At 43.1% G+C, this 122,964-nt stretch overlaps 2 protein-coding genes across 25 annotated transcripts; one reads left to right on the top strand and one right to left on the bottom strand.

Annotated features, from left to right (window-relative positions):
* Positions 1 to 19,208: 19,208 nt before the first annotated feature.
* Positions 19,209 to 119,392, bottom strand: LOC147061333 (ETS-related transcription factor Elf-2-like). Of its 24 annotated transcripts, none has more exons than XM_085932792.1 (17): positions 118,730 to 119,387; positions 118,207 to 118,271; positions 118,089 to 118,117; positions 117,845 to 118,028; positions 116,032 to 116,049; positions 107,797 to 107,818; positions 103,272 to 103,334; positions 103,073 to 103,186; positions 63,042 to 63,125; positions 42,446 to 42,550; positions 42,214 to 42,367; positions 41,700 to 41,804; positions 38,295 to 38,411; positions 38,089 to 38,172; positions 20,914 to 21,106; positions 20,572 to 20,799; positions 19,209 to 20,286 (listed from the first exon to the last, which is right to left on the bottom strand). In XM_085932792.1, exons 9-17 carry the CDS (start codon positions 63,114 to 63,116, stop codon positions 19,776 to 19,778), a joined length of 1,572 nt encoding a protein of 523 aa, XP_085788918.1. In that variant the 5' UTR covers positions 63,117 to 63,125; positions 103,073 to 103,186; positions 103,272 to 103,334; positions 107,797 to 107,818; positions 116,032 to 116,049; positions 117,845 to 118,028; positions 118,089 to 118,117; positions 118,207 to 118,271; positions 118,730 to 119,387; the 3' UTR covers positions 19,209 to 19,775. The 24 variants fall into 24 exon arrangements, 22 of the variants coding, with proteins under 22 accessions (XP_085788918.1, XP_085788908.1, XP_085788926.1 ...); XM_085932800.1 differs by having other exon boundaries at positions 19,220 to 20,286; positions 42,461 to 42,550; positions 118,730 to 119,385; XM_085932675.1 differs by having other exon boundaries at positions 19,220 to 20,286; positions 42,214 to 42,550; positions 117,845 to 117,906; positions 117,997 to 118,028; positions 118,730 to 119,383.
* Positions 67,476 to 68,144, top strand: LOC147061334 (E3 SUMO-protein ligase ZBED1-like). Its single transcript, XM_085932863.1, has one exon. It carries the CDS (start codon positions 67,476 to 67,478, stop codon positions 68,142 to 68,144), a length of 669 nt encoding a protein of 222 aa, XP_085788989.1.
* Positions 119,393 to 122,964: the final 3,572 nt, after the last annotated feature.

The following is a 122,964-nucleotide window of genomic DNA, read 5'->3' as shown; positions in this document are numbered from 1 at the left end:
CGAACAACGGGAAAGAGTTTGTGGATAAAACGGTCAAACAAATTTTTCAAAAATTGGGAATTAAACAGTATCACCCACAAAGTCAAGGCATTTGTGAAAAAATGAACGGCGTTCTGAAAAATCGGATATCCATAATTCGCCAACTTACAGGCTTGAATTGGATAGCTGCCTCGCCACTGGCACTGATGGTATGCAGGTCGAGTGCGCTTCATGATTTACACTTGATCCCGCACGAATTGGTGACCGGTAGACGCATGCCTTCACCATGTTTGCGCACCATGGTAAAAGCCCAAGCCTGTCAGTATTGGAGGATGAATGAAGGCCTTTGTCAAACAGCTAACTACGATATATAGGAACATTTCCATCGATGTTGTTGACAGGCAGAAACGAGAAGATGCACAAGAGAGACTCGAAGCAAACATTAAAGACACAGTTTAGCCAGGAGACAAGGTGTATGTGAAAAAGTTTTGCTGCAAGTGGTTCAACGAACGACGACAGGGGCCATTCGAAGTTGTGCGCTGTACAGGGATAGTTGTGCAGATGAAGGATCACCAACTTGGTACCATCTGACACACTGCATCAGGGTGCCTGAACATGAAGCACCCCGAAGAGGGAGTCGTGACTGTGAAAAATCAAAGACACAACCGGAACAGGAGTGGTCAGGATCGGGAGCAGGAAGGGCGTGGCGAAGCTGGGTTTGATGGTGGGCTTGCAGTACCGCCCTACTGCCATGTGACTACCACTGAAGTTGGGTCTCTGTGCATACACACGGCCACACGGCCACACGGCCACGACAACACCGGTAACATACTTGGCCTGGCTGGGCGAACTTATGCAGACAATATACTGTTATTGAATTCATATAGGTGATCCGAGTGGCTAGGCAACTGTGCTTTGTTTGTAACAAAGATCAGCGAGACTGATTTCGGGCAATATAAATGTACTTGTTTTCCTCGGGGCGTGAGGGAAACAAACCGCACGGTCGGCCAACAGATGGCAGAAAGCATTAATTTCGTGATGTTGATGGAAAGAAGGGCAAGCACCGAAAAGCACCCAGGCAGCCCACAAGGTGAGCTTGCCAGGGCGGAGGGAGCAGGGGTACCGGTTGCGTTCATGACCAAAAATGACACCATATCCCCGATAAACATTAACGGCTGTCTTGAAATTCGGTCTGCCGTTTCTGACATGATTGTGGCGAAGGTGGAGCCTGAGGGGCCGCCGCCTGTTGCTACACAGGATGTCGACGACTCATTCGCTAAATCTGCCAGGTCCCCAACGGAGGTGCGGAGTAACCTGCGCGCCATGGCGCGACAAGAAGCTGCATGGAAGGCGTATGGGTTTGAGGCCTCGGCATTACAGGGGGTTGACGAATGGGCAAACAAAAACATGTGGTATCAACTAACAGTACAATAAATTAGATCATCCAAGGCGGTGAGCGGGCCATGTTTAGTCTGGGTCAAATAGGGCCTCAGGATTTTCCCCTGGTACGGGGTCACGTTTTTTGGCGAATCATATTGATAACATTACATACACTCTCCAGGGTTTCACAAATGAGACAATCAAGGGTTTCAGACAGTTGTCACTTACCCAGAAGAGCCATCCCTGACCCTACTTAAACACGACATGGCCTTGGATTATATCTTGGCCAGGCAAGGGGGCGTTGTGCGTGTCCCTGGATTTGTCGGACGACACCTGTTACAATTTAATCCTGATAACACAGACAATATAACCAGTGTCATCGACGTGCTTAGAGTCATCCGGGACTCTTTTGGGCCCTCCGAGGGCGCCGGCTGGTCAGCTACGAGCTGGCTGCAGGATAGGCTGGGGCCTATGGGGGCGATACTAGTTCAGTTGTTGGGGGCACTCGGGATATCGTTGTGTGTGATGTTTTGTTGTTGCACCGTAATATTGACGTGCGCAAAGGCCGTGAAGTTGCGGTGGTTTGGTGTGGTAATGCTGGGGGACCAAACCCAGATGCCGTTAATCCCGGTCGAACGTGGGGTGGATCGGGCATTTGTGGAAGAGGTGCTGGTAAATGATAGGTACGGGTTTTGAAAGAAAGAGTAAGAAAAAAAAGAATACTCAAATAAAATAAAAAAATGGGGTAGGGACGACGCGAAAGTGTCAATTTAGTGTATACCAGTTGTTTTAGCTTAGCTTTTGCTTATTTTTCTTGTTGGGTTCATTGGTTAACAGGGTTGGGGGATTCAATCTTGGTTAAGTGTGGTTCCTGAGAGGCCTCAGACTGCTGTCAGGGAGAAATTCATTATTAAATTAGGTTGAGCTTTCCTAGTTAAAGTAATTGTAAGCAGCAAGCCTTGAGCATGATTTAGGATGAGACAAATAGGTCCAAATTGTAGACGACAACCATAAAAATGTTGGGAGAAGATTTCTAGGTGTTTACCGATATAATTTCTTGTCATACTAAATGTCTCGAAGGGGGGATTATGTAGTATATTTCTATTCCGGTATCATACAATGTATATTTCACTTCTTAGCCCAAGTTTGACCAGGTCACGCTTGTGTGGGATTTTACGTGGCCTGGGCCAGGAAAGCAGACTTCCTGGCACCAGGATACAGCAATTGGCCATCTGTGTAGAATCAACAAGGCAGGCTGGCGGGTCAGAGGTCATCCAGCAGCCCTCGTGTGTGTGCGCGCTTGAGTGAGGTGGGGACGTAGGGTATAAGATTTGAGGCGGGAGAAGACGTGTCGGTAATGCCCATTGAAGCTGGTGCCACCTCGCCGTAAAACAAAACGAAGAAAATGACGTAACTTCCCGTTCACGAACGAGGTCGTGAATTGCATTTCCCGTTCACCAACGAACGAATCTGTGAGTGAACGAATCAGTGAGTGAGTGATTCGCATTTCCAGTTCATCGTGAGAACGGATCAGTGAGGGAACAAATCCTGACTTTCCCGTTAGCGAAAGAGTCAATGGGTGAACTGCCTTTCTGTGCATCAACGGATCAATCAGTGAACGTGTTGCGTCTCCTTGCCTGAATTATGTAAGCAAAGATGTAGATTTACGATTTACTTATAGTAGGGTTTATATTACGTGTATGCATATATATGCCTAAATATTGTTATCCAGTATATCGACTGCAGTTTCACATTAGATTGCTGGTTTGAGATGTACTTTTATTAATTATTATTATTATTATGATTTTAATAAACATTTATGTTGTAACTTGTCTGGTGTTTTATTCCTTGTTTTTATATTCGTCAAACTTCTCCCAGACTTCCCTCTCCCCAGCCACTTCATCCAGCTCATCCTGGGGGATCCCAAGGCGTTCCCAGGGCAGCTGAGAGACATAGTCTCTCCAGCGCCTCCTGGGTCGTACCCGGGGTCTCATACCGGTGGGACATGCAAGGAAAACCTCCGCAGGGAGGCGTCCAGGAGGCATCCTGATGAGATGCCCGAGCCACCAAATCTGGCTCCTCTCAATGTGGAGGAGCAGCGGCTCTACTCCGAGTCTCTCCCGGATGACCGAGCTTCTCACCCTATCTATAAGGGAGAGCCCGGACACCCTGGAAACTCATTTCGGCCGCTTGTATCCCGGATCTCGTTCTTTCGGTCACGACCCATAGCTCGTGACCATAGGTGAGGGTAGGAGCGTAGATCGCCCGGTAAATCGAGAGCTTTGCCATTTGGCTCAGGTCTTTCTTCACCACGACGGACCGGTACAGAGTCCGCATTACTGCCGACGCTGCACCGATCCACCTGTCGATCTCGCGCTCCATCCTGCCCTCACTCGTGAACAAGACCCCAAGATACTTGAACTCCTCCACTTGGGGCAGGATCTCATCCCTAATCCGGAGAGGGCATTCCAACTTTTTCCGACCGAGGACCATGGACTCGGATTTGGAGGTGCTGACCCTCATCCCGACCGCTTCACACTCGGTTGCGAACCGCTCCAGTGAAAGCTGGATATCACGGCTTGAAGAAGCCAACAACATCACGTCGTCGGCAAAAAGCAGCGACACGATGCTGAGGTCCCCAAACCAGACACCGTCAACGCCTTGGCTGTGCCTAGAAATTCTGTCCATAAAAATTATGAACAGAATCGGTGACAAACGGCATCCTTGGCGGAGTCCAATCCTCACTGGGAATGAATCCGACTTACTGCCGGAAATGCGGACCAAACTCTGGCATCGGTGATACAGGGACCGAACCGCCCTTATCAGTTGGCTCGGCACCCCATACTCCCGAAGCACCCTCCACAGAACCTCCAGGGGGACACGGTTGAAAGCCTTCTCCAAGTCCACAAAACACACGTGGACTGGTTGGGCAAACTCCCATGCACCCTTGAGGATCCTGCCGAGCGTGTTGAGCTGGTCCACTGTTCCATGCCCAGGACAAAAGCCACACTGCTCCTCCTGAATCCGAGGTTCAACCTCCCGACGGACCCTCCTCTCCAGCACCCCTGAATAGACCTTACCAGGGAGGCTGAGGAGTGATTCCCCAGGCCCATATAACGATATATAAACTATATATCAAATAACTATAATATAAACAACAATTTTATCAAACCATCTGTATCACTTCAAATCATTAAATCCATTGATTGATTTCTTCGTCCTTTATGTAAACAACGGCGCGCGTGTGCAGCGCACCGCTGACATCGGACTCGTCGTCAGTTGCAGTTCAAATTATTCCACAGGCCCATATAACAATATATAAACTATATATAAAATAATAATATAAACAACAATTTTATTGAACCATCGGCGTCACTCCAAATCATTAAATCCATCGGAATCTTTGAATTGTGTTACTTAAAAAAAAAACACACACACACACAGCTGTTGACTCTGGAACTACGTGCCCCGCTGACGTCAGACTAGATATATCAAATACATGTAATATAAACAACAATTTTAATGATCAAGTAAAAATCTGTGAATAATTACACATATAAGTTGCTCCTGAATATAACAATGGATGTCTCTCAATTTAATCCTTCTTAACCCAGATAAAACAGAAATGTTGATAATTAGCTCTGCTTGTCATCGGCACGTATTTAAGAAAACCACTGTAAAACTTGATAAATGTACTACTACCCAAAGTGATTCTGTAAGGAATCTCAGTGTTATATTTGACCAAACTCTCTCCTTTTAAAAACACATTAAGAACATAACTAGAACTGTGTTTTTTCACCTTCTCAGTATTGCTAAGATCCATCTGATTCTTTCAACTCGTGTTGCAGAAATTATACATGCGTTTCTTGATTACTGTAAAGTTTTGTTATCTTGTCTTCCAATGTCTACTATTAAAGGTTTAATGTCTGTACAGAACATTGCAGCTTGACTGCTCACAAGGATGAGAATGTTTGACCATATTACCTAGATACTAGCCAACTTGCATTGGCTCCCAGCCCATTTAAGATGTGACTTCAAGGTTCTTTTACTAACCTATAAAATAATGTATTGCTTCGCGCCTTCCTATCTCGTCGACTTAGCTGTACCTTACGTTCCATCCCAAAACCTTTGTTCGCAAAATGCTGGTCTTTTAGTGACCCCAAGGGCCAAAAAGAAGTCAGCAGGGTCAAGAGCATTCTCAATTTGGGCTCCAGAGCTTTGGAATGCCCTACCGATACAGAGCTGCTACCTCAGTGGAAGCATTCAATGCACGATTAAATAAACACATTTCTATGCTATGGCCTAAAGGCCATTTTAATTAACCTGTGCGGGCTGATTTGGCTGCAGTTTGTGCTCTCTGCGTTCAATGACTACTCACACATTTGGAGATCTCATTAATTGCACCAAAAGGTAATGACGGGTATGTGAGCACATTCCAAGGAGTAGGTGGAAGACAATAATTTATTCGTCTGACTTTTTTCTGTCTTCTGGTATTTTTACTAAGTGTAGAAAGTTAGAACAGGTTCCCCCCCTCCCCAAACAAAGATTGGAGGTCAAGAAGTGACATTTATTTTTGTTATAAAAGTTTGAAAAAGCATAAATAAAACTGATGTTTTAGTTTTCTGTGTTTTACACAAAGTAATAGAGCAAAAAGTATGAGTTTTGGGAAAGTCAGACACATTATTTGCTTTTACTTTTTCCTATGGGAAACGTGTCTACTCACAAACATTTCTACTTACCCGTTCCGGCAACCAATTAAATTCGTAAGTAGAGGTATCACTGTACTTACCCCCGTGAAAATCTGTATCCCTTGATGTAATCATCATTGCTTTTTGGTACAGATGTGTTCAATGTGAGAATTCTTGCTGTATGAGTGGTAATTGAATTCACCCCTAGACTATGGCAGAACGCAAGTGAAAAACGTTATTTGGCTTCTCCCGCATAAGCACATTTAAAAAAGGCTGAAAATCGACAAACACACAAGTGTGTTCTTCATGTCCATTGAAAGCAAGCGTTGTACAGTCTGTTGCACGGCTTACACCTAATTTGCCTGCTTAAAAATAAATTGTACCGAGCAGTTTTTGATGCCGAAATACCCAAATATTGTACTAGTATCGATAACACAACCCACAAAGGCTAACCCAAGGTTGGATAATCCTCAGAAGGGAGTAACTCGATGAAACTACTGATTTATAACCATCCAGAGCATCCCATGGAAGCTTCTAGCAGGCAACATAGCAAAACATACCAAAATGATTTTGTATATAGAACACTACATAAGCAAAGCACAGAAAGGCATTGGCAAGATGACCAAGGGTGCCAAACGCCAACTGCTGGTGGACAGGGCAATTGTTCAAGACTGAAAAATTATAAACCCCAACCTTTGCACTGCTTGGATTGACTACAAGAAAGCCTATGACTCAATGCCACACATATGGTTACTGGAGTTCTTAAAACTGAATAATATCAATAGAAGTAAAAAGTTTTCTGTAAATCTTCACAAGGTTTTTACTAACTGTTGCTGGTATTGTGGCCTATTACTCCATGCAGATATCTAGAGCAGTGACTGGGAACAACTAAGATAAGACTGCGCAGAACCCTTGAGCTCCCAGGCCTCTAGGAGAGGACTGTGTATTAAGGTATTTTCTGCACCATAAGGCGCACTTAAAAGCCTTTAATTTTCTCAAAAACCAAAGAAGCTCATTTTAATAAGATGCACCATTTATGTGGACCGAACTCCAAAATCTGTCAATTTTGCCTGGCTGCCACCAAAGAGACGTAATATGTAGACATAATATATAGAGCCAATGAACCAATCAGAGGACATTAGGTTTTACGTAGATAATGGCGGTAAATCAATCAGAGGATTCTCGACTTGTCATTAGTAAGCAAACACAAATACAAAAAGACAGACTTGAATGGTGGCCGGTCACTCCCAGCATGTTGGCTGTCTTGGCGTCCAGCTAGTGGCAGCATGGGACCGGTGCGTCGCTGTCATCTCTCGAACAATAATGAAAACCTAAAAATGGGTGTCCTTGCTCAAATATGTGTTTCCCACTGTGAACAGTAATGATGGGCAAATGAAGCTTCAAGATGATTCATAAACCCGTTGTTGTGTTTACTTAGACCTCTAGATGGCACTCTGTTTACCGAAGAGCTGAAAGCCCACCAACTTGCCATTTCCAAAAACCCTCACTTTAAACCAACATTCCCATCTAGAAGAGCCAAATAATACAACTGGTTCATGAAGCTTCATTTTCCCATCACTGTGTGCCCTGTGTGGAGGTTTATTGCAAAAAGGCATTGAGGTTTGATGTTCAAGATGGCTGCAGCCGGCCGCCGCCGCTGCTGATTCAGTGTGGACTCGAGAGAAAAGCTGAGGCAAAGGTGGAGCGAGCAGCTCGCTAGGAGACTGGGTGCGGATTGTACGTAATACGTTAAGTGCATCCCTCTGCTGCCAATGACAAATAAATACTATTGGTTTGTGCAAGACAAACCGCATTAGGACCCTCTAAAATGGAATCAACAAAGAGACATACAAACGAGGCACAACTAAAGCATTCTGGAAATTGCTGACAAATAACATGACAACAACGAGACAATGACGAGGGTAACGTGGCATGTTTGATGGCGAACTTGCCCAACTAGTTAATTCGGATACAGAAGACGCGGACTTTGAAGGTTTTGAGTATGAATATCGATTAACAATAACGTGAGGACAGTAAATGGTTAAATAGTAGAATAATGTGCAACGTTTGTCAAGATGGCGGCGCGTGCACACGCAGCGGCCTCTCTCCGTCCCAACCGATCGGTGTTTTGTTAATTTAATAAGTGTTTGTCAGACAGACGTCGTGCTACAAGTACAGCAGGCAGGTTCTGCTCGACATTGGCGAAAGCGAGTTTTGCGGCGTTTTGAACTTTGATACGTGGACATTAAAGGCACAGGGACTACTCCGGCCTGAATCAACGCCGAACTCGTCTGCTCCTCCTTCCCCGGATAGGCAGCGTCGGAAGCGGTGTGCGAGAAGGCAGAAGAGGGGCAAGCGCGGAGGCGTCCGGGCCAGGCTAGCGGCGAACCCAACTCACCTGGCCGTGCCTTCCATTCTTCTGGCGAACGTTCGGTCGCTGGACAACAAAATGGATTACATTCGTCTGCTGAGATCCACGAACCGGGCAGTGAGTAACTGCTGTGTGCTTGTGTTCACTGAAACTTGGCTGAATGTCAACATTCTGGACTCTGCTGTGCAACTGGAGCGGCTAGCGTGCTATCGAGCGGACCGGGCCATTGAAAAAGGAGGAAAATCGCGTGGAGGAGGTATCTGTATCAACGTCCGCGACGAATGGTGCCGGGACTCTGTAGTTGTATGCAGACACTGCTCGCCACTGGCGGAGTTTGTGATCATTAAGTGCCGTCCTTTTTACCTACCGAGGGAGTTTACTGCGATTCTGCTTGTCGCGGTCTACATCCCGCCTTCCAACGTTGAAAGTGACAGGATCACGGCCCTTAGTGAACTGTATCAGGCCGTCAGTGATCAGCAGACGGCGCACCCTGACGGTTTCATCATCTTCGCTGATGATTTTAATCACGCTGACCTGAAGTCTGTCTTTCCAAAGCTTCACCAGCATGTTAATTTTCCAACACGTGGTGACAGCTTCCTGGACCTGGTCTACACTGCACATAAAGGAGCTTTCAAGGCCACCCCCCTCCCCCACATCTGACCTTCTGATCATGTCACCGTTCGGGCTTACGTCCGCGTACAGACAGAGAGTGAGAACTTCCAGGCCGGTTCGCAAATGAGTTAGAGTTTGGCCTGAGGGGGCCTCTGATTCTCTTCGAGACTGCTTTGGCACTACAGACTGGGAAATGTTTAAGCGGGCAGCCACTTGCAACAATCGGACAGACATTGAGGAGTATGCTGACTCTGTGACCTCTTACATCGCAAAGTGCATTGAAGATGTGACCCTCACAAAGTACGTCGTCACTCGGGCTAACTGGAAGCCATGGCTGACAGGGGCTGTCCTCGGGCTGCTGAGGGCCAGAGACAGCCTAGAGGGTTGGGGATGAAGCGGGCGTGAGATCAGCTAGGGCGAGACTGTCCCGGGGCATCAAGGATGCGAAAAAGGCATTCTCTTCCAAGATTACTGCCCACTTCGAAGACAGCAGGGATGCTCGGGGCCTGTGGCGAGGCATTCAGACCATCACGGACTACAAGCCCACGCCGCAGAGCTGTGAGGGCGACGTCCCTCTGCTCAACGAACTGAATCGCTTCTTTGCTCGCTTCGACGTTCAGAACGACACTTGCCCGCTGAAGACCCCTCCCCCTCTGGACGAGCAACCCCTGTGCCTCTCTGCCGTTAGCGTGAGGAGGACGCTTGCCGCTATCAACACCCGTAAGACGGCGGGCCCGGACAACATCCCGGGACGGGCGCTGAAGGACTGCGCTGAGGAGCTGATGGATGTCTTCACGGACATCTTTAACATTTCCCTGCAGCAGGCCGTCGTCTCGTCATGCTTCAAGGCTGCCACCATCATACCTGTGGCAAAAAATCCTGCTCCTTCCTGCTTCAATGACTACCGCCCTGTGGCACTGACCCCTATCGTCATGAAGTGCTTTGAGCGGCTTGTCTTGGCGCACGTCAGATCTGTTCTTCCCCCCACCATAGACCCCTTCCAGTTTGCCTTCCGACCCAATCGGTCCTCTGAGGATGCCATCTGCTCTGTCCTCACCCACCTGGAGAACAGGGACTCATATGTGAGATTTGTGGACTTCAGTTCTGCATTCAACACCATTGTTCCACAGCATCTCATTTGCAAACTCGACAAGCTGGGCCTCAGTACCTCCCTTTGCAACTGGCTACTGGACTTCCTCTGTCAGAGGCCTCAAGTACTACGTGTGGGCGACAATGTCTCCGGCAGCATCACGCTAAGCACGGGGGCCCCTATAGGCTGCGTGCTCAGTCCGCTGCTCTTCACCCTGCTGACGCATGACTGCACTGCCACCTACAGCAGCAACCGCGTGCTGAAATATGCCGACGACACGACTGTGGTGGGTCTCATCACCGGTGGCAACGAGACTCAATACAGATCGGAGGTCGACCTTTTGGCCGCATGGTCCAGGGACAACAACCTTCTGTTGAACGTCAACAAGACCAAGGAGATTGTCATTGACTTCCTGTCACACCCACCACCTGCCGCTGACCGTCGACGGTGCTGTGGTGGAGAGAGTGAGCAGCACCAGATTCCTGGGGATGCACATCAGTGGGGAACTCTCCTGGACCACCAACGCTGCGTCGCTGGCGAAGAAAGCTCAGCGCCGCCTGTACTTTCTGCGGAAACTCAGGCGAGCAAGTGCTGCTCCTGCCATCATGACCACATTCTACCGTGGCACCGTTGAGAGCGTCCTCTCCAGTTGTATCACTGTGTGGGGTGGTGGCTGCTCTGAGTACAACATGACGGCCCTGCAGCGCATAGTGAACACTGCTAGTAAGATCATCGGGGCTCCACTCCCCTCCCTGAAGGACATTTACACCTCCCGTCTCACCCGCAAGGTGGCCGCGATTGTGTGTGATGTGAGTCACCCCGCTCACTCTTTGTTTGAACTTCTGCCCTCTGGGAAGAGGTACAGATGCCTGCGCTCCCGCACCACCAGACTCAAAAACAGCTTCATACTCCAAGCTGTCAGGATCCTGAATTCCCTCCCCCCTCGGCTGCATAATGTCATTCTTTTGCGCTATGGTCTGGCTGTCTGCTATTAGCGCGCTTGTTCCATTTTGCTGCTCTTATTTGTCTATTTATTTATTTATTTATTTATTGTTTATTTATTTGGGTTATTAAGTGTGTTGTGTACTGTGTCTAGTCATCGTGGGACGGTGGGAAACGTAATTTCGATCTCTTTGTGTGTCTCGACGTGAAGAAATTGACAATAAAGCGGACTTTGACAAGACAACGGATTCGATGACGGGATGACGAAGGGCCCCACGTACTACCAGCATCATTAGCGGCTTTGTAAGTGACACGGAGGACAAAGAATTTGAAGGATTTAATGATTTGGAGTGACACAGCAGGTTTGAAAAACTATTATGGCTTTTACGCACGCCCGGTCCTTCTCGACGGGAGCTCTCTTTCACCAGCTTTGCTGCCATTGAAGACAACTCTCTGCCTCTGTGAAATTCTTTGTAAATGTTGAAGACCCAACATTTTTGGGGGCTCGTCCGGGATCCCAAGAATTCTGCTCGCCGATCCGAGGAGTGTTGGAGGCGCCGAATCCGTGCACGGCAGGAGTCAACAGGACACCTGAAGGAAAGACCTGTGGAGCGACATTCATCCACCAGGCCGGCGAAGTACAGTTCAGCACCTCTCGGCGGCGGCGATTGACGGGATCATCGGAGAAGTCTTTCACGGACCAGGTGAGTCTCCTCTTTGGCTGCGTTTGGGGTTCAGTCCCCGGAAAAAGGGTACCCGGGTAAGGGTGGCGGAGTCCTTGTATGAATTCCAAGTAAAGGAATTCGGTCGAGGGAATCCCTGATCCACAAGAGGACGTAGAGTCCTGGATCAGAGACATGGAAGCAGTGATACACTCGTATAGACTAAATGCTAAGGAGGCAGGAGAAGCCTTCCAGTGCTCCATCCCTCGTTTATGGGGAAGAGTAAGGGGAGATTACACAGGCAGAAATAATCAGGGGGAAATTATCCAATACCCACATGATGGACAATTGAGAGGCCCATATTTGGCCCAATTAAACACTTTATGGGACCGATGTAGAACGGCATTTAGGAGAAGAGCTGATTATGGACGTCTGTCAGGGATAAAACAAAAATTAGGTGAGAATGTTGATGATTTTAGGGTGAGATTTGAAAAAGAATTCAGGGTCCACAGTGGAATCCCCGTAGATGACCAAGAGACAGGCCCCTACCAACAGCAATTAAAAATGCTCTTTTAAATGGAATGGAACCCAAAATCAGTGAATGGATTCGAAAACACAATGTAGAGGTAGAGACAGCCAGTGTTTCCACAGTACTGCAATGGGCTAGACATGCCGCTAAAGTTGTAAAGAAACCTAAAACTCCCACAGGGTCAGCCGGAGTTTTTTGGGCAGAATCTGACTGCGTGGAAGAATCAGGATTCTTCTATCAAAACCACGTGCCCTATCGGGGCCGAGGTGGACGCAGGGGGAATTTCAGGGGGAGGGGTAGAGGATCAGCACACAGAAATCCTCTCCACTGGTCTGATGACCACAATACCTGCTGGCATTGTGGAGAGAAGGGCCACTGGGTGAGAGACTGTTCTAAAAAGAAAAATGGACTGCGCCCAGAACAGAGCGCGTGACTAGATGATGAGGAGAAGCATGATCTCTTAGATGTTTTTACAGCATTCGAATCATTAAGTCACTTAAAAGAAAAGAGACTTAATGTCAGCCCTAGGCATAGCTGTGTTCCCGCTAAAAGATGGAAGGATAGCGGCCAGAGTGCCACACCTTTTACTCACGGAGGGTGATGAAGCTGCTGTTTACTATTCACTTGATCTCCCACACTCCCTCTGTGACAGAGGAACTGCAGATTTGATCAAACTTGCAAAATCCACCCTTTCTGACTTACATGATGAAATGCAGTACACAAAGTTACATGTCACAATGAAAGTGTCACCATATTCAACATCTGAATATGGTGAGGAGTTCCTAAACAGGCCCTCTGTTCCAGTGTCCATTGACTATATATATATTCTGATCACAGATCATCTGCAGGTGCCACAGTAACCTTACCTACAAATCTAAAACACATGTATGAAGGAGGATCGGTGCCTCATGTGTCACTTTTGAAACCAAAACACATTCAGTGGAAAGACACAGGCCCTAGGCTAAAAATAGCTGCTGCAGCAACTGACTATAGGCCCTGTGAAGCAGGATGTGGAGTAGGATGTGCAGCTCCAAGTTGTGAGTAGAGCCCGAGCTGTGACATGTACAGACACAAACTTTGCATGTTATTGACAGCTACTCCAAAAATCCATGCCCTAGAATGACCAACAGCAACTATTGCATTTTCAGAGGAGGATGAAAAAGATTTGAATGGTGTTGATCCTGTTGTGTGGGCTACGGGCCCAACAGATGTTGGTTTGATTACAGCCATTCCACCTGTGGAAATAAAACCAAACTCTTCTTATAGACCTAGAGTGAGGCAGTATCCCTTGAAGCCTGAAGCTTCTATAGGCATAGAACCAGTCATTAAAAATCTACTAAAAGCAGGAATTCTTAGGAAATGTAATGACTCTCCATGTAACAAGCCTATATTCCCAGTTCAAAAGGCAGAAGCATCAGAATGGAGAATGATTCAGGATTTGAGAGCAGTAAATGATGCAGTACAAACCAGAGCATCAAACGTTCCTGACCCACACACATTACTAAATTCATTGCAGGCAAATAGGACTTATTTCACTGTGATTGATTTGAGTAATGCATTTTTCTCTATTCCTGTAGCTGATAATTCTCAATATTGGTTTGCATTCACCTATAAGGGTCAGGGATACACTTACACCAGATTGCCACAGGGATTTGCCGACAGCCCAACCATTTTCACACAGGCTATCATGAACTGTATGGCTAGTTTTACGCCTTCGTCTGAAAGTCAAGTTCTGGTCTACGTTGATGACATTTTAATTGCTTCAAAAACAAAGGAAGCATGCAGAAGAGATTCCCTCCTCCTCCTGCAACACCTAGGCCAGACAGGAAATAAGGTTAGGAAACAGAAGTTACAATGGGTAAAGCCAGAAGTAAACTATCTTGGACACACAATCTCAGCGAAAGGAAGAGCAGTGCAACTAGGCAGGAAACAGACTATACTAGACACACCGCAACCTGTCACAAAGAAACAACTTATGTCTTTCTTGGGTCTGTGTAATTACTGCAGAGCGTGGGTCCCACTCTATGCGGAAATGGCTCAGCCGCTAATAGAAGTAGCTCATGGGCAGCCATTAGCACTCAAAGATAAGATCACGTGGACACCAGAGGCAGAAGAGGCATTCACAAAATTAAAAATGGCATTAGCCCAAATGACAAATTTGATCCTACCTGACTATAGCAAAAGGTTTATGCAAACAGTGGACTGTAAAGAAGGATTTATGACATCGGTACTGACTCAACAACATGGCACAAAATGGCTACCAATAGCCTTTCATTCCAAAAGACTTGACCCTGTAGCTAGAGCTTTGCCACCATGTGTGCAAACTATCTGTGCTGCTGCAATGGCAGTAGAAGCGTCAGCAGATGTTGTCTTGTTCCATCCCACAGACCTGTTTGTACCGCATGCTGTTGACGTGTTGTTGCTTCAAAGTAAAATGAACATGCTGTCTCCAGCCAGACACTTGTCTTAAACAGCTCTTTTACTTTCACAGCCACACATAAGCATTAAACGCTGCACTGTGTTAAACCCAGCTACTCTACTTCCTACACCAAATGATGGGATACCTCATAACTGTGTGGAGGAAACTGAACAACTGCAGCTTCCCAGAGCAGATCTATCAGACATACCACTCACCACAGGTGGAACGTGGTTTGTTGATGGGTCTTGCTCAAAAACACCCCAGGTTTCAATTTGTACTCAAAACATTTTTGTAGAGCATGTGAAGTATGTATAAAAAACAATCCACGAGGAAATGTAAGACCAAAAAGAGGGAAATTCCCAGAACCAACATATCCGTTCCAAACGTTGCATATGGACTTCATAGAACTAAACAGGTGTGGTCTTTACAAATACTGTTTAGTCCTAATTGATGCCTTTTCAAGGTGGATAGAAATAATCCCAGCAAAAAATGCAGATGCTATAACAGTAGCAAAGGCTATTTGCAAGACCATCATTCCCAGTTATGGTATCCCAGAGACCATTTACAGTGACAATGGACCGCATTTTGTCAATTCAGTCATTAAGAAAATGGCTGAACATTTACAGATCACGTTAAAAAATCATTGTTCCTATCATCCACAGAGTGCTGGTCTTGTTGAACGAGCAAATGGAACAATTAAAAATAGATTAACCAAATGCATGGCAGAAACGGGAAGACCGTGGCCTGAATGTCTAGATTTGGTAAAACTCTATATGAGGATTACGCCCTGTAGCAAAGGTCTCACCCCTTATGAGATCTTTCATGGCAGAGCATACAGGCTTCCTCTGTTCTCACATGATTTAGACAAAGGCCACAGAAGAGCTAACGCTAGCTGACTACATGATCAAAACAATGCAAGCGAAAGAAGTGTCAAATGCAAATTTACTGCCCTCCACTCCTTTATCTTCACAGGATGACTCAGCGAAACCAGGTGACTGGGTCTTCATCAAAGTGATCAAGCGAAAGACGTGGTCTTCACCCCGGTGGGAGGGACCGTTCTAAGTCCTACTCACCACACCCACTGCCATTAAGATTGCAGAAAGACCCAGCTGGTTACATCTCAGCCACTGTAAGCTGCAGAGAGTGCTTGACTCCTAGGCCCTGGTCAGGGCGAAGTCTGGCTACAAAGGGGGTGTCAATTATAGTTTGGCATCAGTCTCAAACCAGTGAAACACTCAGAACCCTGGCCATTTAGCTCACTAGGGGTTCAGGTGTCTTTGTGGAACTGAACAGAAAATGGCACTCAAAGGAGTGCTTGTCTGTGCTGTGGCTGTAGCATGCTTGCAACTGACATGGAGTGTCCAGGATCCCAAAGGGGAAAGTGGAGCTCCCGCTCGAATCAGGAGAATGACAACCGAACTGTTGACAAAGTACATAAAACTAAACCCAGATATACCACATCCAGACAACATGTGGTACCAGTACGTGTCAATGTTGGCCAAAACATACAATCAGACTGAATGTTATGTATGTTCCATAATGCCACGATCCAGTCAACAGCCCATCCTACATGCCCGACCCATGCCAGAAAAGGATGGATGGTGTTTCGCAATATTAAGGGCTTTTGGGTTTAATCCCCTCGAGGGACTGAAACAGTCAGGAATTACTGAGACACAATTGGCCGCCCATCCTTGTTACAACATCTCTAGGCCATTCACGATAGTATCAAAGAGTTCTGTTGTCACACCCGCGTCAGTGATTTTAGAAGTAAGACCATCTCACATCCCCTGTGTTTCCGACGAAGACTTGGTGATGGAATAAGGGTGGGAAATACAAGACGCTGCATCTCCACCACAATCCTGGAACCTACCAGCGAGACCTCGATGAATACCACAGTAGCCACCAGACAAATCCTGGCAGGAGGCGAGAATCCCCACTCTATCATCGAAGGGGGATGGTGGCTCTGTGGTCGCCGTGGCTACGCAGTCCTTCCAGGACAATGGGATGGCACATGTGCCCCCGTATGTGTCAGATCACACTGTGTTCCTCAGTCTGACACATCTTCAGGAACACCATCAACGAAAGAGACGTGCAGCTGTTGCTCCCACCTTCCATCCCTACGACAACGTCTGGGGCACCGACGTACCAGATGAATATAAGCTTTGGAGCACAGGACAAAAGGTGGCACTCACACTTTTCCCACAGGCAGGTGACTTTGCTCCGAATGGAAACTCTGGACTACAGGTAGAAGACCTTTGCCAATTTTACTCTGCAAGCCCTTACAGGTTACCAGACGGAACTACAAGCTCTGAGACTAATGGCACTACAGTCTCGAATGGTTTTGGACCTGCTGACTGCAGAAAGAGGAGGCATGTGTGAGATAATTGGTACTTCCTGTTGTACCTACATCCCAGGTGAAAATGACACCCACATCAAGTATGCTCTGGAAGGTCTTTGAAACCTCCGTAAGGCTATGCCCAAGATAGCACGCCGGACAAAGTTGTTCATCCTTTTTGGTGGCTCTTTGGCGGTGACTGGAAGCAACTTCTTTTGAAAATTGCAGTTTTTTTAGGTGCCATATTGCTTTTTCTCTGTGTTTTTACATCATGCATCATGCCTTGTATTCGCCACATGGTGACTAAAATGTTGAAATCAGCATTTACTGTCCAGAATATAATGCTGGTCCAGCGTGAACAAGATGACTGTGACCTACTTGCGTAATTTGATGCCTAAACCTGTTTGATGTTTTCTTTTTGTTGATCCTGCAAGAAAAGCATTCTATTATGACGAAAACAGCTAAAGCCGGATGGAGAGCTGTAGTTCTGATAAACCCTAGAATGTGACCTCCTAAATTTTATGTTACTATTCTGTGTTATACATATGCATGCACTCATATACTCATACATATACATATGCATATATACACATGTTTATATATATATACAAATGATAGCTGATCTTTGTTTTTCAATGGAATCTAATGTTAAACAGGAGGGAATGTTGGGAAAAATGTTCTACATTATCATTAGATTCCATGGGTTTAATGCAAAATGTTCGCTGTATGGCAGTTTGACCTTGTGTCCAGGGAGTTATCAACCGCGATAGAATGTTTAGAGGACAATGGTGTTTTTCATGGGACAGGATGCATATGGCTGGAGCCATGAGTCGTTAAGCAAGAACATCTTGGGTTTGAACAATGACATCATTGTTCAGTTCCATACTGCTCGCCTTAAGTAATGACATTATTGGTTTCCTGCTACCATGAGCTGAACTGACTGCTGTGAACAATGAGAAGCTATACATTTGTGTAAACCCCACCCATTGTATTTACTTAATAAAAAGCGGCCAGCCTGGAGAAGGGCACGGTTGTTGAGCAACACTTGCTGTTGTTTAATCACCGTCCTTTGGCAAAAGAAGCTTTGCGGCCATTGAAGACAACTCTCTGCCTCTGTGAAATTCTTTGTAAATGTTGAAGACCCAACAGATGGTTTGATAATATTGTTGTAATATGATAGTTATTTGAAATATACTTTATATATCGTTATATGTTTCTGTGGAATAATTAGAAATGCAACTTACAACGGGTACGACGTCAGCATATGCAGCGCATATGCGGCATTGTTTACATAAAGCACAATCGATGGATTTAATGAATTGGAGTGACACAGATGGTTTGATAAACGTGTTATTTATGTAATACTTACTTGAATAACTCTAAATGTTACGTCAGGCCCGTTCTCAGCTCCTTGTTTGTGTATATGTCACGTTAGCATACCGTATCGTTTAGCCTGTTGTTGCTGGTTCATGTCTGTTTTTGGTGTTGGATTTTGACAAATAAATTTGCCCCAAAAGTGCGACTTATACGCCGGTGCGACTTATATACGTTTATTTCACTTTATTGTGCATTTTATGGCTGGTGCGACTTATACTCCGGAGAAACTGTAGTCCGAAAATTACGGTAATTAGCTCTAAGTTGTAATGGAGTCTGTTAATATGAGAAGCGAGTGTGAATGGTTGTCTGTACATTCACCCGACTTTGTTCACAGGTAGTGTGGTTTGAATTTCCACTCAGTGACGAAGAGAAAGCGAGTGTAAATGGTTGCCCGTCTCACTATGTACCCTGAACTGACTGGCAACAAACTTTGGGTGTAGGCCACCTTTCACCCAATCAGCTGGGATAAACTTTAGCACCCATGATCCTGAACAGGAGACGTGGTGTAGCAAATGGGTGTATGGCTGTTGTAAAAAAAGATAACTAGTTTAATTGTGACTTTTGGTTGCCCAGAGTTACTAGCTACTCAGAATTTTTACGAGACAACATTTTAGATGCAATTTAAGTTGTTCTGGTGCTGAGTAAACTTTCTACCAATTCAAGCACTGAGAGCTGGGGCTTGAGAATAGGGTTGATGTCTGAAGAGAACAGCCTACTTATTTGAAAGTAAATGTGCCAAAATGTTGCTGTTTTTAGCGTCAGATGCTTTACAAACGACATTCCATAGTATGCCAGAACCCATTAACAACTTTTCTAGCTCACTTTGCGGCCACAATGACAGAATGACAGAAGAAAATTTCTCTTTTTTTTATAGCACATTTTAGTAAAACTGATAGCACAAGAAATAATAGTTTACTATGCTTCATATATAGAACACAAATCTAACTTCTCATTTGGATATCGACATCTTTTGACTCCCTTTTAAATTGCAGTACAAAAAATGCAGTGTTTATAACAGTGAAAGGTAAGGACAAAGCTGTAAAACAAAAATGACAACCAAACTCAACTTAAGAGAAGAAAACATACCTGCTTCGTATCAAAATGATCTGTACATTTACAAAATCTTTTCAGTGAGTTTATATACTGTTTGACTACAAATGTTTCATTCACAATCTAAGGCTGCCCATCATTTAACTTCGTTTTTTCACATACCATTTTTTCGATCCTTTTCTATGGGGTTTTAATTTGTCCATGACGTGAGCAGCCTTTGGCAGTCAAAAAGGAGGACTGTGTGGTGGGTAAGGGATAAGGGTTTGGTATAACATACCTTCCTTTGCAGCATTTACAGTTTATTATTTGCCCCAAACCCATCCCAAATGAGGTTTGACTTTTCAGGAAGCTGGGCTTTCTTCTGGCAATGCTGATTGACTGAAGAGGGATGTGACCTCTGATTGTCCTGCTTGTGGCTGACTGTTGGAGGACTCCTTTTTCTGGGTGAGACTTTGGACATGTACAGAGAGCTGTGGTTTGGCCAAGATAAGCTGTGGAACCGGTGTGCCTGCAGCTAGATGGACAGCTGGGGTTGGAACTGGCTTTGCGAAAGCCTGTGCTAGATGTGTAGTGACGGGCTTGGCCTGTATGAGCTGGGTCACGTGGCCAGATGGATTCGCCTGCATGAGCGTGGCAAGCTGGTTGGCTGGGATAGTGATGATTGTTATTTTCTCACCTGCTTTGGAACCAGACGGCAGCATGGTGGGCAGGGTCTGGAGGACCAATTTTGGGGCTGCATTAGCGCTAGCTACTGTAACTGGGGTTCCTGCAGTGGTAGTTAGGATAGGGGAAGAGTTTAATGTCACTTGACCAAGAGAGTTCGTCATTACCACAGGCATGGCATGGATAGGCCTGTTGGAGAAGGAAAAACAATCATTAACACCAGTTCGCCAACACACAGACTATTGAATGTCTGTTTTTTTTTATTAGCACTATTATAAAGTTGTATTATTTGATGACTTCAAGAACCGTTGAGACTGACATGACCAACAAAAAATGTTGAAGTGAAAAGTTTAACCATTATATAATGAATATAATTCTTTATTTAATTACATATATTCTTTGTGTGGTTTATGATAAACTAATTGCAAAGCTGAATTTAAAAAAAACATTCAAAAGGGCACTTAAGTGTGAGACCTGGTGGTGGTGGTATTGGGGATGATTGTGACATAGGTTTGCTGAGGGTTGTAGGCAGCAGCGGTGGTGGTGCCCAGGATTTTGGGACCCGGCTGGTTAGACACCACGCCCTCGCTGTCTTCACCTTCATCATCCTCAATGACTCGAATGTTCTTTGGCATGTCTTTGAATTGGTAGGCCAACCTCTGACCTTCCACCTTTGCAAGGATTCCACGCTGGTAATAATATCTGCATATGAAGGCACTGGACTTACGGCATTGTACAACATGCTTATTATATGTTTAATAGAAATGCTTATATTGAAAAACAAATTGACATTTTAATTTGTGTAGAATGGCTGACCTTAGGGCTCTGCCCATCGTTTCATAGTTCATATCAGGTTTATTCTTGTGTTTTCCCCAAAGTTTGGACACGGCCTTGGAGTCGACCAATTTAAAGATGCCCTTTTCCCTCTGCATCCACTTTATGTATCGAGGACATGTATTTTTGTCCTGCAACAGCTCCAGCAAAAACTCCCACAGGTAGGTGGTGTTGCCTAGAAGAAAAACAGAATGTCAATCTTAAAGCAAATGCTGACCATAAAGTCACCAAATACGTATATCTACCGTATCAACTGGTTTACTAGTTCAAGTCATGGATTTTCCCGAATAATTTTTTATGAAATCTACAAATACAAACTGGATTCGGTTGAAGTTGGGAAATTGTGTAGAATGTAAATCAAAACAAATGAAATGATTTGAAAATCCTTTTCAACCTATATTCAAGTGAATACACTACAAAGACAACATATTTAATGCTCAAACTCTGTTTTGTTTTTCAAATAATAATTAACTTAGAATTTCATGGCTGCAACACATGCAGTAGAAGTTGGGAAAGGGCATGTTTACTACTTCGTTACATCACCTTTCCTTTTAATAACACTCAATAAGCCTTTTGGAAGAGAGGAGACTAACTCTCTTAGCTTCTCATGTGGAATTCTTTCCCATTCTTGCTTGATGAACTGCTTCAGTTGTTGAACAGTCCGGGGTATTCCCTGTCGTATTTTACGCTTCATAATGTGCCACACATTTTCAATGGGAGACAGGTCTGGACTGCAAGCGGGCCAGGGGAGAACCTGGAGTCTTTTACTTCGAAGCCATGCTGTTGTAACACGTGCAGAATGTGGCTTGGCATTATCTTGCTGAAATAAGCAGCGGCGTCCATAAAAAAGACGTCGCGTGGATGGCAGCATATGTTGCTCCAAAATCTGTGTGTACTTTTTAGCATTTATGTTGCCTTCACAGAAATGTAAGTCACCCATCCCATGGGAACTAATGTACCCCCATACCATCACAGATGCTGGCTTTTGAATTTTGCGTTGATAACAGTCCGGATGGTCCGCTTCCTCTTTGGTCCGGAGGACACGACGTCCAGTGTTTCCAAAAACAATTTGAAAAGTGGACTCATCAGACCACAAAACACTTTTCCATAAACGGCTTTTGCTATGCATGGTAGAGTTTTAACTCGCACTTACTGGAGTGACGAACTGTCTTTACTGACAGTGGTTTTCTGAAGTTTTTCCTGAGCCCATGTGGTGAAATCCTTTACACACTCATGTCGGCTTTTAAGGCAGTGCTTGGTTTTCGACCATGGCGCTTACGGGCAGTGATTTCACCAGATTCTCTGAACTTTCTGATGATATTATAGACTGTAGATGTTGAAATCCCTGAATTACTTGCAATTTTGCTTTGAGAAATGTTGTTCTTAAACTGTTCAACTATTTTCTCACGCAGTTGTGGACAAAATGGAGAACCTCGCCCCATCCTTCCTTGTGAATGACTGAGCATGTTTGGGGAGGCTCCATTTATACCCAATCATGGTACCCACCTGTTCCCAATTAGCCTGATCGCATGTGGGATGTTCCAAATAGGTGTTTGATGAGCTTTCTCAGTATTTTTTGGCACCTTTTCCAACTTCTACTGGATGTGTTGCAGCCATGAAATTCTAAGTTAACTATTAAATGTATCAGTTTGAACATTAAATATGTTGTCTTTGTTGTGTATTCAATTGAATATGGGTTGAGAACAATTTTCAAATCATATTTTGCTTTTATTTATTTTACACAATTTCCCAACGTCAACCGAATCCGGTTTGTAGATTTAGGGTATCATGCGAAATTGTATTGTCCTACTCCAAATAGTTTTGACTCTAGAGGAGTTTCAAATGTTTGTATCATGTCAAGTTTATGTTATTGTTTTTTTTTTCCACCTTATTTAGGTAGTTTGCCTTTCTATTCCCACTGTCTCAAGAGTTGTTGATGGAGAGGGAACTATTTATTAAATATGGCAAATTAAAGCAGAACTAGACAGGTTTCAGTTTTCATTGATTATGGTGGCACAATATAGACAACCGCTGTAGTGTTTTGCCTGAAGTTGACCACATTTCGTATAAGTGCCAGCATGCAGAAATCCTGTGCTCTTGCTTGCCTGCAGTTGGACCGACTGAAGTACTTTTCTGTTTCCATGAGTGGCTGTGTGAAGAATGAATGACACAGACGTTTAATTGTGTTTAAACAATATTGTATATTGATGTTAAAAATAATGTTTTATGTTTGGTTTTGTAACTTAATTCAATGTACAAGGCCCACCTACTCATCAGCAACTGACAGGCTGATGAGTTTAGAGCCTTGACATAGATAAACAGATGTGTGCATTCCATTTCCCTGGGCATCCCATTTTGCGGAAGAGGGAGGTTAATTCAGAAAAAGTATGGATTGAGGACGCCCTGAAGTAGATTTTCATCTATCCAATATAAATAAATATTGCTTTATTAATAAAGAGGAATAAAACACTACTTTCAGACCAAATGTGATGTGAATGTTAAAGTCCCAATGATCATCTGGGTGTGGTGAAATTTGTCCTCTGCATTATTTGTGTGATTTTGATCCATCCCCTGGGGGAGAGGGGAGCAGTGAGCAGCGGCAGTGCCGCGCTCGGGAATCATTTTGGTGATCTAACCCCACAATTCCAACCCTTAATGCTGAGTGCCAAGCAGGGAGGCAATGGGTCCCATTTTTATAGTCTTTGGTATGACTCGACCGGGATTTGAGCCCACAACCTTCCAGTCTTAGAGCGGACACTCTACCACTAGGCCAGTGAGTTGGTTTGTTTATTGTTATGTTTATTATTACGGATGACTAAACCTCTGCCGTCACTCATTTCTCTCTCACCATCAAAAAATGAAAGCTGTTTGCCACAGAAAGAATGGCTAGGATGCCTGCCGTAAATTAATTTGTATGACACCATAATAACCAAATTGGATTAGGGTAACAATGCAAAGTCGGTACATAAGTCAATTTAAACTTTTTGACGTTTTGGGTAATGTGACCAAGCGTGACAGTGACTGTATGTAACAGGAGTAGCCGGCAACGCCCCACCTAATTTTGCTATGAATCGCTTGAGAGACACGAGTTCCATATTTTACAGACCATAAGTCGCGGAGTTCAAGTCGCACCAGCCATAAATCGCATAATATAGAAGAAAATAACACAACATATATGTTGCACCGGAATACAAAGCACAATTTTGGGGGGACTTTATTTGACAAAATCCAACACCAACAACAGACATGAATAGGCAAATACAGGCTAAACGATTAGGTATGCTAACGTTGCATAAACAAACGAGGAACTGAGAACGTGCCTGACGTAAATTATTAACAGTTATTAAGATAACTATATCATAAATAACACGTTTATCAAACCATCAATGTCACTCCAAATCATTAAATCCATCAAAATCTTCGTCCTCTGTGTAAAGAACGCCGCTGCTGACTACGGAAGTACAAGCGGCGCTGAGGTCAAACTCATAGTCAGTTGCGGTTCTACAATATTCCACAGGCCTATATAACTATATGTAAACTATATATCAGATAACTATAACAAATAATTTTATTGGTGTCACTCTAAATCAGGGGTCGGCAATTACTTTTGGACGCGGGCCAAAAAAAATTCAGACAATGGCATCGCGGGCCATTGCTTTTTTTGGGGGGTGGGTGCGCCTTACTATTTAAATTATTAATTATTATATTACCGTAATTTTCGGACTAAAAGTTGCGGGTTTTTTTTCTTAGTTTGCGTGGGTGGGGGCGACTTATACTGAGGAGCGACTTATATGTGAATTTTTTCAAAACATTTCAAAATAAAAAAAATAAAAAAGGGGGGGGGGGGGGGGACCGCGATAAACGAACCGCGATGCAGCAAGGGATTGCTGTAATTTGAACTGCAAGTGACGTCACCCGTGCTGCGCGGCGGTTGTTTACATAAATGCCAAATGATTCGATCACGGGATGACCAAGATGACGAAGGGCCCCACGTACTACCAGCATCATTAGCAGCTTTGTTTGTAAGTGACACGGAGAACGAAGAGTTTGAAGGATTTAATGATTTGGAGTGACACAGAAGGTTTGAAAAACTACTATGCCTTCTACGCACGCCCAGTCTGATTCGACGGAGCTCTCTTTCACCTCTGTGGATGGAAGTCGGGGGCCGGCGCTCGGCCGGGTGGCTGTCCGGGGACGGTGGATGGGGCTCGGACATGGCTTTTACGCACGCCCGGTCCTATTCTATGGAGCTCTCTTCCACCTTCGTGGCTGGAAGTTCAGTAGTTGTTGCCTTGTTGAACTCTTGTTTTGTTAAATAAAGAGCCGTTTACCAAACCCACGTCTTTGCTTGTACTTTGTTAACGCTACAATATAGTTATATACTAGATCTATGGAATAACGACGAGGCTGACGTCAGGGCCCACGCGCGGCGTTGTTGACAAAGGACGAGGAATTTGATCGATGGATTTAATGATTTGGAGTGACACAGATGGTTTGATAATATTGTTATAAGATGATCGTTATTTGAAATATACTTTATATATCGTTATATGGGTCTGTGGAGTAATTAGAAATGCAAATCACGACGAGTCCGACGGGGCGCGTATGCAGCATTGTTTACATAAAGGATGATCGATTGATTTAATGAATTGGAGTGACACAGATGGTTTTATAAACGTGTTAATTATGTAATAGTTATTAGAATAACTCTGAATGGTACGTCAGGCCTGTTCTCAGCTCTTATATATGTTTTTTTTTTCACTTTATTGTGTATTTTATGGCTGGTGCGACTTATACCATGCAGCGACTTATAGTCCGAAAATTACGGGATATTAAAATAAACATCATCTTACTTTTAATATGCAATTAATTTAATTCAATTTGAACAGACCTTGTTATGTTGTTAATTTAACGAAATATAGACTATTTTTTACCTCGCCCACTGGAGGAGGGAGACAGGACACTTTGGGTTTTTTGCACAAGATTACGCGCACTTGTCAATACCGTTCCGACCTGTGCGTCATGGATAACTGAAACAAGATGTTCCACCTTTTGTTGTCACTAGGGACTATCATACCTCAATAAATGGTTCGAATTGTATGGCATACAACAATCCCACCAAACGTATGCCCTTTTTTTCTTCAAAGCAATTATGAGATTGAAAAAAAATATATATATTTATTTTTTATTTTTATTAATACATCATATTAATGTCATCTCGCGGAATAGATGATAGACAGAATAGATGGCGGGCCAAAATTGGCTCGCGGGCCCCTATCTGCCGACCACTGCTCTAGATCATTAAATCCATTGAAATCTTCGTCCTTTGTGTCACTTATAAACAACACCGCTGCTGACTCTGAAATTTCTACATGCGGTGCTGAAGTCAGACTCATTGTCAGTGGCGGCTCCAATTATTCCATAGGCCAACTGCACCCTCATGCGGTTGAAAGTGAAAATAACGTGAAGTGATCAACTCTCCCACAGTAGGCATATTATAGTAGGTAATGTGTTCATGATAAAGTAATAATGTGTTGATAATTTCACATATAAGTTGCTCTTGATTATAAGTCACACCTCGACCAAACTAGGAAAAAAACTGATTTATAGTCCGGAAAATACAGTACCAATTTTGCGCGATTGAGTGTCCTGCTTCGTAGCACAAATGTGAAGGAACTGCTTCAATTCTGCGTATCACTGGATCAAATCTCACTCGCTTTTACAACATCTTGCAGCTATCTCATCGACTGTTGTGGAGCTTATGCCAGCACTAATTGCGCGTAGACGATTGCATCAACAGACATTAGAATTACCATATGTTTATATTTTAAAATTACAATCCCTCTCTCCAGTGATGTAGAATTATCATTTCAGGAATCTTTTACGGATTTGGTTTACTTGCAGAGTTCTCCGCAGAATTCCCATGCGCAATAGTTTTTGTTTTTTCAGAGTGGTAAAAGTGCCATTGCAACTGACGTGATATAGACATAGTAGCTATGTTTAAGATATACTGGATGCACATTTTTACTTTGTTGAGGATATGGATGTGTTCAACATAACCGAAGGAGAAGTCAGAACCCACTGTATATTTTTGTACTTATTGAATTATGTAAAGGTGTGTTGAATCATATTGAGGTACATGTCACCTGTATGTGGAGTTATGAATCATATCGCCAAATTCACAAAGATACCCAGCACTAGTGAAGATGTTCTTGTACACTATTTCTACTACCTGGTTATGCCGCTCCATGTATACCTTCCCTGCCACCTGGCTGTAATATGCTGCACCTTCTCTGGGGCTGCTTTGAACAGGCTACAATTGGAATCCTGTTTAATGTGGTAGATCCCAGGCCTCTACTGTTCTTGATCGCAGGTCTTTTAGGGCATGTTCTTGTGCCATGATTAACGCCTCCGTGCTATCTTTCAGTCCAGCCTCTTCCAGCCACTGGTATGTTCTCTCATTGTTAGTCATGTATTCAATTTGATGCAGGGGCTTTTCTGTCCATGACAGCTCCTCCTTACTGGGCTTTGCCTGAGGCATTGACTTCGGGGGTCTTGATGTATTCTTGGAGACTTGTTGTTTCCTTCTGGAGAGTGCCCTGGACACGGCCCCCTCATTTCCGCTTTGCGTACAGCCTAAGGATACTGGACTTGGGATGGAACCCTCTGTGCATTGTAAGGATTTTTTTTTTTTTTTTTTTTTACATCACTGGCTTCCATCTCTTTTAGTGGCTCAATGGTAGAGGAGTGATCTCCCAACCTATAGGTTGGAGGTTTCGATCCCCAGCCATTGTGATTATGTCAACGCGTCCTTGAGCAAAACACTGAACGCCTACTTGCTCCTGATTGTCTGTCATCAGTAGATGAATGAGGAAACAGTATGAAGCACTTTGAGTACCAAAAACGCGCTATAAAAGTACAGTCCATTCACAAATGCCAATTTCTTATAATAAAAAAAAAAATCAGGTCAGGGCTGTGTCCAATCACTAGATATGGCATAAGGCTGCCCTGCCCACTATAAAACACATACCTGGTAAGAATTGTGTCTATGAGAAGCATTGTCTGACTTGCTAAAGCTGGGAAATGTTATAGAACCATTTCCAAATGTTTAGATGTTCATTAATCCACATTTGGAGTAACCGTCTACAAATGGAGAAAGTTTGGCACTGTTGTTTTTCACCTAAAATGATGGCAAGAGCTCAGGATACAATACTGAAAAAGGTACAAATGAACCCTAACCCTGTCTGCTAAAGGCTTACAGACGTCTGGTACAGTCCAGTATTTCTGTGCACACATCTACAATAGGTAAAATACACTGGCCAAGAATGTTGATCATGGAAGGGCTCCTATGCCGAAGACGGCGGCATGGCAAGCGCGCCGGAACCCTCGTGAAGTTGAGGCAGAGAGGATTCTGTGCTCCCCTACCATCAATTTATCTGGTGAATGTCCACTCCCTGGCGAACAAGATGGATGAACTGCTGCTTCTCATTTCAAGGAACGTTAGCAGATCCGCCGCCCTGTGCTTCACCGAAATGTGGTTCAACGGACGCACCCCTCACCCATGCTGTAGAGCTAACTAGGTTTCAGCTACGACGCGCAGATCGCAGCAAAGAGCTCACAGGAAAAACAAAGGGAGCTGGTCTATGTTTCTACATTAATGAAGGTTGGTGTACTGATGTCACAGTGTTGAAAGAGTCTTGCAGCCCTCTCCTAGAGACGCTTTTCATAGACTGCCAGCCGTTTTATTCTCCACGGGAGTTCTTCTTGATCGTAATGGCAGCTGTTTACATTCCACCACACGCACGTGTGATCGAAGCCACACAGCTGCTGAGTGACCAGGTAACAGACGTGGGGAGAAAACTACCAAACTCACTGATCATTGTTTTGGGTGATTTTAACAGAGCAAACCTCACACACGAAATCCACAAATACAGACAAAACATAACATGTCCGAGCAGAGGGACACAGACACTGGACCACTGCTACTCCGTAATAAAGGACGCATACTGCTCCATGCCCCGTGCAGCTTTCGGACTCTCGGACCACTGTCTAGTTCATCTGATCCTAGCCTACAGGCAGAAATTAAAAACTTCTAGTCAAGTCAAGTCAAGTCAAGTTTATTTGTATAGCCCTAAATCACAAGCAGTCTCAAAGGGCTTCACATAGACAATCAATTGACAATTATTCTCAAAGCATCCCTTGATCTTGGGCTCCCAAAAGGGCAAGGAAAAACTCAAAAACCCCTACCAGGGGAAAAATGAGAAACCTTGAGAAGGGACCACAGATGGAAGGATCCCCCTTTCAGGATCACCAGGCTGCAATGGATGCAAAGAGGGCACATAAAATACATCATATGGAAATCAAAAAGTGGATGTCCAGGCCAAAGCGAAGAGCTGTCGGAGGTGCCTTCGATTGTCCTGGCAGTGTCCTCTAGGAGGGTATTCCGCTGCAGATCCCTCATGCTGAATTGGTCCACGAGAATCTAGATAGCCGTCGTCAGCTTGGGTGTCACCTAACCACCTCCCCAGCCGGGGAGGGGTGGGGGGAGTGGGGTCGGGGAGAGGGAGCAAAAACAAACTCCAGCCGAATCGGCTACTACAGGTTAATTAAAGGCCACATCATAAAAATACGTCTTTAAACGTGTCTTAAATATTTCTACTGAGGTAGCAGTTCTAATATCCATTGGCAGGGCATTCCAGAGCTCTGGAGCCCGAATAGAAAATGCTCTAGCCCCTGCAGACATTTTCTTGGCCCTCTGTGTCACTAAAAGACTAGCGTTTTGCGAACGAAGGTTACGAGACGGAACATAAGGAACAACTAAGTCGACGAGATATGAAGGCGCTAAGCCATGCAATGATTTATAGGTTAATAGAAGAACCTTGAAGTCACATCTTAAATGGACCGGGAGCCAGTGTAAATTGGCTAATATTGGGGTAATGTGATCAAATTTTCTTGTCCGTGAGAGCAGCCTTGCAGCAGCATTTTGTACTAACTGTAGACTTTTGATGCTGGACTTGGGAAGACCAGAGAATAATGCATTACAGTAGTCCAGGCGCGACGTGATAAATGCATGTATAATAATTTCGGCATCACCGATCGAGAGGATTGGGCGAATCTTAGCAATATTACGAAGGTGAAAAAATGCTATTCTGGTTATATTCTTAATGTGCTTTTGAAAGGAGAGCGTTTGGTCAAATATTACCCCGAGATTAGTTACAGTATCACTCTGAGTGATAGTACGGTTATCTAGAGTTATAGCGGTTTCCTTGAATAGATGTTGATAACGAGCTGGACCAATTATCAACATTTCAGTTTTATCTGGGTTCAGACGAAGGAAGTTGAGAGACATCCATTGCTTGATCTCCGCAAGGCATGCCTCAAGATTACAACAGTCCCACGGATCTGTCATTGATAATGGCATATATAATTGGGTGTCATCCGCGTAACATTGAAAGCTAATATTATATTTACGTATTATGTTCCCAAGCGGAGTCATATAAATATTAAACAGAATTGGTCCTAGTACCGATCCCTGAGGGACACCACACGTAACTTTATAGAGCTCAGAGGACGCATTGCCATGGACCACACGGTGCGTCCTGTCCGATAGATACGAATGAAACCAGCCTAGTGCTGACCCCGAAATACCGACACTACCTTTAAGACGCTCTAGTAAAATATTGAAGTCAACAGTGTCGAAGGCAGCACTAAGATCGAGTAGTAACAATACCGATGAAGTATTTGAATCCATAGCTAAGAGGAGATCATTAGTCACTTTAGCAAGTGCTGTCTCAGTGGAATGATTAGCTCTAAACCCAGACTGAAAAGATTCATATCGATTATTAGCGACCATGTAATCAATAAGCTGCTGCGCTACTACTTTTTCAAGCAGTTTTGCTATGAATGGGAGATTTGAAACTGGCCTATAGTTACTGAGACAGTCCGGGTCAAGATTTGGTCGCTTAAGTAGCGGTTTAATAATAGCGGTTTTAAAGGCTGTTGGTACTATCCCAGAGGAGATAGACAGATTAATTATATTTGAAACGGACGGTCCTAAGATTTGAAATAATTCTTTAAATAGTTTGGTTGGAAGCGGGTCAAGTAAACATGTTGTTTGTTTAGCCGCACTAACTAATTGTGAAAGCCTTTCGAGGGACACGCTTTTAAAATTTGAAAGGGTTATTGCATGATCGTCGGCGCCGGTAATCGGCGGTCCCGACTGAGTGATCGGAATGGTCATCTTGATCTCATCCCTAATGGATTCAATCTTTCGAGCAAAAAATTTCATGAACTCGTCAGCCGAGTGAAAGGAGCCATCGGGGGTTGGCTGGCGTAGTGTTAGCTTTGCCACCGTATCAAATAGGTATTTAGGATTGTTCTTATTGAGATTAATGACCTGCGAAAAATAACGAGTTTTTGCTAAAATAAGCGCATCTTTATATTTCAGGAGGCTGTCGCGCCATGCCTGATGGAAAACCTCAAGTTTGGTTAAACGCCATTTGCGCTCATGCTTTCTACTTAATTGTTTAAGCGAACGTGTTTCATCTGTGAACCACGGAGTAGGCTGTCTACGGCGAGTTTTTAGACGTAGCGGCGCCACAGAATCAATGGCATTTAACAATGTAGCATTGAATTCATTTGTAAGATTATCAATAGAGCCGGTATATGAGGGCAATACGGCAGTTGCTGGTGGCAGTAGCCCAGATAGCGCAGTCGCAGTCATGGAGTTAATATCACGGCTGCTATAATTCTGATTGCTCTCTTGTCTTTGACTAAGAACTAAAATTTCAAATTTTATTAAGTAGTGATCAGACAAAACAGTAGTGTAAGGCAGTACTGTTATATTAGAGGTTGCCAGTCCTCGGGATAATACCAAATCTAAGGTATTACCATTCTTGTGCGTTGCTACCTGTACGGCTTGCGTAAAACCAAACGTATCAATTAGAGTCTGAAACGCCGAAGTAAGTGGCTCTGACGGTAAATTCATGTGGACGTTAAAATCGCCCATGATTATTATATTATCCGCGTTTGTCACTAGATCAGCCACGAATTCTGAAAATTCATCCAGGAAGCTAGCGTAAGCCCCAGGTGGACGGTAAATAACAGCAAGATAAAATGACGGTAAAGCGGTGGATCGGACAGTGAGAACTTCAAATGTTTTAAATATGTTAATCGAACGAGGCGTAAATCTAAGATCGGAATTTGAGATGAGGGCAACACCCCCACCCTTTTTTCGAGGACGCGCCACATGCGAGCTCACAAAATTTGGAGGCGAGGCCTCATTAAGCGGTAGCAGGTCATTAGGTTTTAACCAGGTCTCGCAAAGACCAAATATATTTAGATTATGTTCCGTGATGAGGTCATTAACGAGAACCGCTTTTGTATGAAGCGATCTAATATTCATAAAGCCAAGTTTAAGTGTAATCGGTTGGTCAGGGTTTGTATTTATCGGAGGAGTTTTGAACGAAATGAAAGTGAGGTTGTGTTCTCTAGGCCTAGGGAAAAAAAAAAAAAAAAAAAAAAAAAAAAGCCTGTGGTGAGGACTGTGAGGAAATATTTGGACAGTGGAGTCAAAGCAGGACCTCCAAGCCTGCTTTGACTGCACCGATTGGGGTGTTTTTGAAGCTGCAACTTCAGACCTGCATGAATTCACAGATACTGTGACGTCATACATCAGCTTTTGCGAGGACTTGTGTGTGCAAACCAAGACCTTCTTCACGTACAACAACAACGAACCATAGTTGTACTAAGTTCATTGTGTTCTCACTTGTCAATCACTTCACTGGTTCTTTTATCACAGACAAGATATTTTAGGTTGCATTACTTGACATGTTTCGGCTTGTACTTCCGCCTTCATTAAAGTGTCACTGGTGTGGTTGTGACGCGTCTTTATCAGCTGATGGATGAGGGAGCTTACATGCTCGAGGGAGCCTATATGCTCTACCACCTGGAGCAGCATTCTGGAGAGGTGAACAGACAGCAGAGGGCGTGACTCACCTGACAAATCTGACAAGTGAGCCACGCCTTCATCCATCAGCTGATAAAGACGCGTGTGGCGGAAGTACAAGCCGAAACATGTCAGGTAATGCAACCTAAAATATCTTGTTTGTGATAAAAGAACCAGTGAAGTGAACAATGAACTATGGTTTCCAGCAAACCTCAGGATGATGCGCAAACCCAAGGAGGAGGAGGCCTACAGGAGTGGGGACCGTGACCTGTTCAGGCAGGCCAGGAACACACTGACCCGAGAGATCAGGAAAGCTAAGAGGAGTTAAGGGGAGAGCCTGGAGAGGCACCTCTCTGCCATTCCTGATCCCTCAAAAGTGTGGACAGGCCTCCAGAGCATTACAGGCTTCGAGAAACCAACTCCCCTCCCCGTCCTGTGGAGAACACAAGGCTTGCAAACCATCTAAACAGGTTTTACAGCAGGTTTGAACGGTCCACCCACACAACAGGACCTCTTGCATCACAATCAACATCCACACCTCTCCCCACAACCCCCCTGTACACACCTCCATCGTTAAGTCAAGTCAAGTCAAGTTTTTATATAGCCCTAAATCACAAGCAGTCTCAAAGGGCTCTGTCCTCTGCATTTAACCCATCCCCATGTGATTTTGATCCATCCCCTGGGGGAGAGGGGAGCAGTGAGCAGCAGCGACGCCGCGCTCGGGAATCCTTTTTGGTGATCTAACCCCCCAATTCCAACCCTTAATGCTGAGTGCCAAGCAGGGAGGCAATGGGTTCCATTTTTATAGTCTTTGGTATGACCCGGCCGGGGTTTGAACCCACAACCTTCCAGTCTCAGGGCGGACACTCTACTACTAGGCCACTGAGCTGGTTATCACCTACTCTCTCTCTTTCAGAAGTCGCGGCCGCACTTCAGATCCGCGAGGAGGAGGTGTGTCAGATGTTCTGGACAGCGTGTCCTCCTCCTGCCTGAAAGTTTGTGCTGAACAGCTGGCACCCACCTTTGCATGGATCTTCAACCATTCCCTGGAGCTGTGTGAGGTACCCTCATGCCTCAAAAGCTCCACCATCGTACCGGTGGCCAAGAAGCCCGCCATCACAGGTTTGAATGATTATAGACCTGTCGCCCTGACATCTATGGTCATGAAATACTTTGAGAGGCTAGTGTTGAGCACACCTGAAGGACATCACGGGCCCCCGTCACAACTCCCTGCAGTTTGTCTACCGGGCAAACAGGTCGGTGGATGATACAACATGGGACTGCACTACATCCGGCACCACCTAGACACCTCAGGAACATACGCCAGGATCCTGTTTGTAGACTTTAGCTAGGCATTCAACACCATTGCTCCCGACATCCTCTACCAGAAGCTCGTCCAGCTCGCGGTGCCTGCCTCCACCTGTCAGTGGATCACCAGCTTCCTAAACCAACAGGAGACAGCATGTGAGGCTGGGGACCATCACATCCGACACCCTGACCACCAGCACTGGCGTTCCCCAGGGGTGCGTACTCTCCCCACTGCTCTTCTCTCTCTACTCCAACAATTGCTCCTCAGGCAACCTTTCTGTGAAGCTCCTGAAGTATGCAGACGACACCACTCTCATCGGATTGATCCGGGACGGTGACGAGACTGCATACAGACAGGAGGTGGAGCGGCTGGTTCACTGGCACTGGTGCAGCCAAAACCATGTGTAGCTGAACCCTCTCAAGACTGTGGAGATGACAGTGGACTCCAGGAGAGACCCTTCGACTCCCTTCTCTGAAGGAAGTTTACGCCTCCCGTCTCACCCGCAAAGCGGCCGCGATTGTGTGTGATGTGAGTCACCCCGCTCACTCTTTGTTTGTACTTCTGCCCTCTAGTAAGAGGTACAGATGCCTGCGCTCCCGCACCACCAGACTCAAAAACAGCTTCGTACTCCAAGCTGTCGGGATCCTGAATTCCCTCCCCCCTCTGCTGCATGACGTTTTGTTCTTTTGCGCTATGATCTGGCTGTCTGCTATTAGCACGCTTGCTCCATTTTGCTGCTCTCATTAGTCTATTTATTTATTTATTGTTTATTTATTTGCTTATTACTTATCCGTTGCTCTTGTCTGTTCGTTTTTACTCTTTGTGCTATTTGATTGTGAGTGTTGTGTACTGTGTCTAGTCACCGTGGGACAGTGGGAAACGTAATTTCGATCTCTTTGTGTGCCTTAAGGTGAAGAAATTGACAATACAGCGGACTTTGACTTGACTTCATCACTTCCACTTCAATTCTATTCCCTCCACAGACACCTTTAAGTTCCTGGGATCCACAATCTCTCGGGACCTGAAATTGACAGGCCACATCGACTCTGTCCGGAAGAAGGCCCAGCAGAGGCTGTACTTTCTGAGACAGCTCAGGAAGTTCAACCTGCCGCAGGAGCTGCTGAAGACCTTCTACACTGCCATCATCCAGTCTATCCTCTGCACCTCCATCACTGTCTGGTTTGGATCGGCCACCAAACAAGACAAGCAACAGACACTGCAACGGACAATCAGGATTGCGGAAAAGATAATTGGGACCAACCTCTCATCTATCCAAGACTTGTACCTGTCCAGGACCAGGAAACGTGCAAGTAACATCTCTACAGACCCTTCTCACCCAGGTCACAGTTTGTTCGAACTACTCCCCTCCAGACGGCGTTACAGAGCACTGTACGCCAAAACCAGCAGACACAGACACAGCTTCTTTCCCCAGGCTGTCGCTCTGATGAAATCACACCACTCATAGAGTCTCAGATTATAACTGGGCACTAATATTCTGTTCTTGCCACTTAAATGTTGTTAGTCACTTAAATGTTGTACAGAGGCTGAGATCAACATTCAATAAAGCTGATTCTGATTGTGCTGAGGTTTTTTTTTTTTTAGACTCAAATTATGCTCCACCAAGGAGAGTAGTTTCAGCCCCAATTTTTTTCTCCTCCTTCTCCCTTGTGTTCTCTTTTCATTCAAGATCTCGGAGCGGTGTAATGGGAAATGCCAACAGGTCTCCCCGTGTTGGTCATTGTTTTGTGTTTCTTGTGCAAACTGAGCCTGTTAAGTACATACAACGGCAACAGACGAGGAGCAGAGATGAATTAATCCAAATTTATGCCAGACATTCCAGGAATCTGACCAAACTGCAGACAATTTTGTAGAGGAAGGGTCAAAGATTGATATTAATGGTATCATTTTGGGCTTTTTGATCTTTTTGTTCTGATCCATCAAAGACAAAGCATTTTGAAAAAGCAACTATGGTGCTGAAAGTTCATTCGGGAGGCTAAAAGGTGTCAATTTTCAAAATGACATCAAGCTACAATTTTTAAACCATTGGAATTAGGAGAAAGGACACTGAGCAATGAAACACATACAAGTGACATTATACGTAAATCAGAATTTTTAGTGCACAGTAAACCTGATGTTTATCATGCATTTGCCCATAATCACTGTATATATCCTGACAAGGATGACTGAATGTCAGCAAAAACAGGAAATGTGTGTGATGTGAGGTCTTACACTCACTCAACCACCAGGTAGCGCCAACGACTTTTCCTTTCACAGTGATGCTCAGCATTGGCTGCACATTGGGAGAATTTCACGCCATAAAAACTGATGTGATTGCTAGAAGAGGTGCGTGCGTGTGTTTGGGTGTGTGTGCGTGCATTGTGTGCATGCACCCTTTACAATTACATGGCTGCTGAAGTGTTGTTATTTGAAATCCAACACTTTCATTGGTCAAGAGAGCAGCCAGTATGGTGTGTTCACATGCCTCAAAAATTTAAAGACCTCTGTGGATGGAGGGCTGAGAATTCAAAAGAGGCACTTCTTTGACTATCAACCCTGATCCTGGCAGGGATGGCTATGTGGATGAGAAGCTCATCTCTTTCAGAGGCCGCTGTTCGTTCAACCAATACAAGCTGGATGCTTACAGTATACATGAAAGCCTGCAAAAACTGTAATAATCTTCCGTATCGATTGTCCCGTGGGAGTCGCAGCTGTGCTGGGGCCGATCCCAGCAGTCATCAGGCAGTAGGCGAGGGACACCCTGAGTTGGTTGCCAGCAAATCACAGGGCAGACAGAGAGAAAATACCATTCATGCTCGAACTCACACCTATGGGCAATTTGGAGGGCTTCATAGGCCAGAGTACACGGAGAAAACCCACGCAGGTACGCAACGCAAACTCCACACGGGGAGGGCCAGAGGTGGAATCGAATCCGACACCTGTGAACTGAGAGGCAGTTGTGCTAACCAGTGCAGCACTGCGCCACCTCGCTCTAATAATATATATATATATATATATATATATATATATATATATATATATATATATATATATATATATATATATATATATATATATATATATATATTTTACAACAGTTATTTTTTGTTAGCATAAAAATAGTAATATTGTCCACAAATGGCATAAAAAATAATTAAATAATTGAAAAGTAAAGAAATATCCAGAAATTACAAAATTATCACACCTCAAAAGCACCGCCCAATTTGGGACAAAGTTAGGAACATTTTGAGTGGATTAAAGTAAAAAGATATTCAGAAATAATAGTTGAAAGTTATAACACTTCAAAGGCACTGCCCAACTTGGGACAAATTTTGCGTTTAAGTATCACTTTAATTGTATTGCACGAGGGTTAAAAAAAAAAAAAAAGTCAATTCAACATCCAAATGGGCGAATTTTGTGTGCAAACTGCATAGAAGTTATAAAGCTGCATATCTGGTCATGAAAATGATCAAAACTTGCTCAATAATTGTGCTCAATAGTGTTTATGTGTGCTCATGTTAACAAGTGTAATTGGTTATGTTATGTTCTGATGAAACATATTTCAATATTTTGAATTGACAATAATTTGAAAAATTAATTTGTCAGTTTTAACAGCGACCTTTGTTGATGTTTATATTTTTGTCGAGGTACAGTTTTGGTATTGAGGTACTTTATCCAAGTTTTGTATTAAAAAAATTTTGTATCATGACACCCAACTATAAATGGAACTTTCCATACTCCATGTTGACAAGCAATACAACTTTTGGGAGATTTGACATCAGGGGCTTGAAACAAAACCTTTTCACATGCCTCGCATTGAGGAAAGATGAGGCTTCCTTTGCCCATAATTATGATTTTTAGGGTGTTATGTTAACGGGCAGGAATTAATTAAAACATGTCTTACCTTTTCCTTCCCTCTGTCTCTTCTTAATCCCCAGGTCAAAGGTCCCATTAGATAAAGGTTGATGTAGCTTTGCCTTACGTCCAGCTAATAGTTACAAGAAAACAGATTTTCCATTTCCCAGCATTCTCATAAATTACCTGTGTACCCAAGCAGTCTGCCCGTTTTAGGTTTGTAGTTCCAGTCAATGACAGTCTTTAGATACTGACCTCCTCTCTTCTTTTTGGCGACAGGTTCACAATCAGGAGGGATGGGGAAGGATTCCTCCTCCTCCATGCGTCCACACTCTGTCGAAACCTCCACAACTGTTTCCATCATCACATCTTCTGTGCCATCCAGTGCAAAAAAAATATATTCTTCAGTGAATTATGTCGCATCTGTGACGCTATGGATGGCTATTAGTCTTTTTTGATTGTAATTAATTTTTGCCTTGTCTTTTCATTAAGATTCTCAAAACTCACAATGTGGTATTAGAAAAATTCTGCACATTCTTGATGCGGTGGTATGCGACAGGGCGGGAAATTATGCCTTCCTAAAAAAAATGCAATCACGACCTCAGATAGTCATTTAAATGTCATTTTGAAGAAAAAAAGCCAAATCAAAGATGCCCCCCCTTTTCTTAAACCAAAACTAGAGCAAGCAGCTATTGGGGGCCCATGTCACATCCATGTAGAACTCCATTTTATGGAAGATCTTTGTGATATGTTGAACAGGGGCTGTTTCGTCGACCATTTCTCTCATACAGCAGCTTATTAAAGTCATCTAATGGAAAAAGACATTTCCATTCATATACAGTGGGGAGAACAAGTATTTGATACACTGCTGATTTTTCAGGTTTTCCCACTTGCAAAGAAGTCTCCTCCATACAGATCTTTACCAGAGCCTTCAGGTTTCGGGGCTGTCGCTGGCCCACACGGACTTTAAGCTCCCTCCAATGATTCTCTATTGGATTCAGTTCTGGAGCTTGCCTAGACCACTCCAGGACCTTGAGATGTTTCCGACGGAACCACTCCTTAGTTGCCCTGGCTATGTGTTTTGGATCGTTGGCGTGCTGGAAGACCCAGCCGCAACCCATCTTCAATGCTCTTACTGAGGGAAGGAGGTTGTTGGCCAAGACCTCACGATACATGGCCCCATCCATCTTTCCCTGAATACGGTGCAGTTGTCCTGTTCCCTTTGGAGAAAAGCATCCTCAAAGAATGATGTTTCTACCGCTATGCTTCACAGTTGGGATAGTGTTCTTGGGTTATAGTCATCATTCTTCTTCCTCCAAACACGACGAGTGGACTTTAAACCAAAATGTTCTATTTTTGTCTCATCAGACTCTTACTCCTCCTCTGGATCATCCAGATGGTCATTTGCAAACTTCAGATGGTCCTTGACGTGCGTTGGCTTGAGCAAGGGCACCTTGCGTGCACTGCAGGCGTAGTGTGTTACTGATGGTTTTCTTTGAGACTGCGGTCCCAGCTCTATTAAGGTCATTGACTAGGTCCTGCCGTGTAGTTCGGCGCTCATTCTTCACCTTCCTCATGATCATTGATGCCCCATGAGGTGAGATCTTGCATGGTGCCCCAGACCGAGGGAGACCGAGGGTCGCGGCTGGGTCTTCCATCATGGCAACGACCCAAAACACACAGCCAGGGTAACTAAGGAGTGGCTACGTAGGTAACATCTCAAGGTCCTGGAGTGGCCTAGACAGTCTCCAGAACTGAATCCAATGGAGAATCATTTGAGGGAGCGTAAAGTCCGTGTGGCCCAGCAACAGCCCCGAAACCTGAAGGCTCTGGAAGAGATCTGTATGGAGGAGTGGACAAAAATCCCTGCTGCAGTGTGTGCAAACCTGGTCAAGAACTACAGGAAATGTCTGATCTCTGTAATTGCAAACAAAGGATTCTGCACCAAATATTAAATTCTGTTTTACTGATGTATCAAATGCGTATTTCCTGCAATAAAATGGAAATGAATTACTGTAATTTTCGGACTATAAATCGCGGTTGTTGTCATAGTTTAGGTGGGGGGGGCGACTTATACTCAGGAGCGACTTATGTGATTTTTTTCACAAATTTTCAAAATTAAAAAATCCGCGATGTAGTGAAACCGCGATAAACGAACCGCGAAGTAGCAAGGGATTACTGTCATTTGAACTGCAAGTGACGTCACCCGAGCCGCGCGGCGGTTGTTTACATAAAGGGCCAAGGATTCGATCACGGGATGACGAAGGGCCCCACGTACTACTGGCATCATTAGCGGCTTTGTTTGAAAGTGACACGGAGGACGAAGAGTTTGAAGGATTTAATGATTTGAAGTGACACAGAAGGTTTGAAAAACTATTATGGCTTTTACGCACGCCCGGTCCTTCTCGACGGGAGCTCTCTTTCACCTCCGTGGATGGAAGTCGGGGGCCGGCGCTCGGCCGGGTGGCTGTCCGGGGACGGTGGATGGGGCTCGACATGGCTTTTACGCACGCCCGCTCCTATTCTATGGAGCTCTCTTCCACCTCCGTGGCTGGAAGTTCAGTAGTTGTTGGCTCGTTGAATTCTTGTTAAATAAAGAGGCGTTTACCAAACCCACGTCTTTCGTGGTACTTTGTTAACGCTACAATATAGTTATATACTAGATCTCTGCAACGCACGCGCGGCGTTGTTGACATAAAGAACGAGGAATTTAATAGATGAATTTAATGATTTGGAGTGACACCGTTGGTTTGATAATATTGTTGTAATATGATAGTTATTTGAAATATACTTTATATATCGTTATATGGGTCTGTGGAATAATTAGAAATGCAATTTACAACGGGTACGACGTCAGCATATGCAGCGCATACGCGGCATTGTTTACATAAAGCAAGATCGATGGATTTAATGAATTGGAGTGACACATATGGTTTGATAAACGTGTTATTTATGTAATACTTACTTGAATAACTCTGAATGTTACGTCAGGCCCGTTCTCAGCTCCTCGTTTGTGTATATGTCACGTTAGCATACCGTATCGTTTAGCCTGTTGTTGCTGGTTCATGTCTGTTTTTGGTGTTGGATTTTGACAAATAAATTTGCCCCAAAAGTGCGATTTATACTCCGGTGCGACTTATATATGTTATTTTTCACTTTATTGTGCATTTTATGGCTGGTGCGATTTATACTCCGAAGCGACTTACAGTCTGAAAATTACGGCATTTAAAAATCATACAATGTGATTTTCTGGATTTTTGTTTTAGATTCCATCACTCACAGTTGAAGAGTACCAATGATAGAAATTACAGACTTCTACATGCTGTGTAAATGGGAAAACCTGAAAAATCAGCAGTGTATCAAATACTTGTTCTCCACACTGTACAAGCAATCTGGTTATCCACTCAATAGCAGGTGGTGGAGGCCATTCCAACAGGGTGCCGTGCATTAAAAGGTAGGGAGGGGGATTATCTTGGCAAATACAAGACGAGACACAAGACTAGAAATACTGCATATCAAACAAAATTTACTGTGTTGCTCTTTCTCCCCTGCAAGACCTCAATGTGGGACCTCCAGAGGTACACTTTAAGAGCCCAGTCACAGAATTACAGAGGAAATACCAACACATTTTGACAGTTAAGATAATCTAAGTGTGGTTACCTGTGTTGCGGCCATGCAGACCTCCGGGAGACTCCATATGTAGAAGAGCTTCAGCCGCTTCAAAGGTTTTATCAAAACACACCATTTCCTGACTCGACATTTCCACTGAAAACCACATGAAAGTGTGCAGGCAATTAATTAAAGGGCCTAAAAACAATAACATCACACGAATGTCATGATAAATAGGTAGTATCGATAAGGCACTTTTTCCCTTCAAGGTCCTGCTCTCATACTTACAATACAGTATATTTAGGACTACATACTGATGACAGCATAAAATGCAGCTGGGTGTCATCACGGACCAGGTTCCGTAAAGAATTTTACAATAAAGAGTGGCTTCGAGTGATGCAATTGACCTTTAGCAAAAGCCCCATAACATAATCCATTCATCATGTGGAAAGCATGCAGATTGGAGAAGAGGACTGTTTGAATTTTCTTGACACATTCGTGTGATTTTTAAATAAAACTATGGAAGGACTACAAGAATGAGTATGTAATTGTTGTATTGTCTCACCTGTTTCTGCTACTTCTGTGATAACTTCCTGCTCCTCAGCCACATCGTGCATCAGGTAAGTCTCATCATTATACACCAGCACCTGGGCAGAGTAACACTCCTCCACTTGGGCGCTGGCCACCTCTTCCACAATCACTGCAGGACATCCATCCTCCTGCACTACCACACATCCCATCTTTTCCATGTCTTCAACTCCTCCCACAATCACTGCATCAATCGTCTGCTGAATTACTTCATCTTCCCCCACCTCCTTGCTTCCTCCCAAAATCACAGCGTCTACGTCCTGCTGAACTACTTCATCTTCCTCCTCCTCCTCCTCAGCAGGCTGCTGCTCGCTCTACAATATGAAAAGATGCAAAAAGGCAGCAGTTAATTTGGTTGGACACTCATCTTTAGTCAGGACAGTAGCTGGACAGTTTTTAAAGTAGAAATGTCACTATTTATTGGTAATTTTGTTCCGTGACACTTAAGGCAGAAATACATGATTTGAGACTGAAAAAGCTGTCCAAAGGAATGTTCTTTGGTTTGTACTTGACACAATTATGTGTAACATGTTATACAACCTAAAGTTTTCATTTCAAATCCATCCTGAAGGCACCCATTTTAACAAATACCTTTTATTACTCTTTTTAAATGAAGCGCCTCATGGATTATTTGAATGTTTTTCAAGAATTCATTATTGACTATTTTCCCACTGAAGGTCAATTTTGTGGTACCGTATTGGATTAAATATAAGACAATGTTTTTTGCATTGAAATAAGACTGAAAAAGTGGGGGTGGTCTTACATTCGGGGTCAAGACATTATACCCATTTTCACTTGTGCGCAGCGGTAAGTTAAAGGTTGCTGGTATTGACTGAGTATGTTGCTGTGATCGTGTGGCTCTTTAAAAATTTAGATCCCTGCGGCTTATATAGGTTTTTTCCGTGATTTTTCTGATGACTAATACACTTATACACTTATAAAAAGGCCGTGGACAGCTGTTGTGCTGTTATGTTAATAAAAGTTATGCGTCCCTAAATAATCAATCATCTTTGTGTATATTAAGAATGGGAATTAAACATTAAAAACCTTAGGCGATCATGCGGCGACTTTACATGCATATTCCAATCGGACACTGAGGTGGAAGATTTTGATGGTTTCAGTGGACAGGAGGAAGACAGACGGCTCTCAGTGACTTTGTTGACTGGTATGTTGTTTTTTTTTTTACCCGCCTAGTTAGTGCTGTTACTTCCGTGTTTACAACAAAATGTTAATATTAATAAAAGTTTAGCTCAGCTAGTGCTGTTACTTCCGTGCTTACAACGAAATGTTAATGCTATTAAAACTTTAGCCCAGCTAGTGCTGTTACTTCCGTGTTTACAACTAAATGTTAATGGGATTAAAACTTTTAAAATGATTTCTGTGTCCTGTCTTTCTTTGTAAATAACTCGTGCGGACGTGCGGCTTAAAGTCCGGCGCGGCTTATACAAGTATAAAACAAAACAAAAATCACGAACTTTAGCTGGTGCGGCTTATAGTCCGGTGCAGTTTATAGCCCGAAATTTACGGTATATACATTTCATTGTTACGACTGTCCACTGTTGTGCCGTTTGTCCGATCGCGGTTTGCTTCGTGTGCGCGCCGTTCGATGGGCAGCTCCAGCGCGCTCCTTTAAGTTTGCCTCATATCGTATGGGTCCTTGTTACGTATTTTGTTGTCTTGATTGATGACTTATGTTTGGTGTGTTGCCAAGAGTATTTTATTATTGGTTATTATTTTTTGCCAATAATTCAGTAAAGCAATCAAAACTGAACAACGTCTTCCTTCCTGTGTTCTGACCGACAGTTACTGTTAAATGTGACTGATGGTTAATGCAGTTATTGCATTTTTGTTGTTTTATCACAGATTGGTTTATTTACATTTCAAAAACCAGAAGCCATTCATTTACAAATGTGATTGCACTTTAGTTTACATGTGTAACCCTTGTGTTATGTTAAGGGTCAATCTGACCCATTTCAATTTTTGTGTTGACCAAAGTGCAGGTTATCCTTTCTTTTTGCCATGAAATGTTGTGACTTTTTCTCTAGGGTCATGAACTGCTATGTGAAATCTGGACACTTTGAAGTGTTGTGTTGCACACAGTTTGTATACAAAGATGATGTTGCGGGTCATTTTGACCCAGACAAAAAGTAGCTCTTTAAATCCAAAATAAACATGTCTCTTTGATGTACAGTGGTCCCTCACTACTTCACATTTAGTTTACTGCGGCTTCACTCAATCGCAGATTTTTTTTCAAAATAAAAAAACATTTAAAAGTCCAAATAAAACTTCTACTGTAATTTTCAGACTATAAGTCGCTCCGGAGTACAAGTCGCACCAGCCATAAAATGCACAATAAAGTGAAAAAAAAACATATATAAATCGCACCGGAGTATAAGTCGCACTTTTGGGGTAAATTTATTTGTCAAAATCCAACACCAAAAACAGACATGAACCAGCAACAACAGGCTAAACGATACGGTATGCTAACGTGACATATACACAAACGAGGAGCTGAGAACGGGCCTGACGTAACATTCAGAGTTATTCAAGTAAGTTTTACATAAATAACACGTTTATCAAACCATCTGTGTCACTCCAATTCATTAAATCCATCGATCGTGCTTTATGTAAACAATGCGCCGTATGCGCCGCATATGCTGACGTCGTACCCGTTGTAAGTTGCATTTCTAATTATTCCACAGACCCATCTAACGATATATAAAGTATATTTCAAATGACTATCATATTACAACTATTATCAAACCATCTGTGTCACTCGTAATCATTAAATCCATCGATCAAATTCCTCATTCTTTACGTCAACAACGCCGCGCGTGCGCTGCAGAGATCTAGTATATAACTATATTGTAGCGTTAACAAAGTACCAGGAAAGACGTGGGTTTGGTAAACGTCTCTTTAGTTAACGAAACAAGAGTTCAACAAGCCAACAACTACTGAACTTTCAGCCACGGAGGTGGAAGAAAGCTCCATAAATACGACCGACCGGGCGTGCGTAAAAGCCATGTCCGAGCCCCATCCACCGTCCCCGGACAGCCACCCGGCCGAGCGCCGGCCCCCGACTTCCATCCACGGAGGTGAAAGAAAGCTCCGTAGATTATGACCGGCCGTGCGTAAAAGCCATGTCCAAGCCCCCATCCACTGCCCCCGTACAGGCACCTGGCCGAGCGCCGGCCCCCGACTTCCATCCACGGAGGTGAAAGAGAGCTCCCGCCGAGAAGGACAGGGCGTGCGTAAAAGCCATAATAGTTTTTCAAACCTTCTGTGTCACTCCAAATCATTAAATGCTTCAAACTCTTTGTCCTCCGTGTCACTTACAAACAAAGCCGCTAATGATGCCGGTAGTACGTGGGGCCCTTCGTCATCCCGTGATCGAATCCTTTGGCCTTTATGTAAACAACCGCCGTGCGGCACGGCTGACGTCACTTGCAGTTCAAATGACAGTAATCCCTTGCTACTTCGCGGTTCGTTTTTCGCGGTTTCACTACATTGCGGATTTTTGAATCTTGAAAATTTGTGAAAAAAATCACATACAAGGAGCTCCTGAGTACAAGGCGCCCCCCCACCCAAACTATGACAAAAAAACGCGACTTGTAGTCCAAAAATTACGGTAAATTGAGGAAATGTGGCTAACCTTTAGGACAATGTAGTATTGCACCAAATGTTCGTTTACATTCCTTTAGAAGTCCGTTTTCGCGTGTTAGCACGATCGCGAATTAGCATCTTTCCGCTAACTTGTTAGCCTGCCCAGTACTTGTTGGTGACCGTACTTCGCGGATTTCACTTATCACGGGTGGTTTTTGGAACCAATTATCCGCGATAAACGAGGGATTACTTTTGATTGCCTCTGAATAAACATTCAGAACCAGGTGTGTGTGGAAAAGGGTTAGGGTTAGTTCATCTCTTCTGAATGTTTGTATAATCTAAAATAAAGTTCTTACTGGTTTAACTTTATTTTATTTACTGTTTTGAGTGGATTTACACTATATGGGTCAAATTGATCCACAACATAATAAATGTATTTTTTTCTCAACATAATACAAGGGTTAAATGTTCAGATATTAAGATGTGATAGAGTTTTTGCATGATTTGAATGAGGCAAAATATCATGCTTTTTCTCTCGAATATCGTATTTTTTGGACTATAAGTCACGTTTTTTTCATAGTTTGGGTGGGGGGGGTCGACATACTCAGGAGCGACTTACATGTGAACTTTATCACAAATTTTCAAAATTCAAAAATTTGCGATGTATTGAATGTAGTAGCAAGGGATTACTGTAATTTGAACTGCAAGTGACGTCAGCGGCGCGGCGGTTGTTTACATAAAGGACAAAGGATTCGATCACGGGATGAGAAAGAGCCCCATGTTTGAAGGATTTAATGATTTGGAGTGACAAGGTTTGGAACACTTGTTATAATGTTATAGTTATTTGATATATTTTATTTTGTGTAGCAACTTGTATATGTTTTTATCATTACAGTTCATTAGTTGTTGGCTTGTTGAACTCTTGTTGTGTGAAATAAAGAGCCGTTTACCAAACCCACGTCTTTCCTGGTACTTTGTTAACGCTACAATATAGTTATATACTAGATCTGTGTGGCGCGCGCGCGCAGCGTTGTTGGCATAAAGGACGAGGAATTTGATCGATGGATTTAATGATTTGGAGTGACACAGATGGTTTGATAATATTGTTGTTATCCGATAGTTATTTGAAATATATTCTATATATCGTTATATGGGTCTGTGGAATAATTAGAAATTATTCCACAGACCCATAAAGCAAAAAAGCCAACCCAAAACCCAAAAAAGCAACTCACAACGGGTCCGACGTCAGCATATGCGATGCATATGCGGCATTGTTTACATAAAGCACTATCGATGGATTTAATGAATTGGAGTGACACAGATGGTTTGATAAACGTGTTATTTATGTAATACTTACTTGAATAACTCTGAATGTTACGTCAGGCCCGTTCTCAGCTCCTCATTTGTGTATATGTCACGTTAGCATACCGTATCGTTTAACCTGTTGTTGCTGGTTCATGTTTGTTTTTGGTGTTGGATTTTGACAAATAAATTTGCCCCAAAAGTGCAACTTATACTCCGATGCGATTTATATATGGTTTTTTTTTCACTTTATTGTGCATTTTATGGCTGGTGCAATTTATACTCCGGAGCGACTTATAGTCCGAAAATTACGGTAGGAGTGCAGCACCTTCATTATTACATGGTTGCTATCCATTGATTTGAATAGTTTCAGTCTGATTATAGAGCAAACCACTCCACTGAGACAGCTTGCTAAAGTGAACAATGATCTCATAGCTATGGATTCACCTCATCTGTGTTATTATTACCGTATTTTCCGGACCAAAAGGCGCACCGGATTATAAGGCGCACCTTCAATGAACGGCCTATTTTAAAACTTTGTCCATATATAAGGCGCACCGGATAAGGCGCACAAAATAGAAGCTATACTGCAACAAAGTGCGGTTTACTAGGGTTGCGATATGCATCCACTCGCCAATAACCAATGGGCCCTCTGTAAACAATCGCGTTTCTCAAACTATCCTATAAAATGATCAGGACTAACTAAATTTCGATCTAACACCTTGGTACTGCTTAACTATGTTTCCCTTCCATATCGATCCGTAAATTTACTCGAAACATTAATGGAGCAGCCTATTTTGACATAAAATAGCCTCACGGGTACAACAGCTATTGAGTGACGCCCCCTGACCACGGTTGCCGTAATGCTGGTAAGCGATGCGACCTTGTAATTTACTACTACTACTAATAATAATAAATTATATTTATAACGCACTATATATTCGGAGGAATCTCAAAGTGCTACATGGCAAGTAAAAACAAGAATAAAAAGCAAGGACAAGTATAAAACAACTGGACGACAACCAGGATCTAAAAACAGGAATTACAGAAATGCCAAAGAGGTGAGTTTTAAGTCCGGTTTTGAAAGAGTCAGTGGATTGGGGTGCTCTTAGGTGGTCGGGGAGGGAGTTCCACAGTGTGGGGGCTGCATGGCAGAAGGCCCGGTCGCCCATGGTGCGCAGCTTGGTGTTGGGGACATGGAGAAGGTGAGAATTGGATGAACGAAGGTTTCGGGTGGCAGATTTGGGGGGCAAGGAGTTCTTTGAGGTATGGGGGAGCATGTCCGAGGATGCACTGGTGAGTGAGGAGGGCGATCTTATAATTTATTCGAAATTTGATGGGGAGCCAGTGCAGAGAACGGAGGATGGGTGTGATGTGGTCGCTTTTCCGCACCCTCATCAGGATCCTAGCAGCGCAGTTTTGGATGTATTGGAGCCTCTGGAGGCTCTTGCTAGGGATCCCGATGAGGAGTGCGTTACAGTAGTCTAGCCTGGAGGAGACAAAGGCGTGGACAAGTTTCTCAGCATCTGTCAGGGTAAGTGTGGGGCGGAGTTTGGAAATGTTCCTGAGGTGGAAGAAGGAGGTATTGCAGATGTGTTTTATGTGTGACTCTAGGTTGAGTTGAGAGTCCAGTATCACACCCAGGTCGATGACAGTGGCTGAGAGGGGGATTGTGTGACCGGCGAATGAGATGCTTGTGATTGGGCAGGTATGGATCTGATGGGGAGTGCCAAATAACATGGCTTGGGTTTTATCGCTGTTGACTTGTAGGAAGCTGAGATTCATCCACGCCTTTATCTCCTCCAGACACAGTGAGAAGATGGATGAGGGAGATGGATGAGGCTGGGTTGCAGAGGGTGGGGGGTTGAGTTTGAGGTATAGCTGGGTGTCGTCCGCGTAACAGTGATATGAGATGCCGAACTTCCTGATTATATTGCCAAGGGGTAGCATGTAGAAAATGAAGAGGGTAGGACCGAGTACAGATCCCTGGGGGACACCGGAGGTGACTGTGTGTGTGTCTGATTTTTTCCCTCCCAGGGAAACGTACTCGGTTCGGTTCGAGAGGTAGGACTGAAGCCAGGTTAGAGCAGTGCCAGAGAATCCAGTGGAGTGAAGTTGGTTAAGGAGGATGTTGTGGTGGACAGTGTCAAATGCAGCGGACAGATCCAACAAAATGAGGAGTGACGAGGAGCCTGCATCGGCAGCCATGAGAAGGTCGTTGGTGACCCTAACAAGGGCTGTTTCGGTGCTGTGGCCAGAGCAAAAACCGGATTGAAATTTCTCAGCGATGTTATTGCGGGTGAGATGGGCGTGAAGTTGGGCAGCTACCTCTTTTTCCAGAACCTTGGAGAGAAATGGGAGGTTTGATATTGGCCTGTAGTTGGCAAGGTTGTCCGGGTCAAGCGAGGGTTTTTTGAGCAGGGGGGTAATAATGGCTGTCTTCAATGCAGGAGGTACAGAGCCAGACTGGAGTGAGAGGTTGATGACATTGGTTATTAGGGGACTGATAGCTGAGATTTGATGTTTAATGAGGGCTGTGGGGAAAGGGTCCAGGACACATGTGGAGGGTTTCATCTTTTTGATGATGTCCTCTACCTCCGACTGCAAAATAGGGGAGAAACAGCGGAGAGGCTGGACTGACCCAGGTGGAAGGAAGGGGAGTGGAGGTGAAGTGGAGGGGCCAGAAGAGGAGAGGAGCTGGGTGCGGATGTTGTCAACCTTAGCGGTAAAGAAGGTCATGAAGTTATTGCACACTACCTCTGAGGATTCCGTTGGAGTGGTGGGTTGGGGTTTGAGAAAGTGGTTGATGGTTGAAAATAGCTGTTATGAGTTTCCAGGGGTATTGTTTATGATGTTGGAGTAGAACTGGGCACGTGCAATCCCAAGGGCTTTTGAGTAGGCCTTCTGATGTTCTTTATAGGCCTGTTTGTGCACGGTCAGACCTGAGGCATTGAGACGACGCTCCAGGATGCGTCCAGTTGACTTCATCAGCCGCAGCTCACTGGTGTACCAGGGGGCTGAGCGTGAAAAAGTGACTGTTTTGTTTTTTATGGGGGCGTGGATACCTAGAAGTTTGGCCAAAGAGTTATTGTAATGATCCACTGCCTTGCTGACTGATGGAAAGGTCGCGGAGGAGGAGGAGAGAAGCAGGAGGTCCTGTGCTTAAGTGTCTTGGTTGATGTATTTGAAATTTCGGAAAGAGATTTGCCGCTTGGGTTTGGAGAGGGGGCGTGGGAAAGGCAGTTCCATTTGAATAAGTTTGTGGTCAGACACACCAACCTCGTGAACTTGTAGGTTGCTTATGGCCGATGAGGAAATGACAAGGTCAAGTGTATGCCCTTTGTCATGGGTGGGGACATTTACATGTTGAGTGAGGTGTAAACAGTCCAATAGTTGCAACAGGTCAGAGGCAGGGGGGCGGGAGGGGGTGTCGACATGGATGTTAACATCACCTAATATGATTAAATTAGAGGAAGTGGAGGTACAGAGGGTAGTGAGTAGATCGTATAGTTCTGGAATGAAAGCGGAGTTTGGTTTAGGAGGGCGGTAAATAAGTAAAACTGTGACAGGATATGGAGGTTTACATTTGAATGCAAGGGATTCGAATGAGGAGTGATCAGGTAGAGGGAGGGGGGACAGCTTTAGATCAAGACGATGGAATACAGCAAGGCCACCGCCACGGCCAGTGCTGCGGGGTTTAGTTATGTATTTATAACCAGAGGGACAGGCTTCATTGAGGAATTGATAGACATCCGGTGGTTGCCAGGTCTCAGTCAGGCACATTATGTCTAAGCCTTTGTCCAGGATGAGGTTGTGAATAAATGATGATTTATGGGTGAGTGCTTGGATGTTGAGGAGATCCATTTTGATTGTGGATGTGGGGCTGCGTTTAGGTAGGGGGCGAAGAAGAGAGAAATCCACTCCACGTCTTCTGTTCCACATGAAGTGCAGTCCACTGTGTGTTGGAGTGAAATTCAGTTCGTTTTGTCCTGGCCACCCCGGGGCTGCTCCGTGTTGAAATCCGTTCCGTGCCAGAGAGATATCCATTCCGTGTTTTCCCGGCAACCCGGTGTCTGTCTTGAGTCGGAGCCCGCTCCGTGTAAGAGTGGACTCCACACCATGTTTTTCAGGCCACCTGGAGTACTGCAGCCCCGCTTGGTTGCTACAATAAGATCCAAGTGTGCCGGGTCTCTGATGACGTGTTGGACATGCGACGGGATATCGGGCGGTGAGGAGCAGATGGATGGAATAGCGTTATGGGCAGGTTGGGAGAAAACAAAGTTACGATGGGTACTTCTGTGGATGTAACGAGGTCTGCGGAGAAGTCCGAGTTCTTTGATGACTGAGACACACCCTGGAATGGTGTGATTACTCAGCTCCAGCAAGTGGGGGATGGAGTAAGTTAATATAGTGCCGGTTGGAGAAAGCTGAACTTGCGTGTTAGCCATTTGCTAGGCTAATGGCTAAAAAATAAATAAATAAATAAAACACTAAAAACACTAAAAATAAACTAATTCTGGTGGAGAATTAAATAAAACACTAAAAACACTAAAAATAAACTAATTCTGGTGGAGAAGCGGCGAACAATCAGCGCCAGCGTCCTCTCCTCAGATTGCTCAGAAAAAAGCCAACTAGTACTAGTTGTACTAAAACGTACTGAAAATTTTGGCAGAGCACTGTGTACAACCAGTATGGATCAACAAATTCATAAATTGATCCATATATAAGGCACACCGGACTATAAGGCGCACTGTCGGTTTTTGAGAAAAATTTTGGTTTTTAGGTGCGCCTTAAAGTCCGGAAAATACGGTACTCGATCTTAGCGCCGCCTTCGACAGTGTCGATTTCAATATTTTATTTGAAGGCCTTAAAACATGCGTTGGTATTTCAGGGTCAGCACTTCCCTGGTGTAATTCCTATCTATCTGACAGGACCCCCCCCCCCTTCGGTCCATGGCAACACGACCTCTGAGCTCACTAACGTGACGTTAGTGGTGTCCGGCAGGGATCGGTACTCGGACCAATACTATTTAGCATTTAAATGATTCCGCTTGGGGACATAATACGTATATACAACATTAGTTTTCAATTTCATGCGGATGACACCCATTTATATATGCCATTATCGATTACAAATCCGCAGGACTGTTGTAATGTTGAGGCGTGCCTTGCAGAGATTGAACAATGGATGTCTCTCAAATTCCTACGTCTTAACCCAGATAAAACCGAGATGTTGATAATTGGTCTTGCTCGTTATCACCACTTATTTAAGGAAACCAAATTAAATATGGATAAATGTACTATCACCCAAAGTGATACTGTAACCAATCTCGGGGTTATATTTGACCAAACACTCTCCTTTCAAAAACGCATTAAGAACATAACTAGAACTGTAACGCATTATTCTTTGGTCTTCCTAAGTCCGGTATTAAAAGTCTGCAGTTAGTACGAAATTCTGCGGTGAGACTGCTCACACGGACGAGAAAATTTGATCACATTCCTTAATATAAGCCAATTTACATTGGCTCCCAGTCTATTTAGGATGCGACTTCAAGGTTCTTTTATTAACTTATAAAACACTGCATGGCTTAGCGCCTTCATATCTCGTCGACCTAGTTGTTCCTTATGTACCGTCTCGTAACTTTCGTTTGCAAAACGCTCGTCTTTTAGTGACACCGAGGGCCAAGAAAATGTCTTCGTAGCTACAGAGTGAAGGAATATAAGAATTTGATCTTGAAATAGTTCATTAGACATCTTGTGCATGAGAGCATGAAACTGCTGAGTGTGTGACAGTGGGAACAAAACAAAATATGTGGTTGGTGCGAGGACGTCTGCGTTCCAGAACAAAAAGATAACCCAGGAGCAGCATGGATGACAAGACCCACAGGGCCAGCTGATAGAGAACAACTGGTGACCCTATATGGAAAACTACAACCAGGAGGAGCGAGCAAGTTATTCGGCAGGAGAAGAAAGACCAATGAGAGCAAGCTAAAGTTAACTGCAGTTTACACATAGCCAATAGAATAATGACAGAATGCCTTTGTTGATGTCCCATTTGCATATTGTGTAGTATAATTAATGGCTGGGCAACTCGGAAGTAGAGTACGTCTGCTGGTGGCAACAGAGGCGTACAGAGGTGTATTGAGAGGGACCCGAGACCCAGGTGATGTATTAGATTTGTGTGTTAGGAATAAATCCACTCGTGTGTGAAAATGCCGGCTTCCTGATACCTTTCTATTGCAGAACGAGCGCGCATATTGTTGGATGAGTGGCAGTTGGGTAAAGTCACAAATTGGAGTCAGATTAGTAACTCGAGTTCATGTTAAATTAGAAATATATTCCAACAATTTATGGTGACCCCGACGTGATGCATGAGAGGTAAAAGAGTCTGGGACTCTAAAGAAGTCTGGGACTTCAGTAACCACAAGAGTCTGGGACTCGGGGTCTGGGACCCACGTCCACACCAGGTGACGACCTGATAAAGACGCCACACGTCCGACCGTCTTTCCTCTTGGGCCCACAGTGAGACAAGGTAAGCAGATTCCTTTTCAAATTCTGCACATTGACAACGCTAAATTATAAGAGGAAGGATGAGCGGAACAGTGAAAGTGTGTAGTAGGGTATAAAATCTGGGATTTACCTACTAGAATAGTTTGGAACTATTCGCGGTTACTATACGGTTTAAAATCTGGGATTTACGTATCAGTACAAGTGTGGACTTAGTAGGGTATAAAATCTGGGATTTACCTACTAGAATAGTTTGGAACTATTCGTGGTTACGATACGGTTTAAAATCTGGGATTTACGTATCAGTGTGAAAGCAGTGTGAGTGGGAGTGAGAGTGTGGAATCTAAAATTGTTCTGCGTAAAAAGTGGTTGGGAGACACACGAGTGGATTTAAAGATGGCGGATAAGAGGAAGTGGGATAATGGTCTCGGGTCCCTTCAAATTAAGGGTCCCTTCAAATTAAGGGTCCCTTCAAATTAATGGAATAAAAAGTAAGAAAATTAAGAAGGAAAAAGAACGGTGTCAGAAGTTGTTTCTGAAATTAAAGAAGGATGAATTGTTTCATGGAGAAAGAGCAAAATTAATATCCGAGATAGTTTAAAATGTAAAGATTGGAAAATAAGTGAAAGGCAGGATCCTGATCGAGATAAAAATCTAGATGAACGGATCAAACCCATGTAACAGAGTGGGAACCTGGCTGAGGAAAAAAAAAGAAACGGAAATTATCTTAAATGTACAGGAGATATTCGCGTTAAAGGAAAAGTAAGAGAGAAACACTGAAGTTAAAATTTGCAAAATAAAAGGAAAAGAATTACAAACAGCGTCTAAAAGTAAAATAGAGAATAAATCAGACAAGTAAGATGAGCAAAAAGGTGTTCTTAGTGTGCTCTTTGTGGTCTTTTATGTTGTGCGCCAAACGTGTGTGTAGCGTGTGTGTGCGTGCGTGTGCGCAGAGGATCCTCATGAATGAGTGTGTGTGTGTGTGTGTGTATGTATATGTGTGTGTGAGTGAGATGTGTGTCCTATGGAAGAAATTAGTCATGGAGAAGGTTCAGGAGCCTGTTGAGTGATAATAGGGAAGTTGAGAAGTAGACGATGAGTATGTTTAAGTTGGTTGGAGAAACTAAGATGATCGAGGTGTGGCAGTAGAGAAAATAAGGTGTGTGGAAGTAGAGACTATAAAGTGTGTGACAGAAAGTGACTAGAAAGGTGGCCTGATAGGATGAGAATAAGAGACAACAAATGTTGTGTAGAAGACAGTGAAAGATGTTGAATGTGAACATGATGAAGGGGGAACAGTAAAGTAGGCCTGCCCTTTGAGAGGGTGAGATTGAGGAGCGTGCCTGCGCTTGCGCGTAGTCGTGGGTCGGTGCTATGCTCGTGTGTGTGGTGGGCCGGCATCATGATTGTTGCAGGAAATGGCCAGCCTGTGAGCAATCAACATTGATGCCGCGTCCCCCTCGCACGGGGGGTGTTATGGCTGCAGGTGAGGCAGAGAAAGTGTGAGGTTTTCAGAGAATGTTTGAAGAAGAGTGATGCACATTTGCATGAAGGATAGAAGGCGCTGATGAAAAAAAAGTATAACCAAAACGTCGTCCTCTATGACGTTTGCGCAGCGTTATTTGTTGGTATTATTTGTGAGCTGTGTCTCTGCTGTTTTTTGTGTTGTCTGTGTGCTGTCAGTGTTATGTGTTAAAAGGATGAAATTGGCTAAAATAGGTAAATAAAAAGAATTTATTAGACTGTAGTCTATCTGATTTGCACCGCAAAACAAAAGCAATTTTGAAAGATGTGTCAAATTAAATGATAATGTAATCGTATGTAGTAATACAACACCTTATATGGGTTCTCTAAGTTATATAAACATACATTTTGTAGAGCTTGTTTGACATGTGCTAAAGAGAATCCATAGGGTTATAATGCCTGATCATAATAGATGCATTCTCAAAATGGATTGAATTGTTTCAAAATTAACACTGAATGCCTTAACAGTGGCAAAAACGTTATGTAAAGAAACAATGACGTTATTGCATGTTAGGTGGCCATCTTGGTTGCCGTTTTGTTAACTTTAACAATATGGTATTTGTGGGAACTAAGAGTCATAATGAATAGGGGAGAGATGAGTTGGCAATTTATATAGAACACTCCCAAAAATTATGCTGCATTGTGTTGATTTAAAAAAAAAGATCAATTTGGCCTTTGCAGTGTGATCTGCTGTGTTGCATCTGGCCATGGAGAAAGTATGTTGTTTATTTGTGTACTTTGTCAACAACCGATGTAGATGTTAACGAATGAAATTAATATCTTTAAAATGAATGTGGATTGAGACCACAGGTAAACACCCAGGCAACTACCCTGAAGCTGAGATGATGTTCAGGACGGCGATGCTGAACGGCCTCCCAAATGAGGTGCAAGCGATTATGAGAATTGATCCGGACATTTTGGTCTGTCCGGAACCGAGATTCAAGAGGCATTTGATACACCATTGCCGCATCTACATGGAAAAAGCAAATAAAGATCAAAAAGAAACTGATGCTCTGGCGACTAGTTTGGTTAAACTACAGTTGGCGAAGTTGCATGGTGAGGCAAAACAAGAAAAGGTTAAACAAAAACAGATGTATCAGACTCCAGTGGGGGCGGGACGGGGCCGAGGCCAAGGGTTCCGTGGTGGATACAGAGGGCGTGGTCGTGGCGCCCCCCTGGGACGAGGGCGGAATTGGTTCGCTCCAGGGACTTGCTTCAACTGCGGGGCCCCTGATCACTGGGCACGAGATTGTAATGGCAACCCACCACCACCAGGGGCGGAGCAGCAGAACCAGCAAGCAGGGCCACCACACCAAAGGGGACCGCAGCAGCCCCGCCCGTGGCCACAGCCGAATCCACAGGGGCAGTATTACCAAGCCGACCCGTGGTACGGCCCGGACGAATAGGGGGGCCTGGGAAGCTCGGGAAGCACTGGTCAGGCAGAGCCAATGCTTCGGTTGACAGTGGCAGACACTCCGGTCCAGATGTTGGTGGACACTGGAGCAACACATTCATCGATCAACATGCCACTGCCAAGTACAGCGTTGTCAAAACGAGTTACAACGTTGGTCGGCTTCTCGGGACGTCCTCAGACTCTGCCCTTTACTCAGCCATTGAAAACGGAACTCACAAACACCGGACAGAAACTATATCATTCATATGTTCATGCAATGGACACACCCATCAAGTTGATGGGCAGAGACATGTTGTGAGCATTGAGAGCCCAGATTCTGTGCGGCGAGAAGGGACTTACAGTGACATTTCCTGACGGACAGGTTCTGGAATGCTCCCAGCCTGTGACACCTCAGGGTCAGTGGTTGATGGCACCACTCCCCACAGTACCAGAAACGGCACGAATCTACTGGGCGAGATTGAAACCTGAGACTCCGTTTGGGGGAGGTGTCTACTCCACGTACCTCTTGTGGAAACCGTGGATCCAGGCATTGGCACCGTACCACCCCCCAGTGGATCCATTGCATTGCACTCTATTATGATAGAGAATCAGATGAGATATATAGAGATGCGTTTGAAGAAATTGAGGGAGATGATTGGACATTACAATCACCATGCATCTTTGTGGGCCCCGAGGGGGTGGCAGCATATGTACAGTTGTCGCCGAAGCAAGAGCAATGGTATCGAATGAGTGAGGAAGGTTTGCCTGTCACTGGCTGTGTCGCCAGGCCATGAGCCCCGCCAATTGGGGCACATGGTGAAACGATTAACACAACAACATGACTGGATGATGACTGAGATTCCAGATGTATGGCATTCGGCCGCAACCAAAAGTTACAGGATAATGGCAAAAATGGTAGATGAGTCAGAACTTGAATTGGTCTTTCTGGACCGCCATCATGGGCGGGAACAGACGGACCATGAGTCTGCACAGGCGATGCTGGATCAAATGCCACAGACCTTGTGGTCACAGGGTCCATTCGATGTTGGTTTTTGTCATACGGTTCAGCCGATCCAATTGGAAGTTGATTGCTCCAGTCCGGTCCGCCGTCCTCAATATCGATGGCCGAAGGAAGCAGCCAAAGGTATGGAGGACACAGGGGCACAGTGTCTGCCAATGGTGGGCTTAAAGGTTGACCGCCTGGACAGGCAGGTCAAGAGAGGGAATGTGACAATGGCGGGAATTGGATCCAAGTCGGACTCGAAAGTGTCTGAACAACGACGACGACGATGCAAATGTTTAACTTTATTGACTATTTTCAGAAGTGATGGAGCGAAAGAAGAACGAGTGAGGGTGTATCATTCCTGTAATGGAACGGTATGGTATGAAGCAGAGCAAGATGGTGGTAAGACGCTGACACAGACACAACAACTACTGCTAAATCTGAAGTGTAAACAACCGACACAGGTGAAAGCTTGGGTGACAATTTTCAACTGGACTCAACAATGGCTTGATTTGTTAGATAAATTGGACAATTATCAACCACGGTACCAGGACTGGCCCTTGGTACACCCACAGGAAAGAAAAAGCCCATTTTTGACGGCAATGTTGCACAACAAAATTTCACCTGCCTAAAGTTAAATGGGACTGGCCCTGGGATTGGAAATATCCAGGAGTCATTGTGTAATGAAAATGTGTCTTTGCCAGCAGGAATCCCTCTCGCTCGTGCTGATGTTTGGCTGTGGTGTGGAGCAAAAGTGTTGTACGATAGGCTTCCCTCCAATGCCTCAGGTAAGTGCGCCCTAGTAACGCTGATCATGCCAATTAGTGTGACAGCATTAGACGTGTCCAGAATAAATTGGGAAGGCGTTGGACGGTGGGGAAGAATCCCCTTCCTTGTGAGGAGGAAAAAGGACATGCAAGAATGGTTGAATGCAGGAGACCCCACGTACATAGATGCAATTGGAGTTCCGAGAGGGGTCCCTGATGAATACAAATTGGTGAATCAAGTGGCGGCAGGATGGGAGAGTATTTTCCTGCTCATTACAGTAAACAAAAATGTGGACCGGATTAATTATGTCCACTACAATGTCCAACGATTGGCGAACTTCACCACCTCGGCACTCCAGGCAGTGCATGAGCAATTAGCAGCCACGTCTCTTATGGCATTCCAAAATAGAATAGGTTTAGATATGGTGTTAGCGGAAAGAGGAGGAGTCTGTGGTATTTTTGGGGATCAGTGCTGTACTCTGATTCCCAACAATACGTCTCCTGACGGTCGGCTCACTAAGGCATTGGAGGGTCTGCGCACGCTAAGTAACAAAATGAAGGAGCACTCAGGTGTGAACACCAGTTGGTACTCTGACTGGTTAAACGTCTTTGGCAAATATAAAAGCTTGATTGCATCAGTACTGATTTCTATCGCTGTGTTTGCTGCTATTATGGTGTTATGCGGATGTTGCTGTATTCCATGTGTCAGATCATTAACTGTTAAGACAATTGAACGCACGTTGGGGCCACTCCCTCCGGGTGGCCAGTACATGATGATCCCTCAGAAGGACCCCCAGGAGGCGGAGACAGCTGTGGCCCTCCGGGATGTGAGTATGTGAAGGTGGCCTCAGGGACCTGAGGCCATGAGGAGGGTATGAAATGTTCTCCTGATTGTCTACTAGAATTAAATTGTTTGCTGATTTTTAGCTTACGGCTAGTGATTTTTAGCTTGTGTTTAACAAGAAAACAAGGTATTCGAGTGATGACCTCAGTAGTCTGAGGTCATGAGAGGGAATGAAGGAATATAAGAATTTGATCTTGAAATAGTTCATTAGACATCTTGTGCATGAGAGCATGAAACTGCTGAGTGTGTGACAGTGGGAGCAAAACAAAATATGTGGTTGGTGCGAGGACGTCTGCGTTCCAGAACAAAAAGATAACCCAGGAGCAGCATGGATGACAAGACCCACAGGGCCAGCTGATAGAGAACAACTGGTGACCCTATATGGAAAACTACAACCAGGAGGAGCGAGCAAGTTATTCGGCAGGAGAAGAAAGACCAATGAGAGCAAGCTAAAGTTAACTGCAGTTTACACATAGCCAATAGAATAATGACAGAATGCCTTTGTTGATGTCCCATTTGCATATTGTGTAGTATAATTAATGGCTGGGCAACTCGGAAGTAGAGTACGTCTGCTGGTGGCAACAGAGGCGTACAGAGGTGTATTGAGAGGGACCCGAGACCCAGGTGATGTATTAGATTTGTGTGTTAGGAATAAATCCACTCGTGTGTGAAAATGCCGGCTTCCTGATACCTTTCTATTGCAGAACGAGCGCGCATATTGTTGGATGAGTGGCAGTTGGGTAAAGTCACAAATTGGAGTCAGATTAGTAACTCGAGTTCATGTTAAATTAGAAATATATTCCAACAAGAGTCACATTTCAAATGACTTCAATACGTATAAAACAAATGTTTGTGTCAAGTGTTAATCCACAAAGTGTAGAATTAACTGAAAGGACATTGGAAAACATTTTGTTGGGGTTTTTATTATTTGAAGTAGCCACTGAATTTTTATTTTAGTTTACAATAATATTGACTTTGTTTAACAGTGCATTTAAAATAATTAAATTAAAATCAAAGTGAGGCGCAATCACAGCCTGCTTCCAAGTCCTTTTTTCTCCTGTTGGATTGCACCTAAATGAAAATCATATTTAACTAGAAAATGCAATTTCTGGAGAAATTGCGTGTTAAGGCGAAGAAACTGAATAAATTCTTAGGGAATGCTGTTGAAATGAATGATGAATTTGAAAGTTGAATTTGAAAGTTGAATTACTTGAGAAATGTAGAAATGAGAAGTGTAAAACAAAATTGTAAGTGAAAACAAAAATTTTAAATTTGTCATTTTTGGTAAGTGGGAAGTTGTGGAATAGGTAGGAAAATGATGCACTGTTGAAAGCTGGAACGGGTTGAATCTTGGAGAAATTGGCGTGAATTTCAAGATTGAAATTGTTGAATTTTTGGTAGGTGGAAAGTTGGAAAAAGATGAACAGTTCAAAGTTGGAACGGGTTGAATCGGTTAAGAAATTTAGAAGTTAGAGCAAATGTTGAATGCCTCATAGAGAATGAATGGGAATTAAAAAAAAAATTGCGCCAAACATTTGTGAAATTTGGAATGAAACGAAAACTCCAGGTTCAAGAAGTTCATTTTTGGGGTTCAAAAGTTGAAAAGGGTTGAATCGGAAAAAAATTGTCAAAGTTAGAGCAAATGTTGGATCCCCATAGAGAATGACCGGGAATTAAAAAACAAAAATTGCGCCAACATTTTTTTGAAATTTGGAACAAAACTAACTACAAGTTCAAGAGGTTTATTTTAGAGTTCAAAAGTTGAAATGGGTTGAATCGGACAAAATTGTAAAAGTTAGAGCAAATGTTAAATTTAGGTCACTTCTGGATTCATTTCGGGCACTTGTTGAAACAAGGACACTTCCGGCTCATTTGGGGCACTTCCGGTTTAATTTAGCGCACATCCGGTTTGATTTAGGGCACTTCTGGTTTAATTTGGTCACTTCCGGTTTAATTTGGGGCACTTCCGGTTCACTTCCTGTTAAAATTGGGGCAATTCTGGTTCACTTCCTGTTCATATTGAGTCACTTCCTATTTAGTTTGGGGCCCTTCCTGTTTGTTTTGGGGGACTTCCGGTTCACTGTGTTCATTTTGGGGCACTTCTGGGCCAATCCAAGATGGCCGCCACACTGTGGATGTGGGGGTGAAGGGGTGAATTGGGTAAGCATAGTGGAAGTGGGGTGAGCACAAGGTGAACAAAGTGAATAAAGTTGGAATGGGTTGAATCCATTGAAAAATGTAGAAAGTTGGAATGGGTTGAATCCATTGAAAAATGTAGAAATTAGAAGGGAAAAACCAAATTTTTGAGAATTTGGCGAGAATTTAAAAACTGAAAATTTGGAATTTTTGGTAAGTGGGAAGTTTTGGAATAGGTAGGCAAAAGATGCATAGTGGAAGTGGGGGTGAAGGGGGTGAATATGGCAAGCAGAAGGTGAATAAAGTTGGAATGGGTTGAAAAATGTTGAAATTAGAGGTCATAAATTAAATTTTGTGAAATTTTGCGGACATTTTAAATGTGAAAACGTGAATTTTTTTAATTTGGCAATTTTGGGAATGTCAAGAATCTTCCCGAATGTGATTCGAATGTGCTGAATGATGTGAATTTCGAACTGGAACGACGTAAATGTTGAATGTGCCATTAAGAATGAATGGGGAAAAAGTTAAAGTGAATGGTGTAGAATAACATAAATTAATTTAAATTAATAACTATAGACTACGCTACAATCTTATGGTTAAATGTTACATCAATGGAATAGTACGTTCAAACTGACGTATTGACTCGGGCAGCAATTTTCTCCCGTGACATCTCTCTTTCCTTCACTGTTTCAGCTGTATTAGATTTGCGGTGGAAAACACGTTTGTACTTGCCGTAGGCTTGCATAAGGACCTCCAACTCCATTCTGATAAAATAAGGTCATCTGTTTTCTCATGGTATCGGGGCTCGATTGATAATGGCTTTTTATCGGAGTTGTGCACACGCATAACTCCATCTTAACATACTCGGAGTTGATTGAACTAACTCAGATCAGCTTTTCTGGGACAGAATACTCAGAGGTTCCTATCTCAGAGTAAGTCAACACAGAGTTCAGGGATAGACTCAAAGTATGTTGAACCTGCTTTCTGGAATACCCCCCAGAACCTTTCACAAACCAACAAGAGGACATTTACAATGGTAATTTCTGATAGAAAATTTAGGACTCAAAATAGGTTCCACTGCATTTTGCCAAACAGATACTACCTTTTCCTTTTACAATGTGTCATTCAATCGACTTCACTGCACTCAATACTTGCATCGCAGTTTAGAATTAAAAATTGCTTTTCTGGAACTGAATACTCAGTTTCCCATCTCAGAGTAAGTCAATTCAGAGTTCAGGGATAGACTCAGAGTATGTTGAACCTGCTTTCTGGAATACCCCCAGGACTTTTCGCAAATCAACAATAGTACATTTACAATGGTAATTTATAATAAAAAAATTAGGACTGAAAAGAGGTTCCGCTGTATTTTGCCAAACAGATACTACACTTTTACAATGTGTCTGTCAAGTGACTTCACCGCGCTCAATACTTGTATTACAGTTTAGAATTAACAATTGTATAAAATACTTGTAGCATTATTAAAGGTTTTGTAGTGGCATCAATTTACAAATAGAACAAATGAATTACCTTGATATTATTTTCAAAGTGACGAATTAAGTGACAAGTCAACCAGGGTCATTGTGTTTTATTTTTCACTGCACTGAAACAAACGTAAAAACAACTTATTGAGCTGAATTGTGTTATTCTGCTGTAAATCCGCAATGGATACATTTTTCTACCACCATAGTGAATAAATCTCATCGCAGCAGTTATGGAGGCTTTCGTACTTGTTGAGGCTCCTCCACCATCGTGACATACTCCACTATATTCCCTCCTCCATCGGACACCACCAGAGAGGTCATCACTCATTCCTAGGAAAACAAGAGAATTTGTCTAAGTTCAAGTTGATGGAAAAACAACTCGAAGGGTGAAGAATGTTCCATAAAAAGCTTTCTAATGTCTAATGTAAAGTCAAAATGTGCGTGTATAATTTACAAACAAAAGTGTCAGCCAGCTCGTGGCTCGGCCAGGAGGGTCACCCTGGACTGCATCACAAACCCCTGAGGTCGGCTTGTTGGAAAGATTGGGAGTACCGCACTACCAGTGAGGAGGCCAACCCTTCAGCTGAGTGTGGCCATTTAAAGCACCTCCTTTTCAGATCGGCGCCAGAGGTGCCATACATCGACTTCTGTGGAAATGTATAAGTCAAATGAACCCTTATCAATTTCAATTGAATATATAACGACGTATGAACAATTCAGCTTGCTTCTTGAAAAGGCATCTTGTTTGTGTTGGTGAGAGAAATAGACGTGATAGGGCACTTTAGCGGCAGAGAGGCTGCTTTTTTCTTGCTTTTAAATCAGCCACTGAGAGGCTAATTCTTGTGATATGTTGAAGTAGAGCTGGGCGATTTGACCCCCAAAAAAATTCTTAAAAAATTCGCTCTCCTTTCAAAAACACATTAAGAATATAACCAGAATAGCATTTTTTCACCTTCGTAATATTGCTAAGATTCGCCCAATCCTCTCGACCGGTGATGCCGAAATTATTATACATGCATTTATCACGTCGCGCCTGGACTACTGTAATGCATTATTCTCTGGTCTTCCCAAGTCCAGCATCAAAAGTCTACAGTTAGTACAAAATGCTGCTGCAAGGCTGCTCTCACGGACAAGAAAATTTGATCACATTACCCCAATATTAGCCAATTTACACTGGCTCCCGGTCCATTTAAGATGTGACTTCAAGGTTCTTCTATTAACCTATAAATCATTGCATGGCTTAGCGCCTTCATATCTCGTCGACTTAGTTGTTCCTTATGTTCCGTCTCGTAACCTTCGTTCGCAAAACGCTAGTCTTTTAGTGACACCGAGGGCCAAGAAAATGTCTGCAGGGGCTAGAGCATTTTCTATTCGGGCTCCAGAGCTCTGGAATGCCCTGCCAATGGATATTAGAACTGCTACCTCAGTAGAAATATTTAAGACACGTTTAAAGACGTATTTTTATGATGTGGCCTTTAATTAACCTGTAGTAGCCGATTCGGCTGGAGTTTGTTTTTGCTCCCTCTCCCCGACCCCACTCCCCCCACCCCTCCCCGGCTGGGGAGGTGGTTAGGTGACACCCAAGCTGACGACGGCTATCTAGATTCTCGTGGACCAATTCAGCATGAGGGATCTGCAGCGGAATACCCTCCTAGAGGACACTGCCAGGACAATCGAAGGCACCTCCGACAGCTCTTCGCTTTGGCCTGGACATCCACTTTTTGATTTCCATATGATGTATTTTATGTGCCCTCTTTGCATCCATTGCAGCCTGGTGATCCTGAAAGGGGGATCCTTCCATCTGTGGTCCCTTCTCAAGGTTTCTCATTTTTCCCCTGGTAGGGGTTTTTGAGTTTTTCCTTGCCCTTTTGGGAGCCCAAGATCAGGGGATGCTTTGAGAATAATTGTCAATTGATTGTCTATGTGAAGCCCTTTGAGACTGCTTGTGATTTAGGGCTATACAAATAAACTTGACTTGACTTGACTTGACTTAAAAAAATATATATTTTTTTTAAAATCTGATTTTGATTCAATTTCCGATTTGTTTATAAAATAGACAAAAAATACTGCAAACAACTGTGAACAAAGAGCAACAAGACAAAAAGTAATAGTTTCGGTTATTGCTTTCCACTGCACTCCACCTTTGTCATACGACACAGTGTATCTGAAACTCTCTATTGTCGTTTATACATGAAGGCGTACGCCTCCTGTGGTTCTGGCTCCAAAGCTGATTGCACTGTTCCCACTCTGCCGGATTCTTGTTTTTCAGGTGTTGGAATAAGTTTGACATGCTGCCGCGATTTGTAATGACAGCTTTTCTGCACAATTTGCAGCGCAGTGCTGTCTGCACTTCATCAGTTCTCTCAAAGCCGTACCAGCTTCACCCGACTGAATCAACATCAGTTTTGACAAAGGTTCTTCGCAAGAAGTCATTGGCGCCATGTTTGTTGCGTTTGTGCAGGGAGCATCCGAGGGGTACGTGAGAGGGGAGGAGAGATCACTACGGGTGCTCGGGCGGAACTATCGAAAGCGTACTTTGCTGACATAACATTTGTACAATTTTACAAAATGTGCAAAATATGACATTTTAGAAAAGCAGGGGAAAAAATTACCGTAAATTTCAGACTATAAGCCGCCCCAGCTAAAATTCATGCTTTTTTTTAGTTTTATATTTATAGAAGCCTCACCGGACTATAAGCCGCATGTGCACACAAGTTATTTACAAAGAGAGACAGTATACAGAAAGCCTTTTTAAAGTTTTAATCACATTAACATTTTGTTGTAAACACGGAAGTAACAGCACTAGCTGCGCTAAAGTTTTAATAACATTAACATTTTGTTGTAAACACGGAAGTAACAGCACTAACTAGGTGGGTAGAAAAAAACACACCAGTCAACAAAGTCCCTGAGAGCCGTCTTTGTCTTCCTCCTGTCCACTGAAACCAGCAAAATCTTCCTCCTCAGTGTCCGATTGGAATAGCGCCAGATGTACATCGCACCACTCTTTCTGATTCTCTCTTTTGTTGTCGCTTTCTTCGTCCCTCTTGTCCTGAGGCAAATGCACTCCTGAGCTTGTGCTCTCCTCTCTGTCACGCAGCAGACCGGCTTTTCGAAACCCGTTGGTGATAGTGGATTTTTTCACACTGCTCCACGCTGTCAGGATCCACTGCAGACTTGTGCGAAAGTTGCTCTTCGCATGCATCCAGTTTTTGTAAATGATTTCACGCCGCTGGTCATCCAAGCCTGCTATTCAAGTCGGAGGGCCACTTTAAATCGATTCATTTATTCCAAGTTTACTTGCAACCGCTCTGTTCCCTTCTTTATCAGCCAGCTCAATGGCTTTTAACTTGAAAGCTGCGTCATATGCACGCCTGCCAGTGTCTTCCATCATTGGCGTCTGTTTACGCAAATTTTTCTCATGCACAACGCGCCACTACTGTCTTCCTCGATGCATATATTCCACCTCTCTCACTCTTACCTTTTCTGCTCGAGCCCACCCCCTGATGGCAGTTAGAAAAAAATGCATGTAGTCGCCGCATGATTGCGCAAGGTTTTTAATGTTTAATTAGCCTTTTTATAAGTGTATAAGTGTATTAGTCATGAGAAAAATCACAGGAAAAAAACTACATAAACTGCACTGGACTATAAACCGCAGGGTTCAAAATTTGAGAAAAAAGTAGCGGCTTATAGTCCGAAATTTACAGTAATTTATTCTAATCAAAGTTGACTTGGGCTTTTTTGGGGGAAAAAAATTGGAATATATATATATATATATGGAAGAATCGAGAACGATTCGTAAACATCCAAATTCCGATTATTTAAATATGCCAAGTAAAGCGGAACTAAAATGCAGTAAGCGCATTCTCCGAGACGCTATGCGGAACAAACCGAGATCATAATGGCACACTCAGCACACTTCCGCAGTACACTCCTCCAGGGAAAAAAAAAAAAAAACATGGCTGAGCCTGAGATATTCAACCCACTTCGCCGAGAGATCTGACCTGCCCCTAAAAATTTAAAAGCAGACGTGGAATCATTTTGGATTCTACAATGTTGACGGAGGAAATGAATTGGACAAAAGCTACGTTGTATGCAAGATTTGTCATGCTAAAATAAAATACTTTGACAAAAACGAATATGAGAAGTCACACTACACGATTCCATCCTACAAAGGTGAGAAAGCTGCTGTTGCTATGAGCAGCCAGAGAACAATTGAGGACGCTCTGAGTAAGCTGCCAAACACATCGCAAAAGGCCAAGAGTCACGGAATTCATTGCAATGGGTTTGCAACCGTACTCGGTTGTAAAGAATCTGGGATTTGGAGAATGATGGAGGCAACGGAGCCAAGATACGCCATCCCATCTTGACACTATTTCACCGACACAACCGTCCCGCCACTCTACAAGCAGACTAAACCAGAAATAACAAAATCGCTGTTGAATGCAGACCGAGTCGCCGTTACATGTGATGGATGCATGGGCGTCTGTAGCCACCGAGTCATTTGTTACTCTAACTGCTCATTTCATAACCGATGAGTGGGAGATGAGAGCACACGGGCTTCAAACAAGTGCAACGCATGAAAGCCACACGGGTGCTAATATGGCTGAGCTGCTAAGCAATGCTTTAAATGAATGGAACGCAAATAAAGAAGTTGTTCTAGTTACAGACAACGCAGCTAATATGGTTGTTGCTGCCCAGCTGGCTAACTTCAGCGATCTTAAATGCTACACCCACACACTGAACCTTGCGGCTCAACGTGCCCTGAAGATCCCAAGTGTGGCCAGACTGCAAGGAAGAGTGAGACGTATCGGCACTTTTTTCCTCCGCAGCACAGTTGGTGCATATCAGCTTGAAGAGAACCAGAAACTGCTGAACATCCCCAAGCACAAACTGAAGGTAGACTGCTGTACTAGATGGAATAGTGCCTTTGAGATGGTGAGCAGGTTTTTGGAGCAGCAGCCTGCCATCCCCGCCCCACTCCTCTCCCCTCAAGTGAGAAGATCAGAGAAATACCTATGTACACTCAGTGAGGCTGATGTCACAAATGCTGAGAATATCATAGCAGCCATCAAGCCCCTGAAGGATGAAACAACCGTCATGTCAACAGAGAGAAGCCCCACCATATCTCGAATTGCTCCTCTGCAAGCTAAACTCCTCTATGAGGCAAAGGACAGTCCTTGGAAGTCTCCACTGGTCAGGGAAATAAAGAGAGCCATACACGAGGACCTCAGCAAGAAATACAGCAGTGAGCATGAGAAGCAAATTCTTCAGATAGCTACTGCCCTCGACCCTCAGTTTAAAATCCTGCCCTTCCTGTTGGAGGACAGAGAGGAGACATATGGCTATTGAGGCTGCTGCACAACTCCAGGTAATTCTGCAATTTTTATTATATTGTATTATATAAAGGCGGCTCGGTGACGCACTGGGTAGCACGTCCGACTCACAGTTAGGAGGGTGCGGGTTTGATTCCACCTCCGGCCCTCCCTGTGTGGAGTTTGCATGTTCTCCCCGTGTCCGCGTGGGTTTTCTCCGGGCACTCCGGTTTCCTCCCACATCCCAAAAACATGCTTGGTAGGCAGATTGAAGACTCTAAATTGTCCCTAGGTATGAGTGCGAGTGCGGATGCTTGTTCGTCTATGTGTGCCCTGCGATTGGCTGGCAACCGGTTCAGGGTGTCCCCCGCCTGCTGCCCGATGATGGCTGGGATAGGCTCCAGCACGCCCGCGACCCCCGTGGGGACAAAGCGGTTCAGAAAATGGATGGATGGATGTATTATATAATATTCCCTGTAAAGTGTTACTCTGTGCATATTCTGCATAATATAACATTTATCCATCCATCCATCCATCTTCTTCCGCTTATTCGGGGTCGGGTCGCGGGGGCAGCAGCTTTAGGAGAGACTCCCAGACTTCCCTCTCCCCAGCCACTTCATCCAGCTCATCCCGGGGGATCCCAAGGCGTTCCCAGGCCAGCTGAGAGACATAGTCTCTCCAGCGCATCCTGGGTCATCCCCAGCGTCTCCTACTGGTGGGACATGCCCGGAACACCTCCCCAGGGAGGCGTCCAGGAGGCATCCTGATGAGATGCCCAAGCCATCTCATCTGGCTCCTCTCAACGCGTTTCGGCTGTACTCCGAGTCTCTCCCGGATGACCGAGCTTCTCACCCTATCTCTAAGGGAGGGCCCGGACACCCTGCGGAGGAAACTCATTACGGCCGCTTGTATCCTGGATACAAGCTATCTAGATTCTCATGGACCAAATTCGGGATGAGGGAACTGCAGCGGATTACCCTCCTCAAAGACACTGCCAGTACGATCGAGGGCTCCTCCGACAGCTCTTCGCTTTGGCCTGGACATCCACTTTTTGATTTCCATATTATGTATTTTATGTGCCTTCTTTCCATCCATTGCAGCCTGAAACGGGGATCCTTCCATCTGTGGTCCCTTCTCAAAGTTTCTCATTTTTCCCCTGGTGTTTTTTTTTTTTTTAGTTTTTCCTTGCCCTTTTGGGAGCTCAAGAACAGGAAATGCTTTGAGAATAATTGTCAATTGTTTGTCTATGTGAAGCCCTTTGAGACTGCTTGTGATTTAGGGCTATACAAATAAACTTGACTCGACTTGACAAGATATCATATTAATTTTCACCCCGAACAATGTTATTCCCCAAATGCAAACACGGTATCTTAGTAAATTTTGCTCTACTGCAAGTTCCGAATACACTTAGATGCATGGCTCTGATTTTATTACACTTCCAAGACTTTCTAACTAACGCGTTTCGGGGTTGATGGAATTCCCAAATTCTGGACTCCAAAGTCCGCGTAAAATCAAGGTTCAGCTCTAATACTATTACCGTATCTCAAAATCATCACTTTTTTAGACACCCCAAAAATGACATGTTTGTTCAATCATTAATTGCATTGTCAAAAAGAGAAAGCGGTTTTCAACAGACTGGTAAGTAATTGTATAGAAAAAATAAACACAAATGTGGACTGAACAGTACTTTGGATTTAAGAAAAAACATGAAATGCATACCGTAATTTTCGGACTATTAGTCGCTCCGGAGTATAAGTCGCACCACCCATAAAATGCACAATAACGTGAAAAAAAACATATATAAGTCGCTCCGGAGTATAAGTGGCACTTTTGGGGCAAATGTATTTGTCAAAATCCAATATATATAATATAATATAAATATAATATATAAAGTATATTTCAAATAACTATCATATAGCAACAATATTACCAAACCATCTGTCACTCCAAATCATAAAATACATCGATCATCGATCGTGTAAACAAAGCCGCGTACGCGCACCGTCGGACTTGTGATTTGCATGTTTGCCGTGATGTGTGCTCGCATGCTGTCCGTCACAAGCAGAGCTTGCATCCTAAATTGCATTGCTGCCCCTACTGTTTTTTTTTTTACATCACCACACTAAATTCTCTTCACCAGACCTGTGCTTTTTAAAAACTCAAAAAAACAGCGCTTTCCCCTCCCAGTTGCTGCGTCACGGCCAATGGTGAAATTTAAATCACCCTTGTTCAGTTTAGTTTGAAAATAACTATATTTCTTTTTTAGTTTTTTTTTTTGTTTTGTTTACTTGTTTCATGAACTTGAATATTGTGCTTTAAAGTGTGAATTGCTTTATTCGTTTTTTCAGTGTATTAAAAATAATATGTGAGGTGATCAACTGTACTAGTAAGTGATGTGTTAATGATCAAGTAAATTCTTTTGAAAAAAAAAAACACATAAGTCGCTCCTGAGTATAAGTCGCCCCCCCTACCCAAACTATGAAAAAGAATTTGACTTATAGTCCGAAAATTACGGTAATTTCAACAAATTTAATGGATAATTGTAACCTTTCTTTAAACCAGATGGTTTCACTGAGAGTAGAGATTTCTATCCGAGAGACCACGCCAATTATAAGAACAAAGGCAATACGAACAAGATAAAAATAACTATATACCATGATACCAAGAGAATGAGTCCAGTAAAGGCAAGGAGACAAGTTCTTTAAGTTACAAGTATTTTTGAATGCTATTCCAGGATAGTGGAGCAGATCATGAGAAAACACATTTTCCAAGTTAAGTCCCGAAACTCGGAAGAGACAAACCACTATCTAAGATCTGAAGCTGCAATTGCTAATAGAGCTTTGTACAATCAGAGAGCAGATCAAAATTTAAATTGAGATTATACAGTATCTAGGATAGCCTAGTATATGTAAAGATATCCTATGATTTTATCCTCATGCATGTGTATGTACATATATGCACACATGCGGATGTGCACACAAAATGGGAGGGAAAAATATGGGAATCCATTGGATTTCTTAAATTTTTGCATTAATTGGTCATTAAATATAGTTTGTTCATCTAAATCACGATAATAAACTGTCTACTTGAACCTTTACCACACAAATATTTTATGTTTTCATATATTTAAACAGGGAGAAAAAAAATAATGAACCCTTGGATTTAATAAGTGGCTGGCACTTTTTTGGCAGCAACAACCTGTACTAAATAGATCAGATGTGACCAACGATCAGAATGAATTCTGGACCATTTCTCTTAGCTAAATCATTGCTGTTTAGCGAGAGTCTTGGGATGTCTGATGTGAGTACCTCTCGAGGTTATGCCACAAGATCTCAATTCCGTTGTGGACAGGACTGACTGGGTCACTCCTGAAGACGTACATTTTTTCTTTTGAAGTCATTCTGGTTGTTCATCATGACCCGAGCGGTGTTCTATTGTTGGAATTCTGTCCTCGACACGGATTTTCTATAATGAACACCATGTTCAAGCATAAGGGTGTCCATGTGTGCACTAGGCCGCAGTTCGTTGATCGACCTTGTAGTCGTGTCATCGGATTTGCGGCCGCATGTTTTGGACACTCGGGTGAAGAGAGGGGCGGAGCTGTCAACTGATCACCACCTGGTGGTGGGTTGGCTCCGATGGTGGGGGAAGATGCCGGTCCGACCTGGCAGGCCCAAACGCTCTGTGAGGGTCTGCTGGGAACGTCTGTCAGAATCCCCTGTCAGGAAGAGCTTCAACTCCTACCTCCGGCAGAGCTTTTTCCACGTCCCGGGGGAGGCGGGGGACATTGAGTCCGAGTGGACCTTGTTCCGCGCCTCCATTGTTGAGGCAGCCGACCGGAGCTGTGGCCGTAAGGTTGTTGGTGCCTGTCGTGGCGGCAATCCCCGAACCCGGTGGTGGACACCGGCGGTAAGGGATGCCGTCAAGCTGAAGAAGGAGTCCTATAGGGCCTTTTTGGCCTGCGGGACTCCGGAGGCAGCTGACAGGTACCGGATGGCCAAGCGGAACGCGGCTTCAGCGGTTGCTGAGGCAAAAACTCGGGCGTGGGAGGAGTTTGGCGAGGCCATGGAGAATGACTTCCGGACGGCTTCGAGGAAATTTTGGTCCACCATCCGGCGTCTCAGGAGGGGGAAGCAGTGCACGGTCAACACTGTTTACAGTGGAGATGGTGTGCTGCTGACCTCGACTCGGGATGTCGTGAGTCGGTGGGGGGAATACTTCGAAGACCTCCTCAATTCCACCGACACGCCTTCCATTGTGGAAGCAGGGCCTGGGGACTCTGAGGCGGACTCTCCAATCTCGGAGGTCGAAGTCACTGAGGTAGTTAAAAAACTCCTCGGTGGCAAGGCCCCGGGGGTGGATGAGATCCGCCCGGAGTTCTTAAAGGCTCTGGATGTTGTGGGGCTGTCATGGCTGACACGCCTCTACAGCATTGCGTGGACATCGGGGACGGTGCCTCTGGATTGGCAGACTGGGGTGGTGGTTCCCCTCTTTAAGAAAGGGGACCGGAGGGTGTGTTCCAATTACAGGGGAATCACACTCCTCAGTCTCCCTGGTAAGGTCTATTCAGGGGTGCTGGAGAGGAGGATCCGTCGGGAGGTCGAACCTCGGATTCAGGAGGAGCAGTGTGGCTTTCGTCCTGGCCGTGGAACAGTGGACCAGCTCTACACCCTCGGCAGGATCCTCGAGGGTGCATGGGAGTTCGCCCAACCAGTCCACATGTGCTTTGTGGATTTGGAGAAGGCGTTCGACCGTGTCCCTCGGGAGGTTCTCTGGAGGGTGCTTCGGGAGTACTGGGTGCCGAGCCAACTGATAAGGGCGGTTCGGTCCCTGTATCACCGATGCCAGAGTTTGGTCCGCATTTCCGGCAGTAAGTCGGATTCGTTCCCAGTGAGGGTCGGACTCCGCCAAGGCTGCCCTTTGTCACCGATTCTGTTCATAATTTTTATGGACAGAATTTCTAGGCGCAGCCGAGGCGTTGAGGGGGTCCGGTTTGGGGACCTCAGCATCGCGTCACTGCTTTTTGCAGATGACGTGGTGCTGTTGGCTTCTTCAGTCCGTGATCTCCAGCTCTCACTGGAGCGGTTCGCAGCCGAGTGTGAAGCGGTCGGGATGAGGGTCAGCACCTCCAAATCCGAGTCCATGGTCCTCGGTCGGAAAAGGGTGGAATGCCCTCTCCGGATCAGGGATGAGATCCTGCCCCAAGTGGAGGAGTTCAAGTATCTTGGGGTCTTGTTCACGAGTGAGGGCAGGATGGAGCGCGAGATCGACAGGCGGATCGGTGCAGCGTCGGCAGTAATGCGGACTCTGTACCGGTCCGTCGTGGTGAAGAGAGAGCTGAGCCAAAAGGCAAAGCTCTCGATTTACCGGTCGATCTACGCTCCTATGTTCACCTATGGTCACGAGCTATGGGTCGTGACCGAAAGAACGAGATCCAGGATACAAGCGGCTGAAATGAGTTTCCTCCGCAGGGTGTCCGGGCTCTCCCTTAGAGATAGGGTGAGAAGCTCGGTCATCCGGGAGAGACTCGGAGTAGAGCCGCTGCTCCTCCACGTTGAGAGGAGCCAGATGAGGTGGCTCGGGCATCTCATCAGGATGCCTCCTGGACGCCTCCCTGGGGAGGTGTTCCGGGCATGTCCCACCGGTAGGAGATCCCGGGGTCGACCCAGGACGCGCTGGAGAGACTACGTCTCTCGGCTGGCCTGGGAACGCCTTGGGATCCCCCGGGATGAGCTGGAGGAAGTGGCTGGGGAGAGGGAGGTCTAGGAGTCCCTCCTAAAGCTGCTGCCCCCGCGACTCGACCCCGGATAAGCGGAAGAAGTTGAAGGTGAAGTCATTCTGTTGTTCATTTGCTTTTGAGTGGGTGATTGTCCTATTGTGTGAGTGCGAGTGCGGATGGTTGTTCATCATGACCTGCAATTGGCTGGCAACCAGTTCACAGTGTCCCCCGCCTACTGCCCAATGAGTGCTTGGATAGGCTCCAGCACGCCTGCAACCCTTGTGGGGACAAGCGACATAGAAAATGGATGGATGGATGGATGGATGGATGGATGGATTGTCCTATTGCAACACCATCCTCATTTGAGGTTCAATTGATGGACAGATGGCCTCAAGTTCTTCAGCAAAGTTTCTTGAAATTTATTAAGTTGTCCAGGCCCTAAGAAGCAAAGAACACCCGTACCATGATGTTTGCTCAATCATGCTTCACCGTTGGGATAAGGCAGGGGTGTCCAAACTTTTTGCAAGGAGGGCCAGATTTGATAAAGTGAAGGGGCCCGGGGGCCAGTAGTTTTTTCGGACATTTTTTTAACTACAATTTCATCCAAATAAACACTGTTATAAAACAAATTTCATTCTCCCAATTGTCTTTATTTTTTAAATGACAAAATAACCAAATATAAGCCACTCAGGCAGATGTGAACAACTCTAAAAACACAAATTCTGCCTTTCATTCATATCTGAAGAGTCCGATAACATTGAACAAACTGTATGAAATACCTTAAATTTACATGAGTTTAAAATTATTTTCACCTCATGAACATTTTAAACAGGAGTTATAAGTAATACATAAAATACGATAACATTGAACAAACTGTATGAAATACCTTAAATTTACATGAGTTTAAAATTATTTTCGCCTCATGAACATTTCACACAGGGTTCACGCAGCCGGTTCGCGCGTACCCTTTTTACAACGGGTTTATTTCCGCATTTGACTTGCGCATGCTCCGCATAGCAGGACAGCTGGAGTCATGTTCTCGATGTGAAATCACGCCGGGTCGCGCGAGATTACATTTCTGCGGCATAAATATAAAATAGCTTTGGTACGTGTGTATTAAAGCGCTGGTCAACAATGGCGGCGGGCCACATACTAAAGATTTTATCACAGAGGCTGCGGGCCTGATGAAATTTGACCACGGGCCGCAATTGGCCCGCGGGCCGGACTTTGGACATGGCTGGGATAAGGTAATCTATTAACTGACGTTGATGGGCAGCTCACGTATATACTAATCATATCAAACTGGCAGTGAATGAGTTAATCTATCCAAGACGTTGCCTTTCCCTCTACACCAGGGGTGTCAAATTCTTTTTTTTCGCAGGCCGCATTGTAGTCATAGGTTCTTTCGGAGGGCCATTATGACTTTCAACCCAAATAAATGTATGAGCACCTCACATTATATACAGTAAAAGCTACAAAACAAACTGACAAATAACTCGATTTCAAATCAGACGAGTAAAAACTGGTAAAAAAAAATGATATGAAAAGTGAAGACAATTTGCAATTCTCAAGAATCACAAGAATTTGATGCACAATTTGTCTTCGCGGGCCACATAAAAAGATGTGGTGGGCCGTATCTGGCCCCCAGGCCTTGAGTTTGACACCTGTGGTCTATACACACTTTAAAACGTGTTCCTTTTGTGACTGCAATAGTGAAACTAGTGCAATTGAGAAATGCAGTTTTCACTTTCTCATATTCTGTTAAAAACATCAGTGTGAAATGAAATTAGATTTTCTTTTGGGGGGGTTGTAAGTAGTCTCGTCCAGGGAGGGCATAATTCAGCGTCTAACCGTCACTGCTTTCAGCCCTAGTACAGTACTATACACTGATCCCTCGCCAATTCACACTTCATCGTTCGCAAATGCGCTACCTCGCGGCTTTATAAGTAAAGGGACAACAGCGTTTAAATACAGGCTGATGCGTCACTGCGGACAAACGCGGGAAGCGCGGCAGCCAGCTTGTCTCAAACGAGGCAGAACAACCATGTGCAACAATGCGTAAAGAGCAAAAGGGAGGCTCGGACGCCAGCAGAGCGGGTGCACAAGTCGACTGACGAGTAGGGATGGTAAGCTTGAGTCAGTTTGCTCGACACGGTATCGAGCTTTTTGAAGCAGAAGGGTCGCTGAGCAGTGTTTCAAAGCACGCCCCTGTCACATGACCACTGTAAGTGAGGCCTCGTTAGGTTACTGGCTTCGCGGGAAATTCTAAAAATCTGAATGTTTCAGTAACATACGTCGAGATAGCTATTGTCATTGCTAGTTATTACTTGATTCAATTAGCCAGGGACAGTATTAGTGTAGTATTAGTTTATGCTAGAAAATGCCATTTCTGGAGAAATTGCGTGTGAAGGCGAAGAAGCTGAAAAAATCGAAGGGAATGCTTTTAGCGCGAAGCACAAAAAAATGATAATTGTGTGAAGGCGAAGGCCTTCACACATGTTATTCTACTCCTTTTACTTTATTATTAGTGTGAAGGCGAAGGCGAATTTTAAGTTAAAAACATCATTTTACCGTTTTAACGGCATTCACCATTTTTATTTCTTGTTTAATACCATCATTTCACCGCACCAACACTAAGTCGCTGTTTAGCTCAGTAAGAATACAATGGCGTTTGGAACACGAGCCACTTCTGCGAGGGAGTTCGATCCCGGTTGGCGATAATTTTTTTATTCTTTAATTTTTCATTCATTCAATTTTAACACATTTTAATAATTATTTTCATCATCATCATCATCAATGCCGTGCCATTTTTATTTTATTTAATCATCAACATCAATTTACCATTTTTATGTCATTTAATCATCATTTCGAGTCCCACAATAGTGTGAAGTGCCTTCGCCTTCACACGCAATTTCTCCAGAAATTGCCAATTCTAGTTAGTGTGAAGGCGAAGGCCTTCACACTATTGTTATTCTACTTTATTTTTAGTGTGAAGGCGAAGGCCTTCACACTATTGTTATTCTACTTTATTTTTCTTCTTCTTATTATTATCCTACTTTATTCCTCCCACTTTTTTGACACCTAACTACTCCCACATGCTTTAACCGATTCACTCCATTCCAACTTTCACACGTTCCAAAAATTCACGGCATGACTGCTAGTATTTTATTTGTTCATAACATTTACCGTTTTTGCATAATTAGCAAATTTGTGCCTTAAAATCCCCCATTCATTCTTAATGGCGCATTAGACACGAGCGACGTTCAAGTTCGAATTTTGACATCTGACAACTTTTTTCATGATTTCTTTCCTTAACTCATTTATTTAACTCTTTTATTTTTTATTTATTTATTTTTCATTCATTCATTTAGTTATTCATTTAATTTTAAGTTAAAAACATCATTTTACCGTTTTAACGTTCACCATTTTAATTTCTTGATTAATAGCAACATTCCACCACAAAAAACACATAGTCGCTGTTTAGCTCAGTGAGAAAACAATGGTCCCTAAACACGAGCCACGTCCGCGAGCGAGTTCGAATCCTGCTTGGCCATAATTTTTTTTTCATTCATTCAATTTTAACATCACTTTAATAATTACTTTCATCATCATCATTAATTTACCGTTTTTATTTTTCATTTAGTTATTCATTTAATTTTAAGTTAAAAACATCATTTTACCATTTTAACGTTCACCATTTTAATTTCTTGATTAATAGCAACATTCCACCACAAAATACACATAGTCGCTGTTTAGCTCAGTGAGAAAACAATGGTCCCTAAACACGAGCCACGTCCGCGAGCGAGTTCGAATCCTGCTTGGCCATGATTTTTTTTTCATTCATTCAATTTTAACACATCACTTTAATAATTACTTTCATCATCATCATTAATTTACCGTTTTTATTTGATTTAATCATCATTATTAATTTACCATTTTTCTGTCATTTAATCATCATTTCGAGTCCCACAATAGTGTGAAGTGCCTTCGCCTTCACACGCAATTTCTCCAGAAATTGCCAATTCTAGTTCTTATTATTATTATTAAACAATTTATTCCTCCCACTTTTTTGACATCTAACTACTCCCACATGCTTTTACCGATTCACTCCATTCCAACTTTCACACGTTCCAAAAATTCACGGCATGACTGCTAGTATTTCATTTGTTCATAACATTTACCGTTTTTGCATAATTAGCAAATTTGTGCCTTAAAATCCCCCATTCATTCTTAATGGCGCATTAGACAAGAGTGACGTTCAGGAGTGAGTTCAAATTTTGACATCTGACAACTTTTTTCATGATTTCTTTCCTTAACTCGTTTATTTAACTCTTTTATTTTTTATTTATTTATTTTCCATTCATTCATTTAGTTATTCATTTAATTTTAAGTTAAAAACATCATTTTACCGTTTTAACGGCATTTACCTTTTTTATTTCTTGTTTAATATCACCACAGCAACACTAAGCCGTTGTTTAGCTCAGTAAGAAGAGACTGGAATTTGGAACACGACCGCTGTTCCCGTGCGAGTTCGAATCCCGCTTGACCAATATTTTTTTTTCATTCATTCAATTTTAACACATCACTTTAATAATTATTTTCATCATCATCATTAATTCATTTAGTTATTCATTTATTTTAAGTTAAAAACATCATTTTACCGTTTTAACGGAATTCACCTTTTTTATTTCTTGTTTAATAGCATCATTCCACCGCAGGAACATTAAGTCGCTGTTTAGCTCAGTAAGAATACAATGGTCATCTGACCACGAGCCACTTCCGCGAGCGAGTTCGAATCCCGGTTGGCTCTAATTTTTTTATTCATTAATTTTTCATTCATTCAATTTTAACACATTTTAATAATTATTTTCATCATCATCATTAAATTACCAGTTTTATTTTTATTTAATCAGCATTATCAATTTACCATTTTTATGTCATTTAATCATCATTTCGAGTCCCACAATAGTGTGAAGTGCCTTCGCCTTCACACGCAATTTCTCCAGAAATTGCCAATTCTAGTTAGTGTGAAGGCGAAAGCCTTCACACTATTGTTATTCTACTTTATTTTTCTTCTTCTTATTATTATTATCCTACTTTATTCCTCCCACTTTTTTGACACCTAACTACTCCCACATGCTTTAACCGATTCACTCCATTCCAACTTTCACACGTTCCAAAAATTCACGGCATGACTGCTGGTATTTTATTTGTTCATAACATTTACCGTTTTTGCATAATTAGCAAATTTGTGCCTTAAAATCCCCCATTCATTCTTAATGGCGCATTAGAAACGAGCGACGTTCAGGAGTGAGTTCAAATTTTGACATCTGACAACTTTTTTCACGATTTCTTTCCTTAACTCGTTTATTTAACTCTTTTATTTTTTATTTATTTATTTTCCGTTCATTCATTTAGTTATTCATTTAATTTTAAGTTAAAAACATCATTTTACCGTTTTTATTTCTTGTTTAATATCATCATTCCACCGCAGCAACACTAAGTCGCTGTTTAGCTCAGTAAGAAGACAATGGTCCATTGAACACGAGCCACGTCCGCGAGCGAGTTCGAGTCCCGCTTGGCCATAATTTTTTTATTCATTAATTTTTCATTCATTCAATTTTAACACATTTTAATAATTATTTTCATCATTCATTTAGTTATTTAATTTTAAGTTAAAAACATCATTTTACCGTTTTTACCGATTTCTTGTTTAATATCATCATTCCACCGCAGCCACACTAAGCCGCTGTTTAGCTCAGTAAGAATACAATGGCGTTTGGAATACGAGCCACTTCCGCGAGGGAGTTCGATCCCGGTGGGCGATAATTTTTTTATTCATTAATTTTTCATTCATTCAATTTTAACACATTTTAATAATTATTTTCATCATCATTAATTTATTATTTTTATTTTATTTAATCATCATTAATTTACCATTTTTATTTCATTTAATCATCATTTTGAGTCCCACAATAGTGTGAAGTGCCTTCGCCTTCACACGCAATTTCTCCAGAAATTGCCAATTCTAGTTCATTTAGTTATTCATTTAATTTTAAGTTAAAAACATTATTTTACCGTTTTAACGGCATTTACCTTTTTTATTTCTTGTTTAATATCATCATTCCACCACAGCAACACTAAGCCGCTGTTTAGCTCAGTAAGAAGAGACTGGAATTTAGAGCACGAGAGCTGTTCCCGTGCGAGTTCGAATCCCGGTTGACCAATATTTTTTTTTCATTCATTCAATTTTAACACATCACTTTAATAATTATTTTCATCATCATCATTAATTCATTTAGTTATTCATTTAATTTTAAGTTAAAAACATCATTTTACCGTTTTAACGGAATTCACCATTTTTATTTCTTGTTTAATAGCATCATTCCACCGCAGGAACATTAAGTCGCTGTTTAGCTCAGTAAGAATACAACGGTCCTCTGACCACGAGCCACTTCCGCGAGCGAGTTCGAATCCCGGTTGGCTCTAATTTTTTTATTCATTAATTTTTCATTCATTCAATTTTAACACATTTTAATAATTATTTTCATCATCATCATTAAATTACCATTTTTATTTAATCAGCATTATCAATTTACCATTTTTATGTCATTTAATCATCATTTCGAGTCCCACAATAGTGTGAAGTGCCTTCGCCTTCACACGCAATTTCTCCAGAAATTGCCAATTCTAGTTAGTGTGAAGGCGAAGGCCTTCACACTATTGTTATTCTACTTTATTTTTCTTCTTATTATTAGTGTGAAGGCGAAGGCCTTCACACTATTGTTATTCTACTTTATTTTTCTTCTTATTATTATCCTACTTTATTCCTCCCACTTTTTTGACACCTAACTACTCCCACATGCTTTAACCGATTCACTCCATTCCAACTTTCACACGTTCCAAAAATTCACGGCATGACTGCTAGTATTTCATTTGTTCATAACATTTACTGTTTTTGCATAATTAGCAAATTTGTGCCTTAAAATCCCCCATTCATTCTTAATGGCGCATTAGACACGAGCGACGTTCCTAGTTCGAATTTTGACATCTGACAACTTTTTTCATGATTTCTTTCCTTAACTCGTTTATTTAACTCTTTTATTTTTTATTTATTTATTTTCCATTCATTCATTTAGTTATTCATTTAATTTTAAGTTAAAAACATCATTTTACCGTTTTAACGGCATTTACCGTTTTTATTTCTTGTTTAATATCATCATTCCACCGCAGCAACACTAAGCCACCGTTTAGCTCAGTAAGAAGACAATGGTCCTTTGAACACGAGCCACGTCCGTGAGCGAGTTCGATCCCGGTTGGTGATAATTTTTTTATTCATTAATTTTTCATTCATTCAATTTTAACACATTTTAATAATTATTTTCATCATTCATTTAGTTATTCATTTAATTTTAAGTTAAAAACATCATTTTACCGTTTTAACGGCATGTACCATTTTTATTTCTCGTTTAATAGAATCATTCCACCAGAATAGCACTAAATCGGTGTTTAGCTCAGTAAGAAGACAATGGCTCTCTGAACACGAGCTACTTCCACGAGGGCGTTCGAATCCCGCTTGGCCATAATTTTTTTATTCATTAATTTTTCATTCATTCAATTTTAACACATTTTAATAATTATTTTCATCATCATCATTATTTTACCATTTGTATTTTATTTAATCATATTATTAATTTACCATTTTTATTTCATTTAATCATCATTTCGAGTCCCACAATAGTGTGAAGTGCCTTCGCCTTCACACGCAATTTCTCCAGAAATTGCCAATTCTAGTTATTAAACAATTTATTCCTCCCACTTTTTTGACACCTAACTACTCCCACATGCTTTAACCGATTCACTCCATTCCAACTTTCACACGTTCCAAAAATTCACGGCATGACTGCTAGTATTTTATTTGTTCATAACATTTACCGTTTTTGCATAATTAGCAAATTTGTGCCTTAAAATCCCCCATTCATTCTTAATGGCGCATTAGACACGAGCGACGTTCAAGTTCGAATTTTGACATCTGACAACTTTTTTCATGATTTCTTTCCTTAACTCATTTATTTAACTCTTTTATTTTTTATTTATTTATTTTTCATTCATTGATTTAGTTATTCATTTAATTTTAAGTTAAAAACATCATTTTACCGTTTTAACGTTCACCATTTTATTTCTTGATTAATAGCAACATTCCACCATAAAACACATAGTTGCTGTTTAGCTCAGTGAGAAAACAATGGTCCCTAAACACGAGCCACGTCCGCGAGCGAGTTCGAATCCTGCTTGGCCATAATTTTTTTTTCATTCATTCAATTTTAACACATCACTTTAATAATTACTTTCATCATCATCATTAATTTACCGTTTTTATTTTTCATTTAGTTATTCATTTAATTTTAAGTTAAAAACATCATTTTACCATTTTAACGTTCACCATTTTAATTTCTTGATTAATAGCAACATTCCACCACAAAAAACACATAGTCGCTGTTTAGCTCAGTGAGAAAACAATGGTCCCTAAACACGAGCTACGTCCGCGAGCGAGTTCGAATCTTGCTTGGCCATGATTTTTTTTTCATTCATTCAATTTTAACACATTTTAATAATTATTTTCATCATCATCATTAATTTAACATTTTTATTTTATTTAATCATCAATTTACCAATTTTATGTCATTTAATCATCATTTCGAGTCCCACAATAGTGTGAAGTGCCTTCGCCTTCACACGCAATTTCTCCAGAAATTGCCAATTCTAGTTCTAGTTATTATCCTACTTTATTCCTCCCACTTTTTTGACACCTAACTACTCCCACATGCTTTAACCGATTCACTCCATTCCAACTTTCACACGTTCCAAAAATTCACGGCATGACTGCTAGTATTTTATTTGTTCATAACATTTACCGTTTTTGCATAATTAGCAAATTTGTGCCTTAAAATCCCCCATTCATTCTTAATGGCGCATTAGACACGAGCGACGTTCAAGTTCGAATTTTGACATCTGACAACTTTTTTCATGATTTCTTTCCTTAACTCATTTATTTAACTCTTTTATTTTTTATTTATTTATTTTTCATTCATTGATTTAGTTATTCATTTAATTTTAAGTTAAAAACATCATTTTACCGTTTTAACGGCATTCACCATTTTTATTTCTTGTTTAATACCATCATTCCACCGCACCAACACTAAGTCGTTGTTTAGCTCAGTAAGAATACAATGATGTTTGGAACACAAGCCACTTCCGCGAGGGAGTTCGATCCCGGTTGGTGATAATTTTTTTATTCATTAATTTTTCATTCATTCAATTTTAACACATTTTAATAATTATTTTCATCATTCATTTAGTTATTCATTTAATTTTAAGTTAAAAACATCATTTTACCGTTTTAACGGCATGTACCATTTTTATTTCTCGTTTAATAGCATCATTCCACCAGAATAGCACTAAATCGGTGTTTAGCTCAGTAAGAAGACAATGGCGCTCTGAGCACGAGCTACTTCCACGAGGGCGTTCGAATCCCGCTTGGCCATAATTTTTTTATTCATTAATTTTTCATTCATTCAATTTTAACACATTTTAATAATTATTTTCATCATCATCATTAATTTATTATTTTTATTTTATTTAATCATCATTATTAATTTACCATTTTTATTTCATTTAATCATTATTTCGAGTCCCACAATAGTGTGAAGTGCCTTCGCCTTCACACGCAATTTCTCCAGAAATTGCCAATTCTAGTTATTATTATCCTACTTTATTCCTCCCACTTTTTTGACACCTAACTACTCCCACACGCTTTAACCGATTCACCCCATTCCAACTTTCACACGTTCCAAAAATTCACGGCATGACTGCTAGTATTTCATTTGTTCATAACATTTACCGTTTTTGCATAATTAGCAAATTTGTGCCTTAAAATCCCCCATTCATTCTTAATGGCGCATTAGACACGAGCGACGTTCAGGAGTTCAAATTTTGACATCTGACAATTTTTTTCATGATTTCTTTCCTTAACTCGTTTATTTAACTCTTATTTTTTATTTATTTATTTTCCATTCATTCATTTAGTTATTCATTTAATTTTAAGTTAAAAACATCATTTTACCGTTTTAACGGCATTTACCATTTTTATTTCTTGTTTAATATCATCATTCCACCACAGCAACACTAAGCCGCTGTTTAGCTCAGTAAGAAGAGACTGGAATTTGGGGCACGAGCGCTGTTCCCGTGCGAGTTCGAATCCCGCTTGACCAATATTTTTTTTTCATTCATTCAATTTTAACACATCACTTTAATAATTATTTTCATCATCATCATTAATTTACCATTTTTATTTTATTTAATCATCATCAATTTACCATTTTTATGTCATTTAATCATCATTTCGAGTCCCACAATAGTGTGAAGTGCCTTCGCCTTCACACGCAATTTCTCCAGAAATTGCCAATTCTAGTTATTATTATATTTTATTCTCCGCGATTTCTGTCCTTCTTCTTCCACACAATTCAACCTATTCACTCCATTCCACTTTTCACGCATTCCAAATATTCCCGAGATGAGCGCTTCCATTTTTCTTATTCCGAAAATTCTCAGATTCCGCAAAATTCCCAAATTTCCGACAAATTTTTCCCCATTCATTCTCAATGGCACATTCAACATTTCACATTCACGTCGTTCCAGTTTGAAATTCACGTCATTCAGCACATTCACATCACATTGGGAAAGATTCTCAACATTCCCCAAATTCCCACTTCCCCAAAATTCCGCATTTTCAATTTTGAAATTCCACCAAATTCCCCAAAATTCCGTTTTTCACCTCTAGTTTCCACATTTTTCAACCCATTCCAGCTTTCAACTCTTCATATTCTTCCACGCGATTCCCCAAATTCCCACTTCCCAAAAATTCCGCATATTCAAATTTGAAATTCCACAAAATTCCACCAAATTCCCCAAAATTCCGTTTTTCACCTCTAAATTCTATGTTTCTCGAGAAATTCAACTCATTCCAAAATCATTCCACAGTATTCTCCCCAAAAAAATATTAAGCTTCTTCGCCTTCACACGCAATTTCTCCAGAAATTGCAAATTCTAGTTATATATAAATATTCCGGTTTGATTTTGGTCACTTCAGGTTTATTTGGGGGTACTTCTAGTTTAACTTAGGTCACTTCCGGTTTATTTGGGTCACTTCCAGTTTATACGGGGTAGAGATGCACCAATCCGACTTTTTCAGTTTGGATACCGATACCGATGCCGTGGCTATGCGTATCGGTCGATACCCGATACCGATCCGATATTATGGTTGACTTAACAAGCTACATACCTCTACATGTGGAACAGAAAGGACTAAAGGCAATGGCATCAGGCATTACTACACAATTCTTTCCTAAAACAAAATGTAACAAGATAAAGCAGATTAATGCAATGAACTATTTATTTGGAACAAAAGTTGTGCAACAGCAGCAATAAAGTGTATCAGCATTTAAATTCAAGTAAATTAGGATACAAACTTCTTAAAAAAAATACAAATGTTGCAGCTGAAACTGCACTGGGCAAATACAGAAAGGGTGATCAAGCACACAGTAACCAAATATTAAAAGAAACAGTAAACATGTAAACATTGGGTGCGTTAACTGCTGTGTAGGTCCACCTCCCGCTCTCTTTGATCTGCTCAACTGCTGGAACTCCTGGTGCTTTGTTGCGTGGTGTTTCTGGAGATGCTTAATTAAATTGGTAGTACTATAACTGGCAGTACTACCACCACCCCTGGCAACATTAGCTTTGCAGACATTACAAACTGCCGTCGAGGTAGTTGGCGTGTTCAGTTTAAAGTACCTCCACACAGCTGACTCTTTCGTTCGCTCCATGTTTGCATTTGTTTAGAAAACTCTCGTGGCATGCGGCACGCGTGCTGCTGACGTATGACGTAGCCCGCGTCCCAATAGATTAAGAAGAGGATCAGCCCACAGATCGGCTGCATTTTCTGATACCCGATCCATCTATTTTGTTGATATCGGGGCCGATATCCGATCCAGATATCGGATCGGTGCATCTCTAATACTTCAGGTTTAAAAAGTTGACTTGTTCTACTCCATTCTATATTATTGTTATTATTGTGTGAAGGCGAAGACCTTCCCACTTATGTTATTCTACTCCATTCTCTATTATTATTATTATTATTGTGTGAAGGCGATGGCCTATGTAAAAAAAAAATATATTAAAAGTGAAGACAGTTTGCAATTCTAGTAATGACACACGAATTAGATGCACAATTTGTCTTTGCGGGCCACATAAAATGATGTGGGGCCGTATCCGGCCCCCGGGCCTTGGGTTTGACACCAGTGATCCTTCCCAGAAAAATAGAACACATTACAACTCCCCAAACTGGAACACTTAGCATCTCTTAGCCCATTTAAGATGGGACCGCGTTACCACATTTCAACCACTAGAGCGCTGTTACACATTTCTACCCTTAACACGGAGAGCGCAGATGCGTCATTTTTGTTATCCTTGACTAATTCTTGATCCCATAGTCAATGAAATGCATCAGAATTATCACATCACGGCACCTTTGGCTTGTAGAATTTTGAAAAAAGTGACAACATATTGAAGGACTTCAAACCAGGCGAACCATTAGAGGGTTTTGTGGATTAAAAAAAAAAAGTTTGTGGACAAAGGGGAAGATGATTTCGAAGGCTTCAAGTCAGAATGGAGGATTACTTTTAATTGAGGCTCTTCCAAACACACTCGTAATGGTAGATTATTTTAAATTACCGTGATTTTCGGACTATAAATCGCTCCGGAGGATAAGTTGCACCAGCCATAAAATGCACAATAAAGTGAAAAAAAAAAAACATATACAAGTCGCACCGGAGCATAAGTCGCACTTTTGGGGCAGATTTATTTGTCAAAATCTAACACCAAGAACAGACATGAACCAGCAACAACAGGCTAAACGATGCTAACATGACATATACACAAACGAGCAGCTGAGAACGGGCCTGACGTAACATTAAGAGTTATTCTAATAACTATTACATAAATAACATGTTTATAAAACCATCTGTGTCACTCCAATTCATTAAATCAATCGATCATCCTTTATGTTAACAATGCCGCATAAGCGCGCCGTCGGACTCATCGTGATTTGCATTTCTAATTATTCCACAGACCCATATAACGATATATAAAGTATATTTCAAATAACTATCATATTACAACAATATTATCAAACCATCTGTGTCACTCCAAATCATTAAATCCATCGATAAAATTCCTCGTCCTTTGTCAACAACGCCGCGCATGGGCCCTGACGTCAGCCTCGTTGTTATTCCACAGATCTAGTATATAACTATATTGTAGCAATAACAAAGTACAAGCAAAGACGTGGGTTTGGTAAATGGCTCGCTATTTAACAAAACAAGAGTTCAACGAGGCAACAACTACTGAACTCCCATCCACGGAGGTGAAAGAAAGCTCCGTAGCGTATGACCGGGCGTGCGTAAAAGCCATGTCCGAGCCCCATCCACCGTCCCCGGACAGCCACCCGGCCGAGCGCCGGCCCTCGATTTCCATCCACGGATGTGAAAGAGAGCTTCGTCGAGTCGGACCGGGCGTGGGTAAAAGCCATAATAGTTTTTCAAACCTTCTGTGTCACTCCAAATCATTAAATCCTTAAAACTCTTCGTCCTCCGTGTCACTTACAAACAAAGCCGCCAATGATGCCGGTAGTACGTGGGGCCCTTCGTCATCTTCGTCATCCCGTGATCAAATCTTTGTCCTTTATGTAAACAACCGCCGTGCTGCTAACGTCACTTGAAATTCAAATTACAGCAATCCCTTGCTACATCGCGGTTCGTTTATCGTGGTTTCCCTTTTTTTTTAATTTTGAAAATTCCATCCATCCATCTTCTTCCGCTTATCCGGGGTCAGGTCGCGGGGGCAGCAGCTTTAGGAAGGACTACTAGAACTCCCTCTCCCCAGCCACTTCATCCAGCTCATCCCAGGGATCCCAAGGCGTTCCCAGGCCAGCCGAGAGACATAGTCTCTCCAGCGCGTCCTGGGTCGTCCACGGGATCTCCTACCGGTGGGGACATGCCTGGAACACCTCCCCAGGGAGGCGTCCAGGAGGCATCCTGATGAGATGCCCGAGCCACCTCATCTGGCTCTTCTCAACGTGGAGCAGCGGCTCTACTCCGAATCTCTCCCGGATGACCGAGCTTCTCACCCTATCTCTAAGGGAGAGCCCGGACACCCTGCGAAGGAAACTCATTTCGGCTGCTTGTATCCTGGATCTCGTTCTTTCGGTCACGACCCATAGCTCGTGACCATAGGTGAGGGTAGGCGCGTAGATAGACCGGTAAATCGAGAGCTTTGCCATTTGGGTCAGCTCTCTCTTCACCACGACGGACCGTGGTCAGTGTCCGCATTACTGCCGAAGCTGCACCGATCCGCCTGTCGATCTCGCGCTCCATCCTGCCCTCACTCGTGAACAAGACCCCAAGATACTTGAACTCCTCCACTTGAGGCAGGATCTCATCCCCGATCCGGAGAGGGCATTCCACCCTTTTCCGACCAAGGACCATGGACTCAGATTTGGAGGTGCTGACCCTCATCCCGACCGCTTCACACTTGGCTGCGAACCGCTCCAGTGAGAGCTGGAGATCACGGCCTGAAGAAGCCAACAGTACCACGTCATCTGCAAAAAGCAGTGACGCGATGCTGAGGTCCCCAAACCGGACCCCCTCAACGCTTCGGCTGAAATTCTGTCCATAAAAATTATTAACAGAATCGGTTACAAAAGGCAGCCTTGGCGGAGTCCAACCCTCACTGGGAACGAATCAGACTTACTGCCGGAAATGCGGACCAAACTCTGGCATCGGTGATACAGGGACCGAACCGCCCTTATCAGTTGGCTCGGCACCCCGAAGCACCCTCCTCAGAACCTCCCGAGGGACACGGTCGAACGCCTTCTCCAAGTCCACAAAACACATGCGGACTGGTTGGGCGAACTCCCATGCACCCTCGAGGAAATGCCGAGGGTGTAGAGCTGGTCCACTGTTCCACGGCCAGGACGAAAGCCACACTGCTCCTCCTGAATCCGAGGCTCGACCTCCCGACGAATCCTCCTCTCCAGCACCCCTGAATAGACCTTACCAGGGAGGCTGAGGAGTGTGATTCCCCTGTAATTGGAACACACCCTCCGGTCCCCCTTCTTAAAGAGGGGAACCACCACCCCAGTCTGCCAATCCAGAGGCACCGTCCCCGATGTCCACGCAATGCTGTAGAGGCGTGTCAGCCATGACAGCCCCACAACATCCAGGCCTTGCCACCGAGGAGTTTTTTAACTACCTCAGTGACTTCGACCTCCGAGATTGGAGAGTCCGCCTCAGAGTCTTCTGGCCCTGCTTCCACAATGGAAGGTGTGTCGGTGGAATTGAGGTCTTCGAAGTATTCCCCTTACCGACTCACGACATCCCGAGTCGAGGTCAGCAGCAGATCATCTCCACTGTAAACAGTGTTGACCGTGGATTGCTTCCCACTCCTGAGATGCCGGATGGTGGACCAGAATTTCCTCGAAGCTGTCCGGAAGTCATTCTCCATGGCCTCGCCAAACTCCTCACACGCCCGGGTTTTTGCCTCAGCAACCGCCGAAGCCGCGTTCCGCTTGGCCATCCGGTACTTGTCAGCTGCTTCCGGAGTCCCGCAGGCCAAAACGGCCCTATAGGACTCCTTTTTCAGCTTGACGGCATCCCTTACCGCCAGTGTCCATCAGCGGGTTCGGGGATTGTCGCCACGACAGGCGGCCACAGCTCCGGTCGGCTGCCTCAACAATGGAGGCGCGGAACATGGTCCACTCGGACTCAATGTCCCCCGCCTTCCCCGGGACGTGGGAAAAGCTCTGCCGGAGGTGTGAGTTGAAGCTCTTCCTGACAGGGGATTCTGCCAGACGTTCCCAGCAGACCCTCACAGAGCGTTTGGGTCTGCCAGGTCGGACCGGCATCTTCCCCCACCATCGGAGCCAACCCACCACCAGGTGGTGATCAGTTGACAGCTCCGCCCCTCTCTTCACCCGAGTGTCCAAAACATGCGGCCGCAATTCTAATGACACGACTACAAAGTCAATCAACGAAAATTTTGAAAATTTTTGAAAAAATTCACATAAGTGGCTCCTCAGTATAAGTCGCCCCCCCACCCAAACTAAGAAAAAAAAACGTGATTTATAGTCCGAAAATTACGGTATACTGAATACTTATATAAATTAACTCAGGTTTGATGAAAACCACGACGGTAAGCTCTCAAATGTTTCTGGAATTATTATTAATTATCAGCTACAGGGCTGAGATATTAATTATTTAGTAGGCATTGACAATATTGTTGAACTTCCAGGAAACACTTCAGGTTTTCGGGAGTGCTTCTAAAGTGGCCCTTAGGCATGTTCTGCCAGGGACTTTAGGCCTTAATGGTAAATCTGTCAACAGAGATGTTGGCATGTGCCAGTGATTTCTGTAAATCATGAGTTGACACGCGGGTTCTTTTTTCTTTTTACCTCACTGAGCATTCTGCGCTGAGCTCTTGCAGTCATCTCTATAGGATGGACACTCTATGGAAGAGAAGCAACAATGCTGAACTTTCTCCATTAATTGGCACTTTTTCTAATTGTATATTGATGAACATAAAGAATTCAGAGATACTTTTGTCAACTTTTCCAGCATTACACACGTTTATAAATAAAGTCCTGACCTCAACCCAACTGAAATGGCGTGGCATGACCTTAAGAGCTATTCACACCAGACATATTAGAGAACCTTGCGGAGCTGCAACAATTGTGTAGAGGAATGGTTCAAAATTCCTCCTCATAGTTGTGCAGACCTGATCTGCAACTACAGGAAAGATTTTATTCAAGTTATTACTGCCAAACCAGAGTCAAGCAGTTAATAAATCCTAGGGTTTACTTTTGCCTCCTGTCCTGACCTGTGAACATGCAAATGTTTTCAATAAAATATTAGTGTTTCAGTGGTAATCGGCTGGCAACTGGTTCAGGGTGTCCCACGCCTACTGCTTGATGACTGCTGGGATAGGCCGCAATCCCCAAGGGGACAAGCGGTAAAGAAAATGGATGGATGGATGGATGGATGGATGGATGGATGGATGGATGGATGGATGGATGGATGGATGGATGGATGGATGGATGGATGGATGGACGGACGTTTGAGTGGTATTAGTTTAAGCATCCTGCTCATTCTAGTGATTTGGATGAAGATTTTATGATCCATTTATGCAGATGTGCATGACCACCACAAAAGGTTCACTTATTTTTCATCCTACTGTACAAACACCATGGACAACACCTCTCACCCCCTCCATGACATTGTGCGGTCCATGAGCAGCTCCTTTAGCAGCAGACTTTTACACCCACGGAGTAGAAAGGAACGATTCCGCAGGTCCTTCATTCCCTTTGCTGTCAGATTACAACATGTGTTGCACCTGATAAAATTGTTCCGTCTCTGCAAGCGGCACTTGTCTTTGTCCTTGTCTGTTATTTATCCTTTTTTGAAATGTTGGCACTTGTGTTCTTGCACTCGTATGCGCTGCTGTTACAAGTAAATTTCCCCGCTGTGGGATGAATAAAGTTCCATCATCATCATCATCAACACACACAAGATCCGGATTCTGCACAATAAACGCAAATTTACCAATACAATATTATTTTCAAAAGTAAATAATATTAACGTACCCGATGGAGGGCTCTGAAATCTGGATAATGTCAACTAAAATTAACAATTCACCGTGAGTGCACCTGGCATCTTTACTGGCATTAGTTACAAATTATACAAACAATAACAGCAATTCACCAAGTATATTAGCACTTAATTTATGAACAATGTTGCGTTTTGTTCAAGGTGTCAGTCGTTGAGCAAGGAAAACAACGACTAAGTCTATCGCAACTTAATGTTTACTTTTTGTACGTACAGCATGATTCTGTTGCAACCTGACACCGATCCAACATCAGCAACTACTTGGCAAGGATGTAACAAGGGTTTGCCAACTAAGCTACGAGTGCTACAACTCTATTTTACTTGATAGCTGTACCAAATGTTGACATAAGATATTTATGAGTTAAGTCTAAATTAATTTGTAGTGAGCCCACGTAACGTAGCGGTGTTAGCATTAGCAATTAGCTTCCTTAGTTGCTAAATACCGTCATATAAAACAGAAGTCCTTGGTGAGTAAGAGCAGCAAAATAATCTATTTCAGGTAATTGTAACGTGCAATTGCAATTCATCAGTGTATTAATTGCCTTCATCTTACCTTGCTATGCTGTGCAATCAATAAGGACGCTCCACAGCTAACGTAACCTGGGCCTGATTTAGCCGTAAATTGACAGCACAAGAAAAGCCAATTTCTCCTTTCTAAACAATGTTTTCTAATCCCTCTGCCACTCGAAACAATGTGCAGACGATCCTGAAAACCGGGTTAGATTCCGGATTACTAGGTCGTATGCATGCCTTACTTATGTTTTGGTTTGTATCAGTACTTTGCTACCATCAATGTAGCTTTCTAGTGCGCAGTCTCGTAGCAAAACAGACACTGCGGGTCAAAGCGTCGACCGCTGTGACGTCACGTAGGCCAAACCCCATTATCAGAATATCAAGCGCTTGGCACAAAATCTCATAGTAAACACAGAAAATGTATCTGAAAAAGTCTTTTCAATAGATCATTGAATGATGGGTCCATGAGGCGTCGTATGTCGTCCCGACACATTGGCAAACTGTATTGACAGTGTCGCTGACTGCTGACACCCGCGACACCGGCTGGACCTTAAAAATACTACAGGCATCGTAGTTGACAGACTCAACTGACACTGATTTGATGACCTAGTATATACATTAATTCATTTAAGTAATTACATATTTTTTATATATATATATATATATATATATATATATATATATATATATATATATATATATATATATATATATATATATATATATATATATATATATATAATTTCTTTGTTACAGTCAATCAATAATGTGAACATGTAAGAGGATGCACTGGGATTTGTTAAGTTTTTTGTTAAGTTTTTCCAATGTCTTAAAAGTAAGCCTGTTGCGGTTTTTGGACACAATTTCTCCCGACGTTGAAAACAGCCACTTACACGGCACAGATGAGGCTGGAGTGCAGTGTAGTGGGTCTTTTGATTGTCCCAGTCTCTGCCTTGGGGACCGCAAAAGATCAGATATTGTTTTAGCAGATCCATCCCGTTGACAATGCGCTTCCTTTAACAGAATTTTGGCGCGCTTCCTGGTCTATACTACTGCTCGTTCGGTCGCGTGACCTTTTTAAAGCTATACGCGCCCGACACGGGGCTTCACTCTACGAGCTTAACACATGCGCCGACGCATCGGTGTCGCCGGACCCATCACGAGATCATTCAAAAAAATCGTCTCAATAAATGACAGTAAATTATCATTTAAAAAATGTCTCCTCGAGGGGGGAGACTGTTGTGTGAACTGCATATCCTCCATATTTCAACAGAACTGCTTCTCAGTTACAGTAGTGTTGGCTCGTGAGTGAACGAGTCGTTCAAAAAGAACGACTCTTTTCAGTGAACAAGAGTGAACGAATCAATTCCTAAAGTGATTCGTTCATTTTTTACCGTTCATATAACTTCAAACAGTAGGTGTCGGTAATGCCCATTGAAGCTGGTGCGTCCTCGCAGTAACTTCCCGTTCACGAACGAGTCGTGAATTGCATTTCCTGTTCACCAACGAACAAATCTGTGAGTGAACGAATCACTGTCTGTCTCCTCTGGGATAGTGCCAACAGCCTTTAAAACCGCTATCATTAAACCGCTACTTAAGCGACCAAATCTTGACCCGGACTGTCTCAGTAATTATAGGCCAGTTTCAAATCTCCCATTCATAGCAAAACTTCTTGAAAAGGTAGTAGCGCAGCAGCTTATTGATTACATGGTCGCTAATAATCGATATGAATCTTTTCAGTCTGGTTTTAAGTCTGGTTTTAGAGCTAATCATTCCACTGAGACAGCACTTGCTAAAGTGATTAATGATCTCCTCATAGCTATGGATTCAAACACGTCATCGGTATTGTGCCTTCGACACTGTAGACTTCGATATTTTATTAGAGCGTCTTAAAAGTTGTGTTGGTATTTCGGGGTCAGCACTAAGCTGGTTTCATTCATATCTATCAGACAGGACGCACCGAGACGCAATGCGTCCTCTGAGCTCTAGTCAAAGTCAAAAGTCGAAGTCAGCTTTATTGTCAATTTCTTCACATGTTAAGACACACAAAGAGATCAAAATTACGTTTCCCACCGTCCCACGATGACTAGACACATTACACAACACATACAAGCACATAGCACAAAGAGTAAAAACTAATAGACAAGAGCGATGAACAAGTAATAAGCAAAAAACCCAAATAAATAAACAATAAATGAGAAAATAGATAGAGGAGCAAAATGGAGCAAGCGTGCATACAGCAGACAGCCAGAATATAGCGCAAAAGAACAGGAGGTCATGCAGCCGAGGGTGGAGGGGGGAGAGAATTCAGGATCCTGACAGCTTGGAGTACGAAGCTGTTGGCGAGTCTGGTGGTGCGGGAGCGCAGGCATCTGTACCTCTTGCCAGAGGGCAGAAGATCAGACAAAGAGTGAGCGGGTTGACTCACATCACACACAATCGCGGTCAATCATTGCATGGCTTAGCGCCTTCATATCTCGTCGACTTAGTTGTTCCTTATGTTCCGTCTTGTAACCTTTGTTCGCAAAACGCTAGTCTTTTAGTGACACCGAGGGCCAAGAAAATGTCTGCAGGGGCTAGAGCATTTTCTATTCGGGCTCCAGAGCTCTGGAATGCCCTACCAATGGATATTAGAACTGCTACCTCAGTAGAAACATTTAAGACACGTTTAAAGACGTATTTCTATGATATGGCCTTTAATTAACCTGTAGTAGCCGATTTGGCTGGAGTTTGTTTTGCTCCCTCTCCCCGACCCCACTCCCCCCACCCCTCCCCGGCTGGGGAGGTGGTTAGGTGACACCCAAGCTGATGACGGCTATCTAGATTCTCGTGGACCAATTCAGCATGAGGGAACTGCAGCGGAATACCCTCCTAGAGGACACTGCCAGGACAATCGAAGGCACCTCCGACAGCTCTTCGCTTTGGCCTGGACATCCACTTTTTGATGTCCATATTATGTATTTTATGTGCCCTCTTTGCATCCATTGCAGCCTGGTGATCCTGAAAGGGGGATCCTTCCATCTGTGGTCCCTTCTCAAGGTTTCTCATTTTTCCCCTGGTAGGGGTTTTTGAGTTTTTCCTTGCCCTTTTGGGAGCCAAAGATCAGGGGATGCTTTGAGAATAATTGTCAATTGATTGTCTATGTGAAGCCCTTTGAGACTGCTTGTGATTCAGGGCTATACAAATAAACTTGACTTGACTTGACACTCCCCTCCCTGAAGGACGTTTATGCCTCTCGTCTCTCCCGCAAGGCGACCGCGATTATGTGTGATGTGAGTCACCCCGCTCACTTTGTTTGATCTTCTGCCCTCTGGGAAGAGGTACAGATGCCTGCGCTCCCGCACCACCAGACTCACCAACAGCTTCATACTCCAAGCTGTCAGGATCCTGACTTCTCTCCCCCCTCGAGTGCATAACGTCCTGTTTTTTGCGCTATATTCTGGCTGTCTGCTGTATGCACGGTTGCTCCATTTTGCTCCTCTTATTTGTCTATTTATTTATTTATTGTTTATTTATTGGGTTATTTGCTTATTACTTATTCATCGCTCTTGTCTATTCGTTTTTACTCTTTGTGCTATTTGCTTGTATGTGTTGTCTAATGTGTCTAGTCACCGTGGGACGGTGGGAAACGTAATTTCGATCTCTTTGTGTGTCTTAACATGAATAAATTGACAATAAAGCAGACTTTGACTTTGATCTGATCCCTGGAGACAGGAGCTAGCTCTTGGGACATGGAATGTCACCTTTCTGGTAGAAAAGGGGCGCAAACTGGTGTGTGAGGCAGAAAAGTTCTGACTCTCCTTGCCTCCAAACACAGTTTAGGTTCTGGCACAAGTCCTCTGGAGAGGGGCTGGACACTCTTCCACTCTGGAGTTGCCCACAGAGAGAGGCATCGAGGAGGTGTGAGCATACTTATTGACCCCCGCGCTGAGCGCCTGCACATTGGGGCTCACCCCGGTGAACGAGAGGGTAACCTCCCTTCACCTTCTGGTGGGGGGACAGGTCCTGACTGTTGTTTGTGTCTATGCACCAAACAGTAGCTCAGAGTACCCACCCTTTTTGGAGTGCTGGAGAGTGCTCCTTCTGGGGACTCCATCGTTCTGCTGGGTGACTTCAATGCTCACATGGACAATGACAGTAAGACCTGGAAGGGCGTGATTGGGAGGATTGAGGCAAAAAGCCGGGCATGGGAGGAGTTCGGCGAGGCCGTGGAAAATGACTTCTGGACGGCTTCGAGGAAATTCTGGTCCACCATCCAGCGTCTTAGGAGAAGGAAGCAGTGTACAGTTAACACTGTTTACAGTGGAGACGGTGTGCTCCTGACCTCAACTTGGGACGTCATGAATCGGTGGGGAGAATACTCCATTGCGGAAGCAGGGCCTGGAGAATCTGTGGTGGGCTCTATAATCTCTGGGGTCGAAGTCACCGAGCTAGTTCAAAAGCTCCTCGGAGGAGAGGCCCTGGGGTGGATGAGATCTGCCCGGAGTTCTTAAAGGCTCTGGATGTTTTGGGTCTGTCCTGGCCGACATGCCTCTACTGCATTGCGTGGATATTGGGGACAGTGCCTCTGGATTGGAAGACTGGGGTGGTGGTCCCCCTTTTTAAGAAGGGGGAACCGGAGGGTGTGTTCCAACTACAGAAGAATCACACTCCTCAGCCTCTCTGGTAAGGTCTATTCAGGGGTGCTGGAGAGGAGGGTTCATCAGGAGGTAGAATCTCAGATTCAGGAGGAGCAGTGTGGTGTTCATCCTGGGCATGGAACAGTGGACCAGCTCTACACCCTCGGCAGGATCCTCGAGGATGCATGGGAGTTCGCCCAACCAGTCCACGTGTTTTGTGGACTTGGAGAAGGCGTTCGACCGTGTCCCTCGGGAGATTCGGTGGAGGGTGCTTCGGGAGCACGGGGTGCCGAGCCAACTCATAAGGGCGGTTCGGTTCCTGTATCACCGATGCCAGAGTTTGGTCAGCATTTCCGGGAGTAAGTAAACATTTTCCCAGTGAGGGTTGGACTCCGCCAAAGGCGCCCTTTGTCACCGATTCTGTTCATGACTTTTATGGACAGAATTTCTAGGCGCAGCCGAGGCGTTGAAGGTGTCTGGTTTGGGGATCTCAGCATTGCATCTCTGCTTAATGCAGACGATGTGGTGCTGTTGGCTTCTGCAAGCCGTGATCTCCAGCTCTCAGTGGAGCGGTTCGCAGCCGAGTGTGAAGCGGTTGGGATGAAAGTCAGTAGATCCAAATCTGAGACCATGGTCCTCAGTCAGAAAAGGGTGGAATGCTCTCTCCGGATCGGGGATGAAATCCTGCCCCAAGTGGAGGAGTTCAAGACTTTGAAGTGGAGATTCTATTACGCTCCATCCTCATGAGTGAGGGCAGGATGGACCGTGAGATCGACAGGCGGATTAGTGCAGTGTCTGCTGTGATGGGGACTCTGTACCGGTCCATTGTGATGAAGAGAGAGCTGAGCCAAAAGGCAAAGCTCTAAATTTACTGGTAGATCTATGCTCCTACCCTCACCTATGGTCTGAGCCAACCGCCTTTAAGTTCTCAGGATCCCCAACAAAAAGTGTCGTTGGTTACGCCCAAGTAGAATTTGCGGTCATTACACACACAAAACTCTATCTAAAAATTACCCCCAACAACAGTAAAAAAACAATGAAATTAAAGATGGGGCATATGGTGGTAAAGGATAGCTTGTTGAAACAGGACAATGTCTTGAGTTGGATAGGTGGATGTTTAAAAAAAGAAAAAGAAAACATTGGTGCCGATAAAAACCTACCTGTCGGTTCTTTATCACATTTTTTCCAACCCTCTACACTCAAGTAATCTCTTCAGCACCATGGACATTATTCTTGGACATAATTAGTAGGTTTACCTCAGTAGAACTCTCATTCCTAGACTCAAATGAAGTTATAGCATGACTGATAAGCAGGAGCTTGACCCCTTATCAACAGTCACTAAGTATGATGATATACATCTTCCGGTACACCATTGCCGAAAAAATGCAAGACTATTTGCTTCTCAATTGTGGCGATATAGCGGCAAACTGTTTTTCAGGATTTTAGTTTTCATGATTTTTTTTTTGGGGGGGGGGGGGGGGGGGGGGGGAGACATGGCTGAACCAGCACCATGTGATGCAGTTTGATGTGCTTATCATGTTCATCAGGCATGTCCAAATCCGGCCACCTGTCAAATTTCATACAGCCCCAGCTTCAGTCTTGTAATGTATTATTTATGGCCCGCCTGCACTGTCAAACTGAATTAAAAAAATCATGAAACTTGAAACTGTAAATCCTCCTATTAACAAAAGGTGGCCTCCTATTATCACCCCTCTCATCTCATTTCTGCCATGGCGACTGCAAAGAAAACAAGGAAAGTTGAGGGCCGTCGCTTTCAAGAGAAATGGAAATTACAACACTTCTTCACTGAAAATCAAGGCAATTGTGTTTGTCTAATTTATAAAGAGATGGTTGCCTTGTTTAGGGATTTCAACCTAAAGAGACACTGTCAAACTAAACATGCTAACACATACGACAAGCTAAGAGGGAGTGACCGCACTGATAAAGTGAAACAGCTCCAAACTGAACTGGCATCACAACAGTGATTCTTCACACGGGGCTGTGAGTCAAAAGTAAATAAAAAGTAAATATTACTTAATATTAAATATTACAAAGTGGCCATGCTAATACTGTTGATGTTATGAACCTGTAGACGTGACACAAACTATTACTTTACTATTACAAAGATATTGTAAATGACAACAGCAAAATTCACTTGTTTTAAGTTTTAATGATAACAGCCAACTTTGCATTATTTATAACTCCTGTTTAAAATGTTCATGAGGCAAAAATAATTTTAAACTGTTTTTAGAGTTGTTCACATCTGCCTGAGTGGCTTATATTTGGTTATTTTGTCATTTAAAAATAAAGACAAAAGGGACAATGAAATTTGTTTTATCACAGTGTGTATTTACATGAAATCCTTGTCGTTAAAAAATGTCCGAAAAAACTATTGGCCCCGGGCCCCTTCACTTTATCAAATCTGGTTCTCCTTGCAAAAGGTTTGGACACCCCTGATATACATCAAACAGATATTCTAAGCATTAAATGAGGTTAATAGACATGAATGTCAATAAAAACGAGGCAAATTTAGCACCAACTAATTTGAACGTGTCCATTTGTAGCAGCAAGAGTACTTTAACTCAGTGTTTCCCAACCACTGTGCTGCGCCAGACTGGTGTGCCGTGAGAGATGTTCAGGTGTGCCGTGGGAAATCGTCCAATATTAATTACGGAGCGCATTGTAAACAGGATCGCCAAACCACTGGTCAGTTAGCTCAAGGCCCGGTGAGCCACTTGCTCATCGTGCATGCGTGGCAAATCGGAGACGCTTGAGATTTCATGTTGTGTGAGTCTGATTGTATTGCATCGGCACATACATATTCAGTTCATGTGTGTGTTGCTGTGTGCTTTTACTAACAGTGACATTATGACGGCTGTGGTGTGTTTGTGGTCCGATGGAAATCAGAGCATGCAGTTCAACCGGAGAACCTGGATTGGGTTTTTTTCACCTACATAAAATTCAAGGTCAAGTCGAGACATTTCGACTGTGATAGCCACTCAGCTGCTGTCAGAACAGCAGAGCGTCTTTAAAAGTGACTTTGTTCTTATTGTTGCAATATTTATAGAGCTAGTCTAAAACAGTAAACAAAGTCATGTTGATTCTTTTGGATTTTAATCACAATCACTTTCAATAGTTTATTCCTTGCACTGTCTAAAACCTTTTTAAAAAAAACTGTCACTTTTATTTAAAAAAAGAAATACAATTTAAAGAATATTTAGTATTTATTATTATTCACTTATTCGACCCTCCATACATATATAGGAATAGGACTTTACGTCTTTCGTTGTAATCTACCTGATTTTAATATAGAAGCTTAACAGATTTTTGTTAGCGGTGTGCCTTGAGATTTTTTCCAATGAAAAGGTGTGCCGTGAATGAAAAAAGGTTGGGAAACACTGCTTTAACGTAACCAATTAATACACACTGAATGGCAATGGCAGTCACCTTTCATGGATGCATTAAAATAGGCCTATTTGGCACATGTGATTAGCTAGGTAGAGCTTGAGCTATGCCGATATCTTGCTGTGACCTTTCTCTTGCTTTCACTGGCTTTCCCCTTCTCTATGACAAACTTTGCACATACATTGTTGAGTTGATTTCAGTTAAGACTGCAAGGTCACACATCATCACACAGGCTAGGGTTGCAGGAGGGCGGCCAAGAGTAGTATAAGAATAGGGATCTTGAAGTTGGGGGTTAGACCTTCTTCCGCAATCTTGCAGAGAAGGCTCCACAGCTCTAACTCGATCTTTATGGCATATATTAAATGGTTAAACTTAGAAGGCAGCTCCCTGGTAAATACTATTAGTATGCCGAGCATTAATGATAAAAAAAAACAGGACAAAATATAACAGGTGGCGACACTTAACAGACGCACAGAGAAAAGGACTTTAAAACCTCACTAATATGTACCTTCAAAGGGTTGTAAATCTCTTAGATTCTCATGCCTGCATTATCGTATACAAATAATGCCCTTCTCAGACTACATGACTTTTTTTGTCGTTCACGACGGTCACACTGTCAGACTACAAGATAAAGTTCTGTGTTTTGGAGTGGCATCATGTCAAACACCACCAGTCACCAACCGGACCCTGTCCAATTGCTGCGTGCTTCCCACAAGATAGTCTATTGGCGCAGGTATGACATGGCAGTAGGACAAGCAGCTGTCAGTCATGTCAACTCAGGCATAACGTGCGTGCATTTTTCTCGACTCAAAAGGCAAAGAGAAAGAAATAACACGAAAATAGTCTGTCAGCACGTGACTATAGTTTCACCAACAGAGAGTATAATAATAGTGATCCTTTGCCACTTCACGCTTTACCTTTCAGGAATGCGCTACATGGGGGGTTTAGAAGTGACTGGAGAATGGCATTTCAATACATGCTAGCGCGGGGCGTGCCCCTGAGCATGCCAGCCAGCCTGTCACGAACGAGGCAGGACAACCATGTGCAACACGGACTGTTTATTTAGGGAATGCAAAGAGAGGAAAATGGAGGCTAGAACGCCAGCAGAGAGGATGCACAAAGTGACTAAGGCGGTCAGCAAACTCACGTCATGCGTCGTGGTGGCATCTCGTTACGCAGCGGATCAGGCAAACGAAACTCAGGCGGAAGGCGTGCGTGTCAAGGCAGACAACCAGTCGAGCGTAACGCTACACAGTGGATCAGGAAAACGGCAATCAGGTGGCAGGCATAACGGCGATGACTGACCAACGTAGAACAGCGTCTATATACACGACCTAATCGGAGGGTAACAGAGGACAGATGATGGCGATCAGCGCAGATTAGTATTCGCAGTTTTGGCGATGTGTACCCCCGTCTAGAGCGGAAGGCGTGTCAGCCGGCCAGCAGGATGACAGCGGAGACGTGATACAGCCACGCACTTTTGATAAAAGCACCGACGTCCAGAAAGAGTCGGGACAGCGACAATGAGCGCTCATAGCGCAAGGCATGCCTCTGAGCAATGTGCTTCACTGAGGACAAAAGCACTGCCATCCAGAGGTAAGACAGTGGCAATGAGTCCTGATAGCGCGGGGCGTGCCTCTGAGCAAAGTGCGTCACTGAACGTGACTGAGTTCAAGCGCAGGAGGCTGCAGGCCACGCGAGAGGTGAAGAAGGAGTTGGGACATGTAAAAATATCGAATGTTTGTTCTTTTATTTACTGTAAAGGTACGATACATGCATAGAACCGTGTGTGAATTTTTATTAAGAGATAAGAAAGGTTTATGTCACGTAAAAGTATTGGGGAGGGTTTAAAAAGCTTTAACATTGTGTACTGGACCACAATGCAACACGAAAATCATGCGCAATCGTGACTCACTTTTTATTTTTATTCAAAGTTATATCATCATCATTTTGCTATGCATGATGTCCCCCAGGTTAGTGTAGTGTGGTACTTCTGAGGTTGGATCCTTTGCATTGCTTGGCAAGGTAAACCACACTTTTAATTGACTTACAATAAACTCTTGCCCTCTAGCGGCCAACAAGAAACACTATGTGTTGGAAATTTCAATACTCTGGTATTTAAATTTCTAAAGAATGCATATACTGTTTCTACTTTGTGAATTTTCATTTTTCGCAGGTGGTTCTGGGTGTACCGCGAAAAACGAGGGATCACTGTATTCTGTGAAAAAACTTTTACACATTCAACCCATATCCATACATATACACAAGCCATACGGAGTGTCTATTCTCCCGAAAGAACTTGAGCCCTCAACTTTGTTTAATGACACTGCGTTTGCTAATCAGCTATAGCTGAGGACATAGCCATAGCGTCACAAATATTTCCTCCATAGTTGTAGCTCATGGGAAATCAACTGAGATACTGACCTTTCTTTTTTATGCCATTTTGTTTGTCCGTTTGTGCATGCAATGTCCAATCTCTCATCATAAGTCGGAGCACACTATTGGTAAATGCCCACGAACCACTTAAAGAACATCGTAGGTTGTGTCACAGTATGCAGCAGGACGAATAGAAATTCTCCCATGCCAGACTTTCATCGTAATAGTCATGAGCCATCCCACACGCCAGCTGTCCAGTTGTAGAATATTTTACACTACATGGGCTGCGACATGTCAAGACAACACAAAATCAGACACTAAACGCTACACTTGTCTGCAACACGTTTGTCGGCTCATTATCGGGCTACATTAGTGTAAAAATGAAAAGTGAAGCGCTGTGACTACTCCGATGTATTGTTTATTTTTTCCGAGGAATACAACCTTTTAGCAGCCATCAAACCAAATTTAGAGATACTATGTGAGAATGTGTGCGCCTTTGCAAATACGAAGAGACCTCAGGCTTCAGAGGTAGCTTCCTTAGGTGAGGAAGTCATACCATTTCTTTCAGGATCCTCTGCAACTTGTTCTGCAATGACGTGGGCAGTCTCCTCAACAACTTCAGACACTTGGACCACCTCATCTTCTATGACCTCTACTTGCTGTGTGGCTGCTGCAACCGATTCTGCTATCTCAGCAACAACTTCAGCAAGCTTGACAACAATTTCCACAACTTCGTTCACTACAGTGTAACTCACGGTCAGAAGCTGGTTCAGCAGCTACTTCTTCTTTGGGTTCTTCCACTTGTTCCTCTTCACCCCCTACATCACAAAAACAGGGGTATGAGGCAGAATACACTTTTAATTAATGAACACACGTTTCTATCTTAGTACATGAATATTTGAAATTCTTTCTCAAGAAATCTGCCTTGTTGAATGAAAGAGGTGGGTAGTTTAATCCTTGAATCTGGACATGCAGGTTTCAATAACTGCCTGTAAGATGATGAATAAAGCTAATGTCATGCTTAATACTGTTTTAAAATCGATTTTATAGTCATTTGGAAAGTACTGTTAAAAAATGTTAAAAAGATTTGTATAATTAAAAAGATTTGTTTCAAAGTCACTAACATTGACAAAACATTGTGAGCAAGACACTGCTTTGCTTTCTTCATTAAAACTAAGGTTTCATACAATTTTATTTTTAATTAACTTGAGTTGTATGTCGTGTAGAGCGATGTCCAACTGAAACGAATAAAAAAGTGAGCAACAAAAAGAGTAACAGTCACTCAAGCTTAAGTTAGTTTGTATAAATTTCCCAATTTAAAAAAATACTTTCCAAACCTGCAGAAACAAAAATGCACAGATGTCATAACGCCACATGCAAACATGAAGACAAGGTGGGGAAGGAAAAGAAAAGGAAACTATAGTGTTTTGTAAATGAGATGTCAAAGGGTATAAGTTGAATCTTGTTTCTTACCAATAACCAAGCTATCTGGATCTCTGCAAGTGATATGGTTAGTGATGTAAACACTGAACAGCCCTCGTATGATGCACAATATGTATGTATCTTGACTCTTCAAGTGAAAAATCACCACTAAATAAATTACTAATGATACTAGATCTCCCTATGCCATATTGACTAAAATCAACATACCACTAACTACCTGGGGCTGTGCAATATGGCCTGAAAAGTGCAATTTTTTAGGGCCTTAGCAGCGACCGCTGCAAGGTCCCTATTGTTTGTTTTAATAAGAACTATCATTATTATTATTATGATTATTATTATTATTATCCATCCATTTTCTTGCGCTTGGGTCGCGGGGGTAGCGGCTTTAGGAGGGACTCCCAGACTTCCCTCTCCCCAGCCACTTCATCCAGCTCATCCCGGGGATCCCAAGGCGTTCCCAGGGCAGCTGAGAGACATAGTCTCTCCAGCGTGTCCTGGGTCATCAACGGGGTCTCCAACCGAACATCATCATCATCCCGCGGGTTAGTGTAGTGTGGTAATTCTAAGGTTGGACTCTTTGCATCGCTTGGCAAGGTAAACGATGATGATGATCGAACTTTATTCATCCCACAGTGGGGAAATTTACTTGTCACAGCAGTGTACAAGAGTGCAAGAATACAAGTGCCAAATTTAAAAAAAGGATAAATAACAGACAAGGACAAGTGCAACTAGTAGCGGTATAGACAAAACACAATTTTATCAGGCGCCAGAGTCTGACAGCAGTGGGAATGAAGGACCTGCGGAATCTTTCATTCCTACATCGTGGGTGTAATAGTCTACTGCTAAAGGAGCTGCTCAGGGACCGCACAATGTCATGGAGGGGGTGAGAGGTGTTGTCCATGATGGATTTCATCTTAATTAACGTCCTCCTCTCACCTACAACCTCAATGGAGTCCAGGGGACAGTCCAGGACAGAGCTGGATCTACTGACCATCTTATTTAGTCTTCCCCTGTCCCGGTCTGTACTGGCCCACTGCCCTCAACTAACCCCAGCAGACCACAGCGTAGAGGATGGCTGAGGCCACCTGCAGGTTACTTAAAATTAGGCCTGCTCAAACAGCATATTACTGTATTTTCTGCACAATAAGGGGCACTTTTGTGTGGACCAAATTCCAGTATTCTGTAAATATTGTGTGGCTGCCGCTACAGACGTAGACTTACACCTAACTCACAACAGGTGCAGAACAGCTGTGGTGTGGTCGTCCACCGAACGCTGCAAGGAATAGAAAGCATTGGAGTCGATGAGCCAACTCACACTGGCTGCGATGCGTCAGCAGGATGTCGCCGCCATTTGCGAGACTTCCGCAAGCCTTCTACAGTAATCCCTCGCTACATCGCAGTTCGTTTATTGCAGTTTCACTACATCGCTAATTATTTTTTTTTTTTTATTAAATTTTTTTTTTTAATTCAAAATAAAACTTCTAATTTGGGGAATTATGGCACGGAAGTTACCCACACGCCAGCAGAAGGCAGGGAGTGTCCACACAAGTGCAGTGTGTACACTTGTACCTTTACATATAAAAATTGTTACAATAAAGATTTCTAAAAACACATTAACAGTATGTAAATACACTTGTACCTTGTTATAAAAAATGTTATTACCATATTTTCCGGACTAAAAGTCACTTCGGATTATAGGTCGCATCAGCCATGAAATGCACAATAACGTGATAAAAAACATAAGTCGCTCTGGAGTACAAGTCGCATTTTGGGGCAAATTTAGTCGACCAAATCCAACACCAAGAACAGACATGAACGAGCAACAACAGGCTAAACGATAGGTATGCTAACGTGACAAACACAAACGAAGAGCTGAGAACGGGCCTGACGTAACTTTCAGAGTTATTCTAATAACTATTACATAAACAACACTTTTATAAAACCATCTGTGTCACTCCAATTCATTAAATCCATTTATCGTCCTTTATGTCAAGATGAAATATTACTGTAATTGTCAGACGCATTCTTTTTTAACCTTGAATCTTAGTATAATATATATATTATATAACCGTCGGCGGTTGCACTTCAAAATATTCCACAGGCCCATATAACGATATAGAACTTCATTCATCCATCCATTTTCTGAACCGCTTAGTCCCCACGGGGGTCGCGGGCGTGCTGGAGCCTATCCCAGCCGTCATCGGGCAGTAGGCGGGGGACACCCTGAACTGGTTGCCAACCAATCACAGGGCACACAGAGACGAACAACCATTCGCACTCGCACTCACACCTAGGGACAATTTGGAGTGCTCAATCGGCCTATCAAGCATGTTTTTGGGATGTGGGAGGAAACTGGAGTGCCCGGAGATAACCCACGAGGACACGGGGGAGCACATGCAAACTCCACACAGGGAGGGCCGGAGGAGGAATCGAACCCGCACCCTCCTAACTGTGAGGCGGACGTGCTACCCACTGCACCACCGAGCCGCCCTTGATATAGAAATTATATATCAAATAACCTTTGTACAAGCAATAATATTCACTCCAAATCATTAAATCCATCGATCGTCCTTTATGTCAACAATGCCGGCCGGGTGCGTGCCGCTGACGGCGCTTGCACTTCAAAATATTCCACAGGCCCATATAACGATATATAAATTATATATCAAATAACTATTATATAAGCAATAATATTATCAAACCATCTGTGTCAATCCAAATCATTAAATCCATCGATCAAATTCCTCGTCCTTAGTCAACAACGCCACGTGTGCGGCCTGACGTCAGCCTCGTTGTTATTCCACAGATATAACTTTATTGTAGCGTTAACAAAGTACAAGCAAAGACATGGGTTTGGTAAACGACTCTTTATTTAACAAAACAAGCGAGCCAACAACTACTGAACTGTACCAATAAAAATGTGTACAAGTTGCTACACGAAATAAAATATATCAAATAACTAGACATAAATAGTTCACCGCCACACGGCCCCAAGCACCGGCGTCGTCTTCCAGGCATGTGGCAGCGTGGACTTCCATCCTCGGAGGTGGCACTTCCAGCCACAGAGGTGGAAGAGAGCTCCATAGAATAGGACTGGGCGTGCGTAAAAGCCATGTCCGAGCCCCATCCACCGTCCCCGGACAGCCTCCCGGCCGAGCGCCGGCCCCTGACTTCCATCCACGGAGGTGAAAGAGAGCTCTGTAGAGTAGGAACAGGCGTGCCTAAAAGCCATAATAGTTTTTCAAACCTTCTGTGTCACTCCAAATCATTAAATCCTTCAAACTCTTCATCCTCCCTGTCACTTACAAAGTCGCTAATGATGCCGGTAGTACACGGAGCCTTTTGTATTTTTAATATTTAGACAAAATCTATACTATTAATGTACTATTTACATATTTGAAACAATTATTTAATGTTCCATTAATAAAATATGCACTTAAATGGTTTCATATCCATTTATTGAGCGGGTGACCCTACTTCGCGGATTTCACTTATCGCGGGTGGTTTTTGGAACCAATTATCCCCGATAAACGAGGGATTACTGTATTTCTTTCGGATACCGCATCCGGATTTTCATGAAACAGAAGAAATTACATGGCTCAGACAGGAAATCAGGTGTACGAGGTAGATCCGGTATATTTCAAAACAAAACCGTTAAGCGAAGGGTTTTTTTTTTTTTTTTAATTCATGAAAATATCACTTAGCTACAAACTACAGACCTTCCATTTCATCTAACTACATAGTTTAGCATGAATAGGAAAATTAAAAGGCATAAGACGAGTTATAAATAAATTAAACATGACAAAGTAACATTATATAAACACAAAGCGTACTTACCCATGGTAGAAGAGTCACAGCCCTGAAATAATGTCCCAAAAATATATCAATGTGAACAAAAGGATGGCTATTGTTTACAAATAGCTCTCTTCTACACGATTGTCATCACTTGAACTCAACTCTTCACTCTTAGAGTAGAACAGCACAGACCAGTAATTCATTTAACACAATACTTATTGAAGAACAATGTAAAATAAGTATAAAATAAATTGTCACACTGTTAGGTCTCTTTGGCCTCTAGGTAGTTTGACCTCGCTGTGACCTTTCTCTTGCTTTCCCTTCTCTAGGACACTGTTTGCACTCACATATTAGCTGATTTCAGTCAAGACTGCAAAGTGACACATTATCATACAGGCTAGGTAGAGTCGCCCCCTTGCAAGTGGGCGGCCAAAAGTAGTATGAGTAAGGATTCAACCAATCGGTGTTTTGTTCATTTAATGAGTGTTTGTCTGACAGTTTTATGTTTTCTTGTTTGTCTGATCGTACCATGTTGCGCTACAAGTACAGCAGGCAGGTTCTGCTCGACATCGGCGAAAGCGAGTTTTGCGGCGTTTCGGGCTTTGATACGGGGACGTTAAAGTCGCTGGGACTGCTTCGGTCTGAATCATCGCCGGACTCGTCTGCTACTCCTTCCCCGGCCAGGCAGCGTCGGAAGCGGTGTGCGAGGAGGCAGAAGAGGGGAAAGCGCGGAGGTGTCCGGACCAGGCTAGCGCCGAACCCAACTCGCCCGGCAGCAGTTAAGTTCAAGTTAACTAGCGCTAGGCTAGACTTCCAGCATGCACATAGCTCCTTGTGTAGACTAGGGCGTCACAGTTTGAATAGTGCTACAGTACACCTGAACACACTTTCTACTGAGGTGGCAGACGAATCCAAACGCTCCACCCCGACCGGTATAGCTGGTGATATGGTGCCTGTTTCAGATAATATTACGTGTGTACCAAATGTTTACTATCAAATTCCTACGGTCGTGTCGTCCCGCCGCGCGAATAAACAATTGAGAGGTGATGTCAGGCCTAGAGAACACAATCTTACTTTCATTTCGTTCAAAAATCCTCTGACAATTGCGTCCCCTGACCAACCGATTACACTTAAACTTGGTTTTATGAATATTAGATCGCTTCATACGAAAGCAGTTCTCGTTAATGACCTCATCACGGAACATAATCTAAATATATTTGGTCTTTGCGAGACCTGGTTGAGACCTAATGACCTGCTACCGCTTAATGAGGCCTCGCCTCCAAATTTTGTGAGCTCGCATGTGGCGCGTCCTCGAAAAAAGGGTGGGGGTGTTGCCCTCATCTTGAATTCCGATCTTAGATTTACGCCTCGTTCGACTAACATATTTAAAACGTTTGAAGTTCTCACTGTCCGATCTACCGCTTTACCGTCATTTTATCTTGCTGTTATTTACCGTCCACCTGGGGCTTACGCTAGCTTCCTGGATGAATTTTCAGAATTCGTGGCTGATCTAGTGACAAACGCGGATAATATAATAATCATGGGCGATTTTAACGTCCACATGAATATACCGTCTGAGCCACTTACTTCGGCGTTTCAGACTCTTATTGATACGTTTGGTTTCACGCAAGCCGTACAGGTAGCAACGCATAAGAATGGTAATACCTTAGATTTGGTATTATCCCGAGGACTGGCAACCTCTAATATAACAGTACTGCCATACACTACTGTTTTGTCTGATCACTACTTAATAAAATTAGAAATTTTAGTTCTTAGTCAAAGACAAGATAGCAATCAGAATTACAGCAGCCGTAATGTTAACTCCATGACTGCGACTGCGCTATCTGAGCTACTGCGACCAGCAACTGCCGTATTGCCCTCATATGCCGGCTCTATTGATAATCTTACGAATGAATTCAATGCTACATTGTTAAATGCCATTGACTCGGTGGCGCCGCTACGTCTAAAAACTCGCCGTAGACTGCCTACTCCGTGGTTCACAGATGAAACACGTTCACTTAAACAATTAAGTAGAAAGCATGAGCGCAAATGGCGTTTAACCAGACTTGAGGTTTTCCATCAGGCATGGCGCGACAGCCTCCTGAAATATAAAGATGCGCTTATCTTAGCTAAAACTCGTTATTTTTCGCAGGTCATTAATCTCAATAAGAACAATCCTAAATACCTATTTGATACGGTGGCAAAGCTAACACTACGCCAGCCAACCCCCGATAGCTCCTTTCACTCGGCTGACGAGTTCATGAAATTTTTTGCTCGGAAGATTGACTCCATTAGGGATGAGATCAAGATGACCATTCCGATCACTCAGTCAGGACCGCCGATTACCGGCGCCGATGATCATGCGATAACCTTTTCAAATTTTGAATGCGTGTCCCTCGAAAGGCTTACACAATTAGTTAGTGCGGCTAAACAAACAACATGTTTACTTGACCCGCTTCCAACCAAACTACTTAAAGAATTATTTCAAATCTTAGGACCGTCCGTTCTAAATATAATTAATCTGTCTATCTCCTCTGGGATAGTGCCTACAGCCTTTAAAACCGCTATCATTAAACCGCTACTTAAGCGACCAAATCTTGACCCGGACTGTCTCGGTAACTATAGGCCAGTTTCAAATCTCCCATTCATAGCAAAACTGCTTGAAAAAGTAGTAGCGCAGCAGCTTGTTGATTACATGGTCGCTAATAATCGATATGAATCTTTTCAGTCTGGGTTTAAAGCTAATCATTCCACTGAGACAGCACTTGCTAAAGTGACTAATGATCTCCTCTTAGCTATGGATTCAAATACTTCGTCGGTATTGTTACTACTAGATCTTAGTGCTGCCTTTGACACTGTTGACTTCAATATTTTGTTAGAGCGTCTTAAAGGTTGTGTTGGTATTTCGGGGTCAGCACTAGACTGGTTTCGTTCGTATCTATCAGACAGGACGCACCGAGTGGTCCATGGCAATGCGTCCTCTGAGCTCTATAAAGTTACGTGTGGTGTCCCACAGGGATCGGTGCTAGGACCACTTCTATTTAATATTTATATGACTCCGCTTGGGGACATAATACGTAAATATAATGTTAGTTTTCAATGTTATGCGGATGACACCCAATTATATATGCCATTATCAATGACAGATCCGCGGGACTGTTGTAATCTTGAGGCATGCCTTGCAGAGATCAAGCAATGGATGTCTCTCAACTTCCTTCGTCTGAACCCAGATAAAACTGAGATGTTGATAATTGGTCCAGCTCGTTATCAACATTTATTTAAGGAAACCGCTATAACTCTGGATAGCCGTATTATCACTCAGAGTGATACTGTAACTAATCTCGGGGTAATATTTGACCAAACGCTCTCCTTTCAACAGCATATTAAAAATATAACCAGAATAGCATTTTTTCACCTTCGTAATATTGCTAAGATTCGCCCAATCCTCTCGACCAGTGATGCCGAAATTATTATACATGCATTTATCACGTCGCGCCTGGACTACTGTAATGCATTATTCTCTGGTCTTCCCAAGTCCAGCATCAAAAGTCTACAGTTAGTGCAAAATGCTGCTGCGAGGCTGCTCTCACGGACAAGAAAATTTGATCACATTACCCCAATATTAGCCAATTTACATTGGCTCCCGGTCTATTTAAGATGTGACTTCAAAGTTCTTTTGTTAACCTATAAATCATTGCATGGCTTAGCGCCTTCATATCTCGTCGACTTAGTTGTTCCTTATGTTCCGTCTCGTAACCTTCGTTCGCAAAACGCTAGTTTTTTAGTGACACAGAGGGCCAAGAAAATGTCTGCAGGGGCTAGAGCATTTTCCATTCGGGCTCCAGAGCTCTGGAATGCCCTGCCAATGGATATTAGAACTGCTACCTCAGTAGAAACATTTAAGACACGTTTAAAGACGTATTTCTATGATGTGGCCTTTAACCTCTCCCCGACCCCACTCCCCCACCCCTCCCCGGCTGGGGAGGTGGTTAGGTGACACCCATGCTGACGATGGCTATCTAGATTCTCGTGGACCAATTCACCATGAGGGAACTGCAGTGGAATGCCCTCCTGGAGGACACTGCCAGGACAATCGAAGGCACCTCCGACAGCTCTTGGGTTTGGCCTGGGCATCCACTTTTTGGTTTCCATATGATGTATTTTATGTGCCCTCTTTGCATCCATTGCAGCCTGGTGATCCTGAAAGGGGGATCCTTCCATCTGTGGTCCCTTCTCAAGGTTTCTCATTTTTCCCCTTGTAGGGGTTTTTTGAGTTTTTCCTTGCCCTTTTGGGAGCCTAAGATCAGGGGATGCTTTGAGAATTATTGTCAATTGATTGTCTAGGTGAAGCCCTTTGAGACTGCTTGTGATTTAGGGCTATACAAATAAACTTGACTTGACTTGACTTGGAGCTGGGGTTTAGAGCTTCTTCAGCAATCTCGCAGAGAAGGCTCCATAGCTATGTCTCGATCTTTCTGGCATGCATTAAATCGTTAAACTGAGAAAGCTGCCTCCTGGTAATTACTATTAGCAGAGCGGATTTGAGCGTTAAAGACAAAGAAATAATACAAAATCTAATAACGCAACTTCCAAACAATTGTTCACATCAGCCTGACGCATAAACTGCACGTTTTCCCACTTTGTTACGGCAAAAATTAAAAAGGTTTCAGTACAGAGTGGCCGACAATCCGCTATATGGTAATGGAAACAATGTTGCGTCTTTGTAAAACTGAAAAGCTGAAAAACAAACAAAGAAAAAAGTACAAATATATCGGGTATTCCAAGTTCCTCACTCAAAATACTCCAAGCCAGCTCCAGTTTTGTTTTGCCGCGGTATCGGTACAAATAAGTATTGTACAGCTCGGGATCAGCACGGGCGGCGTGGATGATCATTTCCTCCATTTTGGTCTCTTTTCCCAAAACAAAAGCGCAAAATGTGACCCATTCCCAAAGATGATTGGCTGACGCGAGGCGAGTCAAAAGTTAGTCCGTGGAGAGGCAAAAATGTGTAGCACGTCAACGCATCCCAAACAGCATAAGTAACCTGCCACATTTCACTGTTAGTAACGATAACGGCGTTATGACAACACAATGGTAGTAATTGAGTAGATTATCCATGACTGCAAATCTATAATGACGTTAGTAATGCTGTTACTTGTAATGCCGTTAGTCCCCGAAATCATGGCATGTGCCCTATAATACGGTGCACCTTGTGTGTAGATTAAGTACAGAATAGCCCACTTAATTGTGTCTGCGTCTTTTGACCTGAAGCGCCTTGATGCAAAAAAGTCAGTAGTCTTAGGCCTTTATTCCAAACCAGGCTAAACAGAGTTAATTTTTTACATGTGACACCTCGCTTCAGCCAATCAGCTTCAGGAATGTCCCCCCTGACCCACTGCGATGTGTACCGGCAGGCCGTGTGGAGAAGGAGAGAACCAAATGCAGGAAAATATTATCACCCCGAGAACTACAACACATCCACGAAACGCTACCGAGACAAAAGTTAACGGGTGCAGGCTTGGTGAACTGTGAGTCAGGAAATTGGGAAGTTTTTGCTTTTCTTACTTTTTTTCAGGTGTTATACTGTACCAAGACGTTAGACATTGTTTAGAGGACAGTATTAGCACAGTGGCAGCCATTCAATGTTGAATTTTTTTTTTGTCATCAGAGATGTTTTGCCATAAAAAAATAAAAAGTGCGGGATACATACTTAAAAGGAGCAGCTAAATGATAGGAAATAATAACAAAATAAAATAAGACTGAATACACAGGTACTTTCTGTGAGCATTATTTAAACTTTTAACCCATATGCAGTCAAGATATGAGGTACAAATTAGCTAGAAAAAGTTGCTTAAATCCTAATTCTAGCCTTGTATAACCAAGTAAAATAGGACATTGTGAAGGAAAAAAAGACAAATCATTTTACTCTGCCCCTACAGATAGTATTGTATATAGTGTATGTGATGTGTTGATGTTTGTTGACTGTTAGTGGTTAGAAAAAATAGAACCTGTACATTTTATATATCGTATTTTCCGCACCATAAGGCGAAGCGCCTTAGGTTAAGGGTTAAAAGCGCCTAGGGTTAAAAGGCGTAGACTCAATTCCAGAGGTTTTTCTGTATTTAATCCACATATAGTGAGGTTCATGACTGGGGAGGCACTGACGTCACTCCCCCCCGGTAAAATCTGTCGGACACCTAACAGTGTCGCAAAAAAGATTGGGGAACTCTGCTCTAGAGTAGCTTATTCAGTATTTAATTTGAACTATTTAAATTAAAATCCCATAACATCAGTCTTCACACATAAAAACATCCAATAAACCACATGGAATCAAAAACCTGTTTTTGATCGTGCGTACCACTCCGTTTGAAAAGTCCCATTGTCCGAATCAAACCTTTTAACTCCGGAGTTGGTCTTCCTTTACTGATGACCTCCTGCTTCGACCGAAAATCCATAGTTGAAAATCATTTGAGTTTGGATATGTAATCCTCCATTGTAAAACGAAATGTAAAAACGAAAAAAGAAAAAACAAATGTAAAACAAAATAAATGGACGACTGCTCCTCAATTGTTCACTGTAAATTTGAACTGGAGATTACTTATTCCAGTGTTTCCCAACCTTTTTTCATTCACGGCACACCTTTTAATTGGAAAAAATCTCGCGGCACACCGCCAACAAAAATCTGTTAAATTTCTATATTAAAATCAGTTCTATTACAACGAAAGACAAAGTCCTATTCCTATATATGTATGGAGAGTCAAATAATTTAATAAAAAATAAATACTAGATATTCAATAAATTGTATTCCTTTTTTCGAAATAAAAGTGACAGTTTTTTAAAAGGTTTTAGACGGTGTAAGAAATAAACTATTTCAAGTGATTGTGATTAAAATCCAAAAGAATCAACGTGATTTTGTTTACCGTTTTAGACTAGGTCAGTAAATATTGCAACAATAAGAACAAAGTCACTTTTAAAGACGCTCTACTATTCTGACTCACACCACTCTTAGAGTCTCAGAGACATTGCTGTGCAATAGCATCCTGCTCTTGACGCTTTAATTTGAATTGTCTATATTATGTGTACTATGTGTCCACTCTGCATCCTTTGCAGCCTGGTCATCCTGGAAGAGGGATCCTCCCATCTTGTGGTCTCTTCTCAAGGTTTCTCATTTCCCCTAGTAGGAGTTTTAAGTTTTTCCTTGCCCTCCTGAGAGTTTAAGATCAGGGGTTGTTTGAGAATATTTGTCAATTTTCGCACATGTCCTGAGTCTTGTTAGTCACCTAAATGTTGAACAGAGACTGTGATGTACCGAAGTCAGATTCCTTGTTTGGCATGCTCAAAGATGGCCAATAAAATTCTTGAATCTTGGAAAGATTAAATAATGTCAAATTATGTTAACCAATAATGGTGATTTGTGCATTTAAAGTTCATTTTGAAATTTTATCCCAAAGCCCCAAAATGTTAACTTTTAGTGAGTAAATAAATACAAAGGTGACAAATGTCAAAGTATCGCTGGCCTAATTTTTGTTCATGTTATTTGGAAACCAATCAAAAAAAAAAAAAAAAAAATCAATACAATGGTGGTAAACAAAAATTTTGTTGTTCAAAATGGTTCCTTAAGATTTAACATCCATAAAGAATTAGTAACATTGGTCAAAATCTATGAAAAAAAAAAAAAAATCAATGTCCAATGTGGTGAAGGATAGAAGAAAATTGTTTTCCTTCTCCAATCCAAACAGTCGAGTTTTAGCCTGAATATTTGTAGAGACATAGGTTGAGAGTTGGCGTAATTAGGACAAATAGTTTGATTTTAATAAAATCCTCAAATCTGAGTTATACCACCAAGCAAATGAAAAAAAGGGAATTTCCATTTGATTTTGTAAGGTGCTTCTGGTATTGATGTGTTGAGGAAATATGATAATGTTTACATTTTAAACAGCGCAGAGACATTGTATCAGGAAAATGCTTCAGTGGAGAAAGATGAAATTATAGTAAAGATTATTATTAAAGATTAAAGACAAGTTAAGAGGGTAATCACAAGAGCGTGGGGTTTCTTCATTGAACATGTGATCAAGAATCTCATTCACAAAGGAGTTAAGGGCAACATTTCATTACCAATTACTGCCATCCCTAATTATTGCCCATTGTTAAAAAAGTTTGGAAAACACTGGACGGACTTGGACAAGACCCAAAGTTTTTTTGAGACATCTGAGATTTCACTTCAAGTCATCAGGCAATGTTAATGAATGAACATGAATGATATTGAAATGAACTTACCATTTTCACCATCCCGGTCTGCAAACGAGAGAGAATTTCAACGTTAGTTTAGGTGGTTTAGGAAAAACAAACATGCATATACAGTGATCTACTCTGTAGTAGTGCGTGTGGGCGACAGTGTCTCCAGCAGCATCACGCTGAGCACGGGGGCCCCTCAAGGCTGCGTGCTCAGTCCGCTGCTCTTCACCCTGCTGACGCATTACTGCACTGCCACCTACAGCAGCAACCGCGTGCTGAAATATGCCGACGACACGACTGTGGCGGGTCTGATCACCGGTGGCGACGAGACTCACAACAGATCGGAGGTCGACCTTTTGGCCGCATGGTGCAGGGACAACAACCTTCTGCTGAGCGTCAACAAGACCAAGGAGATTATCATTGACTTCCGGAAGGGTCACACCCACCACCTGCCACTGACCGTCGACGCTGCTGTGGTGGAGAGAGTGAGCAGCACCAGATTCCTGGGGGTGCACATCAGTGAGGACCTCTCCTGGACCACCAACGCTGCGTCGCTGGCGAAGAAAGCTCAGCGCCGCCTGTACTTTCTGCGGAAACTCAGGCGAGCGAGTGCTCCTCCCGCCGTCATGACCACATTCTACCGTGGCACCGTCCTCTCCAATTGTATCACTGTATGGGGTGGTGGCTGCTCTGAGTACATCATGAAGGCCCTGCAGCGCATAGTGAACACTGCTAGTAAGATCATCGGGGCTCCACTCCCCTCCCTGAAGGACATTTACGCCTCCCGTCTCACCCGCAAGGCGACCGGGATTGTGTGTGATGTGAGTCACCCCGCTCACTCTTTGTTTGAACTTCTGCCCTCTAGGAAGTGGTACAGATGCCTGCGCTCCCGCACCACCAGACTCAAAAACAGCTTCATACTCCAAGCTGTCCGGATCCTGAATTCCCTACCCCCTCCACCCTCAGCTGCATAACGTCCTGTTCTCTTGCGCTATGGTCTGGCTATCTGCTATTAGCGTGCTTGCTCCATTTTGCTGGGGCAGTTCTCCATCAGTTTGTCTATTTATTTATTTATTTATTTATTTATTTATTTATTTATTTATTGTGGCGGCTCGGTGGAGCACTGGGTAGCACGTCCGCCTCACAGTTAGGAGGGTGCGGGTTCGATTCCACCTCCGGCCCTCCCTGTGTGGAGTTTGCATGTTCTCCCCGAGCCCGCGTGGGTTTTCTCCGGGCACTCCGGTTTCCTTCCACATCCCAAAAACATGCTTGGTAGGCCGATTGAAGAATCTAAATTGTCCCTAGGTATGAGTGCGAGTGCGGATGGTTGTTCGTCTCTGTGTGCCCTGCGATTGGCTGGCAACCGGTTCAGGGTGTCCCCCGCCTACTGCCCGATGACGGCTGGGATAGGGTCCGGCACGCCCGCCACCCCCGTGGGGACAAAGCGGTTCAGAAAATGGATGGATGGATTTATTTATTTGGGTTATTTGCTTATTACTTATTCATTGCTCTTGTCTGTTCGTTTTTTCTCTTTGTGCTATTTGACTATTTGATTGTATGTGTTGTGTACAGTACACAACACATACAATCAAATAGTCATCGCTCTTGTCTATTCGTTTTTACTCTTTGTGCTATTTGCTTGTATGTGTTGTGGAGTGTGTCTAGTCACCGTGGGACGGTGGGAAACGTAATTTCGATCTCTTTGTGTGTCTTAACGTGAAGAAATTGACAATAAAGCGGACTTTGACTGTGATAAGTATATTCAAATCACCAATCACATATCAATTTCCAAAGATAACGCGAGGCAGTTGTGATTACTTCTACAATCAAGAATAAGTCAAAAATCAATCTGTACCTTGTGGAGTCCGGTCAGTTTTTTTTTAATACAGACGCTCCTCTTTTCTCCAGGCTTGGAGTCTGAAAAACAGGGAAAGGGAAAAAGAACATGTCTGATTTGACAATTCACCCATTAACCACTGTAAATGACATGACACAACACAACTTAACTTTTGAAGTGATTTGCCTTAGAGTTCCGAGCCCTGTTGAGCGCAAACCAAAGTTAAGTGCACATTTGAATGACATCAGAAGATAAAAATTACCTTTTCACGTGCCACTTCTTGAGCTAAATCTGGAGTCACAAATGACAACATGGGTAAAAAGGGAAATTACATCTTTGCAATGCCATCAGAAAATCTCAAATTTGTGACATTTACTTACCGTTTGATGTTGGTTTTTTTTCTTTATAATAGCCATGGCAAATTTTGAAAGCGAGCAGCTGACATCTGCGAAAGCAACGCCATTATTTGCATTAGTTTTGAATTCACATATGAATTGTAAATGCATACGGCATCACCTCTTGTCAAAAATAACATTTCCTTTTTAAATGTAGGTTTAAATGTAGTTATATGCCTTATATGTACAGTTATAAACTTTTAAAAATATTTTATTCACTTGGGATTTTTTTTACTTAAAAAAAACCCACTACATACACTATGCATCATGAAAGAAACTTTTTGGAATTGGAAGCAAATTCACTTAAGTTACCATCAACGTTTAGCGACCATTAACGTTTGTGTCAGCTCTTCTCTTCACAAAGCAACTAGTCACGTAGCAAAAACGAAAGGACCAGCAGGCAAGCTACAACTGAAGTCCAAGCTTGAAATCGATTGATACTAAAATGGACGAACTTTGCAGGACAAAACAACAGCTCTGCTCTTACTAAAAAACCTCGAAGACTCACCTTATAGTAGCTGTCCTTCGTGTCTTTTTTTTAGTTTGTCTTTTAAAAGCAACGTGCGTCGACTGAGCAGTGTATTTGCTGCGGACACTTATATTCGACTTTCTTTTCTTCTTCTTCTTCTTCGTCTTCCTCGTCTTTTTATTTTTTTTTATTTTTATTTTTTTTACGGTGGCGCACAATGTATGCACCTGTCTGCCCCTAGCATTTCGAACGAAGCAATACAACATTGCAATCCCATCCAATTAGAACTGCATGATTTAGGGTTCAATATTTCATATTTGATGGATTTAATTTTGGCATCTATGGAATAACCTAATTAGACTTCTATATCAGGTTACAGAAATAACCACACTTCACAGGGATCATTGGTTGTTTAAAACAAAGCAATACAACTTATGTACATTTTTTATACAACTTGTAGCTGGTTTAGGGTTTAATATTTCATATTTGATGGTGAGGACAAGCTGTATAGAAAATGGATGGATGGATTTAATTTTGGCCTCAGGTTACAGAAAAAACCCACACTTCAAACGAATCAATGGTTGTTTAAAACAAAGCAATACAACTTCTGTAGATTATTTATACAATTTACAGCTGGTTTAGGATTTAATATTTCGTATTTGATGGATTTAATTTTTGTTCGTCTATGTGTGTGTGCCCTGCGAGTGGTTGGCAACCTGTTCCGGGTGTCCCCCGCCTACTGCCCGACGACTGCTGTGACAGGCTCCAGCCCACCCGCGACCCCCGTGGGGACAAGCAATATAAAAAATGGATGGATGTATTTAATTTTGTCATATATTTTAGGTTATTCCATAGCTCTAATATCAGGTTACAGAAATAACCACACTTCATGTTGTTTAAAACAAAGCATCACAACTTCTTTACATTATTTGTAAAACGTACAGAATGGTTTTGGGTTTAATATTTTATAATTGATGGATTTAATTTTGTTGTATATTTTAGGTTATTCTATAGCCCCAATGACACTTTACACGAATCAATGGTTGTTTAAAACATGGTTGTTTTGGGTTTAATATGATCATATTTGATGGATTTAATTTTGTCATCTATTTTAGGTTATTCCATAGACCTAAAATCAGGTCACAGAAATAACCACACTTCATACGGATCAATGGTTGTTCAAAACTAAGCAACGCGACTTTTGTACATTATGTATACAACTTACAGAATGGTTTTGGGTTTAATATTTAATATTTGACCTAATATAGACGTCGATAAGGTTACAGAAATAACCACACTTCAATGGTCGTTAAAAAGAAAGCAATGCAACCTCTGTTCATTATTTATACAACCTACAGCTGGTTTATGGTTTAATATTTCATATTTAATGGATTTAAATTTGTCGTCTATTTTAGGTCTATATATAGACCTAATTTAGACGTCTATTTTAGGTCTATATATATGTGAGCTGAACTGCAAAGTGTGGCTAAAAATCGATCGCCCTTAAATCTCTTTTTGTGCTCTGTACTGTCAGAAATTTAGTACGAGTTTTATTTTATATTATATTTATTATATTTATATTTATATTTTTACCCCAATCTGCCTCCATAGATACCCTTCTATCTTTTCTAGCAATGGAGTGAAAAGAACTGAGTGAATGGAATTAATCAAAAATACTTGACGATGCAACGAATCTGAACAAATATACATTTCTAAGATACTGCTGATTAAATGACATGTTTATAAATGTCGATTTATTAACCAGAAACCAACTTTATATGTGTAACTATTGGTCAATCCACAAATTCCAAAGCACACTAAACCTTGTAATTGAGTGCTTTATTTCTTAGGATCTATGTACTATTGGCAGTTGTTTGCATATTTCATATCCATTCATTTTCTGAACCGCTTTGTCCCCACGGGGGTCGCGGCCATGCTGGAGCCTATCCCACCCATCATCGGGCAGCAGGCGGGGGACACCCTGAACCGGTTGCCAGCCAATCGCAGGGCACACAGAGACGAACAACCATCCGCACTCGCACTCACACCTAGGGGCAATTTGGAGTGCTCAATCGGCCTACCAAGCATGTTTTTGGGATGTGGGAGGAAACCGGAGTGCCCGGAGAAAACCCACGCGGGCTCGGGGAGAACATGCAAACTCCACACAGGGAGGGCGGGAGGTGGAATCGAACCCGCACCCTCCTAACTGTGAGGCGGACGAGCTACCCAGTGCCCCACCAAGCCGCCTTATTTTTTTTTTATTTTGGGTTTCTAAAAAAATATTTTAAAACGTAATAATAAGAAGCAAGCCAGTTGCCATGCAAACGAAGGCCAGTTTTGAGGCTGTATTAGTGGGGAACGTGACGTTCCGTCGAGTCGCTCCGGAAATGACGTTCTCTAGTCTGTAAACCGGCCTTCTGAGGACCCAGCCTGTGAATTTGGATCCAGGGAGAATTAGGAATCCTCAGAGGTAGTGTGCAATAACTTGACCTTCTTTACCGCTAAGGTTGACAACATCCGCACCCAGCTCCTCTGCTCTTCTGGCCCCTCCACTTCACCTCCACTCCCCTTCCTTCCACCCGGGTCAGTCCAGCCTCTCCGCTGTTTCTCCCCTATCTTGCAGTCGGAGGTAGAGGACATCATCAAAAAGATGAAACCCTCCACATGTGCCCTGGACCCTTTCCCCACAGCCCTCATTAAACAACAAAGCTCAGCCATTAGTCCCCTAATAACCAATATCATCAACCTCTCACTCCAGTCTGGCTCTGTACCCCCTGCATTGAAGACAGCCATTATTACCCCCCTGCTCAAAAAAACCCTCGCTTGACCTGGCTTGCCAACTACAGGCCAATATCAAACCTCCCGTTCCTCTCCAAGTTTCTGGAAAAAGTGGTAGCTGCCCAACTTCACGCTCATCTCACCCGCAATAACATCGCTGAGAAATTTCAATCCGGTTTTTGCTCTGTCCACAGCACCGAAACAGCCCTTGTTAGGGTCACCAACAACCTTCTCATGGCTGCCGATGCAGGCTCCTCGTCACTCCTCATTCTGTTGGATCTGTCCGCTGCATTTGACACTGTCCACCACAATATACTCCTTAATCAACTTCACTCCACTGGATTCTCTGGCACTGCTCTCACCTGGCTTCAGTCTTACCTCTCGAACCGAACCGAGTACGTTTCCCTGGGAGGGAAAAAATCAGACACACACCTCCGGTGTCCCCCAGGGATCTGTACTCGGTCCTAACCTCTTCATTTTCTACATGCTACCCCTAGGCAATATAATCAGGAAGTTTGGCATCTCATATCATTGTTACCCGGACGACACCCAGCTATACCTCAAACTCAACCCCCCAACCTCTGCAACCCAGCCTCATCCATCTCCCTCATCCATCCTCTCACTGTGTCTGGAGGAGATAAAGGCGTGGATGAATCTCAGCTTCCTGCAAGTCAACAGCGACAAAACCCAAGCCATGTTATTTGGCACTCCCCATCAGATCCAAACCTGCCCAATAACAAGCATCTCATTCGCCGGTCATACAATCCCCCTCTCAGCCACTGTCACCGACCTGGGTGAGACCCTCAACTCAACCTAGAGTCACACATAAAACACATCTGCAAAACCTCCTTTTTCCACCTCAGGAACATTTCCAAACTCCGCCCACACTTACCCTGACAGATGCTGAGAAACTTGTCCACGCCTTTATCTCCTCCAGGCTAGACTACTGTAACGCACTCCTCATCGGGATCCCTAGCAAGCGCCTCCAGAGGCTCCAGTACATCCAAAACGGATCCTGATGAGGGTGCGGAAAAGCGACCACATCACACCCATCCTCCGTTCTCTGCACTGGCTCCCCATCAAATTTCGAATAAATTATAAGATCGCCCTCCTCACTCACCAGTGCATCCTCGGACATGCTCCCCCATACCTAAAAGAACTCCTTGCCCCCAAATCTGCCACCCGAAGCCTCCGCTCATCCAATTCTCACCTTCTCCACATCCCGAAAACCAAGCTGCGCACCATGGGCGACCGGGCCTTCTGCCATGCAGCCCCCACACTGACCAGCTCAGTGGCCTAGTAGTAGAGTGTCCGCCCTGAGACTGGAAGGTTGTGGGTTCAAACCCCGGCCGGGTCATACCAAAGACTATAAAAATGGAACCCATTGCCTCCCTGCTTGGCACTCAGCATTAAGGGTTGGAATTGGGGGGTTAGATCACCAAAAATGATTCCCGAGCGCGGCGCCGCTGCTGCTCACTGCTCCCCTCTCCCCCAGG

This window comes from Syngnathus leptorhynchus, chromosome 2 (genome assembly GCF_054491065.1).
Source record: "Syngnathus leptorhynchus isolate UIUO chromosome 2, UIUO_Slep, whole genome shotgun sequence".
NCBI lineage: Eukaryota > Metazoa > Chordata > Actinopteri > Syngnathiformes > Syngnathidae > Syngnathus > Syngnathus leptorhynchus.
This window is presented reverse-complemented; position numbering and strand designations above follow the sequence as displayed.

Bases quoted from the DNA above. Each gene is read 5' to 3' on its own strand.
- LOC147061333 (XM_085932640.1), bottom strand. From the start codon at position 63,116: ATGACCTCTCTGGTGGTGTCCGATGGAGGAGGGAATATAGTGGAGTAT. The intron at 42,551-63,041 runs GTACGAAAGCCT...TTCATATTGTAG, and splicing joins TGGTGGAGGAGCCTCAACAA to AGCGAGCAGCAGCCTGCTGA. The intron at 41,805-42,213 runs GTGAGACAATAC...TGTGGTTTTCAG, and splicing joins CACAGAAGTAGCAGAAACAG to TGGAAATGTCGAGTCAGGAA.
- LOC147061334 (XM_085932863.1), top strand. From the start codon at position 67,476: ATGGTTGTTGCTGCCCAGCTGGCTAACTTCAGCGATCTTAAATGCTAC.